The sequence below is a fragment of the Biomphalaria glabrata genome, chromosome 2 (assembly GCF_947242115.1).
Source record: "Biomphalaria glabrata chromosome 2, xgBioGlab47.1, whole genome shotgun sequence".
NCBI lineage: Eukaryota > Metazoa > Mollusca > Gastropoda > Planorbidae > Biomphalaria > Biomphalaria glabrata.
In genome coordinates, this window is record NC_074712.1 from 12,867,524 (window position 1) to 13,011,346 (window position 143,823).

Below are 143,823 nucleotides of genomic sequence, written 5' to 3' on the forward strand. Positions count from 1 at the left end.
AGTCTAGTGTAAAAGGAGATTCTAATGTTAGGGGAGAGTCTAGTGATAGGGGAGAGTCAAGTGTAAAAGGAGATTCTAATGTTAGGGGAGAGTCTAGTGATAGGGGAGAGTCTAGTGTAAAAGGAGATTCTAATGTTAGGGGAGAGTCTAGTGATAGGGGAGAGTCAAGTGTAAAAGGAGATTCTAATGTTAGGGGAGAGTCTAGTGATGGGGACACGACAATTCGTTCACTGACATTTCGTTCACCGTCAAATCGTTCACGCGACAAATCGTTCACTAACAATTCGTTCACAGACAAATCGTTCACTGGATATTTCCAAAAACAAAAAATTGCTAGAGATCGGGCGTGATCCGAAATTCTTTGTTAATTTTTGTTTGTTTGTTGTTAATATTTTGTTAACGAGGGATGTATGTGATAGAAAATTATACTGAAAAGAAAAAAGAGATCTTACAAGCAAGCTGAAACATTTAAATGGGCCCTCACTTTACTATAGGTAACATTTTTACTTTCAACATGTAGGCCTTCTTTTACACTCATGTCCATCATGTGGTCTTGTTCGACCTATCCATATTTGCTTATCTTTCTTAATAGCGGTCCAGATGTTTAATTAACATACCAATTTTATTGATATCTTGTTAACAAAAACCAATCTTATCTTATATAATACAGACGTTTCTTTAAAAAAGATGATTACGTCCTACACGTCATGCATTCTGCCAAGTCACTGGTTTTCCTGGCTAGCTCAGACACACTAGTATTTTTTCCACAATCCTTTTAGTGTTTTTACGAGAGATAATTTAGATTTTTAACAATGGTACTAGATTTGGTACAATATATGGTTTAACTGTTCAACTCTGAACGTCACATACTATAGATACAGATCTAAGGTTAATACTTATCAATTAAGACATCTAAGAAAAAAGAAAACTAATTACATATACAACACTAGGAAATATTTTGGTTCCCTATCAAAAAAATATAATTTATCGCAATACAACAAAATAAAATTGTTTCAATAATTTTGTTATTGAGGTCCAAGCAATCAAATTAGTCTACCAATGGGTGGTCACATATAGAAACAAGTTAACTAAAATAAAAATAAAATAAAACTTCTTTTAAACTTGATGGAAAGTACTATACTAGTGCCTAGTAGATATTTTCAATGTAGACAGATTGAACATGTGTATAGGCAATGTCCAATAAAGTTTTATTACTTCCAGAGGAGCCAGTCTGTGTAGCACTCCACTAGGTGTTAACTAGAGTAGCCAGATGAATGGGTAGATTCCCGGTAGATGAAAAAAAAGAGGGGGGTGTAAAGGTATATTAAAGGTGAAAGTAAAAATGTTACCTATATTAAAGTGAGGGCCCGTTTACATTTTTCAGCTAGCTTGTAAGATCTCTTTTTTTTTATTTTAAGTATAATTTTTATCACATACTGTTCTCATTAACAAAATATCAACAACAACAACGAAATTAAATTAACTCGGATTTGACCTGATCTCTAGAATTTTTTTGCACTTGGAAATAATAGCTACAAAAGTTTTAATGTAAATAAATTAAAAACGCGACGAGAACATATAATATTAACAATATGTTACTATCCAGTGAACGATTTGTCTGTGAACAATTTGTCCGTGCCGTGAACGATTTGTCGCGTGAACGATTTGTCGTGAACCAACTGTCGGTGAACAAGTTGTCGGTGAACAAGTTGTCCGAGAGCGAATAGTCCGTGAGCGAATAGTCGCGTGAACGAAAAGTCGTGAACGATTTGTCGGTGAACGAAATGTCAGTGAACGAATTGTCGTGGAACCCTGTCGATAGGGGAGAGTCTAGTGATAGGCGTTTAAAAAAAACGGATGAGGCCTTGTTTAAGACTATATTTAAAAAAAAAAAGGGCTAACTATTACAGACACAAAGTGTAACAAGTCTTATAATTTATTAAAATTTGTTAAAAGTGACCAAAGACAAAGAGCTATGTAGTAGACACCTTTTTGTAACACAGAGCTTTGGTACAAGACAAGATGTTTATATACTTGTCAGATATACATCACATTTCAATGCACAACTCACTGAACAAGTAAATGTGCAGCTTGTCTAGCAAAACACTCAGTTTGGCAGCTGCACTTCTCACTCAACTTGTGACATTCAAACTTACATGCCAAATGCAAACAATATTCAATCAGCAATTATTCAATGATGAATTTAAAAAGACCACTAAAAAATCATTCCTGAATTTGAACAACCTTATACTCAGCTTTTTTTTTTAAGTATTTTTTTTTGTTGAAAAAGTGGGGGTGGGGGGGGGGGGGTGATTGATGGGAGATATCTTGAGTACAATTGGTTTACATTATCAAAAAGGTGTTTGATAAGCCTACATCAGTGGGACAGGAAAAATGGTCTGAATAGAATGTAGATAATTACAATTAAAAATGATGATTTATATGTTTAAAAATTCATTTCAAAATTTCCAATAAGAAATGAAACAATATCACTAGTATCTCCGATGCCTGCATATTATTAAATTTATTATTTAAAAAATTTCAAAAAAAAAAAAAAAAAAAACATCAGCAAGAAAAAAACAAAAAAACTCTAAGGTCACATCTCCTCTGATTAAATGAAACTGTGTGATGTACAAATAAAAAAAAAAAATAAAAAGCAAACAATGGTAGAAAAATAAGCCAATAAAAATCAGGACTAATTAGAAACAATGTTGCAGATTTGATTATAATTGTGATGTCACAAAATTTGTCAACACAATGGGAAATGTAAGTTTTCACATGACAACTTATTTTACGCTCTCAACATAATAAAAATACATGTATATTTCATTGTAGCTTTCATTTCTTGAGATTTCTCATTCACAACAGTACAACAAATGCACTACTTTCAAGTAAAACAAAAAAAAAATTACAATGGAACATTGTTTAATAGCTAGGCTTATGGAATTAAAATATAAACAAAATACTTTAATATTTCAAACATTTCACCCCACAAATCTTGGTTCAATATAGACTTGAATCTAAGCATTATGCCAAGTATATTACAGGGTTATCTTTTTTTGGCACATGTACACATACAACTTTCAAACTATCCCTCAAAAGTCAGAATCAACATAAGGTTGGATTCACTGATAGACAAAAACACTCACTTCATACCAAGCTTTTTCAAACCATCTTAAACAAAACTTCAAAAAACTAAATTCACCAACATGTTAGAGGTTCAGCTTAGACACACTAATACACATTTGAAAATAGCATTTTCTGCCACTCCACAATATACATCTTTCAAAAGTATTTCTCTCAATTTAAGCTTTCTTAGTTTTCTAAAACTAAGACTTAACTTGATATCTTTTTTTTTCTGTCCCTTTTATTCTGTTATATAATCATTACATTATATGCTAAAAATATGAAACATACTCACAATGTCCCTAAACTTGGAAAGTAGTACTTATTAAAATCTCACTCTTAATAGACAGGAAATAGACCTAATCAATGTAGATATTACACAATATCTACTTAACACTTTTATATGACAGAAAATAGGTATTTAAAGTTAACTTCACATACTGGACACAAGAAATGCATCAGATAAAATGTACTGACAGATTAAAACTGTCACAAACAACAACAGTGTAGAGTAGTATTGGAATGAAATTCCTATGATAATAACTGAACTCTCTGACATAAAGAAAACTTGCAACTTTAAAAGATGCCTGTCTAATCTAAGAGTTTCATCAATTTTTGTTTTACCCATCTAGATTGCACTATAAATATAGATAATTAGGTTTTTTTTTGAGTATAAAGTTATGTAAAATGTCCATGGAGAAAAACAAATAGAGGCCCAGTTACAGTTACAATAAAACAGGATTTCTATAGATGCCAGATTAATATTGGACTTTGACTTTTCACTTGACACCCATCACTAAAAGCATAAGTTTACAACAAATTAAATTGTGCTCCCACCAAAAAAAACCCCCAATCAAATCAAAAACTTTTAAATCCAAAAAGGTTTTAATAAAGTATTTAAGCTGACTGACACCCTGGCCTTTGAATTAATGGGGCTAATTTTTGATTATATGTTTAATAATACAATTATCAAACAAAGACATAGAATTGGAACAGTTCAAATTGATATGCACAAGAACAGGCAGACATGATAAAAGTTGAAGTAACGTAGCACTTGAAAGCTTGAACCTTTTTTTTTTTTTTTTTTTTTGTAAAACAAATTTTAAAAAACTTACCAAACAAAACAACAGATAAAATGTGAAGACTTAAAAAAAAAATTAACACAAAAGTAACAGGCTTATACTAACAGTAGAATGGTCTGTGCCAAGCCAGATAGAAACTAAATACTTTAACTATTTTATTAAATATCTGTGAGCTAGATAGAAACTAAATACTTTAACTATTTTATTAAATATCTATGCAGCTAGAACATAAAGAGAAAATGCTGGTGCAGCAGAGTGATGTTCAACTGAGAGAGAAGGCACCCTGTGATGTTATGAACTCTTCTATTCCATTTATAAACATTCACGACCTTAATACAGTGTTCATCGTCATTTCTGTTTCTGTCAAGAGAATAAAATGGCACTTTATTATCCAAGAGGACATTGTCTTGTAATTTTTGCATAACACATTATAACTACAGCAATTGAAATCTTTCATACCAGTGTCACTCCAACATTACATGCATACATATAAAGTAAGTAACATTGAATTATTGTAAGTGTTATGGACTAAGGTAAACTAAAGTTATTTGTTAAGTTATTGAAACCGTTCTAGACATATTTTTGATTCAAACAAAGCAATATTTAAACACTTTTTTTTTTTTAGATCTAAATACACCTAGAAGAGCTTGGAAAGACTTTTCTGTTCCACCTATTTTACACTTGGACAATATGCTTATGACTTGGCTGACTGCCATAAAGGATAAACCAATGATTATCCAAATAGTAAGAATATTACATCAAGAAACAGTGCACAGTATACTTAAAAACCTGTTTCCTATGAAGTTTTATGTTTTGAAAACAAATTCAGTTAAACCTATGTCACACAGTTTAAGTAACTGTTTTATTAAATGTTCAATTCAAGTCTTACCTTAAAAAGTATTTTAATTAATGTTACTTTCATAACAAGGTAAAATGTATTTAACTTTAAAGTACTGTTTATAAGCAAGCTATTGTAGCACAGTGCAGGACAGGCCACTGTCCTGTTGGCTCATATTTCTCGCGGCTATGGCCTAATTTTGATTCACGGTGCCCCTGCTGCGGGGAAGAAGAGGAAACCATGCCTCATATTCTGATCTACGTCTCGACAGGTCTGGGAAACCCAAAATTCTCGACCTGTATGGCGACATTTATGCACTACGCAAGACAGCAGGGTTTCTGTCCAGGGCTTTTGCAAGAGAGGATTTGAGCCTCTCAAGCCCTCACTCTAATGAAGTTTGATGATGTTTTATAAACAGGGTTTAATACCTAATCATAATTGCCACACCTTTGTGATCACATCCCTTTTATTACAGCAATGAAAAAAGATTTACTAGAAATGAAACATGCTATACATTTCATTTTGATGTTTGTAAATAGTCATAGACAGAAAAATACTGATCAAGTGGCAGAAATAGTGACATTGACAACTGTTACAGGAGTTTAGAACAGACAAAAACAAAAGTTTTTAAGTAGCTGAGACAAAGAAGCTAATGCCCTCTTACATCAGGCTTGCTGGATGTGTCTGAGCAGGTTGGTCCAGAGGTAGTGACTGCAGGGTCCCAGAAAACATTTGGTATATTGCTACCAAAGTAAATCTTTGTGTTGCTGCCAATAGCTTGGTACCGTAACATCTCTAGGTATTCTTTGGTCAACTTGAGCTAGAGTAAAAGTAATGAACACATGATCACAACCAGTTCTTGTTAAAGCACGGTAAGTCAAAGGACAGAGTGGTAAACAAAAAAGATACAATACATACATTCACAAGAATGTTACAAACCTTTAGCCTTGTTTCTATTACTTCCTAAATGTTTTTGTTTTCATTTGTGACTTAGTGGCCCTATCAAGGGGGCTCAAGTTCGAATACCAGATTGAGCTGAGTTGTGTTTGCTGAGCGCATAAAGATACCACAAAAACCTTCTCCTAGATACCCCCTCCTCACACAAAAACAATTGGATCAAAGCCCACTGAGCATACTGATACGCTCTACAAAAAGCAAATGGAATTCAAATGTATGTGTAGTGGTATCTCACTTTCAAAAGTATAGCTTATTGATAATTTAATAACCACCATAATATAATTGTGAGATACCTTGTTCGACATTGCTTCCTTTTCAGCTTTGTAAAACTCTGCATCTGCTTTAGCCTTTTCTTTGGCTAGATGGGTTAAATCTATTTGGAGGACAAGAAAATATGTGGAATAATACTAAGAGCAAGTGAGTTCATGTTTCTGATTGAAATGTAATCATAGACCAGACATGCCTATCTCCCTGTATTCACTGTGTTCTACTATATCACACTAAAAAATCCATACTTCCATGCTATTTTAATCAGAAAATTTTGACAGTTAAGTTCAAATGTCAATGGCCATTATCTTCATTTTTTTAAAGGGAAATGAACATTTAAAATTTAAAATTAATTAAATACTTTTCTATTGTCCTCTTGGAGGGTGTACTCTATCACATTTCCTGAGTTGAAATTCAAACAATAACAATGTCCTTTGAATGAAGTAATGTAGAAAGAAATATATGACGAAGTGAAATTGAGTACTCTACAAGTACTCTACAAGTGCTTTTTTTTTTTAAACATGTAGTTCTCATTTTATGAAGGAATAAACCTGACAATTAACATATAATAGCAGCACTAGAGAACTTAAATTAGGGTCTTTATCTTTGGAAGATATTTCAAGCTCCAATACATGTTGAGCCAAAATATAAAATTTTTAGTAAATTTTAGTAAAAGCAAAAACAAAACAAAAACAAAAAAAAACAGATCAAGAAAAAATCAAGAAAATGTCATAAAGATAAAAGTACTGTTAATAATCTTGATAGATAAAATATAATTTACATTGGAGTTCATAGGATCAAATTAATATCTATTGATGGAACTACTGATTGCTATGTGGCTAATGAAATAACATTAAAAGTATCAAAGCATACAAGTATACATTAAAAGTATGTAAACCACAAAAGACTCATATTTTTCTTTAAAAAAAAAAAAAAAAAAAAAGACCTGCCTTCAATTTCAGACATTTTTTTCTCTGACTCTTTTTCCATAATTTTCTGCTCCCATTGAATTTTAGAAACCTGGGCCACTTTCTCTGCCTCTGAACAAATAAAAACAACATAATATGGCAACAATCTCTGCTATATTTCTTTCGTTAGCAATATTGCACATGCTATTTTAAATTTTTACAGACAATACAGAAAACAATGACAAAAAACATTTGTTTTTTTTTAAATACTTTTTTTTTTTACAGTAAGAGATTAAATGTGCAAATGCTGAACAGATTTAATGTATTTGATGATATTTCATGATGGCTGAAGAATGATGACCAAGTTAGGAAATAGATTATTTTGAATTGATCTCAGATACTTTAAAATTGGTGAATAAAATCTAGCAGTTAGGATTTTGTTCTAACAGTACAAATATTAACCTGACTTCCTTGACAGGACAGGTGTTTCTTAAAAAAAAATTGGTACAAAGAAACTAATTTTGTATGGCTTCTATTGTAGAATCTTAACCTAACGCTACCAAAAACATTTTGTTTAATAACTTCATAAATTACAAATATTTTTAATTTGACTAAATAATAATAGGCTAATAACAACAACAGCACTAAGCTTAGTCACTAAGCAGACTTCCATACTATTCCCTTAGTCATCATCATGGATTGAGGTCCAAACAATTAAAAAAAGTTGCTTATTTTTGCCAATGTTCTCTTTTGTAGTGTGGAGCATTTTTCAGCACACTATTGCACTGACAGAACAAGAGTCAAAAGATGAACAGCAAAAAGCTAGTTAGAACAGGAAGTAGTAACATATTTGTATTTTAAACCAAACACTCTATTTCCAGTTCAAAAAAGTTGTCAAAGAAAGATCTTGAAATAAAACAAAATTATCTAGTTTACAAAGAAAAAATTAATTTCAATAACTTAACAGGAGAAGTCTTCTAATCTCTCCATTTCTATAGATCGCCTTATACACTGCAGCATTAGCACTTTAAAAAAAATTTAAAAAAAAAACAACAACAACAAAATTTCACAAAATAGCTGCTAACATTTGGTTTTCACACACAAAAAATGTTCACTGTAAGAGAAAGGAAGAGTTCTTTTTATATTTAAGCTAAAAATTTGTATTTACTTCCAACTGCATTTCACAACACTTAGGAATGTTCAGGTAAATACTGAATTGTATTGTAAAGGGTTTAATGTTTAAAAAGAATTTTTTTTTGTTACCAATAATGGCTCTCTTTCTGTCGGTTTCTGCTTCTTTCTCTACAACTTTCTGTTTTTGGATTGCAATCAAAAGCTTTGTTTTTTCTCCTTCCCTGTAGAAATACATATTAGATAAGTCACATTTTCTAAACGTTTCTCTGAAATTAAGTGACAATTGAAAAAAATATATTGCTTACATAGCTTCATAATTTTTACGGATTTGCTCTGGAATTTTGGGTTTGGTGACACGGACAGCCTGCACTGTAAGTCCTGGAGCCATCTCATACAAATCTGATTGTAAAGCTTTACGAAGATTTTCATCAATTTGATCTGGAAAAATAGGAGTTTTTTTTTTTAATTTTTTATATAGGGGAAATAAAAAAAAAAAATTGCTTCGAATTCAAAGTATTAGAAAATATTGAAAAATCAATTTTGTTTTAGTAATGAAGTTTGAATAAATTGTATTGAATATTTCAAATTTGAATACAGTGGTGATCATTTGCTTTTTTTTTTTTTATAACACCTTTCAAGCATCACAACACAGAAAGACAATCTTTTTAATTATTTTTTTTTACAGTGGACAATGTGATTTTGAAAATGGCTGCATAAATTAACATCGATAATTTGTAACCTTGTCTAGTCTATTGAAGTAACTCACCAAATAAGTCTATATAGACTTCTTGAAGATTGTGGCTACTACAGAACTGGTTCAACTCATGATGAATTTTATTGTAAATCAAAGTCTTATCATAGTCTGCAGTGTAATTCTTCACAATGTCATAAACTAGAAGCAGATAAAAAAAAAAAAGTAAGGTACATCAAAGGTTACATAGCCATATCATAATAAGAATACAAAAACCACGGTAGTAAACTAATTTTGTACAAACAAATCAATTTTCATTTCACTTTTCTTTACCTGCTGAGGAGTCAAGCTTATTTACAACTTCAATTCTTTCAAAGTATATAATAACACCACCACTGTATAGATTAAACAAAAAAACAACAACTTTTTTTTGTAAGCAATAAAAAAACAAAACTAAACATTTTTTGTTCCCATGTTCAAGCTATATTTCCTTTATCTTCTTATTTATATTATAAAGTTACAGAAGTTCCTTCAAAACAGGAGATAATTACCTCCTACATGTGTTAATCTAGTTATGCAAGATATTAGAGGCTTAAACTCTGCCGACTCATTGGTTTTCCTGGTTAATTCAGGCAACCAGTTCCATCTTCTATTAGTACAGATATCCTTTTTGACTAAATTTATATTACAAAAGCCCAAACGAGAGATGCAAGCTGTATAAGAGGACAAACATCATGCTTCAAAGTTATCCAATCAATTCAAAATAATACATTATACATTTGTAGTTGTTTACAGGAAGCCAGACAACATGAAATACTTCTTTCCTTCTTAATCTTAAGATTCAAAGACAAGTCTTGTAACGAAAGCCAAATATTGAAAAACTATAGCAATGTGAAAGAGTCTAAAGAAAAGATTTTAGTCTTAACATAAAAGGTATTCGAAGCACTCTCTACTTTTTGGGTTAGGGTTAGGGAAGGAAAAAGGAAGGTGACTCTTACCTTGTACCACATGGAACATTCTTCACCTCATCTGTCTGCAGAGTTGTCTGGAGGGAAAAATTAAAAAAAAAAAATATTAGTGTTGCAAGTGGACAAAACATTTCAAATAAATTAATAAAATTTTTAACTACACTATAATCAAAATAATAACTTTAATTCGTGTTAGAAATCTTTCATTTGTGGATACATAATGTGACCAGACTAGCAAGTTATTAGGACCAAAATTTATAAATACACACAAATCAGGCTAAGATGAAGAAATTACCTGTACTGAGCGAAATGATGTAAGAACAGGCAACATGAAGTGATATCCTGGTTCACTTGTTGATGACAAAAGAGCACCACCCTGTTGAAAAGAAAGAAAATATCCTTATCTTAACACACTCAATTTTATGTTAAAATGTTATAACTTGTATATATATTATAACTTTGACATTATTTATTTATAAAAAAAACTAATATGTAGACAGTGAAAAGAGAATCTTAATCGACCACAGGTGGACAATGGTTATGTCTGAGCTGGATATGTCAAAATATGTAGGCTGCAGCTGGGGCTGTTTACTACACTCCTCATTAATCTTTGAACTCAAAGACAAGCCTTATTATATATATGTATATATATACACACAAAATAGTCCAACAGACAGCTGTGGCATAACAAGGTACCCGTGGGCCTGGGCTCAAGAATATTTTTAGTGCTCCCCTCCACCCAGTAAGACAGATTTAGTGTGTAACAAATTTCTTTTTAGTAATCTGAATGTATTGGTACATTTACTAAAAGACTCCAATGCAAGGATTGCATTTTTTTATATATGTAAAAATGTCACTACATTTGATTTAGTTAGGACTCCATACAGGTCTTGAAGGTCTATGTTTGTAAGGTACAACTTAACAGAATTAAATGACTTAAGGTATTTCAAATGAAAATGTAAAACTATCAAACATTGACAAAAACTTTTATCTTCTTTTGTTGGCCTCCTTCAGTTGTAGAACGAATATGATTCATCTCGAACACTTTTTCATGTGGTTGTGGAGCCTTATTTTGGAGAGACACTATCACAGGATAAGATGGCTTTCTCTTTGGTGGTAGAGGAGCTATCCATTTTACGCAAGGTACGCTTTTCTTCCAGAGCTGAGGCCCATGTTTTTTTGCTGTCCATAGCTTTCTTGGTCATTGTCTCTCTCCATCTAATGTGGTCTAGAGCTATGTCCTCCCAATGGTCAGTATTGATGTTCACTGATTTGAGGTCCCGTTTTATTACATCCATGTAAAGGAGGTGGGGGCAACCTGTTTTTCTTGAGCCAGTTGCGAGTTGTCTGTAGAGAATGACTTTCGGGATGCGATTGTCCTCCATCCAGCGAACATGTCCAAGATAGCACAGGCGGCCTTATCTGAGATATGCTATTCGCAGATGATAGTGGTAGTGGCACACTCACAAGAGGAGCTTCAGTCACTAATGTCCTACTTCTCTCAAGCCTGTAAAGAGTATGTCTTAACAATTAGCACAAAGAAAACAAATCTTATGGGACCACCTGCTACAGCACCACCCTCCAACCTCATAGACGATAACAAGCTGGATGCCATAAATGAATTCTGCTATCTTGGATCCACAATTCAAGATGACCTGTCTCTAGAAGAGGAGATAAAAAAACGCATAGGGAAGGCTGCCTCGACCGTCGATAGACTCAGGTCAAGAGTTTGGGAAAACCAGAAGCTCACTATTTTTTTATTCACTTTCGTGTCATCCCAAAATGCTTATGTGGGCCACCAACTGGTCATGAGTCATGGGCGCTTCTAAATTGTAGCTTCGCCACAGGCTGTGGGTGCCTAGTGGTCATTGGCTCGGGTTCATTGAGCACCTAACACTAAGAAGTTAAGATATTGTTTCATATAAATATACTATATTTTTTGGGCAACTAAAAACATGATATTGCAGTTAATTTTTTAAATATGATTTCATTGAAAAAATAATATTTGTTTCAGTGATGCTTATAAATACTACATTCATAAAAAAAAAAAAAGAAACTTACCCTGTAATAAACACCCACATGACCTAAAAAGAAATGTCTTAGCATTAGAAAAGATCATATATCTTAGCATTAGAAAAGATCATAGGACTTAGCATTAGAAAAGATCATATGACTATTTTTTATATCTTTTGTGACAAATAAATACATAGACAAACTTTTTAGGAAAATAAAACAACTTCATTCCGCTGTTTTATTGAGTTGTTTTTTTTTAGGCATTATGAGGAGCTGCCGCACTGGGCATCAGGCATCTAGGCCTACTCTAGCTATGCCACTGACTGAAACGGAAATGGCAGCTTATAAATAAAATGATAAAAGAATTTTTTTTAAAATTGTTGGCACATTTGTCTTAATGTAGATCTCAAATATATTTACTACTAATAATATTATTAGTAGTTGATTTTTTAAAAAATTAGTAGTAATATAAGGTTAAGAAACTTGAGTCAAGAGTGTGTGACTGCAAAAAATTTCAAATTTCTATAACAGGTTTGACTTTGCCCTTATAACTTCTTATACTCCTCATTACTAAAGAAATATAAATGTGGATCATTATAAAGTTACAGTTTTAAACTTGAATTGGATATAGTAAAAAGCTATTATTTAAATACTATTAATGTTAAACAATAAAAGAACATTTTTTACAAAAATACATGAAACACGAATGTATATTTACCTTCTTCTATTTTATGAATAGAAAAATTGATAAATATTGCTAATACAATTACACCAACCACCATAAACACAGCAGCTGGTTGGGCCATGATCCGAAAATTCTGTAAAAGAAATAATACAAAATTAAACATGAGCAATACAGTAGTCATTTTAACTACAGCCTCTATTTTTAAACATACAATATTCTTTTAAAAATTGATCCTCTAGCTTTTGAAAGGAATGCAGAAAATAATTTATCATGATTTTGCTAGATTATTCTCTCCTCAATGTTTGAATATTTGAAAATGAAAATTCGAAAGTAGAAAAAGATAAGTGTCTTATAATCATTACACAACTCAAATGCATTTTTTTCCCCCGGATGTCTCTTTTAGAAGCTAGTTGCAGCCAGGTAATTAAATTGTTAGTCAAAGATCTAGCCTTGAGTCGATGGGCTTGGAATATTTTTACATAATTGCAATAATTAAAACTAGGTAAAATGTGAGAACTTTCCATGTGCAAAAAAAAAAAAGTGGATGTCAGAAAAATATCAATAACTAATTATGTTTTTAGAAAAAAAAAACAACAACAAAAAATGTGCACTCTTTATTAAGTGCATATTATAGATATCAAGGAAAACCGAAAAACTATTAACAAAACCATCAAAGCCAATTATAGAGATACAAGTGAAAACTGGAGACTGACAAAAACAACAGAAATTCTGATAAATACTTGGGAAAAGGAAATCCTTAGAAAATTTATGGTAAAACTGTATGGATGAAACACACTAATCAGGAAATATAGCAGAAATTTGAATGAAGAGGCATACAAAAACTAGAGAGTTTGAGAATGAAGATGAAAAGCTCAGTTCAGATCTGAATAGAAATATTTGTTGAAGGAAGCCATGGCATCCATGGGCTGTAGCACTAGAAATGTCCCAAAAAAATATTTAAAAATTCATTTTTGTCTATAACAAATTAAAAAAATTTATCTTATCTTATATAATAGACGTTACTTCAAAAAAGAAGATGATTACGTCCTATGTGTCATGCATTTAGTCATGCATATTAACCAATGACCAAAATTCTGCCAAGTCACTGTTATTCCTGGCTAACTCAAGTAACCCATTCCATGCTCTAATAGCACTAGGGAAGAAGGACCTTTGTACAAATTTGTCCTTGCATATAATATGGAACAAGGAATGTCTCTTTCTGAGTATTTTATTAAATTTTGTTTTTGTATTTGAAGATTATGGTTCAGTGTTTTGTGTATAATTGCTACTTTACTTTTGAGTCTTCTATTTTAAAAAAATGAGAAAATAGGAAGCTTATGTTTTAAACAAAATCATATAAGCAGCCACTGTACTTCCATTATTTGGTAAGCAACGATAAATATTAGGATGAAATATTATTACAATAGCACTTTTTATAATATACATGTCCCCCCTCAAGATTTTAAATTTAAAAATTTGAATTATTCTTCAAAAATTATTATACATCAATGTTTTGAATCACAGTATGAAAAAATATGAATAATAGTTAATTTAAAAAACCAAGGTTTCAATTTGATTTTAAAAGAACAAAAGTAGCAATGCTACAGAATATGATGTAATCAGATTTCCAATAAGATTTTACATTTATTAGTCTATCTAAATCTGGCAGACATACTACATAATCAAGACTAAAGATGGGGTCATTAAGGGGAGGGTACAGAAAAAAGAAACGCTAGTGCAAGAGAAAGACACGCTGAAGTACAGGTTAATTTATTGTTACCTCCTTTGCATAAATTTATAATTTGTATAGATATGAAAATCTATCTATCTATAATTATATATATATACATTGATTCTGTACATATTTTAAAGGGTGTGTCAAAGTAACACGAAGATCAAAATGTAATTAATGATAATTAATGAGATCTTTAGCCAGTTTAGGTCTACACCTCTAGCAGTAGATTAAGACAGGATGACTGCCTGTTGTGCCTGCGCTTAGCCTCTGGACTGTTGTTCAATGGTCCTGGGTTCAAACCCTGCCTTGCACTCCCCTCCCTAATCCTGCTGGAGGATGTAATTAGATTTTATTACAAAATATGTAAAGTACTAAAACAAAACAAAGATATTGACTCTAGATCTAGAGTAGAAAATGTAGAGTCTAGTTAAAAGAATAAAGGGGTGATAAAAAGGTCATGAACCAGACTGCCTTTGGTATTCCATGGCATGAACAACTCCGATTGACGGACTTGGACTTTGCTGATGATGTTGCACTACTCAGGGCTACAAATAAATGCATTCAAGAAATGACGGAGAGCCTAGACAGAGAGGCACCCAAAATTGGCCTCCGCATAAACTTGGATAAGACTAAAATTATGCGAGTTGGATATAAGGCAAAGGGTGTCCCCGTCAGACTTGGCGAGTCAAAGCTTGAAGAGCTTGACAAGTTCACGTACCTTGGCAGCATCATAACAAATGATGGAGATGCTTACCATGATGTAGCATGTGGAATAGGAAAGGCAGGGAGCATTTTCCAAAGGCTGCAGCCTATTTGGACTAGCCAAGCCATTGGACTCGAGACAAAAATACACCTTCTCAACACAATCGTCATTCCAACTGCTACATATGCATGTGAGACGTGGAAGTCATCTGTCAAAATTGAGAAAAGACTAAATGTGGCTCAACAGAGATGGCTGAGACGGATTTTGGGAGTCAGTTACACAGACCGGATCTCAAACAGGGAAATCCTATGCCGAACTGGGAGTCGAACACTTGGTGAGGTTGTGACTGAGCGTCGCATGAGGTTTGCGGGACATGTTCTACGTCAAAATGAATTACGCACACCAAGAGTTGCGATAATCATAACATGGAAGCCAAAACGAGGAAAGCGCAAACAGGGACGTCCTCGTATTACCTGGCGACACACCTTCATGGAGGACCTCAGAACAGTGGACACCAGGTGGGAGGAGGCTTCAGACATTGCCAGTGATAGATCATTATGGAGACAGCTTGCCGCCCAATGCGCCGAACGGCGCGGGAGGACCTAAGTCTAAGTCAGTAAAAAGGTCATGACAGATGTCAGATCTAGTATTTTTGGTCTTTCTTTTTTTTTTCTAAGACAGATCATCCACTCACATCAGACCAAATTCAGATCACACACTCACAGATATGGAAATGCCGGTTCACTTCGAGTCTTTTACTAATAAAACTAATATTTTAGCAAGTTTTACTTTCACTAACTCTACACTAAATGATCTCAGTTCAAGTGTCTGTGACTAGATCTAGTGTAAATGTAGCTTAAATTAATATAGAACTAGATTCAAGATAAGACTACGCTCACTATTTTATTTTGCCTTGCAAAGATCTAGTTCTAGATTTAGTGGACAGAAGGACAAATGTTGGTGTTTGTCAATAGTTTTAAGATGATCTGTCACTAATGAGAAACACGGAAGCTACTGTTTTTCTAAAATCATGAATTGACAAAATTGGAAAGTTAATTGTCCTCAAAAACAATTAGAAAGAAGATTTTATGATAGATGTAGACTCTAGATCTAGAGTCTATAAATCTATTTGAGTAATTAAATTACGAGGAAACAGCTTTATTGAGGCAATACAATTTTTTTAGAACTTTATGATTAATCTAGATCTAATTTAGTCAATTAATTTTCACACTGAAAAACAATTACTAATAAGTTCGCTTTTTTCCCCCAGGAGTTAAACTTTTTACAAGAAAAATATTAAACATGGCCACTTGCAAGAAAAGCATGGGTTCTATAAAGAAGAAGTTAAAAGATATGAATGTCGACGAATTCTTCAATGATGATTTAGATGTAGATTTAGATAGTGCTTCTGATTCTTCAGCAAAATCACGTGAGTCTGATAAAAAGCCTATGAAAGCTAAATTAAAAAACATTACTAAAAGAGTTGAAACGGCTACGAAAACGTCTCTTAAAAAAGATAAACAATCGACTAATAACAAGAAGTCAAACGAGAAGAAAAAGTTGAAAAACCAAGAACGAGAAGTAGTGAATAATACAAAGAAATCGTTAGCATCTACATTACAAGAAAACGATCCAGAGTTTTATGATTTTTTGAAAGGCCAGGATAAATCTTTGTTGGATAATCTTGAAGATCTATCACAATCTGAATCTGATAGTAATTATGATGATGATGACTTGGATGACACCACCAATTCAAAGAAAGCAAGAAAAGATGAAATTGAAAAAGAACTGCTCAATATGTCTAGTGGTGATGATTCAGATTCTGATGCTGAAAATAATGTGCACAAACCTCCTGAAAAACTTGAAATGGCAAGTGATGAAAGTTCAGAAGAGGACTTGGAGCTGGAAGATGAAAGAGCTCAAAAGGTTGAAAGTGGTGTTCTTCTTACTCATAAAATGGTTGAAAAGTGGGGCCAGGAATTGAGAACTAAGCCATCACTTGCTATTTTTAAGGAACTTGTTTCAGCCTTCAATTCAGCTGTTCAAGAAGCAGGAGGCTCAGAAGAGAGCATATCTCGGAAATATAAAATTGAAGGTGGTGCTATTTTCAACAGTGTTGTTAGACTATGTTTAACACAAGTGGTTCCTGCTCTTCAGAGTATGCTAAGCTTGCCTGCTTTGTCTGATGTTCGTAATTTATCAGACAAATCAATTAAATGGAAGAAGTTAAAACTATGGATAAAGTCATACTTATCATCTTTGCTGGATTTGTTGACTCGAATGTCAGATGAAGCAATGGTAAATGCCATTTTAAAGCATGTTCACAAACTAATTATCTTTTATGCTAGCTTTCCAAAATTAAATAAATTGCTCTTAAAGAAGATGATCCAAATATGGACTACAGGTGAGGAAGCAACACGTGTCCTGGCATTTCTGTGCATCAACAAAGTTACTCATTTAAAACAAGACATTTTGCTGGAACCTTGTTTGAAACAAATGTATATGGCTTATGTTACAAACTGCAAATTTACATCTCCAACAACATTGCCTCATATTAACTTCATGCAGAAGTCTTTAGTAGAAATATTTACTATTGACCAAACTGTTGGTTATCAGTATGCCTTTGTTTACATTCGACAGCTAGCCATTCATCTAAGAAATGCTATAGCAGTGAAAAAGAAAAACACATGTCAGGCTGTATACAACTGGCAATATGTTCATTGCTTAGGACTTTGGGTTCAACTGCTGACTAAAATGTACCCCAGTGAAGTATTTCAACCATTGGTCTATCCATTAACCCAAATAATTATTGGAACAATAAAGCTTTTACCTACTGCCAGGTTTTATCCTCTAAGGTTTCACTGTGTTCAGTTTCTGAACAAGTTAGCATTCAAGACAAATACATTCATACCAACTGCACCTTTCCTTCTAGAGATTTTTGAGCAAATTGACTTTAACAAAAGGCATAAAGCCATTAGCATGAAGCCATTTAACTTTGCTGTGATTCTGAAGTTCTCTAAAGCACAATTAAATGAAAAGGCTTTCAAAGATGGTATTATTGATCAGCTTTATGAACACTTGCTAGAGAGCTTCAATACTTATGCTCATTCAGTGAGCTTCCCTGAATTAATTGTCCCAGCTGTTGTTCAGATGAAATTGTTCCTGAAGAAGTGCAAAATTGCAAATTATTGCAAGCAAATCAAACAAATTGTTGATAAAATTCAAGAACAGGCAAAATTCATCACAGAAAAAAGACGACATTCTAACATAAGATTGGACGATCAACACTCTGTTGAACATTGGGAAAACCAAATTGCGGAATCAGGGACTCCTTTGAGGAAGTTCTATACCTCTTGGAGAAAATTACGAGATAGAGAATTGCAGCATAATGTTTCCAATAAAGATGCTATATCTGGAGCTGCTATAGACATACCTACCATTGAAAGGAGAGTACGACAAACTGCAACTGCTGAGGAAAGGAAAGATTTTTCTAAACTTTTTGAGAATAATTCTGACTCAGATGATGACGATGAAAGATTTTTGTTAAAGGAGGAAAGATCTGGCAATGCACCTGCTTCTAATAAACGGAAGCATGAATCGGACAGTGATGAATATAGTGACTTTGATGATGATGATTTGGAGCAGCTGGCTCAGTCTGCTAGCAGTGATGAATCTGAAGTGGAATATGATGATGGTTTAGAAGTCAATAATGTTAAAGAAAACAAAAGTGACAATAAAGCTGGTAAAAAGAAGGGACAAATTACTACACAGAATGGTAGTATTTCTCCTAAAAAAAATAATGCTAAACTTGTTTCACAGGATGTTGGAGATGATGATGTTGTTGAAGATTTTAATTTATCTGACTTTGACTAAGAAAAATGTAGTTTTATGTACAGTAGTATGATATGCTGTTTTAATTTTATTATTTTTGTTTTAAACCAGCTTAAATTAATTGCATAGATATAGCTGACATCTCTGATAAAGGTGGTGGTTAGTTATGTTGGCCAGTTATGTTGGCCACATAACACCTAGGTAAACCATTGACCTCTAAACTTGTATTAATTTAGACGTATTAATTTAAATGTTATTTACGTTTATTTTGTTAAATGTAATAATTGATATCAGAAATATTAATAGTCAAATTTGCATGGAAATTAAAACCTCATTTCCAGCCATAAAATTTATTTCTGCTACCCTTGTCTTTTGCCTACCATTGTTTAAAGTTAACTTTCTAAATATTTACTGTTTGGTTTAAAAATGGTTATGTTAGTATAATTAGATTATTAATGTATTACAGTAGCATGATATGTTGTTTTCATTCTTATTTTAAACCAGCTTAAATTAATTGCACAGATATTGCAGACATCTGATAAAGGTGGTAGTTAGTTGTTAAATTGGCCACATAACACCTTAGTAAACCATTTACCTATGTATTAATTAATTTAAATGTAATTTAATTTTATTTGTTTATTATGTTAAATGTAATAATTAAAATCAGAGATATATTATTATTTGCATGGAAATTAAAACCTCATATTTCATTCATAATGTTTTTTCTACAATCCTTGTTGAACTTTTGGCTACCATTGTGTCAAGTTTACTTCTTACCACATTTATTTAAAATAGTAGTATGTCAGTATAATTTGGTTATTAATGTAGGTATTTTTTTAAATGCAGTTAGGTCTATTAACTAAGGTCTGTGAGTATTTTTTAACTCTTTCTCTCCGTAATTATTTACCACATTCTGATGGAATCAACATTAGTATCATCAGGAGAGAAAGAGTTAAAGTGGCTTTCCTATAGCATTCATTTGCACCATAGTCCAGTTTCTTTTGTGGACCAGTGAGGTTGGGGGTATCTGTGTATCAGCAAAGGCAACTCTACTAATAATGTTTCATAGCATAAGAAAAAAAAAGTTAATGATTGTCTGACTTGTTTTGTAGTGAAGTCTTTTAATAAGTTGACATATATATATGGAAATAAAACTGTTTTAAGCCTAATATTTTTTCAATTAAAAATTTTTCAAGAAGTGAGTTTGATTTGCTTATTTAGTTATGTTTAACTATTGTTTTTGTCGTGCTTATTTAGTCATGTATAACTGTTTCTAGTGTGGAAAAAAATGTCATTAGTGTGAACCATGACCAAGGTCCAAATTAACTAGATGTACATATACTTTTAATGCTATTGCATATATCAACAGTAAGCAATCAAGTTGCTTGAAAATAATATACAAACACATTAAAAATAAAACAAGGAATCAATTTAATTTTGGGAAACAAAAATATGATAAAACTATTTTTTGCTAACGCTCATAGGCTTTCAAACGTTTTCCACTTTTGGAATTTAAACTACTACGAATTTTTTCATACATGGCACAAAAGAAAAATAACATGTTGTCATATTCATGGTTATACTCTGGATTAATAAAAAGGCGATGAAAATCTACAAGAAAATAATATATGGCTTCAATTGTTGACAAGTAGGTCCTTGGTATTCCATCTTGACATCGCCAGAACTGAGTATTGTGAGAACTCAATTCTATCTTTTTAAGATCTGGAAGTAAACATATCAAATAACATAATAAACATTAGGATTTTTAAAAAATTACATTTTCAAAAGATTCTACACACAAAGTTGTAAAAAAACAGTTTTATCAACACATCCTTTATTCTGTACATCACATTCACCGTAAAGTTAATTTATAGTCTTTTCAGTTAAAGATGAAAATCTCTAATAAGGATAACGCATCTAGCAATCACAACTTATATGTACTGGTATCGGTGGTACCAGTATCTAAAATGTGTATATATAAGGTAATGGGTTATTATTATCATAAGCATTAGCAATCCTATAGCTTTTGTTTATTTTTAAAATGACATATATATCTACTTAATATATAAAGTAGAGACTATGGGTGCTAGATCTAGTACAGGACTGAAAATAATACATTTTAAAAACCATTATAAAAGTTTATTATCTGCTATATATATGTACTAGTAGTAATTTAGGGTCAAAATGTTTCCTAGGAGTAGTGCAGACATACTATTCATATGCTTTCTATATACCAGTAGCATCAAAGTCTCAGGGCCACTGCCTGGTAGACAAAGTATTTTAGCAAAAAGATACAAATTTTGATGAATTCTCATTGGAAGGCGGCCAAAGCTAAAATGTTTCAAATATTTACAGACCCAGATTGATTTACCGATTACGGTACTTTTTTTTGTATCATTATTGCTTTTGTATAGTGCATCTTCAATGCCCCTATAACAAATAATCTTGTAATATGTTTTTAATTAAATAATACTTTACATAACAGACTAATTAAAATTATATTTGACTTCAGGTCAAATAAGTTTAAAAAAAAAAAAAGGAGAATTTAAAAAAAAATTAAAAGTTTTGCTTACTTTTTAATCTTTCATCTGTAACAATATTATTGGTCTGGTTCCAAGTAGAGTCAATAAAAACCACTCTTTCGAATGGAAGACTTTTAGCATCTGTCAATTTGTTTTCACCTTTTGTCTGTTCTGTCTCCTCTTCTCTATCACTGCCAATGTGAATAGTCTTAGCCTCTGAAACTTTTAAATTAATTGAAACATTGCCATTTTCACCAGAGTCTAAACTATTATGGCATACTACTTTTTCTGTTGTTTCTAAATTGACATTTAATTCTTGTTTTTTCAAACTATTTGAACTAGCTTTTGATATTTCTTCAAGAGTTAAGGAGTCTTCACAGGGGAAAACCAAAACAACCTGCAAAGAAAAACAGTAAAAAAAAATAACAGTGACAAATTGACATTGGCTTTGATTAAATATAATGGCACTAAATCAATGCTACAATCAAGAAGTATGTGCTCAACCAAAGAGTCACCTAATCAATTATTTACTAATTATAATTCAGGTATCAACAGCACCTTGTCTGGGTCATAGTCTGGTATACAAGGATAAGTATAAATGGTGACATCTAATGGTGCAAGTATTGCTGCATGAGGAGCAGTGCTTTTACCATCAATTTCACTAGGGTGTTTTATTATATCTACTTTCAAAGGCAGCTGTTTGAAAAAAAAGAAAAAAATACATATGACTAAAAAATACTTTTAAAAAATGCACATTATCTGGCTATAAGATAAAGTGGAAATAAATGTGCATTGACAGGATTGGCAACACAGGATTAACTGTTTCTCTCCTAATTGACGATGCCAACATTGATTTGACCTCCATTAAACTAAATTGATTTTGGATTTATAAACTTTAATTTGTGATGTGTAAAAAAGAGCATGCATTCTCCTATAATTCAATACCAAATATAACAATATATCTGATAACAAACGAAACAGTTATTGAAGTTTAATCATTACAGGATAGTGAAATACAAATAAGCAAAAATGAATAATGCTATCGAAATAAGGAAAATAATTACGGAGAGAAAGAGTTAATGTGCCAAATAATTAAGTATTAGTATAGTACCGGTACAGAAAATGGATTGCATTTAAATACTGTCCTTATGAAACCTAGTTTGACCTTTAGCAGATGAAGTAGAATGTACCATTTTATCTTAGCGATTAATAACTTATTTTTAAATGTCTTATACAGAATTCACACAATTTAGTTAGATTCACACATACAAGAGTTATAATTTTAAAAAATGAAGTAATTCAATTTATTCAGATTATTTATTAGTTGTCTGATTCAAGGCTAAAGACTGTTATAACAAATTAAAAATAAAATTAGAGTTGTTTTGTAGAATAACTTTTACCTTTATATGAGGAAGGTGTTCAGCAAGATGAGGTAATGGAATAAAACAAGTGTAGCAATAATATTTTCTAGACTTTCTACATTTTGGACAGTGGCTTCTGGAATCAGAATGTTCTAGAAAAGACCAGTCCGCTATTACAGCTTCAGGAAATGGATTAGCTTCCATTGGACTCCTGATGAAGAAAAGAAAATGCATAACAATTGTACAATTAAATAAATCATCAAAAATATTTATAATTTATTACTTATGGTGATTATCGATTAATACATATAAATCATCTAATATACTTAAACTAAATTTGTCTTTTTTTTTTCAAGTAAGTCATTGAATGGACTTACAGTGCCTGGGAAAAAATAGTAGGGCAGGTGTAAGCAACATTTTTCTATTGAGGGCTATATTAAAAAATTTGAGGGGCTTCATATATACAAGTGTGTCATCCACTCTTCATTAGAAATACTAGTAAAAAAGTCACAGTCAATGTCCTTAAAGGAACAAAAATTTCTCCCTTGAGATCCCATATTCTTCTCAATATCTTGGTCATGCTAGGCCAGCTGATACTATTGTGTTACCGAACATCAGAATGTTTTGTTTCCAAATCTTCAAGTACTTCTCTGAACTGTAAATTGTTAAGATCATTGAGAAAATTTGGTTAATAATAAGTTTGATGCAGCTTTGCGTAAAAGTAAAGAGTTTATGGTTGAGATATTGTTCTTTAATTTATTAAAAAGCCTTTTTTCCCTCTGCCAAAGCATGTTTAACAATGTTTCTTTAGCCTCTTCATCATAAGTGATAAAAATCAGAAGTTTTAATAATTTAGATAGAAATTTACAATTATTTTTAATACCGTATTATATTTGCATTTTTATATGTGTTATCTGTGGGCACACATGATTTCTTTAGGTGTCTGCGGGCCACATAAAACACTCCGACGGGCTGCATGTGGCCCGCAGTGCATAATTTGCCCACGCCCACGCCGTTAGTAGAGATATTAAAGCTAAAGCTTTCTTCTTTCTATGTTCACGCACTGGTAATATGTAAGTTGTGGTAGTGTTGTTTTTCAATCAAATAATAAGCTAAACTTTTTGTACCAGTATTTTTTTTTTGACAAAGTTCTAATAGTTATTTATGAAACTAGAGATAACAAGGCCTGGATCAAGAGACCAGATTTCTTTTATAAATTTCAAAATGAACAAAAGCTGAAAACAAAATATTTTATATTTATATTTGATACATATGTGCAGAGACAGCACATGGGAAGAACATTTGTCACTAGTTGGCTACACAAGTATTGATAGGTCAAGAGGAGCTCTTTTGCAGGGTGTCTGTAAAGTCTCTTAGGCAGGGTGTCTAAGAGTACCTAGCCAGTGTTTAAGTTTAGAATTCCCAAGCCATCCATAAAATAAATGGTTAAAATGGCATTGAATTAATATTTAAAATGCATATTACTATTACAATAAAAAAAAGTAAAAAAACAAATAAACATTGCTTTTAAGCATAAAACAAAAGTAAACTATGCATTAGTATGCCAAATTTTACCTAATTTAACCTAATCACTAATTTTTAATATTAGTACAATTTATACAGACAATAAATTAACAACATCCATATTTTTCTGATCTAAATTCTAGATGCATGTACTGTTTACTTTACTGCTGCTATTTTACCTCTGATAAAGCCAACCAATAGTCACTAATAATAATAGTGAACAACAGATCAGTACCTCCCTCTATCTAGATATATAATAATATAGATCTAGAATCTAGATGATCTGGAATCAGTGGATTAGAAGTCTAAGCAAAACAACGAAGTAAATCAGCTCCAGTAGGGCAGTAGCCGAGTAGTACTAGTAGACTACGGATTACTTATTTACTAGATTAACTAGATCTATGTGACTGTGTAGAATACCATATTTAGATCAATTTGATACTACTAATACTAGTCTATAAGTATGACATATACTCTATAATAAATAATATATTATTATTATTATTATACTATTATAGTTAGATCTGGGTCTAGACTAGATCTTTTTTTTTTTAACAACTTCTTGAACCATGGATAAGATGGAACTAGATCTAAATGCATGAAGGGTAGGCTACTCATGTGGACTCAATTATTCAATTCAATGTATTTAATGAATCGAAGATTTAGTTTTTTAAATCACTCAGAAAAAAACGTTTCTGTAGATGTAGTTTAGATCTGATAATCAAAATGTAGGACAACCTTGAGTCTAGGCCTAAGTCTAGGCATTTCCGTTTGGTGAACTGGGTCAAGTTGACATTTAAATCATTTAAATCATTCAGTGATTCACTTTTAAATTATAAATATACATGCAGCGGACGAATTTATTTTTTATAGCAGTCTACTTGTCTAGAGATCTATTATCTATACTTTTGTGCTATAACGTGCCTACAAGTTTATGAGTTAGTCTACATATACTAGATCTATATTAGATCTTACACCTGGTGTAGACTAGATCTTGAACCAGATTCTTGAAATCTAAATGAATGTGTGTTGAGTGCTGCGGCTGAAACAAATCAAGTTAAAAGCCCATTCGTTCACATTGGTATTGTGTTGGATTGGAAAATTTCGAAAGATGCCATTCACCATCCTCATGCATGCTTTCAAAAAGGGTAATCTAGATCTCCAATTTCATCTGGATCTAAGTAACTATAATTCTATATGTAGATCTAGATCTAGTAATGTATAGAAGTATTTAGTATAGTAGATGTCTTGATCTACATTCTACAAAACACTAGGACTAGCGAGTGACTATCTAGATCTAGTGACTACCGACTTACAATTAAACAATACTAAATAGGCAAAGACAAAAGACAGATCGAATATATTGTAAATAAATCTTCTATAGTATACTATCTGTGTATAGTGTATAGCTAGACCAAACCGTGGCACACTTTAATTTATTAACAGAATAATAAATGGGTATTTTAACAAATCAGTATAGTTAATGAAGTGCAACGCATGATACCCCCTACAAAGTTACATAGAAAATACAATAAATTAAGTCTTGGTCCACAGGGTTACCTATATAGTTTATAGTAATTAAGACTAATGCTCTTAGAATCTAAATTATTTTTCTACACATTGTATTCTATTTACCGGTAGACTTCATCAGTTCATGTTTTAATTTGCTTTTGTATCTTATATGTATATATAAAATACACTTGTGTAGAACTAAATCTTGATCTACTACTAGATCAAGAACTTCTGAAATCTGCAGCTTTTGTCAAATGCTGTTTAACAAAATTTAAAAGATTATCATCATATTCATAGCTTGTACATTTAAAATAAAAAGGAATTGTATAGAGTCTATATAGAAGGGCATTTTTCATGCTCAGTGTGTAATAGTCCAATCTTATTTCCATACAAGTGGGAGGAGTATCTGGGAGAATTAAGATTTAGGTGCTCAGCAAACATAACTCTTCTGTAATGTGAGCCCCCTTGATAGGTAACCAAGCATTTTTGCAACTCAGCCACATATATTTACATATATATATATACAGTATTTTCAGGCTTATAGTATTATGGCTTTGTAGATTTTGTCAAACATTAGATATGTACACTCAAGTATTGTGTTTATCAATAATGATCAGTTCATACCAGTATCAGTACGGTAATCAAAATGTTAAGTTTGTAAAGAAATGAGAAGATATAAATTAATAAAATCATTCATAAATTTTATGTTGTTTTTTCTCACTAACATTCATGCTTTATGTGATAGCTTACTTTTTGAGACCAACAAATAGAAATTGCTATTTATGCTACAAAAAGTTATGTATTGAGCAGCATTGTCTCTAGTATTGCATTTGAGTAGCATTGTCTCTTGTATTGCATAAGTTCTATTTTTAAAAAAAGATTAGATATTGGGATTAAAATTATAGTTCTAGGCTCTGGTGCTGCTTTATGGTAGAAAGATGCAAGTCTTCTCATCCTTGCAAGCCAGATCAGATACAAATTCTTTCTTTATGCTTTAATGGAAACATGAAATGTTACTATCATATTTATTTTCAAATACTTGATTTACTTATGGTGATCATCATCATCATCATCACTCCTTTGAGTTCCTCATAGAACATAGGGCCTCGACAAAAAACACGCCACTCTCCACTGTCTCTTGCTAGCTTTTTGATGGTGTCCCAGCTCTTCCCGGTCTTCTCTGCCTCTTCGAGTACACTGCGTCGCCATGTTCTTTTTGGTCTTCCTCTTCGTCTTGTTCCCTGGGGGTTCCACTCTAAGGCCTGCCTAGCTCTGTTGCTGGTATCTTTTCTAAGGGTGTGACCAATCCATCTCCACTTCCTCTCTAAGATCTGCACTTCTATATTTTTCTGCCCACTCATCTCCCACAGTTTGGTGTTTTCTACTTTGTCATACCAGTGTATTTTTAGGATATTTTTTTGTGGCTTCAGTTGTTCTCCATGTTTCAGAACCATACAGTAGGACAGCCTTGACATTAGAGTTAAAGATTCTTAGTTTAGTCTTGTTTGAGATGTAAGGAGATTTCCAGGTTGGTTTTAGTTGGGTAAATGTCTGACGTGCTAGATTTATACGGCGTTTAATGTCTTCATCTGTTCCACCTGATATACTGACTACACTCCCAAGGTATATAAAATTTTCTACTTGGTCTATTGTCTGAGAATCCAATACTATGTCTCCACTTTGTTTATTGTTTACTTTAATTACTTTAGTTTTTTGGTGGTTTATTTTGAGGCCTACTCTTTTTCCTATTTCGCTTAAAGCTGTGACCTTTTCTTGCATATCCTGTAGTCTGTGTGATAATAGGGCTATGTCATCAGCGAATTCCAGATCTTCCAGCTTTTGTGTGAGAGTCCATTGGATTCCTTTCCCTGCGTTAGAGTAGGCTTCTTTTGTGACCCAATCCAGTACTAGAAGGAACAGGAGTGGTGAAAGAAGACATCCCTGTTTGACTCCTGTTGTGACTGGAAATTCCTCTGACAGCTTGCCACAGTGGGTTACTTGGCAGGTGAAACCATCATAAAGGTTCTTGATTATGGTTATTATTTTATTGGGGATCCCATAATGTCTCATTGCAGTCGAGATAGATTCTCTGTCGACACTATCAAAAGCTTTTTTTATGATGATAGGTATATTCAATTCTTCTTTTGATAAAATAAGTAAAGTAGTACCAAAATACCTAATGCTGAAAAATTAGTCCGATACAAAATATTTCTTTCTTTTATCTTCTGCTTGTATTTGACAGGCATTGCAAAGATTAAAGCAGCCATATAGGAGGCCAGATGAAGCAATCTTTTTATTTCTTGGCCTTCTTCTATACATTTAATTCTTTGTTGAGCAATACATAATTAGTAGTTTGGTACAAACCAACTCTCTGATGTCCACATTGTTTCAACTTTGGTCTCTCTAACAGCCGAAAAATCAGAATAACATATACTTTAACTTTCTGTGAGCTGAAAATAAGCTGTAAATTTCAAACAAAAAAAAAACTAGTGATCATAATTAAATAGATCTGCACACTCATCCTGCTCAATAGATAAATAATGAAATTTCTCTTAGACTTGTAAAACTAAATAAAAGCCAATAAGTTTTAACTATAATCATGACAATAAGCCTACTAATGAACTGGTAACTACAATGATCTAAGTTCAGTAGCTTTTGGTCATAAATCATACATTCAGTGTGTTTTTTTAAATATAAGCTTGAATAAGTTCAGTTGCCTATAGAAATTATCTAAACTAAACTAACAAATATAAATTGATATATAAATACAATAAGTTTTAACTATAATCATGGCAATAAGCCTACTAATGAACTGGTAATTACAATGATCTATGTTTAGTAGCTTTTGGTCATATCTCATACATTCAGTGTGTTTTGTTTTTCTAAATTATTTAATGGAGATCTTAGTTAACATTACAATCAATTGATTGGAGTTTAAAGTGGGTCACCAAACATCTTTGCTGTCCCATCTTGTCATATTTTTGTCCAATGTTTTTTTAATTATTTTTTTTTAACCATACTAGTATGCTTCTCAATTTTATAGTGCAGTTTGTTACCACATTGTCTTTTGTCACACTGTCTACATTCTATTAGAAAATAAGGTTGAAAGTTACAAAATCTTTTGACAATTAGTTTGTTTAACTACAGTATCATATTCTGAGATGTATAAATATATATAATATATAATGTGTACCGGTATATAATTGAATTTAAACATGAAATGCTTTTTTTGGGGGGGGGGGGGGGGGGTTAACTTCAGGCTTATGCATATCTTGAAATACTATTTATTTTTGTGTGATAGTTATATATATAATATACTATTCTAATGAAGATCGGATGACTGTGCTAGTAAACATCACCAATTTCCATAAACAAAAATACTGCTTTCCCAGATCTGCAGTAATGTGGCCCTTATTTTCTGCTGTCATGTTTAGTAGATGTATGGAAACTTTTTCTAAAGTGGACAGATTTTCAAAAGATATTTTACTGCACTGTACAGTTTTCAGTACTGTGCATCTTAAGATGTAAACTGAAAACCCACTGCTTATTTGTACTTCTCTTTTCACTTTCAGAGTTAGCTTTTTTTTTTTTTTTTTTTATATCATATTCATATAGAGTCTACATCCTTTCATATGAAAAGGCTTTTAAAATTATGTACTGGCATATTTCACTATGTATCCCTGTATTTTTTTTTATTGGAAACTTTATTTTACCCAAGTTTTGGTTGAGCCATATCTTTTTTTTTTTTTTTTGTATTTTATGAACAGATTACTTCTAAATCATATATTGCTCTTAATTTTATTTTTGAATACTAAATCAATATGGTTTAAATTCAAAAATATATATCTTTTTTTTTTCTTTTTTTTTTTCAACAGAAGCTACAGACAAAAGACCTATTTTCTATGTATTGTAAAACCTAATGGAAGTTGTCTTTGTCTAGTTTTTTTATGATTAAAACATGCAATAAAAAATGGTGAGTACACACAAATCCTAAAAAAATGTTTGTAGTTTTTTATTGTTTTTATCAATTCACTAATCATGTTCTTTCTATTTTATTAAACTTTGCAATGTAATTTAGATTTAAAAAAAAACCCTGATAATTCCACCCAAAGGTTTAGTTTATTTTTTTGCCATTAGAATAGCATAATAAGAATGTTGCAAGTCTTTTAACTGCTTTTAATCCTTTTTTTTTAATCCTTCCACTGTTAAGTACTTTTACTTTTTTTTATTTAGGGTTGACATAGGCCTTAAAAAATAGTCAATGTTGCAGCTGGGGCACTTATAATGCCACCTTTGAGCTCTGGAAAAGGCCAATATTACTTATTGTGGCCCCATAGAGTGAAGTGATTTTGAATATGTTTATACTTGAGAGATTAGCCACTGTCTTATACTAGTAGTTGTCTCTCTGCTTAAGCTTCTTATATTGTCATGGTAATAAATGTAAGTTGTAAAGATTATGTCAACATCGCCTAATCAAAACTACTAGTATTTGGAAATAAGTCAGGTATTCTTTATCTATTTAAATATCATCTTAAATATATATCTTATTGCAGGGCCGGCCTGCTTACTGATAAAATAAATGTTGAAAAATTTGTATACACATACTTTTAAAGCTTATGTTTACGCTGCATTATTTTTTTTGCAAGAAAAAAACCCACTAAATAATAGAATTTGTAATTATAATTTTATTAAAAATACTGACAGTACCGGTATTATACAGATAAACTCAACTAGTACAAGTATTAAATTAAATACCTTACATATGTATATTCTTTTTGTTGCAAAGAAAATTTTGTAACAAACTTATTTAAATCATTTTGTGAACATTTTTTAAAATATATTTGTACTTTATTTATTTATAATCATTTACTTTTCTTTAATGTGTATTTCTACATCATTGAAAAAAATGTATTTTTTTTTCGTAGTACTGTATCAGTTTAAATTTACATAAATAACATTTGTTATTTTTCTATTGTAAAAATATTTTTTTAATGTACAGCCATTGCAATGAACTATTTTTTTAAATAAGGTATATAATTACAATTATACTATTTGTAGAGAAATAAATGTGATGATATTTTCATTATGTATATGTTTGTCTTTATACTGGTATCTGTTAAAAATATTTCTATAACTTTCAACACCATGAATCTAAATCTAAATACTAAGATAGTTGTTTATCACTTTTCTTTTCATTGACTTGTAAGGTAGTTTTGCAAGCAAATCTTACGGTACTTACATACAAACATACTTAAGACACCTATTTTCTTTATCCATACATATGACTTGCCTTTTTATGATGCAGTTGACGAGTCAACTCATCATCCTGTTTAATACTGGTATCCTTTAATGTCTCTGTCACACTGTCCATCTAAAATTTTAAAAAAAAATTTGATTGGGCTGAATTCACCTACATAAATAATGTAAAATGAAAAAAAAAAAAGAACTATCGTGACAAAAGTGTAATGAAATAGATAAAGTTATGTTCACAGCCGCGCACTGACTTCAAAAAAAGGGCATACCCATATAGTTGTTGCAGGTGTTAAATCACGATAGAAAAAAAAAAGTGCTAACTTCGGTATTTAAAAAAAAAAGTTGAACCCTCTTAATAGTAAATTAAATGTCTACCACGCTTTAATTACTTAATTGTCCACGATACAACAGCTGGTATCAAACATGTACGGTACCGGTACGGTATGATAGTTATTCCAAAGGCTTGTTGCAGTGTGACATATATAAGCCTATTATGTCTTAACATTATTTTAGAGCGTTGTTTTGTCACGTTATTTATGGGCTTTCGCTATAACGATTTGATTTCTTTTCCACGTGATTTCTTTCTGGACGGCTGAAATCAATCGCATACATTTTTTTGTCCTTTCTCTTGTGTTCTGAAATGCGTTTATTATAACCTTGTAACACACTCGCCTTTCGGGTGGACCTCAACCGGCTGTGTTGGCAATGGGTAAGTCATTTTTGTTGTCTTGGTTATGTCCTATTTTTTTTTTTAAAGTGGACGTGTGAGCCAGGTGTTTTGATTAACCTTAAACTAAAGAGTTTCCACTCTACTCGCCCAATTTAGTTAAATTTGAAAAGGGGGGGGGGGGAGGGTAAGTATTTTATGTACCGGTATGGGTATATGCAGTGTTTTTTGTTTTTGTGACGTTACGCACCGGTACGGCGTAGGCCTACTGACACCTTTTTCAATGTGGGGAAAAATTATTACTTTTCTTGTATTTTAACGTTTATTATTAATTTATTAGTACCGTAGTTAAAAGTGAGGTAATCCATCACAGAGTACCGGCACCTATTAAAAAAATAAATAAAAAAAGCACTGGGTATATGTGATTGAAAATGACGAGACTGTGAGGGCAAGTGTGAATGAGAAGTGTCTGTATACAAATACTGTCCAAAGTATACCGGTAATAAAGATATATTTGTTCTTGTTTGAAATTCAGGCTATGAATGCGAGCGACATTGAGGTTTTACTAGTAGTAGACCAATACAAATGAAATTAGTAAAGGTGTAGGCCTACATCTTCCCACGACATTAAGTCACTGACCCGATTGTGCAAAATACTTGCCTAAAACAAGTAGCCTACCTGGTACGCGGTAACTTTTATTCCTTTCATTGTGTCGAGGCGCACACCTCCCCACTAATACATTGATCTATGTTTTAAATTGTTTTTTTTTTAATTATTAATTGTTCCCTACAGTCAATGTAACAGTATTTCTCTGAGTCTTAGTAGTTTGTTTAAATTAATACGCGGGGTAAAAGAGTAACGGTACCGAGCTACTTGTCTTAGAAATTATTATTATCATTTTTGAAAAATAAACATTGAACCAGTGCACTAAGAATTACAATTTTATTAGTTTAAAAACATTTATTAGTATGCTAGTGTGCTCTTTGATAATTTGTAAAAGTTTTTCTTTTAAAACTTAAGGATGTTCTTTCAGATTTGAGGATTATTGCATCTTCTGTGCAATTGGTAAGTATTGGTAACTCGATACACTGAATGTACAAATGCTTCACTGTAGGTAACCGTATTGCCGTGTAAACTCTGTACTGCTGTTCTACTGGCATCCCTGTCTCGACCTGGACTCGTATTTGATACTACTGTACCGGACTGAAGCGTAGGCCTAAATCGTCTTGACTCTGATGACAACCGCTCGCCTAGCTCTAGCATGTGTTATCTGTGTCTGCTTATACATATACGATTACCCCTACCCGCGTCCCAGCACAATTATAACAGTGCCGTACGATAAGTTTAAGGTTGCCTTTCAGTAAGTAAAGTACCGTAAGGCAAAGTTCCCCTTACAGACCTTGCGATCTATAGATTTGTGAACAAAGGTGTCACGTGGCCAGCACAACGATTAGTCGCCTTTACTTTTCCCTAACTAATGTCAGGTACCCATGAGAGCTGGGTGGACTCAAGAGGTGCCTTAAAGATCCCGAAATTAAAAATCCCAGGATGTGAACCCGGGAACCCAAACGCTTTACCACTCGGCCACAGCCCTTCAAAAATGGTTAAATATTATCGAAGAATAAGACATATTCTTTCACCATTCTTTTTTCATTGCATGATTCTCCAGCATCGTTACCTTAATCGTAGTATTATCTTGTATTAAACATTACAGACATTACAGGTACCGGGGTACTCGTATTATCTTGTATTAAACATTACAAGTACCGGGGTACTCGTTGTATTATCTTGTATTATACATTACATACATTACAAGTACCGGGGTACTTCACAAAGAATATAAGTACATCCTACGCGTATGCATGCGTCATTCTAATCGTGCATGTTAAATCTCAAACTCTGCTCAAGCCGTTGGTTTTCCTGGCTAGTTCCGGCAACCCATTCCGTGCTCTAACAGGACTAGGGGAAAAGTAGGACTTGTATCATCATACATACATTTCCCGATGTGACTTCATCAAAGTTATGAAAGGCTTGAGTTATTGATCTTATACAATTTTCTTTAGGTTGCGCTGTAAAAAATCTTCCGTTTGAAGTGAGTCTTTTTCTAACACGTTCAGCATTCGATAGTTCAGATAGCTGGATTAATTATTATTCTAATTATCGGTTTTAACAAAGCTTATGACAGTTTTTCGACTTTGATACGCAGTCAAGCATTCGTCAATTTTTTTTTTTTTTTTTTGGATAGCGGTATTTTTAAAAGTTTTTTTTCTCTTACCACAGTATAAATCTGCCATCTGTTACCCAATGTTGTGTTTTTTTCCAATTCAATGAAAAAGTTTTCTATGCTAGTTCAGTAAAGTTTTCTGGTTAGTTGTTACGATTATTGAGTTTTACTAAGCACTCTGGGTCGTTTGTTATGCGGTTTAGACTGCCGTCTCGATGGTAGGCCTATCTGGTCGACACGATCTGGTTCTAACCCTGCCCCACAACGTCCTTCGAAGGTTTGAGCTAGAATGTAATAACAATTATTATTTCCGAAGGAACAACCGAAAATGTAAAACAAACACTGCTTTTTGTTAATTTTAATTTTTTTAATTTTTTAAAATGATCAAATATTTGCGTGAACGATTTCTTCAATAACTTAGTCTTTTATCTTGTTAAGATTTTGTTACTAGGATTCATTTGAATTGAAACATTAAAGCCATTAAAAACAAAACATGCGATTTTCGCTGCTATGTTGTCTCCCAATAGGCATGTTGCACACATATTCCTATCTTGATAAGAACATAGTGTAATTTTTGCGTTTCAATTCTTGTGTATGAAAGCTTTAGGTTTCCGGAATGTCTTCTTTACGTCTAACGTGTTGACTATTTTACTTTGTAAAGCGGATCGGAATAAATGTCTTCAATTTTTCACAAATTAATATTTAGTAAGGTAAACGGGTTTCGTCCATTTTTTTTCTATCAATAAATCGTAGAAATATCTCATCCCCTGCTCCTTGACTATCGTCGTAGTGGTGCTGTGATAGTTCGCGTAACCGAATCCGTCACTTTTCCAGGTCAGTAGCTGTTCTTAGCAGGATATGAAGAGACATGCCGGTCCGTTCTTTTATGTTATATCAAAATGTTTGTTTGATTTTACATGTTTCGGATGTTTCTTCAGAGTCGAAGATAATTTACTTCCTAGTTCAAACCTCCCGCTGGACAGGGTTTGAACCCGTGACCATCGATAAGTCCGAACGTCATTCCAACGCGCAAACCGCACGACCAGGCAAGAGAGAGGTCTGTTCGTTCTTTTATGTTGTCCAGCCAGCTTTTCTTCGGACGACTCTCTCTTCATGCTCCTTCCACTGTACCCGGCACCTTGGAGAAAGACTTTTGTTGTAGTGAGTCATGTCTCACAATATGACCAAACCTGCTGGTTTCAATTAAATTAACTTACCGGTACTCTTAAAACCAAAATGTCTTTGTCACTTCTTCGATGACAGCGGAAGTCCGCTTACTCGTGGTCGTTGATGGATTTGTTAAGGATCAGCCTACAAAAGCATGCCTTAGATTGTCTAGATTGCCATAAGTTGTAAACATTCACGATTATAGATCTAGGCCTACTTTTTTTTAGGACGTTATACTTATTACAACAATAATCATTCGTGTAAGACTATTTGATTTTTACCACTTGTTTGCTAACGTTATTTTTAATAGGTTGGTTGAATCTGTTTACCGTTGTGTTATAGCCTTCAACGTCGTAAGGCTTCATTAACTGAGAGTGCTTGCTGCTAACTTTCCTCCACTACTTTCTAGATCGTCATATCTATGCATATAACAATATAGCAATGTACGAAATAACCTGTTGACTAGGCCTATTTATCCCAGGAATGACCATATCCCTCAACCGTTTATTTAAACTATGTGGATTTACACTCTACTGGCTGCCTGCCTGATTCGGGACATCGTTTACTGTGTACAACTTAAGACTTGTTTTGTTTGCTACAAGTTTAGGTCGTAACCTAAGGCATCTAAGCTGAATTCGACTTTTCTGAAGCTGTTTAGGCGTTAGACTGCGCTAATTCCAACCTGTATCTGTGCTACGTGGAGAAAGGGGGAGAACTGTTTTGTAGGCTACATTGTTCCGACCATAGCTAGTGCCCAGGCATTCGTCTCATTTCTGTGAGATGATTCATAGTCGCTTCGAGTCTGAAAAAGACCAGAGAGAGAGAGAGAGAGCGACAGAGAAGAGAGAGAGAGTCTCTTGGAAGGCATGTTTGACAATCATGTCTGTAAATTCTCGTCCTTAATAATTAATTATTATTATTTTAATCAGTTCCGAATGTAAGCCTATTTATATTTCAGTCATATATTTAAAAACAAGACACTAAATAACAGCTTTGAAAAAGCGCCGCTATATATATATATATATATATATATATATATATATATATATATATATATATATATATATATATATATATATATATATATATATATAGCCTATAGGCCTATGTACATATGGCTACATGTTTTATGAGTTATACTTGTTAGAAAACCAGGACAGTCACCAATGGCGAACATGACACATAGCAAGGTAAACAAAACATTTCCATTATACAAATAGGCCCTCCATAATAAAATAATATGCTCTCATATAAAGTAGGCCTATTTGTCTTCTTGTAGGCTACACATTATAAAATAACTCAGCAAATCCTTTGGTGAAATATTGAATGATAAATGTGATTTAGAGAAATAGAAAACTAACTTGTACTTGAATTAAACAATCCCAGCTTTCCTGGATAAGTAGCTGGATATTAAATATTTAATAAAACTTATCAAAATATTGACTTGGTTAAAGATAGAATTTGAAAATAGCTAAGAATGTGCAAGTGGGTTTAGAAAATAATGGCTTTCAATCATTTTGTTTTTTCAGTAGCTGCTATGTTGAAATGTTACAGTGATCAACCAAGATGGCATTGGCAGTGCATGAGAATTTTTGCCCAAAAAATGTTCTGTGCATTTTGGTATTGAATAATTGTGGATATGACTTAAATATATAGATCTAGGTAAAGGTAACACCCCAGTATTAATCTTTTAGTAGGCCTACCATGTATGACTTTTGTGATTTTTAAGTATTTACTGCATTGAAACCTTTAAGACAGTCAACGTTGTGTTCATTATACTAGTTTTTTTGTGTCCTTTTTCTATTGAAGTTGATATGCTTGAATGATTAGTTATCTAATGTGAAGCCTTAGTTCAAACCTTTTTTTTTTTTTTTTTTTTCATGACTAGTTTTCCACATTTTGGAGCTCTGCAATGACATTAACAAGGAGGAATGAAGACTTTTGTGATTCAATTGAAACTTCAAAAAAGGAATAAAAAGTAAACACAACCAGATAACACTTTTTTGATATTTCTATAACTACTGGTATACCATATGGAAGTGGAGAAAGCATTTTAATTTTTTTTTTTTTTGGTGTATTTGGCCTTTTTTTTTCTTTTTAATTTATTTGCTTTATGTTGGTTTTATTGCCTTCATTTTTTTTTTATGGGCATATCGGTTTATGGGATTTTTATTTAGTTTTATCACATTATATTATTTTATTGATTTAGATCAATTAAGTGTTAATTAAAGATTTTTCCAAATAAAAATAAATTTTGTATAGAATAGCAGAAAAATATTTGCATTCAGTATGCTAATACACTCTAACTTTTTTAGTAGAGTAAAAATATAATTGTGAGTGTTTTTTTGTATTTCTAATTCTAAAATTTCTGTTTATTTGATATGTTGTGGTGAAGTAATGATTTTGTGAAAATAAACACATCTTTCAGTAAGCAAAATGGTTCTTGAGTTTTTCATTCTTTAATTATCAGCATCAAATTTTCATAGTTTAAATGGTGTAATGGGGTGGCTCCAAAAGAGACCCTTAGCCCATAAGAAAGGCTAAATTGCCCCAATGGCCTGTTGTGAGAGTTTGGCTCTTTATAGACTTTGGTGCCAGAAGAGTTCTGTTGACTCAAAGCTCATTTAATCATATTCCTTCTGAAATGTATCTTCTGGTGAGGTGAGGCTGTAAGATGAGATAACCTACTTCATGGCAGCTTTACATGTTCTCATGCAGGAAGGACAGCTGTGAAGAAAAGCATGGTAAATAGATGATTATAACTGACTTAGCCTCTCTTGAATTTCCTTCACGTGCAATTTTCTATCTTCTGTGGCAGCCTACTGGGGATTGTGTGTTTCCTGTTTGGATAGCCATTTCCTCTATATGCATGTTTTCACCAAAGCGCTATAATACATCAGGTATATACCTTAATAAAACTATGAAGGTTATGGTTGGACTGGTTAATTAAAAAAAAAAAATACCAGTTCATTTATTACACTCACAGAATGCAAAAAGACTTTCAGTTGTACAATAAAAATCAAATTTGTTGAATTTTATTTTACCACTGAGAAACTTTTTAAATTTATTATACACATTCTTCTAATTTTGGTGAACTTGTTTAAAATAATATTTTGATTCAAAAATGTATTTTTTTATGTACTTCATATGAAACATTAGTCTCTTGAGAAAATTCTATAAATATTTTCATGAATGATGAGTTTTTGGTTTCAAAATGGTAGGGATGACTCTGTTAGATGTTTATTGTATGAAAATGGATTAAAAAATCTGTTATATTCTTTGGAAAAATTGTATAAAAAGCAATTCACATATGTTATACTTTTCTTTGGAAAAATTAGTTTGATGAGAAACTTTTACAAATATTTTCTTGAACTTGTATGTTTCATTATGTTAGGGATGAATCTGTTAGACATTAATTGTATGAGAATGGATTCACAAATTCATTATATATTTCTTTAGAAAAATTAGTTTGAAAATCTTTTAAAAATATTTTTTATAAATGATGACATGTATGTTCCTTAATGTTAGATGTTAATCAATGTGTTTCAAAATGTGTCTCATTATTATGTTTTCTTCCAATGCTAAAATTATACTTATTCACATATTCATTTTATCATTGATTGACCAAACACAAAATTTAAAATATGATAATGACTTTCTCTTTATAAGTACCAGTACATATATTTAAAAATTATTTTTTTTAAAATTAATTTAAGCCTTTCTTTTATATGTTGAGGAATTTCTTCAGTATTGAAATTGATTTAAAATATGACATGGTCAAGGCCCTTCCTTCATAATTAATTGAAAAGTTTAGGCCAACTTAACAATTTTTTTTATTTGCATAATATTGATTTTATTAAGACTCCTTTCTTATGAAGAAAAAACTTTTGTAAATTATTTAACACATAGTTTTGTGAGCAATTGTATTTTAGGAAAAAATAATTAAATTTACCGGTAAGAAAATTACTGGTACTTCAATCAATATAGTATTAGAGTAGGCCAACATTTGGTTTCAATTAATTAGAAAGAAAAACATAAAATAATACTTCTTAGAAAAAAATCTTACATTAAGTGAAGTTATCAATTAGTTTATATCAGTCATGTATTTAAATTTGTATCAACAATAGACTAACAACAATAAATATTTTTACCAATTGTTTTTGTTTAGTGCAATTTCATGCTTTTAGCTTTCTCAATGCGCTATGATACTATCACTTGTCAGGATTAGTTGGGAAAGGGGTTGGGGAAGACAGAAAACATCTGGGTGATCACTTTTTAAATGCAGTGCTATAAAAAAAGGTGAACAACCTGAATTCAAACTCAAGGGCTAAAGCCTCATCAGCCTCCTTAAGCCATTACACTAACCAATTGCTTATTAAAATAGGTTTTATAGTTATCACTTGTTAGCTTCAAACTTTAAAGCAGCGACCTACAAAGTATAAAAGGGGCTAATTCAACTTATACCACCTTATCAGTTAAGTAAAATTTCTTTCCCTTGTTTGAGATACTGAACAAAATAATTAATTAATTAATAAATTGTTTAATTTTTTTTATTGTTTCTTTTAATTGTTTCTTGTAAAAGAAATAATTGTGCAAAATTTTAGCTTGATCCGAAATTGGGAGTGTACAAACTTTTTATTAGGCAGTCAGAGTGAGTTGATATAAGCTTTGTAACTTAGATTTAATAAGTTCTAGAAATGGTCCTTTTTTGTGGCTTTCTAATCATCAATGTTTGTTTGTGGTACACTTTGTAGATAGTCACAACATTTTAGAAATAGTAATTATACACACTTATAGATATATACTTGAACTAGTACTTAACTGATGCACATCTTTAATTACGAACATTTAGTCAACTATGACTCTTGTTTATATGTAGTTATGTGGACTTTGGAAATTACAATAAGATTCCTCCAAGAAGGTATCAGATGTCCATAATTTTAAATGTAAAGAAAAAAAAAACACAGTAAAGAAAAGTTCTAGAAGAATCATTAGCTCTCTAATTTTAGTTTTTTTGTTAAATTATAATTTTAGCTTCTATATCAACACTCAGTATGAGGGTTTGCTTTAATTAGCTAACTCACTTAATTGTTGTTTTTTCATTTACATTATATTTACTAATCATGATAATACAATGGGGAAATAAGTCTTTCATTAGTATTTTTAAAAAAAATTAGTTTGGCATAATGTTTTTGGCATAAAGCTTTACATTCCTGATTCCACAAATAAACTATTTTGTGATTGTGTCTTGTTTTGGATGACTGGTACTAAAACCAATTTTCAATAATGGATTAAGATAGTTCAGAATTGTAGCTTTTGTTTACAAATTTGAAATAATATGTATAAATATAACTTTATGCAAATATACCTACTTGCTATACACATTTTCTATTAATGTTTATAATCAAATCTATCTTTTATTTATTTATTTAATAGGTCCTTACTGATTCAACAATGTCAGCCTGAACACCCACATGTAACATAGAATTTTATTCACTACTTTCACTGGATCTCAGGTATATATAAGTAATAATTCTTTCCACTATAATTTTATGGGTACTGTGAAATTCAATGATGTCTGCTCAGAAAGCTTTAAGATAAACAGTCATTTCAACTCTGCCTGTGGGCCTGTCTGGGGCATAGGCCACCAACCAGCTTCCTTTGGGTGTCTCGGTTCTGGGTGAGTCTCTTTAACTGTCCCCGCCCATCTGCTTGGCATCTATTTCCAAATTGTGTTGTCATGTATTATTATTCCTCTCTCCCGGAGGGGGGGGGGGGGGAGAGTCCTGGTAAGGGCTTGCCTTGTTATGTTGTATGTGCAGACTTGGCAAGGTTGCGATTTATCCATCTCTAGCATCTGTGAAGGATATCTACCATATTTCCAAGCCTACAACCCACATACACATAAACCCTGCACAAATTACAAAATAAATAAAAACAAAATAGTACAACCTGCACCCTTATATACCCAGCATTTGCATAGCTGACTTGCCTTAAACTTGTCACAATGTATTACTGAATTACTTGTATATTAAAGATTCTCTGCGCCAGAGACTTATGTTGAGATGTCCATAGTTTCTAGTATGCTATGTTTATGAGTAAAAAAAAATGTGTTCACCCCACACCTTTGTTTTTACCTGGCACAGCTTCCATTTGTTTGTAAAAACTTGTATAACCCATGGAAATACGGTACTTCTATGGGCTGCTGCTTTGTTCTTTTCACATTTCCTCATTCGGGATCTTGTCTGGTCAGCGGATCATAAGAATTGATGAATGCCTGGATTTTTTTTTATGGTGGTAATGGTGGTTCTTCAGGTCTCACTCCATTAAGTATTGGCTAAGATGAACAGTGGAGTAAAACATGATATGTCACACACTTCTTTTTTTGTTGTTGTTATTAAATATAAGGAAAGAAAAAAATGAAAAGAATTTTAAGTGAAGGGAACTCTAATTTTTGCAACTTCGAATTATCTGGATTTCAATATATCAATAGTTTTTGGCTTACAAACATTCAATACTAATTTGCAATATAGCTAGGGTTACTTGTATTGCTTCACTAGAAGATATTATAACCTGTATTCATCATATTGATTTCTTGTTGATTTGTTTTTCTTTTTAAACACTAATTGTTTTTCTTTTTTTAGAATTTGTAATGCACATAAACTTTATACATGTAAATCATAACCCAGAATAAGAGGAGAAAACAATGTAAAAACACATGCAACAATTCTCAGTAAAAAGTAGTTTTTGCCAACCACTGACCAATTGTAAAACAAAATTAAGCATCATCATCAATACTTTTTTAAATTCTCATAATAAAATGGATTTAATAAATAAAGATGAAATGAGACTAAACCAATAGGCTCAACAGATGGTTTTAAAAGTTTTCTAGTTTTGTCATTCTAGCCTGATAAAACTGTTTCCTTTGCTGTATATAATGTGGTTGATATTATGATCAACTATTTTATTGTCTTTGCTTAATATTAAATGCACTTGTGTTTGGATGGAATCAATAGTAATCTAGACTGTACACTTCTTGTAGATGGAGCCTTTACAGAAATTTAACATTCCAAAAATAAAAGGTGTCACTCATAGAGGTAATTATATTATCCATAACTTCTTATTACTCTTTTATCTCTCTATTCCTCTTTCTATTTCTCTCTGGTTCCCTCTCTCTTTCTCTTTTAAGCATAATTATAATTAGTTGTTTTCATATACACAATTTATGTTTGCATCTTAAATCTTAAAATCTGTTTGAGCATCAAGCTCATATTGTAAGAGTTTCTTTTTGTATTGAATACAAGGTAAACCAATCAAAGTTGTCAGCGATTCCTCAAATCTAAAAGATAAAACCACTGTGATTTTGGTGTAGAACATTGGATCAGTAGTTTTTCTATCATTAGGAAAAGGCTAACCAAGCCTAATAGGAATAGAAAAACATGGACTTAATATACCTTTAAAAAGTATTAACCTTTAACAAATAGCTTAAGAAAAATAAAGTCAGAGCAGTGGCCCTAAACTGGCTGTTTTACTCATATGTAGATTTTTGTTTACACTGCGAGGCCCTATTCAAAGCTAAAACAAATAGTGGGCTTAATTATTTATGCCTTAACAAGATAGGAAAAATAATGGATTGCCTAAGTTGTATTTAGCTCTTAAATATACTTTTGACATCAGTAGATATGTGAGGAAAAAAAAATTTCTTAAAATATAAAACTAATGCCAATGACTGTGGATTCATGAGTCAAGAAATTGAGGAATAGTAAAAACCTTAACCCTAAAACATAGAATACAATTGCTTTCTAAATTGGATGTTTTTTTTTATTTTGTCAAGTTGTTTACAAAGTTATATAAAATAATTTATTTTATGAGTTGGTTATTATATAATTTTAAAAAAAAGGTGAAGGAACATTAGTTTTCTACTTGATTAAAGGTGTCATGTATAAATAGAAAATAAAACAACCCTCTAAATTTACTGAATGCTTGGTCTTAGATAAAAAAAAAAGAAGAAATCATTGGTTCTTCTATAGATAAGGACTCTTGAAAATAAGTTGGATTACAAATTCAAGTAGACTCAACATCATAGATCTTAAGACCTTGAATATTTAAATTCATAGAACTTACCAAGGCTGAACAATAAACATGAAATAATGGATACAATGTTTATGAGTCTAGTGAATATCAGTTCTACAGTTTTTTTAATTAAACATTTTGCTTCACGCATTTATTTCATTATATTATGTTTTCTGATTCTTAGAAGGACACATTCAGAAAGTGAGTTTGAGCAGTAGAGACTCCAATATTCTACTAGAAGATATCAAAAAATGTTGTTTAGACATCACTTACTGTGACCAAATTGAGGTTCTGGAAATTTTAATGATCCACAACTCTGAGTTGAACAAATCTTATATGTGAGTTTTAATAAAATATCATATATGTTTGAATTCAATTTTTTCAATCTGATATTGTAAGTTAAAAGCAGAAAAAAAAAAGCAATTTTCATCATTTGTGATGCATTAAATTTAATACTTAGTATTCAGTTATCAAAGATAAAATGATCATTCAGTTTTCAAAGATAAAATGATCATCACAAGGCCTCCTTTTTTTATTTCATTCGGGGTGAGGATGGAACAGAGACTCTGCAACCAGTCAACCAAGTCTGTCATGTCAATTCATGTAGGGGACTGTCATTACAGACCCATAGCTGAAATAGTGGTGGTTACAGTATAGGAAAAGTAAAAAATTCCCAGTGGTTAGTGCTGCTGTAGTGAGTGACCTTGAACAGATCACGGTGCACTACATATATGGTACAACCCAACAGAGTATTTTTCCCTACCATTGTGGAACCTTTAGGCAGGACTTGGGGTGAAGAGCTCCCGGTCCATATATGGCAGTTGGTTAATATTCTTTCTAACAGTCAATGGGAAAATGGTGCCCTTGTCACCTATTACCTAGTGGACTTTATGGAAGGTGGGAATCTATAGTGCTTAATATAAATTTGTAGTAGTCTCTACTCACTTTTTTATTTTGCAATGAAGCATCAAACATTATCATCCTCACTCACTGTGCTACTTTGGCTACTTACTTATCTTCAATGATTCAATAAGAAGCATTAGGTGTCATCTACCTTCACTTAGTTAGGATACCTACATATCTTCAGAGATTCGTTTGAAATACAAAACAGTTCAGCAAGAAATCTTTTTTTGCCTTTTTGACTGTTTCTGTTCAGCCATCTACATAATTCTCATAACATGGATGGCTTCCTGGTCATGCGGCTTGCGTGCTGTATTATTGTTTAGACTTATCGATGGTCTCGTGTTCAAATCTTGCCCGCTCCCATCCCCTGTTGTCTGCAGGAGGTTTGGATAGGAAGCAAATAATCTTCAACTCTGAAGGAAGATCCGAAACATGTAAAACATTTTTAAAACAAACAACAGACAAAAATAAATTTTTGGAATTTTTTGTCATTATGGTGGTTGGGACTTTTCATTTAATTATTTACTTTTTTAAAAATTAAATGTCCATTTTCATTGCCATTTTTGACATTGTCTGACAAAACCAGCCATCATCATTTGAGCTTTAGTTCTTCCTGAGCATCAGTCATACCTCTTCATCTATGAATTTATATGTTTGAGATTTAATCCTTTGACACTATAAGCAATTTAAAAATAGTCTCAAAATTGATAAATAATATTAGGCCTTAATATTATAAAATTATGGACTATGGTCATGTATTTTTGTTTATGTTTTTAGAGCAAAGAAATCTGAGATCAGAGGACGTAGCAATGTTTCCTTCAAGGAAGATTATGGTTTCTTATGTCATAGAATACCAATGAGAGAGATAGCCAAATGTGGCCTGTCTATAGGAAACATTACTTTCAATGGCCTGGGTGAGTACTTTTATACCAATTGGCAGTTATTCTCAGCATACTTAAAAAAAATGGCTTTATAATTTATATACAAACATTTTTTTTTTAGATGATTCATATTTTCTTTTATGAAAACTTAATTACAGAAACTAATATACCAAACAAATTATAAATGTAATATTGAAAGAAAGGGATGTATTTCTTATGATTGAAATCTAAAAGAAAACTTATACAACTTTTATTGTACCAAATAATTTATACAACTAGTATTGTACCAAATAACTTATACAACTAGTATTTTATCAGAACTCCAAACAATTTTATTTTGTATTCTCTGTTGACATTTATTTATAAATGCAGAAATTATTACAATGTTTATATTTTGGCATTACTATAATATCATTATTTGATATTAAAGTTTCTAAGATAATTTTGTACATTCAGATAAAAAAAACACATTATTCTGGTTGCTTAGAGATGTTGATCTCTGTGCTCGAAAGCTGTGTAGAGTTTAGCTGCTCTTTATCCTCCTCTGCGGCACGGCAGCAAATATGTACAAATTCACAAAGTGTGCAACATATTTCCAATGCCATGCACACAACGGCACAAGCATCGGTTTCATCTGACATATTAATGAAGTTGTGTGAGTGAAGAAGTATTGTGCTTGCTAAAAATGTTTTTGTAGAATTATCTTGCTGAAAGTCTCACCCTTTTATTCTGGGCAAAACACAATCTTGAAATTTTCTTAGAGAAAAACTACCTGCAAAGACATAACATTCATTTTAAAGCAATAGCTGTATTTATATTTAAGTAACACTTACAGCATTATCTTATTAGTGAAAGTATTCCTTATTACAGTCAATGAGTAGAGCATTAGTGTTTTAAATTTAGAGTTTATTTTAAAAATAATCCTAATCGAAAGTTATTGCTCGAATTTACTTATAAGTGACAGTGTAGATGTCAGTCTCTCCAAATATAAATATAACTCATATTCCAATTGTTCTTTTTCACAAATCAGACCATGGTTCAAGGGCATATCTGTTTTGATAAATGTTGGAGCTTAATTCAGTAGATACATTGATTAACTTAAACCTACAGACTGCATCACTGATAACTGTTACTAGGATTTTACATGGATTTCTTCACACAATTTTGAGCTTTGATTATATTGAACAATAGGTCCCAGTGACAGTTGTGAGTGCTTAATCACAAATATCCAATTTATGTTCATGGAAATTGATGTCTCAACAAGCAAAATTAAGTTTGAATCATGAGAAATATTGTACCATGTCTTACAAACTTACCTATAAAACTTGCCATCCAATCACTATCACCACAAGTTTAATTTCTGGAGCTGAAAAACTATGCTGATTTTTGTTTAGTTATGGGAGTACTTGTTTGTTAACAAGTGACATGTTTGGTGATTTAATCTTATAAATTACAGATGTTACTTTAAAAGAGAAGATAATTAAGTCCTACACATATCTATATGTTATCAGTTATCAAAATGACATTTAAATGTTACTTTATGTAATAGGCCTACATTGATAACACACTGATTACTTTGACCTTTATGTGTAAAGTAAAATATCTTTTATATATTGATACCTAATATATCAGTTTTTGTTTTCATTTTTATTTAAACTCAGTCAGTTTAAAATATCTGTATATGTTGAGATAAGCGGAAGCCTAGTTCTAAAAAAATAATAGATGGAATTAACATGTATCATATAATAACAACATTATAATATAATGCTATAAAGAGAGATGAAGGTGAAGAAAATGTGCTCAAATTAAGGTAAGCCCTGTATAGGGCAAAAAATTTTAGACCTCAGACGGGACAATGAAATGTATTTTAGTGCTGTTATATGCTGCCTAAATGATTACGCTATTATCTCAAAATATTAAATAATTCCTTTTGGCCACATCTGATATCTTACAAAGTTTTTTTTTATTTAAAACTCGAATTAACTAGTACACAGTGTTTTTTGTCTTTGACTATAACTAGTAACCAAAAAAAAGGAAACAAATAAGAAAATAATGATTTTGCTCATTTAATTTGCCAAATCTTAACCTTTTTTAAAAAAATCTATATTATTATTATTATTATAAAGCAAACAACTGTTAAGTAGCATTAGAATTGGCGGCTCTAAAACAATAGCCAGTGTTTTATTTATTTGTGCATTTTGAATTTCACATTTGTCAACAGGTGAAAGTCGCTGTGGCATTTACTTGTCTCGGTATTTTGATGTGGAATTGGAAAGTTCCTTCTTTGTTGATGTGAAAGAGATTTTCATTTTTAAGGTAGACAAAATTATTTATATTGACTTTTAAGATAATAAAATGTTATAAATGTAGGAGACGCTACTTAGACTGTTTCAGACATTGTCATATGATTGAATAGCTTTATTAGAAACTTCACTTAAGTTGCCATGTCTAGTCTTAAAAATCCTAACAATTTAGTTAATGTCTTTTCTCTGCTATTAACTCTAAAATTATGTCTCACCTGAAAACATGGTGGTTTAGTTTCAATTTCATTCCTAATTAATATAAATTATCTATTAGCTTTCACCAGCTAATATGAAATTACTCTGGATGTTTTGTTGTTTTTTTTTGTTTTTTTTTTTTGCTTCTCACCAAATGTGCACAAATTGAAAAAATCTAGACATAAAACTTAAACAATGCTTTTAGAAATAAGAATGGACAAAACAGAAAGAAAAATATCACTTTTAATGTTAATGTCCGGAGATCAAACCATGATTAAGGTAATTTTTGTAAAAAAAAAAAAAGTAGGTACAAAAAAATCAAAAGATGACCATTCTCTGTGACGCCTATATATGATAAATGCTAGATTGCAATATATGCACATGAGCATTCAAGTTTATTATTTATTAGGTAACAAGGAGGCATCATGGCACTTTATATAGTTTACATCAGGACAGTTTGACTCCTTTGATGCAAATATGTCTTACCTACTATGCTTTAATATTAACTAGGGAAGAAGGAGCAGTTGTATAAATCATTCCTATCTTGACAAACACAATTTCTAATTCAGAATACAAATGACTAGCTAAATCCACTCCTTTCAGACCTTCTAAAGCTAAACAAAAACAACAAGCACTGTCATGTACTGGTGCTAAAGCAGACGTATCTAAGCATCATAGTGATCTACCTTCAAAGTATGTAAAACAAAACAGCATAGACATCTTAGAAATGCAAAAGTTATACTTAATTTTAGCACAGAAACTAGGTTTCATCCAGATTAAGAAATGTTCAATACTGATGGAAATTTTTTAGAAAAGATAGATCAACTAAACATAAAGAGGTCTGTTAACTATTAAAACAAACACACTGATAGCAGAAATGCTCAAAAAACATTGGGTCATCTCTTTGAAAAATTAAAACCACCTCAACATCATGCAGTATATTAATAGCTTCAAATTTTAGTGTAGTGTAAATGCAAGACCTCTGTAAAGATTGACCAGTCTTTAAAAATAAAGAATGAATTGTATTTTGTTGTTCATCCAGACTTTAGCCTCCCTGTCATTAATTTAAAACATCAACAATCAAGATCAAAACCTTGATATATAAATGGTAGATTTTGACATTAAGACTATAAACCATTATATCATGAAATAAGAAATGCTGAAAATGAAAACTCTTTCTCTGGCAGTCTTATTTAGACCAGGTTGCATTAACTTACAGCACTCACTTCTAGGTGGACAAAAAAAAGTTGTAAACCAGTCAGTTGGTCACCTCTGAACTAGCATCAAAACTTAAAGCAAAAAAGGAAAATTTAATACCAATTAAACAGTCATGAAACAAAATGACTGTTGGCTTTATACCAAATTAAAAGAACTGAAAGAAAACTCTATTCAGAAAATTGAAAGATATAAATTTTTTTAAACACTAGAATAAAACTTAGCAGAATGAATACATAAACAATATAATCATAAAGATTAATGATAAAATTGAAATCTATTTAAAAAAAAAAAGAAGATAGTATAACCCATAATGATAATAAAACTAAAGCTAACATACTGTTACGAATCTCACTATCCAGGCTCTCTGCAAACTGCACCATACACCACCAACTTAAAGAACTTGACAAGTCAGGGCTCCAAAATAACGTAAAGGTTTAATGTCAATAAAATAACAGCCAATACTGTACAATTGGCAGCACATAGAACAGTACAAATAGCTCTGCGATAACAAATATCTCTCCGATAACACCGTTCCGCCGTATCAAGTCTTGCACTGGCCTCTCCGTCTCGTTCCGGGCTTGCACTGGGTTCAACAGTTCGGGACTGACTTCACACACTTGGGCTCGTTGTGTCGGACTTGATCACAGACCAAGATCAAGACGCCGTTCGTCTCAACTGTACTTGACAGTACTCCGCACTGAACCGTCGTAATGCTCCTCCAGTTAGCCTTCATCAGGTTGCATCGATGTCGTTGTCGCATCGTCATCCATGTTGCACTCAACAAAAGTAGCCTTCTTCTTCTCCGCCAGTTGGTCTTCATGTGGCTGCAGTTATTTCTTGGTAGAATCACAATGCACGTTGGACTACGCAAACGCCGCCTTCTTCTTTTCCTCCAGTTGATCGTCCTCTTGTTGCAGTGACGTTGTGGTTGCATCGCTCTCTTGTCGGTCGGTACTGAGGACAGCCACTTGACACATGGAGAGGTATAGGATGTAAGGGCAGGGATTACCAAGATTGTTGTCCAAAGAGGTGGCTTCATAGGGCTTTGCGAAGAAGGACTGGTACAGGCTTCAAATCCACAGGACAGGGAATTGTGGGACAGGTCATCATCTTCAGCCTTGTCTGGAGGGCATGCTTGTGGGGCAGGTTGGTAACACTCCTCGTGCAAAGGTCCCTCGTCTTCAGCTTCAGGCTCCATTCGGCTTTCTTCACCACCATCAGGACCTCTCTCTCTCATCTCAGTATCGGGACAATCGCCTATTGGTTTCAGACCTGGTCGATGACTTTCATTGTGCGAATGTCCATCAACTTCAACGTCAAGCTTCCTTGGATTCTCTTCACCACCATCAGGACTTTCATCTCCAGTCTTGGCAGCTAAACCAACGTCTGTTAGGTCTGGACCTGGCTGGTATCTCTCGACTTGCATATGTCTCTCAACGGCTTTGTCAGGTTTCACTGTGTTTTCATGATCACCACCAAGGCTCCTCTCACTGGTTTTATCATCTGGACAAACATCAGTATTGGTGATTCTCTCCTCCACAGCAGGAATGCGTTGGTTCAAAGCCACTAACTCGGTTTTGATTCCCGAGACAATGACATCTATCTTGGCATCTACCTTGGTGTCCATGGCATCTATCTTGGAATTGATGTTTCCTAGCATTGAGCTCAAGAGTTCCTCCATATCTGGTTCTACTTGAAAAAGATACGTGTCTGGATCTTCCTCTTCTTCCATTATGTCTTCCCGGAGGCGTGCTTGTAAGGTTTCTTTGTTTCCACTTGTCTTCAGCCCTCGATCACGTAGCTCTCGCTTCAGTTCTTTCAATTCGAGTTCGTACAGCAGTTTCAGACGAGCCATAGTAGATCCGTTCCTATCCGTTCCGATCCGATCCCACTTCTGACACCAGTGTTACGAATCTCACCATACACCACCAACTTAAAGAACTTGACAAGTCAGGGCTCCATAATAACGTAAAGGTTTAATGTCAATAAAATAACAGCCAATACTGTACAATTGGCAGCACGTAGAACAGTACAAATAGCTCTGCGATAACAAATATCTCTCCGATAACACCGTTCCGCCGTATCAAGTCTTGCACTGGCCTCTCTGTCTCGTTCCGGGCTTGCACTGGGTTCAACAGTTCGGGACTGACTTCACACACTTGGGCTCGTTGTGTCGAACTCGATCACAGACCAAGATCAAGACGCTGTTCGTCTCAACTGTACTTGACAGTACTCCGCACTGAACCGTCGTAATGCTCCGTACAGAACCACACCGTTGAACTGTGCTGTAGTCGACCGTGTTCTGAACTTCTGTCGTGAACCCGCTTTCTGAACCGTCTTGACTGCGACACCTCTGCTCTTTAAATAGGGTCCCTACTGGCCTTCTAGAACCGGACAGAACGTCGCTCGACCATTCTGGGACGCTCCTGAGCTCTGTTCACGACGCCGATCCTACTCGAACCTTCACGTTGTTAACTCGTCTCGGCCGATCGTCGTAACTTGTCACGGTTGAACGCTCATCTAGCGCTGGCCTGGGGCGATTTGCGTCGGCTGACTACACTCACACCACTACCCCCATCTGTGCCACCACCAGGTTTATAACAATACTTTATAATTAGTTTGCATAAGCATTCCTGGCTTTAGGAAATAGCCATTCTGCTAATTGAAACAAGTAAAAAATGTAGAAGACAAAGACATGCAAGACAAAGGAATCCACTAACTATTGTCTCTCTTAAAAACAAAAATAAACATTTTCAATGTTGTTTTGTCTATTCGAATATTTCTATTTCTTTCTTCAGTACATAGCTGGGAAATCAAAGAGTGTGAAGATATCTTTTAATAACAACTTAGAGCCAACACCCAACTTTGACTCACATGTCAGCAGTGTGCCACCAAATGTTAGTGATAGCTTGTACACTCAAACAAATAGATCTAAGGTATGTCACTGCTAAGTGTTGATACAGTTGTGATGTTTCTTAACTGTAGACTGTATGTCACAGGATCTTTTTTGTAACCAATATCCACTCCTGGGGTAGGTTAAAACTGAGTATTACAAGATGGTATGAAATCATTAGAGAGCAACAAGACTTAATGTTTTTTGTTTTTTTTAAAGAAACAGTATAGTTAATCCTTGAGAAATAAAATCATATAACTTTAATATCCATCACATTATCATTCTGCTGATTGTTTGAGATATAAAAGTCAAAAGTCCCATCTACAATTATTGTTAACATCATAATTCACCTCTTTTCAAAGTATTATTTATTTTTGACTAATGAAGAACATTTTGTTTTTCAGATTTATTTGTATGAGTATACAGATGATTGTGTGCCCGCCAAATATCCCAGACATTGCCTTCCATATGCTGTTTTGAAAGTAAGAAAACTTCCTAAATGTTTGTGGACTACTGGCTTGAATTCAAAACCTTTAACCTATTCATCCACACTGACAAGCAAAGATGTAAGTCAGACCTGCCCTCCAGTTAAAAAAAAGAAAAAAAACAAGTCATCCAAAGGCTCATCAACATCTTTCAAAATCAGCCTTGAAAAGTCTGCCACTTTGACTGATGGCCTTGAGTCACCAACTAATAAAGTACCCAAACCCTATCAACCGCTACTTCCACCTGAGCCATCAGGCATCTCACAGTCTGGTAAAAATGCTAAGAACACAGAAAACAACACTAATGCTACAAAGTTTTCACAGAAATGTGTAGATCCTCGGCTAAGAGCTCTAAACTCCATTCCGCAAAATCCTTTTCCATCTGCCCTAAAGCAGGCATCATGTGCTTTATCTCTTAATAGCAGCTCATGGTCAGAATATAAACATCAAACACTGTGCAAACCTATTGTTAGTTGCTTAAAAACTAATTCCAAATCTGAGTCCAAAAAAATCAAAGAAAAAAAAAAGATCAGTCTTTTAGATTACAAGAAAAAAAAAGAAGAGACAAATAGCGATTGTACTGAAAGTGATTTGGCAACTACAGCTGAAAAGCAGAATTCTTCAGAGGTCAATGTTCCAGCTTGTCCACCATCATCAGATCATTTAAATCAGTCTAAATTTGAGTCTGCACATGTGTCTCAAAGAAATGGTTTAGAGTTAACTAGTCATCCAGCATTAGCCATTTTGAATGAGGACTCAAACCAATCTAGACTTTGCCCTGCACCTGTGGCCCAAATATGTGATTCTAATATAGACAATGGCTTAAAACATTCTCCGATATTAAGCTGTTTGAAAAAAGGTAATAGCCAGTCTAAACTTTGCTTGGCAGAAGAATCTAAAGAAGGCAAAGAGAAATGTGATGTGCTATTATCAAGCCGTTTGAATAATGGTTCAAGTAAGGCAAAAGTTTGCACTACAATTTCAGCCAAAAAGCAGAATTCTGAGGTCTGTGTGACAACTTGTACACCATCATTAGATCATTTAAACCAGTCTAATTTTGACTCTGCATGTGTGCCCCAAAGACAGGGTTCTACAGATAGCATCACAGCAATAAGTCAACCATCAATAGTCATCATATCTCAAACAAAGGACTATAAGGGCTCAAGCCATAAACTTTGCTCAGCAAATGAGGCAGCAAGATTGGAATCTAAAGATGGCAAAGAGGCAACTGACATATCATTATCAAACCATTCCAGTAAGGTTAAAATTTACCCTGCAAATGCAGCCAAAAAGCAGGAGTCAGAGTCAATAGAGGTCATTGTCGCAACCTCTTCATCTCAGTTGGAACCAAACCAGTCAAAACCTAACACTACACAGGTGAACATTCCTAAGGTTTTTACCAAGGACACTTTGGCCAGTGATTCGCCAACAGAAGTCAGGCCAGACTGTTTACTAGTAAGTTTCATTTGCTATATAAATGTTACATATATAATGGCACAACTAGAAGACAATATTTTTAATGAGAGAAAATGCAAGGGCATAAACCTCCAACTCAACTACACCACTTTGAAAAAAAAATAGATCCATTCCATAGTGTTAATTGGTTCTGTTTCTAGAGATCATACTGTCATATGTCTCTCCCAAATTCAGCTTTGTCATAATATATGTAACATGTTGACATGTTTAATATATGCAACATGTTTACATGATTTATTGTTTCAGTACTAAGCTTCACTTTTGTATTCAAGTTTCGTCTAGGTTCAATTGTAAACTACTTTGGATTTAAATGATTTTTTTTTTTGAATAAGTTATAGATTTTAAGTAAGTTAGATATACTGAGATGAACTCCAATTGGTGACAAGGCAGGGAGACCTAGGTCTCCCGTAGTGCCCTGGTAAGGAACTCTGCTGTTTGGCGTAGTGCCTCATAGCTTCCATACAAACATAGTGAACCACTAGATACGTCTTCCCGGAGCTGCGGACACTCTTGCAAGACGTGCGCGTTAGATATACTGGCTTTAAATAAAATATAGTTCTGAATAAGAGCATGGTTGATGGATTTTTTAAAAAGTAAATCTCCGTAATACTTCTAAAGCAAATCTTTTAATATTCCAGCACAAACTTAACTGGCTCAAAATGGCTCCATTAGCTAATGTTTTAGATTTAAATAGATTGTATTGCTAACTGCTCAAGACTATTTCATTGTCATCTCAGTCCATTAATTTTGATATCATGTTTTTGTTCTTGTTTAACTTTTACAATCTACAAGGACTTTAAAATAAAAAAATAATGAAAGTTGTCTGTTATGACTTACTCTTATAAACATATTGAAATAGTCCTTTTTTTACAAAGCTTATATCAGCTCATTCTGTCTGTCTGTCTGTATGGTAAAAATTTTTTACACATTTTTCCCACACCCAATCTCGAATTAAGCTGAAAGTTTGCACTATTATTTCTTTTATGTGACTACACAAGAATAAAAAAAATGATTAACCAATTAGTTAATGATTAAAAAGTAAAAGTAAAGTTCCCCTTTCAGACCTTGTGGTCTATGGGGTAATTAATTATTTTGTTTGGTATATTGAACAAGGGAAAGAAATCATACTTGACAGATGGGGTATAAGTTGAATTAGTCTCCTTGTGGAACCTTGAGCCCTGAGTGAACTTTTTTTTTATGCTCTTAAAAGATAATCATGTAAACATTCACAAAGATACCCCCATCTTTCCTCCCCCTTTCACAATTGGCCCAGACAAGTGATATCTTGAACAACGAAAAGAAATTGTACTTGACTGAATTGGTGGTATGAGCTGAAATAGTCCCCTTTAAAGGTCGCTGCTTTAAAGTAAGTTTGAAATAAACAATTGATAACTATACAATCTTCTATTTTCATAAGCACCTCACTAGCTAAGTGGTATGTATGTCTGCTTGATGAGCCTTAAGCCATGAGTTAAAATTCAGGTCATTCCCCCTGCTTTTATTTTTTAATAAATGCTTTTAAAAAGTGATTCAAATTCACCCTTATAACCCTTTCTTTCTCCCCCCCCCCCCCCATTTTCCTAACCAGTCCAGACAAGTGATAAGCTAATAGCATAAGCGCATTGAAAAAGCTTAAAGCATGAAATTGCACATAAACATAAAAAATTGGTAAAAATATTTCTAATCACACAGATTTATTATGGTTAGTCTAGATCTATTCCATATTTAATTACATGACTGATCCAAATTAATTGATGCAGTTATGCTTAATATAAACTATGTTTTTTTCAAAAGTATTTTTTTATGTTGTACTTGTAATTATGTAATCTTAGCATTCTTGAATATTACTATACTTATAGGAAATGTATTATGTTCATATTGCATCATTTCTGTAAGTCATAATGTATTTCTTTAAATTTGATCTTCTTTAGGCTGTCAACCTTCCAGTCTGTACAGATATAGACCCCCTGACAGAGACAGAAATCCCAGGCCCCAGTATATATCTTAGTAGTGATGATGATGATGATGAAGAGGATGAAGAGTACAGTTCTTGGTCTTACTATGAAGATTCATCAGATGAGAGCCTGCCATCCATTGCTTGTCAGTCCAGATCCTGCACTCCCACTGACTCTTGCAGATCTGTGTTTTCTGCCATTGATGCCTTCCCACCTTCACCTTCTGACAACTACTTCTTGGCATCCCCGAGCATTGATCCATGTCCTCTTTCTTCACAGTTACCTTTATGTCAATCCTCCCCGTGTCCCAGTCCCATGCTGTGTGGTTCAAAACAGCACAGCTCTGAATACAAGCCCTCATCCTCTTCAATCTCATCCCAACCTTCTAATATCCCACCAACACCTGCTTCTGATGTCACTTCAGCCACACAGTCTCCATATGTAGGATCAACACCTGCTTCTGATGTCACTTCAGCCAAACAGTCTCCATATATCAGACCAACACCAGCTTCTGATGTCACTTCAGCCACACAGTCTCCATATGTCAGACCAACACCAGCTTCTGATGTCACTTCAGCCACACAGTCTTCATATGTCAGACCAACACCTGCTTCTGATGTCACTTTAGCCACACAGTCTTTATATGTCAGACCAACACCTGCTTCTGATGTCACTTTAGCCACACAGTCTTCATATGTCAGACCAACACCTGCTTCTGATGTCACTTCAGCCAAACAGTCTCCATATGTCAGACCAACACCTGCTTCTGATATCACTTCAGCCACACAGTCTTCATATGTCAGACCAACACCTGCTTCTGATGTCACTTTAGCCACACAGTCTTCATATGTCAGACCAACACCTGCTTCTGATGTCACTTCAGCCACACAGTCTCCATATGTCAGACCAACACCAGCTTCTGATGTCACTTCAGCCACACAGTCTCCATATGTCAGACCAACACCAGCTTCTGATGTCACTTCAGCCACACAGTCTTCATATGTCAGACCAACACCTGCTTCTGATCTCACTTCAGCCAAACAGTCTCCATATGTCAGACCAACACCTGCTTCTGATGTCACTTCAGCCACACTGTCTCCATATGTCAGACCAACACCTGCTTCTGATGTCACTTCAGTCACACAGTCTCCATATGTCAGACCAACACTTGCTTCTGATGTCACTTCAACACTTGCTTCTGATGTCACTTCAGCCACACAGTCTCCATTTGTCAGACCAACACCTGCTTCTGATGTCACTTCAGCCAAACAGTCTCCATATGTAGGACCAACACCTGCTTCTGATGTCACTTCAGCCAAACAGTCTCCATATGTCAGACCAACACCTGCTTCTGATGTCACTTCAGCCATACAGTCTCCATATGTCAGACCAACATCTGCTTCTGATGTCACTTCAGCCAAACAGTCTCCATATGTCAGACCAACACCTGCTTCTGATGTCGCTTCTGCCAAACAGTCTCCATATGTCAGACCAACACCTGCTTCAGATGTCACTTCAGCCAAACAGTCTCCATATGTCAGACCAACACCTGCTTCTGATATCACTTCAGCCAAACAGTCTCCATATGTCAGACCAACACCTGCTTCAGATGTCACTTCAGCCAAACAGTCTCCATATGTCAGACCAACACCTGCTTCTGATGTCACTTCAGTCAAACAGTCTTCATATGTCAGACCAACACCTGCTTCTGATGTCACTTTAGCCACACTGTCTCCATATGTCAGACCAACATCTGCTTCTGATGTCACTTCAGCCAAACAGTCTCCATATGTCAGACCAACACCTGCTTCTGATGTCGCTTCTGCCAAACAGTCTCCATATGTCAGACCAACACCTGCTTCAGATGTCACTTCAGCCAAACAGTCTCCATATGTCAGACCAACACCTGCTTCTGATATCACTTCAGCCAAACAGTCTCCATATGTCAGACCAACACCTGCTTCAGATGTCACTTCAGCCAAACAGTCTCCATATGTCAGACCAACACCTGCTTCTGATGTCACTTCAGCCAAACAGTCTTCATATGTCAGACCAACACCTGCTTCTGATGTCACTTTAGCCACACTGTCTCCATATGTCAGACCAACACCTGCTTCAGATGTCACTTTAGCCACACAGTCTTCATATGTCAGACCAACACCTGCTTCTGATGTCACTTCAGCCACACAGTCTCTATATGTCAGACCAACACCTGCTTCAGATGTCACTTTAGCCACACAGTCTTCATATGTCAGACCAACACCTGCTTCTGATGTCACTTCAGCCACACAGTCTCCATATGTCAGACCGACACTTGCTTCTGATGTCACTTCAGTGTTACCATCTCCTGCTTCCGATCGACATTGTCAAAATAAACCATCAATATATAATGATCCTATTGCAACAATCCCTTCACCAAAAATTTCTTCACATATTGACACTCCTCCAAGTGAAGCACCACCATGCTTAAATCTACCATTACCACCTTCTGGCCCTATTACAGCAAATAACATAACATCATCACATCCGACATTACCATCTTCTTATCCCACTAAAACATTACCTTCACAAAATATTCCATCGTTTTCGGAATTGTTAGATATTCTAAAGACAGTTTCTAAAAATGAAGCTTTACCTCCCTCTGGTTCTGTTGCATTGTCAACTTCTCATTGTACCCCACCAATGCTGGACTCACCATCTCAAAACATAACAAATGCTGCAGATTCCATTTCAGTAGGTCTTTATCAAGTCCCCCCATCCACTGCCCCAATCTCAACAAACTTGACTTGTAGTAGCTCAAAAGCTTCTGTCTTAAAGCCAATTTTACCATTGATGAATTCCCATACAAATGTATCATCTCCTGTCTCCCATTCTTCTCAACCACCTTCTAACTCCCTTGTACATGAATCTTCTGTCTCACAACCTACTGTGCCATTATCTTTCCACCAATTCACACAATCAGCGGTGTCTTATCCAACACAGCCAGCTCCTGCTTTTTATCCGACTATAAAATATTCTCCCTTTTGTCCCTCTCATGTATCATCTATCACTGTGCCAGTCTTTCCTCATATGCAAAAAAACCACAACCCCATCCCAATCCTAAAATCTCATCCTTATTTTTACTTTGTTCCCCAAACTGCTTCTTCTCCAATTCCAATAGCAGAACCATCTTCTAAAGTACAGACAGTCATCTCCACACCATCTCAAGTACAGATTTTCCCAGTGTCCACCTCCACTCTGTATGGTGGCACACCATCACCTCAGGTAACATTGACAGCCTTGTCTTCTCAGCCTGCAACATCTTTATCTTCTAATCCTGAAGCATATTTACCATCTCAGTCTACAACATCCTCACCATCTCAGCCTACAAGAGCGTTACCATCTCAGTCTACAGCATCCTCACCATCTCAGTCTACAGCATCCTCACCATCTCAGCCTACAAGAGCGTTACCATCTCAGTCTACAGCATCCTCACCATCTCAGTCTACAGTATCCTCACCATCTCAGCCTACAAGAGCGTTACCATCTCAGTCTATAACATTGTTACAATCTCAGTCTACAACATCCTCACCATCTCAGCCTACAAGAGTATTACCACCTCAGTCTACAGCATCCTCACCATCTCAGCCTACAAGAGTATTACCACCTCAGTCTACAACATCCTCACCATCTCAGCCTACAAGAGTATTACCACCTCAGTCTACAGCATCCTCACCATCTCATCCTATGACATCGTTACCATCTCAGCCTACAAGAGCGTTACCATCTCAGTCTATAACATTGTTACCATCTCAGTCTATAAGAGTATTACCACCTCAGTCTACAGCATCCTCACCATCTCATCCTATGACATCGTTACCATCTCAGCCTATATCATTATCACCTCAGGATGCAACATCTTGTTCTCAAGATCTAGACAACATCATCAAGAGTTACAATGATCCTATCTGCATTTCATCAGGAGGTGAGGATATGGATGAGCCGTCACAAAAAAACATCAAATTAATTGAAATACAAGCTAACAATCTAAAAAAGAAAATGAAAGATTCTTGGTCAAAGAACAAACGTAAACATATAGAAGAACTAGACCCTAAAATTGAGAAACTAGTGCAGCACATTGCTCAATTTTCTAATTCTACTGTTAATTCGTCATTAATTAAATCTAAAATTCATGAGAAATTTAAATCCCAATGTTTCTATGAATCCATAGTCAAGTCAACAAAGCTCAAAGATGCAGTTCCATCAAAATGTGATGACTATTACAAATACCGCTGTCCTTCGCCAGCCCAAACTGATTATGTAGTAAACAGATTGACAGGAAAGCGGGCCACTACCCCTGATTGTATAATAATTAGTGGAAGTAGTTCCAATGTATCTTGCTGTGATGTAGATGTTCATTCTGAATGTCTAGCTGTTAATAGTTCAACTTCAAGTGACTTGGATGTGAATTCTGGGTACATGTCAATAAGTGACACAGATTCAACACCTGGTCATGTGACTCAAAGTAGATCCACTGCTTCTTCCATTGCATCATTTACCTCAACTGATCGAAATCATTTTATTAAAAAATTGTATCAGGAAAAAACCTCTGAAAATCAAAATCAGTCTGCTAAGCATGACACTAGTCCAGAAGCTCATTCACCAGGGCCCTGTGTACAACATTCAGAAAGTTATTTAACAAATGCTCCTCTAGAAGCACTGCATCTAGCCAAGGACACTATTTTAAAAGAAATCCATCTTCTTGAAGCCACATACTTAAGCCAGGAAGAGAACATGGATAATGGTCAAGAATGTCCTTTGAGTGACACAACAGAAGACACCTTACATCCTCCTGTGTCTTCACTTGAAACAGTCAAGGACATTTTTAGTCAAAAGAAAGCAAAGATAAATAACTCCCGTACTATACAAAAGAGTAATGGCAGCCTTTTAGTTCAATGTGTTAATGATTCCCTTGATGCTCTGTTAGAAATGGATTACTCAACACCTGAAGAAAGTGAGTCTTTGAAAAACAAAAAACATGAACCCGGTAGAGAATTACATGATGCATATGGACACAATTCTGCTTCCAATAGTTTGTTTTTAAATGCCAGTACATTTGATTCTGATCTCTGTGTTACTGTTCTTGGGCCAGATAGTCCTAACACTGATTGTATGCCTTCTAGAAAGGTTAATAAGAAGCGAAAATGGTCCCAAGCAGATGAGAAGCAAAGCTTAAAGCAGAAAAGAACTAAACTTGTATCTGTTGTTTCCAATGAGCATCTTGCAATAAAGAAACAAGTGACAAATAACAAATACTTTATGAAAAAAGGGGATAATAAAAAATCAAATACAGACATTGACAAAAGCAAATCAATAATAGCTGGGACAACTAGAAGCAGCTCACTTGAAAGATCTAAGAACCATCTCTTACTTGATAGCCATGAAAAGAAGAGCCTACAGAACAAGCCTGACAAAACTAATGTAAATGACTCCATTGAAATAGCTAAAGAAGATAGCTTGGTTGACGAAACTGACACAAGTTCCTCAGTAGAAAGAACAAGAGAAAGCATGTCTGTTGAAAAAGCTAAAATTAAAAGCTCATTTAAAAGGAGTATAATTACTAGCCCAAGCAGCAAAACTAGAACTACTAGCGCTCTGAAATTAGACAATCAAAAAAATACACACAACTTAACGAATACAAGCAGCAAAACTAGAATTACTAGCCCTCTGAAGTCAGGCAATAAAAGAATATATACACCACATGACTGTCGTTCTTTTAAGTTCCAACCGTCACATAGATCACATAGATCAGCAAGTATGTCACCTACCCGGTCTTTTAAACATTGGTCTTCTAGAAGGTCATTAAAAAGTAGGTCACCTAAAAGAAAAAAGAACTTTATAGATAGTGAGAAAAGTTCAAAGAGTTCTGTGGAAAAAACTTTGCCTGATGTCCAGCACTCATTGTCTCAACCTCACAAAACAGTACATAAAAAATCCATTGTGGATGAATTATTGAACATCTATAACCAACCACCAAGTCAAAGTGGGTCAGCTTCTTCACTGCACAAGTCTTCTGATCTAGATTTAGATTTTTATATTCCCAGAAAAGAAACATCAGTCAAAGGACAAGACTTGACAGCCAAAATGTTTGTTTTTCTTCAAATTGGATTCTTGTTTCAAGAAGACTCTCCTTGTGCTATTCCTTTTCCAGTGAACACAATCCTGAATAGCCAAGACTTAAACCCACAGCAACAGAAGAACATGGGGGATGAAATAATGAAAGCATGTTCTGCTTGGTTTGATCTACCCAGCAATGCTTTTGTTGGTAGAAACTTGAGATATGATCTTCCACTTAGCATGGCTGACAGAAGTCATGTGGAGACATTTTCTACCCAACAGTTTTATTTAGAGTCCAAACTGATTGGACAATGCCACAGTTTTCTCATGCTTGAAGAGAAAGATGGAACCTTATCGGGTGACACCCTGGAGCAGGTCCTGCAGGGATTTGAGAAGAAAAGAATCAAAATCCTAGACCTCATTAGTGATATTGAGAACATAGCTCAGAAGCTGAAAGACAACAGTGATCCTCTGACCACCCCAGAGCTGACCCAACAGGTACTTCAACTTGAGTCTGAGCTGACCTCTGCTGTTGCTGAATACACATCCTCACAATCACACACATCCAATACTCTTAAGCTGTTAATTTTGGACACTCTGCCTGACCTCACCAAAGTTCCGCTGCTGGGATTCAAGTTCAAATCTCCCTCTTTGAAACTTATGGACTCGCACTTACAGAACATCAAGCATTCATTTGAAGTGGTCACCAAAGACTTTATTCAAACATTTCAGTCTGTGAACTTTGGTCACGCCCACTACCCAGTGCCTGAGCAACTATTGCTTGAGGGTGAGGTTGAGGAGCTCTATGCAAAGAGAAGTTGTTGCTTCATTTTGTCGGCTTCTATTCCTCCACAAGACTTTAAGACTCTCTTTCAGCTGCGCTGTAAAATTGAGAGCCTCCTAAAAACAGCATCAGATAGCAGTGATTCAAAGAAAGATGAACTTGTTCAGTTCACCAATGAAGTATGTATTATTCTTTTTCTTAGCCATTATAATGTCATATTCATTGTGACCTAACATGTACATAATGTTTATTAAACACATATTTTCGTATTTAATAATGTATAGACATTCCTTGAAAAACAAAATTCTGAGCTATCCTGAGCTGCCATGTGGTAATCTAGTCAAGTAAAAAAGTTTCAGACCTTGCAGTTCTTGGGGCAGATGATGTAGATGTTTCTAAGGCAGATATTTAAAGGTGTCAAGTGGCCAACACAATGGCCAATCAACTTTAACTGGCCCCAACTAACTAATGTCAGACTCCCATTGGAGTTGGGTGGAAACTGGAAAGGGATGCCCTAGAAGTCCCTAAGTTCAAAATTCTAGTCCATGTAATAGGAGTTGCCTGGTCATGTGTTATAGGGCTCGGAGTGTCCTCTCAACAGTCATCTCCTGCTGTCCTGCAGGAGGTTTGGGCTTGGTCTGAATCTAATTGTCTATTTATATTTTTTTTAAATTTATATCTTAATAATCTTTATTCCATAAAGAATATCCAAAATAAACATAAAAACCCAATATACTTTTAAAATACTTTAAGATTCATCTCTGCCTGTGGTCCCATTTGGGACCTAGGCCACCAACCAGCTTCCTCCAGGTGTCTCTAATCACTTGAGATTACCCAATTCACAGTGATTGTAATATTTTCACTTATTATTGAAATTTGTGTTAATAAAATTGTGAGTTTATTATAAAACAAATCAGAGAGAGCTTCAAATAAGCATCTAAATTTGTTAATCAATAAAAACTCTCTGACAGACAACATAATTATCAGATTGCATTCTAAATAAGATGTGGTGTTTCAATAGATAATTTATTTCTATTTTATGACAGAGAGCCAAGCTACTCCAGAGATATGTTGGACATCAGAGTTCAACAAGGAAGGATAAGCTCGAGGTCTTGTTCAATAATTTTCTAATCACTCAAAATTATATTAAAAAAATCATTGGAGCAGATGGACTGGTTCAAATGCCATTATTCAATTCTCTTCTTAAAGCTACTGAAAATCACTTCAAGCTTCTTGAGGAGGCTATGGTAAGATAATTCTGCTAACATGTTCTTATTAATTCATTTTCTTTTTCTTGGTTTAATCTGCTCTTAATATTAATCAATGCCACTTAGATTAATTAGGACAACTGATGGTGGAAAATATGTTTCTGTGGCTAAGGGTTTTATAAAAGATGTCCCACGATTACAAGACAAACTTTGCATTTATGGACAAAAGCTAGAAGTCTGGAATAGGTTGGACCCAGAAATGTCACAATATTCTTAAAAAGAATTCCAGTTGTGATTTGAACTTCAGCCCAACAACCAAGTGTTAGAACCCTGTGTACACTATTGACAAGAACATTTTCTTACAGCCCTTGCTCCCATTATAATGAATGTTGAGTTTGGTTTTGTTTTGAAAGGGAAAGGTTTCAAAGGTTCACAAATACCATGGAGAAGAAACAAAGCTGTTCCAAACACATGCTGAAACAAATGCTGTCATTTTAAAAGACAATTAGATACATAATGAGATACTGTATATAAATATCAAGTCAAGATGCTCAAAAGATGATTGGAGACACTGTAATAGAGATGTCATTAATGGTGTTGTCTTCAATTCTGAAGATTAAGGATGAGTGCAGTGTTTCACTTGGCTTACAGATGTCTATAGAATCTAAAAATAATAGAATGTGTAATACTTAAAAATGCCTAGAAACACACCAATGAACAAATATGTTTTTTGTTTTATTAGCGATTGAAACCTGTAGATTGGTATTGTGGTCATAAATTTACTTCAAGAATCCTTGAGTGACTGAAAAAGTAGATTTTTTCAAAGGCAGCAAATTTAAAATACAATACAGTGAAAACAATTTTTTGGGGGCTGATATTCAAGTTTTTTCAAAGAAGCAGTTTTTTACTTTTCATATGCTGCTTCAAATTTGAAGGTAATTATATCCAAGCCCAAACCACTTACAGAACCATAGGGGATGGCAGCAGGGGAGTTTGAACCCAGGACCATCAAACAATAGTCTAGTGCATACCAATCGACCAGGCAAACATCAATCCATCACAGTATATGAATGATTCAATTGTTTACAAGAATGAGCTTATTATTTACTGCTGTTAACAAGATACATACCATCAAGACTAATTGTGAGGTGGAAAATTATTTTTTTTTACTCTCTTTTACATTCCAGGATTGATGCCAATTTTAAAGTTTAGATACCAGATAAACTAGAGCACATCCTATGCACTGTTAATGCATTGGGTTCTATTGCAGTATTTGTTTTTACTTTTCAGACATAAACTTTTTTTTTGTAAATGCTTTATGTGCTAATTGTATTAGATTTATGTACAGTTTTTTTTTTTATCCTCATAAACAGGAGAAAAAGAAACCATCCTGAGACCAAATGCAGGAACTAATTATCGCAAAACACCATGCCTATGCAGAGGATTTTGAAAGCGTTATATACAAAAATCATAAGCTAGATTATGTTGGTTGTTCTTCAAATATTTGGCTATATTGTGGAGATTTAAAGGCAATAACACTTATTTCTGTGGCATGTTGAGGTCAAAGTTCAACACAATATTGCTATTAACAATTTTCTTGAGCTTTTGAAATGCTTGACTGAATTGTTCTACTACGTGTTACTCCTGATTCTCCAAGTTTCATTTACATTAGTCTTAGTCTTCTTCCAACTCTCCAGTACTGTGGGACAAGGACTTATTCAAAGGTAGATGGGCTACACAAAATGGATTAAAGTACAATGAAAAGCTAAGTCTACATTTAAAGTGGAGGTGGTGCAGCATTAATTGCAGTAGTACCAAATATTTAGAAATTCTAGTATTATTCTTAAAGAGACATCTTTTAAGAACTGAATTTTGTTTACTTTGAGTGTTCTGCAAATGAGCAAATGTATTTTTTTTAATGTATAAATAGATGTTTTGTGTTAACATCTTTTTAAACTCCATTGTTCATGTATAGTTTTTTTTTATGTTTATATCTATTTGATAATATATGTCCATGTAGATTTTTGTTTTAACCTCAAAAGACTTGTATTTTCAAGATTGTGTTCATCACCACAAAATGTTCCTATTAAAATGACTTCATCACTGTTGCCATCATTGTCAATCATTTTTTTTGTCCTATTTTTTCCTAAGGATGGAAATATATTGCAAAATGATTACTAACAAAAGTTTCAATATAAAAAAACAAAACACAAAGTTGAAATTCAAACTGAAATTCTTGTTAAACATATAGAGATTCAACAATCAAACTCATTTATACAATTATTCTTACAAAAATGGTTGTCTCTGAGGTGGGCAGATGTAAGCCACAAGCAACATTGAAAAATCATTTTGTTTTTAAATAAATAAAACACCGGCAGTTAAGGCTTTATTAGATGTAATACAATTTTAAATGTATAAAAGAAATTAATCTAATAAACTAAGTGAATAGAAATGGACACATTATATATTAAAAAGCGAGAATTAGTGGCTAATTAAAAATCTTTGAAATGTACATATTTCGGAATATCATTTATTCAATACAGTTAAAAATTAATTTGTAAAGAATCTTTCAATTAGAATGTGAACCATCTGACTATAATGAGCTACCATTCCCAAGTTTGATTGATACTTGACAAGTAGATTTACATTTTCGATAAATGTTTCTCTGACAGCTACAATTAAAGGATAATTTAATTTTTTAAACATTTCCATGTTGATAGTTTAAAGAACACATTGTATTTCATTTTTAAATAAATTTGTAATTAAAAAAAAATGTAGTTATATTGACTGCCACATATATTATACAACAGCTACAGTGTTGTTAATATTAGAGAAAGGAAAAGATGTATCAGTCCTGATTGAAGGTATTTATTCATTTATCCAATACAAATTAAGATAGCTGAAGAGCATTTTATTTACATTTCAGCAAATTCTACACACACACACACAACTTTACAAAAATCTAGTAATAAATATAACACTGCCATATTTGGAAAAAAAATTAATCAATAAATTACTTAAATATTTTAAAAAGTGATTTTTGTTTGTAACAGTTTGAATAACCTTGATATCTAAATATATATATATATATTTAGTGTTAGTGACTGGAAGTTTGATAGACATGAACGCTAAGATGAAAATTCAATAGGGCAAGGATATTGACCAGTCTTCGTAGTCTTAAGTTTTTCAAGTGGGCAACAAAATGACCAACCACCTTTACTTTCCCCAGTAAATATCTAGGAATCCTAAGTTGGATTTACATGTATTATCTTCACTGCTTTGCTTTCTTTCAATTTCAATCATAATTTTTAATTAAAACTGATAATCAAAAGTACAGTTCTGCACTTTAAAAAAAATGAAGTCTGTTCAATGTTGTAAAGTATCTAACCCCCCTCTCTCTCTCTATATATATATATATACATACAGTTGACAATTTTGATAGTCAAACAATTATGGGACCAGGAGGATGTTGTTCTATTTTCAAGGGTATAAAACAAACAATACAGAAAAAATAAAATGTATTTCAATAAATACAAAACATCTCATTTCCGCCTTCACATGCTGAGCTAAAGTACATTTTTAATCTACCTTTATTCGAAAAATAGATGTACTACTGTCTACATTAATTACATGAATTTGCACACTATTAAAAGAATCTGTCATCGAATTTTCAGGATACTCACAATGTGCATGTGCAGCTGATGCAAACATTGCCAATATGTTTCAGATTTTGATTTTTCTGACTATCGAGATTCAACTATATAGATAAATATTACATGATGAAAAAAATCTAGTATTTTAAATGACAGAATTTTTACTATTAAAGGTATAAATTCATTTCTCAATAACAAAATGTACACAGGAAAATAATGCTAGTCTAAACTAAATGTTTCTGAAAAAAAAAAAAAAGAAAATATATTCTGAAATAAATTGTAACTAATAATTTGAAAGTAAAAAAAAAAATGTATTACAAATGGCTACGCATATCAGCTGCAAGTTGCTCTATGAATTATAAGGGAAGGACGTGGACAAACTATATATTTTAATCTTGTGGATACCAAATGTTACACTAACACCGAAGTCACCAATTTTTGAGGTCACATGGTTGATTTTGTAAAAATTATTTTGAACACTAACAGTCAATCAAACTTCATGCTTCCAATTTATTCAATATTTCAAGCTTTTGACTGTTATTGGCACTGATATAATTCAATTCAGAACTAATAGGAGTTTATGAGATTCAGTCAAATCACCAGAAAATAGATACAAAATTTGTTTTACTTGACTACACCACAGAGTACACTTCATCATGCACATCAAACACTTAAAGGCTAACATCCATTACAGTTTCAATCTATCATATATACAGTCTCAATCTATTTATTAATACATGTGTATTTGTGTCACACAAATATTCATAGTTTTCTAAACTGATAAGATATTTGTCACAATAGATTTAAAATCCAAGAGTCTATGGAAAGGTTGGTAAAGGAAGGAGGACCTCCAGTCAACAGGCTATTACCTCAGCAATGGTGGTACCTTGTTTATCACTTTTTTTTTCTTATAGTAACACCCCCACAGGGCCTCAAAAAATGTTTGCTTTGAAGCATAACATTTTTGCTAAACACCAAGTCCATTCAAAACATGAGGTCTTTTTCTGATGTGTTGAATTTAGTTTAACAGCAATAACAAGATTTTATAATGTATAAATATAAATGTATATAATATGAACATGATATATGAATACTATCTACAGAGATACTTTTCAATTGAACAAAAAATATCACAATATTAATAATTTTACTTCAAACTTGAGCACTTAGTAGAGAAACAGAAAGGCTCAAAGTCATAACAAAAAAGGAGAACTAAAAATGAAACATACATAAGGATACACCCATGTTTGAAAGATTGCATTAGGAATCAAATGGACAAGTGAAAACAGGTCACAATGCTGCATATGTACATAATTTAATTTACAGTCTATCACAGAGCTCACCTTTATCTTTGTACAAGTCTAACGTGTCCTTAAGTGTGACAATATACAGTGTTAACAATGTGTCACACTACTGACACCCAGAAAAAGCAGGGGACCAGGTTATAGAAAAATCAAAATGTTAATACTCAACTATTAACTTTAATATTTCAGTAAAAAAAACATCTTGAATACATAACTGCAGATAGGGATGACCTAATAGTAAATTGAAGTTTGAAAATATATCAGATTGGATACATAAAGATTTCTCTTAGACCTGCCTCCAAAAAATCTTTTAAACAGGCAGAGCAAGATACAAAAATATATTAATCAAAAAATTATATTAACTGAAAGAATCAACAAAAATCCAATATAAATGAAAAAGTCAAGACAGCTGAACACCTGGTGTGCACCTTCGAAATAAAGCTACCTTTTGACAGATTTGGGTGAACAGGTTGTATGAGACCTGCCATCTTTATGGTTGAGGTCCTCAGACAGGCAAATAACTTTTGAATTGACCTTGACTGGCTTAATGTTGTCATCGCTGCTTGAGTCAGATAAGTTCTTTTCTCCTTGGCAACTGTCTGAATCGCTGTCCACTGTCATGATCACACGCTTCCTTGAAGGGGACACAACCTCCAGCAAAGGTTCTAGTCTTGGGGCATCATCTCTGACCCTGATTAGAGTAAAAATTTATTATGGTAAAGGATTTAAGCACAGTTTTTCTAGTTTTGTAGAATGTAAAATTTTATGCAATAATATAAATATATATACTGATTTCATAGTTTGATAGATTGTTCAATACAGACTTATTAACAAAAATAACTTAGCTTTGTAAGAACAGCTGCAGAAAGTAAAAAAATATTTGTTTCACTGACAGTCTCTAATTAAGTTTTTAATTTCTTATTATATGTTTTTGCAACTTCAACCCAAAGAGAGACACATTTCAAATTATTATTTTTTTTTCACAAATTATGTTTTAAATTGACAATTATTTTTTGCTGCAGGACCCAAAGTAGAATTGTTTTCTAGCAAAATAAATGACTGCCCTCTGTGAAACTTACCTTCTTAAAATAATGACTGCCCTACGTGAAACAATGTCTTCTGGTCTTACGCAGTGTGTTATGTGATCTGCTGCATAACCACTGAAAAAAAGTAAAAGCAGTAATACTATAATGAAAATTGTATGCAATGTCAACTAAATTATTAGAGTATTAGAGCATAAGTATCCTGACAAACCAAAACCTGTAAAATATCTTAAAGAATAATTTAAAGTTTAAAAAAAAATTATTTTGATTAAAAGAAAATATTTGTTACATCATATGTAGATTACCTGAAGCTAGTATATAAAACAATAATTGAAAAATAAGTAAAAGTATTATATAGCAGGATGACTAAAAATATTGTCCTTACCTTAGCAGCGTTACACAGCCTCGTGCCATAGGTAATGTTAGCACAGGCTTAGACACACGGATGGGTTTGAATGAGAACTTGCAGCCAAAACTTAAAGCGCTCTCACTGAAGAATGACACTGAGACAATGGGCCTTTCAAATATGTGAGGCGGGTCAATGTGAGAGACAATACAGCCTCCTGGCTTATAGTCATTGATCACTGCACTGTTGACAAAGCCCTCAGGGATCACATTGGCCTTGTACAGCGGAGTAATCACCAGTCTGTGTATCCACTTTGGTATCTCGTCCACATCACCCTTGCTATACAGGCGTTCACTGCCAGGACCACGCTTGGTTAACTGTGACCCATAGGTGTAGCCTTCTCCAAAGAAATACTTGTTTCTTAAAGGTGCCCTTTGTAAATGAAAGAAAGATTTGCAAATAATATTGAATGTTTTTTTTTATCTTTTATTTTTCTAATAAAAAAAAAAAAAAAAAAAAAAAAAAAAAAAAGCACACAGCTGACAGTAACAGCTGTGTAGAAAAAATAAAAACCAGTCACCAGTCTCATTTAGTTATAAAGACCTGTGTGGCTGAATGGTGTGACTATGGAAGGAGGGGAAGAATGGCATTCTTTAAGATGGAATGAAATCTTGTTTTTCACTCAGCATCCCTCCCCTCCCAAGTCACAGAAGAGACAGGACAAAGCCCTATTTGCTAACTAAAATACAAAAATGTGCTGTAAAAAAAAACCTTGTACAGACTAGAGGGAGAGAGAAGGATGAGAACAACTAACATTCTTCGACAATGCAGAGGTACAACTGGTCTGACCAATGGCCATGTGTGTGACTGACTCGCAGTTTTATAAACCACTTGACAAAGACATGAGGTGTTTCTGAAAAAGGATCTATATATAGTCTAAAACGTTCGATAACTCAAAAGAAGCACCAAAACATTCTCAATTTGAGAAGTTTAACCAACATTCTTCCCTCATTTCCAAAGAGCTTCTAGAGACCTTGCCAAGCAACAATTGATTGAATATCTTAAAAGCTAGGGTAAAAAATTTAATTAATTAAAAGGGAAGAAATTCTCTGTAAATGTGTAATTATAACACTTTGTCTTCTAATGATCATGAATAGTGTCTTACCCCCTTAAATATTTTTAATAAGCATAGGACTACAACAATCTGTTTATAGACTATTGTCCAAAGTCCAATGGCTGTGGAGTTATCAGATTTTTTTCTTTGGTTCTAGATCTATATTTGAATAGAAAGTAAAGTTTGCACAACGGCATAACTAATAGGTCTAATTGTCTGCCATCAATCATCAATACATAAAAAACTCTTTTACTTTTATCCAGCGAACAGGCTTGGACCAGGAACTCTTCACTCGATTTTTCTAGATCCACTAGTGTGGTGACTAGTTAATTAGAAACAATTCTAGAGATCTAACAATGGATGTGACTTGGACTTGGAATTAGATCTCCTAGATTGGCTAGATTACTTGGAAGAATAGTTGAATTGAATAGAATAGTTGAATATAGACCAATAGATTCTAGATGAATAATCTAAAAATCTAGTCCTAGACATTCTGATTCTAGATCTGGGCATTCTGATTGAGTGATTCTGGGAGTGGGATAGAGATCTAAATGATAAATTAATCTAGATAGATCTAGAATCTATCTGATAGATCTAAACTCTACTCTATGTAGATTAACATCTAATTGATTTTACCTACAGTAACACTCTTACTAGTCTTACCTATCTACTGTATGTTCCTTGTACAGGCCAATATCACTTAACTTGACTACTTTATCTATTTTCTTTTCAATCTCTGAACAGTCATCTGCTGAAAATAATTTTTGTTGTTGTATTCCAGACTTTACTCTTTGAAGTTCTTCTTCGCGTTCTTCTGTGTTGTAGTCATCATATTTGGATCGCGGTACTCCTCTGTTAAAATATCCCTTGTGCTTGTTATTTGATTTTTTCGTAAATTCTTTAGGACGATTGTTAGATTTGTACAGCTTTTCTCTCAGATCTGTGACAGACTCAGTCGCCATATTTGACTTTGGGTAACTAGAATCTAGATCGGAATCTAATTGTATCTTTAAAACTGAAGAGCAAGCCCCGCCGTCCCGCCTTAAAAGCAAGTTTACGGTCACCGATAAGGCGTTCATTCTGTTATGATTAGAGGCTAACTTCACTAAGACTAGTTTCTGAAATGTTCAGTGTCTAGTTGTTGTTTATATTTTTGTTTTTACAAAGCTCACTTGTCAAAGCGTATTATATTAGTCATGTCACAGACTTCTTGTAGAAAGATGGATACATAGGCCTATACGCAGGGCCGGTCCTACAGGTTGCGGGGCCCTATGCGAAACGGATTGCGCGGGGCCTAATTTGGGTTGTGATTAGGATAATAAGTGAAAATTAAGATTTTGTATTTGAAAATAAATTCGTCTTAGCATTTTATTTATATTTTACTAAGTACAAAATCACTGTCACCTAGAATTCGCATCGCGCGGGGCCTATGAAAGTGCGGGGCCCACTGCGGCCGCATAGGGGCGCCGATAGGTTGCAGTGGCCTAAGACCGGCCCTGCCTATACGACGTAGGCTAATTAAAGCAATAACTGGACGATAGGCTACACATTAAAAAAACAAGATTACAAAGACAGTTTGTGTGGAAACCCAAACTCAAAATCGGCCCCCGAAGTGGTCCACCCAGGCAGGCATCAATATTTTCAGAAAGAACATCCAAATGAAATTATATCAAAGACAAATGAGAGATAAGAATGGAGAAAGAAGGTTGACAGATCTTGTGTAGTGCCCCAACGGTACAGCAGATCAAAGGATAGGTGCAAGTGAATGCAAAGTTAGATGTGAACCTGGCCTAACTAGTTCCCCTTTCAGACCTTGTGGTCTATAGGGCAGATGATGTAAAGTTCGTCTGTTTTTGTGGCCTACGGTTAACGAGGGTGTCATGTAGCAAGCACAACGACCAACCGCCTTTACTTTTCCCCAACTAATATCAGGTACCAATTAGAGCTGGGTGGACTCAGAGGCGCCTAAGGATTCCGAAGTTGAAAATCCCAGTCTTCACCAGGATTCGAACCCGGGGCTCCCGGTTCGGAAGCCAAGCGCTTTACCGCTCAGCTACCGCGCCTCTCCTGGCCTAACTGAAGTCTTATAATTGATGTAATTGTTTTGAAAAGGCTCAATCTCTTATTCGAATGCTCAAAAGAAAAAAAAAAATTTACATTTTCGCTAAAGAAAATGTTCACGAAGATGACATCTACAAGATTACTATTCGTTTTAATTTAAGTCTTACTTATAATGCATACTAATTAGCCTTTTCTCTTTAAAAAACTGCTTGCATAACTGATTTTAAAAATTAGATTTTTCGCTTTCAGAAAAAAAAAAGTAGCCGTTACATCAGAACTTTGAATGGTCTAAAATATTCTGATGTCGGATTTTCAATATCTTTTCTAGTTTACGAGATCTAAACGGGACGGACGGACAGACATTTCGCACAAAACAAATAGCGTCTTTTCCCCTTTCGGGGGCCGCTAAAAATTAAACGCAAACCATAATGTTGAATGAATAATGCAAAGGTTGTCAGCGGGTTAATATAATAAAACAGTGGTTTAGAAATATAGAATACTTTAGAGCAGAGATGTCCGGCCTTAGTTAGCCTGCGGGTCATTTTAATTTCCGACCCTTGTCTTGCGGGCAACACTACCGATGATACAAAAAAAAAAAAAAATGAAATATACCAGAAACCATTTTTATTAAAAACCCATGGAACTAGTAGGCCTAATTACATTAATTGATTTAAGTTCATGCAAAATCAACTTTTTGAATATCAAACTGCATAGATGACACCAAATCAGAGCACTGAATCTGGATGTTCGTCTGTGAGGTGATTACGCAACATAGAAGGCAGAAGAGACACCGGTCGGCCACTTTTAGGGTATACTGCTGTTATGCAAATGCGACATAAAGCCCTTAAAAATCGACACTAACAGTTGAGAAGAATAAGCACTAAATTAGATAGATCCACACAGAGAGCAAACATAAACTAAGGATCCTTGATTGCAGATGGCATACTCATCAGAAGTAGGAAGAAGAGTGAACGTAGGCTACAACAGCGCCCCCTGGTGATGACAGATGCCCAATCTGTGACCGTGTATCAAAGGGTTGGCCTCTTTAGTCACATGAGAAGTTGTAAAGGGAAGAGATCGTTCTTCGAGACGTTAAGTGCCACGAATGATGATATGAATGAAATCCATCGAAGACAAAAGTAAAAGCCACAACTTATCAGAAGATAACTTTTTTTTTCAACCTTTTTCAATTATTATTTTTTACACTTTGTGCAGACCTTTCGGTGGACCGAATAGCACAGCTTTGGTGGCCGGATTTGGCCCGCGGGCCGTATTTTTGGGCATCACTGCTTTAGATCATTTTTAAGTTCTAGGATCATAACTTATATAGTAAGCCGTGCTTGCATCTCCTTCTTGGTTGACAATGAGCACAATGTCATTTCCTGTGCGTGTATCTCAACAGCCAAGTACAATAGGCTAAATAACGGATTCTTTCAAAGTAGCAGTAACAGCCAGGCCTTTTCCACCATGTGGAAAAGATAGACAAAAAGTAAATACATTCTTAAAGATAACCTGCACCCATTAAACCACTGGTACATCAGATCTGAACGAAGATTTAAATACTACTTTATCCCACTTTCGGTCAGAGTGTTACAAGGTCATTTGTCGTCATCTAAGAGTACATAGAAGTCTAATTCATGAAGCGCTGGTTTTGAATGTGTATGTGTTTTGTGTGTGAATGTTGATCATATTTGCATCTATATTGTTATTGTACAGTAGTTACACTGAGGTTGTCAATTGTAGTCTAACTGAATTTCTATTTGATTGGATCAATCAAACGTATCTTATCTTAAATAAATAGAATAAGGAATGCCTTATGCTAAAATAGTTTTCTTTAATACACCAACTTTCAGCTGCAAAACCAGATGATGAACTTGCTGCATATGTTCAATGTTCATAGCTTCTAATTCTGTACAAGTCCTTGATTGAAAATGTTTATTCGCACATGTTGGTAGGTAGGCACACGACTCCCACTACAAGACGTCTTGCTTAACACGAGGATGATCTTAAGGCCCAAAACAAACTTGCATGCTTTACTGCAGCGTTTCTCAAACTCTGGGAGTGCAAACACGGAGGGAATGCGACGTTCTCTCAGAGCGGACTCGACGCCTTGACAAGAGGGGGGGGGGACGAAGACTATCAAATTTTATTTCAAGAGAAAAATTTATTAACTTGTATTTTTATTGTAGATACCAATCAACGTTTGAATATTGACCCAGTAAAATTATATTATCACGGTATTAATTTAAAAAAAAAATATTGTAAGTAATAGACGTTGTTTCACATTCTAATAAAGCCCCTTTTCAAATGTATACCGGTACCTTTTTCGTGAGAGATGCCTGCTACACTATCATCTCAAAGCGTTTTGAAAAAGATATTTCAAACCATCTCCATCAAAGGATTTATTCTCAACTTTCTTGTGTCAGAATGGTCGAAAATTCTCCCAACTGTTGCCAGTCGTTATGTTCACGACTTTTGTGTGACACTAAATAAGGTCCAGAGCAAACAACGGCTAACTAACATAAAGATGATCTTAAAAGATCACGTCCATTACAGATTTACTTGCACTATAGTACTTCGTATTCCCTTGCATAATAGTATTGGCCAATGATGTTACCTTCTTCATTTGACTTAAAATTGACTTAAAAAAAAAAAATCTAATGAATAGTGCGCTCAGACAAGCTTTAAGGAACTGGTACGCAAATTAGTATTCTGAGAAATATAGAGGTGAAGATCATAGAAAGAAAGTGGAAATGGATTCGTCACACCCTTAGAAAAGATACCAACAATAGAGCTAGAAAGGCGTTAGAGTGGGACCCCCCCCCCCACCGGCACAAGACGCAGAGGAAGACAAAAATGAACGTGGCGACTCAGTGTAGGCCTACTAGATGAAGCCGAGAGGACAGGAAAGAGCTGGGAAGCCATAAAAACTATCCAGAGACCGTGGAGAGTAGCGTGTTTTTACTGAGTCCCTATGTTCCATGAGGAACGCAAAGGAAAGATGATGATGATGAAATTTGTATTCTAAACATATTTATCCAGAATAGAATCGGAAAATTGTGCTATTATTATTTGTCTGTATGTTTTCTTTCTATTGATTACATTCTTACAACCACACTAGAGCCCACTGTTGAAGCCTACAGCGCTCCTCCAAGATGACAGTTGGTTATTCGGGGGAGGGGGTGATCGAAATTTATTTTGACTATGGAGTGCCACCCGTTTGAGAAACACTGCTCATTTGCCTCGATTGTCTCTCACTCGGCGCGTCCCACTATGAACTTTTTTTTTTAAACCTGCTATCTTCCAAACTTGGAGAAATTGGGCCTTGTAGACACAAGAAGAATAGGCCTACGTTTCTAAAGATCAGAAAAGTGCTCGAGGCAAGACTCCACTTTCAGCGCTTGAAAGTATCGTTAAACAATGAATAAAAATATTTGCAATCGCAAAACTTTATTAAATTCTAGATCTACCGGTACTACAATTTAATTACATGATTGATTCAAAATAATTGATGCAATTTCACTCAAGATAAACGTTGTACTTTAAAAAATGAGGATATGTCAAAACTGCGCGCTATAATGGTAGTTTATTTTTGAAACTTATTAATAAAACGAGGTTCCTATCAAAATTTCTTTTTTTAAAAACAACATTTGAATCAGTATTCTATTCAATGAGTTAGTTAATAAATGGAAAATCTATTTTATAATGATCCATTGACACTTTTACCATTGTGACCTTAGAAGCAAATTTTTTCGAACCAATGCGCGAATTTATGAATGAAGCTTGATTTATTCATGACTAAGTCTGTGACCTTTTTAAAAGACTTACTTCCCCTGAAGTATTTCATTTAAAAGTGGTGTAATTTTTTTGAAAAATCTGCTTGCATATATAATTTTAAAAATTAGATGGTTCACTTTCGTAAAAGAAAAAAGTAGCCGTTGCATCAGAACTTTGAATGATCTAAAATATCATGATGTCAGATTTTTATTTTCTCTTCTAGTTTCTGAGATATAAATGGGACAGACGGGCCACACAAAACTAATAGCGTCTTTTCCCCTTTCCGGGGCGCTAAAGAATGGAGCACTTTGACAAATAAATCCTCTCAAATGGGGTATAATTATTACTGTACATGTTTTTCTTGCAAATAGTGTAGCAGATAAGAATAATTTTTTGTTTATCTAAAGCTCATAATTATCATTGAATTATTACGCACAGACCCTGATTTATTGATATGTTAGACACATTCAATTATTGTTCAGCCAATCCTTAGAGACACAAATCTCAACTTTTGTAACAATGTTAATTGTAATAATAGCAGGAAAATATCTACACTGGATGCTGAAAATGCAATTTCATTTTTTTAGAAAGGGACGACTTTGGTAGCTTAGAAAATATGGATTTCTACCCAGTGGAAGTGACACAATCAATAATGAGGAGAAATGGTAAGCAAAAAGTAAACTTTCAATTACTAGGGTTTTACAAAACTAGACTTATAAAAATTACAAAAAAAGTTAAACAATAATATAAAAAAAAAAAGCAAGAAAAAGTTATATGATTTTATTAACAGAGCTGCAACAGTCATTCAAACTTTCTTTTATCCAATAATCCAGTATGGTATCCATTCCTTTGAACAAAAAGTAAGCTTCAAATTTTCTTTTCTGTAGCATGTATGGAAACCAATACTTATCATCTGGCCACATTTGATTGAATGGAATCTCACCATCTTTATACCACTCAGGTTTCATTTCTGAAAGCATTAAGTTTCTTTATGATTAAAGCTTGCAGATTATGTAGCGATTTAGGTTTTGCAGTACAATAATAAAAAAACAAACCCCCCCCTTTCCAAAAAAATACTACTATTTTATTATATAGACTATTATATGGAGCATGGTGGCAAAAAGAAATCCCAAGGGTTAGAAGACATGGATGAATCTGTTCTTCTTCTTCTTCTAGCCAGCTTTATTGCTGCTGAGCTGTGAGCTCTTTTGCAGACTGTGCCAAGGAAAAAAAGTGTGCTGTTTTCTTCAGTTGTTCAGCACTGCCGTATAGGGTGTTGTTTATGTTAGGCTGTAGTGGAAGTAGGGTCTGCCTAAGGTGGATTGGGGGGGGGGGGGGGGCATTCAAAGAGGATATGGTTTACGGTTTCAAAGGGGTGGGCGCAGTGTCTGCAAAGGGGGAGTTGTGTGGAGTTTACTTTGTTCAGGTGGTAATTTAATAGTGGTGTGTGTCCTGTTCTTTGTTGGAAGATTGTAGATTGTTCTTTGCGGGGGAGGAAGTTAATACTGTCCAGTTTGTTAGGCGTAGTCATTTCTTTGTACATGGCTCTGCCTGTGTTTCCTGATGTCCATTGGTTGAGCCACTCCTCTTTGTGATTGTTGACTAACATTGACCTTTGGGTGAGGTAGTTAACAGGTCTATCTGGTTGTTCCATAGATGAACCTGACTTTGATAGCTTATCTGCCTTTTCATTTCCCATGATGCCAATGTGTCCAGGGATCCACTGTAGTGTGATATTGATATTTAATTTTGATATCATCTGATGGATTATCACAATTAGTGTTGTCAACTCTCTTGGGCTGTTTGAGGTGCTGCTGTTAAGTGCTTGCAGAGTAGATTGGGAGTCTGTAAAGACAACAATATCTGATGGTGGATGCAATCCTTCATATAATTTGTTTTCCACTGTCTGTATTGCTATGGTAATTGCCTCAATTTCGGCTTGGAAGTTTGAGCAGTAATCGCCACAGGGTGTGCTTATCTCAAAGTGTTTATTTTTAGGGAAGACCAGAAAGGCACCAAGTCCAGCATTGATGGTAGCTTTGAAAGCCGATCCATCTGTATATATATGGATAGCTGTATTTTGATAGCTTTCAATTGTTTCAAGCGTGCTTACTTTGAGCTCCAGTGGATTTGATTCTTTAGTTAAGGTGTTATTTAGTAAATGTGTTTTGATGGTTGGTTGTTTGTAGTTTAGTCCGGGCGTAATGTTTGAAAATCTGGTAATTTTTTCTCTGTTATTGGGTAGGTGGTGTTTTAGGGCTAGTTCGTCAGTAAGTTGGATCAGAGTCCTTTGCATTTTTTGGTTGTTTTTCCTATTTCTCTGTGTTAGTAATTTATAGGATGATGAATCTGTTCAGTTATTGCAAACAAGTTGCCCATCACTACCATATGCTGTACAGAAATAACATTCACCCCATTTATACGGACAATAAAGATTATTATTATTATAAGGTTCTGACGAGTCGTTTCAGGTTAAAAAATATTTTTTTAACATGTTTTTTTCCCCTTAATTTTTTTTCTCTTTAATTTCAAAATTTTGCATTACATTCCATAATACCCACAACTATTGTAGTGTTGCAACAATAACGAAATGATCTACAAAAAAAAAATAAAAAAAAAATTTGCTTCTATAAGGCGTATATAGAAAGTGTACCTTCTGTTTCAACTGGATCACCAATGTAATGAAATGTTTGAAAGACATGAACTTCTAAGATTACTGGATCATTCTCAAATTCAAAATTTATAAGCCCTATTCTCTCTAGAACATCTGCTTGAATCCCACATTCTTCCACAAGTTCTCTGGAAAAAAAGCAACAAAAACAAAATCAGAATAAGTTGTAAGAGAGAGAACCTAGAAATTAATCTTTATCTACTGTATCAGATATTTGCACAAAGTTGGTTATGACACATTGTTTAATTTCAATATTGTTACAAGTGATATTAGTGGTAAAACAATTTATGATAAAAATGACAATATGTGAAACTAAATTGTAAATTTAATATTCCCAAATAATGTTAAGGACTGTAAAACCTTTATAATAGTGAGAGTTAAAAAAAAAAATCCAATTATGAATGTAAAGTGCTTTTTTTTTCTCTTTTGATGATAATTAAGTTCTATGTGAAATGAATCAACCTTTTAGCACCTTGAAGGATTGTTTCATTTTTTTCAACTTTTCCTCCAAATCCATTCCACAAGCCACAGCCAAAACCTCTTTTCTTCAATCCCAGCAATATTTTACCTGGCTCTCTCACAAAAACCAGAGTCAGGATTTTTCTCAATCTCTCAGACATATTGTTGGTCAAGTTATAATAAAATCCAGTGCCTATTTTGTATAGCCTAAGCTTTTTAGCTTGAGGTTAATAGGAAAAAAATCTGAAAAAAAAAAAAAAAAAAACTTAAAATGTTTATACAAGAAGCCATTGATTTAAAATACATGTAATATAGAACTTTTCAATGCTTTGGTCATAAAATATTTTTCAAACTACGAACATTTTTCTTAATAATTCCTGTTCTTATAGACAGTAGTCTACTAAAAATAGGGTTTGAAATTAGGGGAAAGAGATTTTGTTCGGGTTGCTGGTTATATGATTCCAATTAAATTGAGTTTGGGAAAAAAAAAACACAATGTGTTCTCTATAAATTATTCCAAATGGTTAAATTATAGCTCAAGCTACTTCTTTGGTCTTGAAAGGCAACATCAGTTATGTATGCTCACATGTGCTGCACTCTTATCAACCAGAGTTAGATTGTATATATTTATAATATATCTGTCACGTACACTATGACCATATATGGTAACAGTTTAGGGTTGTTTTGCCGACATAGCTTGACAAAGCTGGGAAAAAAAAACAAGCATGTAATTATATGAACTCCATTGGTTCCGAAAGTTAATTGTTGTACATTAGACTGCAATGATTGGTTGGTCTGGGAGGGGTAAGTTGTTGATCACGTGATCACGAGCTGAAACCCGGCGAAGATGCAAAATAGCCTCAGTCGTGTGTATAGATTTGTAGGGATAAGATCTAACTTGTATGTAGTTAAGAATATATATTTTATTCGTATCAAGACTCAGATATATTATTGAATAGATTAGTTATTCAAGTACATTTAAGCATTGTAACTATTTGTGTATAGTGTTTTCAAGTTAATAATTAAAGTAATTGTTTTTGGACGAAGAGAAGTTTCTTCATTGAATTTAGAACGTACTTAGATCATATTTGTCAAGTAGTAACTCCTAGACCTAGATGATCCTCTTATCAATTGGCAACATTCTGTATGATCGTATCATCAACATAGATCTGTCTACTTCTATACGATCATCTTATCGAAAGATCATTTCAAGATCCTCGGCAATCACGATCATTGATGGCGCAATATAGTTCAAGTCTGATCGTGACAGTAGCACCATCTTAGAGTGTGACATCAACACCATTGATGATCGTGACAATATCCTAAATGATTTTTAACCAAGCTAGATGTATGACATTCTGGCACTGAGAACAACCCCCAAAAAGCAAATATTTGTAGACAAAAGGATTTCAAAACACTATTTCTTCAAGCCACAATGGCTCACAAACCCAAGCATTAGAAAAAAAAACAACAGCAAAACATTTCACTTTAATGTAAAAATGTAGTGGCTGGTAACATTTCAGCAGTTGTGGCCCCCTTTTTTTTTCTAATTTCATACTTTCAACATGCTTCTGTTTAAAACAAAGAAAAAGAAAATAAAGGATGTTTTAGCTAAAAGTACAAGTTCTTTGTTCTGTTATTAAGTTTACAACATGCTTATTTATTATGTTATTGCTTTTGCATTAGCTGTTTACCATGAAGTCAGCATACACAAATATCTCAAATTTCTCTTTTTGAGAGGTCATAAAAGAAGTAATATCTTTTCTGATGTTTCTATAGTTGGTCCTCAGTTAAGTAGAAAACTTGACTAACTGCCCTGAAAAAACTGTTTCTGTCAGCAGTAATTTAAACAATTAATCTTTGTTGCTTAGACATTTCATTTTCTAATAGCTGAATTGTTATGGGTAATGTTGTTAATACAGGAGCTTTTGTGGGGGTTGATGGTGTCAGTTAATAGGTCTTTTGTGATGGTGGTGATTTGTGGTGCAATTTCTGTTACAGTCGAAATGGATGCAACTAGTTGGTTTGTTGTGATGGTGATGGATGATGCTATTTCTATTGTAGGCTAAAGGTCAGATGGTGTAGGTTCTTGTGTTTGTTGGTTCCATATAAGAAAATATCAGCCTATATAAAGCAGCAATGCTTCTTAATTCCATTAAGTGTTCAAACATGATGTTGCCAGCCTTTGGTGTACACCATCAAACCTCTCAATATGCTGAGTGTGGCTTTTGTCTCTGGATTGCCGAAATTATAACTGATTAATAGTGAGATGTCTGTATCCTTCAAAATATAAATCAAGGCTATGGCACCCCTGTAATAATGCAGTGGGTACGGAGTCACACAGGTGTGACTAGCAAGACTGTTGCTGACTCCTTGGCCCACCAGAAGGATCAACACCACCTAGTAAGACGGCTGTGAGTTTCCATCATGCTCTGGCAACAATAAAAACAAATAGAAATGGAAGAGTGGTTTGAGTGCTGGGACTAATTCCAAAAAGCCCATGAAGTCTGGGAGCATATAAGCCGCCCTGATTGCACTTCCCAGTGAAGCTATTAAAACACAGTGCAGGACAGGCCACTGTCATGTTAGCTCAAATTTCAAACAGCTTTGGCCAAACATCGACTGCAGGGAAGAAAAGGGAAACCATGTCTCGCATCATTTAGACTGCCCCAGACTGTCTGAGAAACTACTAATTCTAGAACGGTATCCATCCATCCATTGCAGTGGCCCTACAGCCAATGGAGATATCTGGCATGCTCAACACATCTCTCCATTCAGATCTCTCCTGAGCATTTTGTCTCTATGCCCAAACCCCAAACTGTTGTAGATCTGTCTCCACATCATCAATCCATTGCATTCGGGGTCTGCTTTTGGGTCACCTGCTTTTTTGGTTTTGCTGGTATACAATTTTCATTCCTCTGTTCTCTGACATTCTATCAAGGTGCCCAATGTTGTCTGTTCTATTTAGGTCTGTCACTATCGGTGGGTCTTGTATAGCACCATAGATTTTCCTAAGAATTTTTCATTACCAAGTATTTTAGTAGATTTTCGGTTGTCTTTGTCAGTGTCCAGGTCTCACTTGTAAACATTGGTATTGGTCTTATTATGCTTTTGTATATCATTTCCTTAGTTTTCCTTGATATTGTTTTGCTTAAGTAAAAGTGCTATAAAATGCTCTGCTATTTCTGAGTAAATTCTCGAAAGGTATGGTGACATATCTCTCTCTCTATTTTTTTAATATATATGCACAATGCAAAACAGCAGGGTTTCTGTCCAGAGCTATTGCAAGAGAGGATTTGAACCTCTCAAGCCCTCACTCAAATGGAGTTCGATATGATATCATTGATATCCTTCATCATTTAGGCAGTCATTTGAATGCAATCAGTCACTCATTACAGTGGTACCTGGGTAATATCCTCTCTTTAATGATTTGTAACATATACCTTAATTTTTTATTTTTTTTTTACTGGGGATAACAAAACACTTTTGTCTTTTTTGTGCCTCATTTGATACCTCCAAAGACCCACGATACACTAAAAAACTTCCTTCCTTAAAGTGTTTTCACAATGTCCAAACTCTAGATCTATTTCTAGATCTACAATTTTTCCATATTCCATGCTCTCCTAACTTTTCCAAATTTCGTGAAACATGGTTTTCACACACTTCCCTCAAAAAAGAAGAACAGTGACGACCAGTCTAAGATGGTTATTCTTGACAATTTTAGTTCTAGATCTAATTCTAGATCTTAACCACTTCAAACCAAAATTATAAGGAACACAAAACACGTTTTTGCTACTAGAATCTAGGTAACTAGACCTAACTGGTCTTAACTAAAGTCACAAGTGTCTTACTTAAATTTAAACTTAAATAAAACGTAAAAAAAAGTCCTGTTCCTGAACAGTCTAAGATGGTTATTCTTGACAATTTTAGTTCTAGATCTAATTCTAGATCTTAACCACTTCAAACCAAAATTATAAGGAACACAAAACACGTTTTTGCTACTAGAATCTAGGTAACTAGACCTAACTGGTCTTAACTAAAGTCACAAGTGTCTTACTTAAATTTAAACTTAAATAGATCTAAAACGTAAAAAAAAGTCCTTCCCCCCCCCCTCCCAAAAAAAGTTAATATACCGGTAGGCCTGACACACACATTGATGATGGACTAGAATAGATCTAAACTATTCTAGATCTATATATTCTATATAGATCTAGATTGAATGTAGATCTAATTATAAAACAATGCACAATTACAATTCCATAATAAAAAAGAAGCAATATCCACAGTGACAGTCTGTGACTGTGTGTGTGATAAAAGCTGTGATTGCTCACGTTAATTTCATAGGCAAGTGATTTTACGGCGCACTCAAAATTGGCACTTTCCGTTTTTCGGCGGAAGCAGTTCTCAGGAATCACTCAACAATTCAACAAGAAGATGCCGTTAGCAGGGTTTTTTCAGGTGAAACATAATCTGTTAATGAATTAAGGCTTCAATGCACTTGCTAACAAGCGCATTATTTCTACATTTGCTTAAGATTTCTTCTGTCTCATAGTATTTCTACTTTTATCTAGATCTAACTGTAACTTGTTGTAGACTTAAAGAAGAATAGCCTCACTCACTCACTGACTCAGTCTCAGTCACTGCTCAGCACTGGACAGCACTCAGTGAGTCAGTCGGCTCAGACTCATTCTCAGTAGATACAGTAGAAGTCAGTCTAGCTAGGCCTATAAAAGAGTAGCTTAGAAGAGACAGTAGGGTCATTCTAGCTAGGCCCATATAGATCTAGATTTAGGGTTATTATGTTTGTAGGGACTATCACAAGAGTGAAGAGACAATACTCTAAACTCTAATTCTAAACGTGTAAAGGACTAAAGTAAAGTGAAAAAAAGTGCTAGTGTACTGTGTAGTCTGTTACGTCTGTACTTACTACTACTCTGTAGATTAGTGTAGATCTACTAAACATACTAATGAATCTAATCTATTTTTCTAGGGAGGTAAAATAAAAAATGTATCTTTGAAAAACAATTTTTCGTTAGTACATCATTAAAATGCTTTAACAGAACTTTCCAATGGTGTATAAATTTATAAATTATTACTGTATGTCTAGAAAATTATGATTTTTTTTTGTGGCATTTTGATTTGACCTATCATTGGTAACGTTGACATGGAACAAGTAAGAGGAGAGCTTGTCGCTGGCTAAGCTGGGCGAGACACACCCCTAGGTCTAAAGTTAAAAAGTAGTCTATGATAGATCTACTTATTAAGAAATTTAATTGTAGATCTAGTTAAATCTAGTATTAGTAGTAAATTTTTTTCTAGCACACAAAAGCTGATTTCATTTATAATTATGAACTTTACTTGTTTAGAATGTAAACATTGAAGGAAATAAATTATTTGGTCTTGAGCTTCAAGAAATGTCAGAGAGGTGTGGACATAATAGCGGCGTTGTGACAGCAGAAAATAAATATTTAAAAAGTAGGGTCCAAATTGAATGAAACAATTTTTTTTTCAAATGCGCTTTAAAATTCGTGGGCGTATATTTAATACACAAAAACAACAAAAACAAAATCAGAATAAGTTGTAAGAGATAGAACCTAGAAATTCTCTTTTGATCATATTAAACCAAAAAAATGCCATCTTGTTTCTTAAGTACCAGCCTTAAATAGTCCCCCTGTCCTTGTTTGACATTTTCAGTATTTGACAAATTTTTCTTTACAATGTAGGATTTAGAGTTAGGTTAGTCTAGAGAGTCTTTACTTGAAATAGCAGAATATTAAAACATTAAACAAAAAATTATGATTAGGTCTATTCATAGTTTTTTAGTCATTGTAGATGCACAAATCATTCTTCTCTATCAAAAGAATACAGTCCATTTGACTTAGGAATGAAATAAATAATTAGTCTAAATATTTGTATATATGCGTGCACTGGAAATGAAAATACTATGTGTTTGAACCAAAAAAAAAGGAAATTTTTCATCCTCACTGTTAGTTAGATAAGTGCACAGTGACAGTGCATGTCTTAGAAAGGTTTTGTCATTTCTTCCTTTACTCTTACTTTACTAAGAGAAAGTTACTTGCTTAACAGTCATATGTCTTGTTGACTAGACAGTCCCTAACTTTTCCTAATAAATGTCATTGTTTTTTCCTAGTTGGCTGGAACTTCATGCAATTCCTAGCCTTCAATAGTTTTTCTCAATAGCATTCTCCAAATAATACAGACAATAATTTGTGTATTTAGAGTGTGAATTGCATTTTACTTTGTGTGATGATAGTCTCAGGATTACGGAGCTAATAAATAGTAAATAGAGCCAGACTATTTTGGTTGTTGCATCTTAATCCTACAACTATCAAAGTTTGAATTTACAAAATTGTTTTTCATGCATTCATAAAATTGAAAACCCATTCCAGTGTCATTTTTTTTCTTAAACTTGCTGATTATCCATTCTTACAATCAATCAAACTGATTTGTTGAGGCGTAAAAGCTGACAACTTCCATATTTGTTAAAAATGACAAATACATTGACAAATTACAGACCTAAAGCATTCCTGCATGCCACATTGAATCAGTCTTAGAAATCGTCAAGAACTGAAAAAAAACAACATATTTAGATTTGATTCAATTCAATTTGGCTTCATTCTTGTAGAAACATGTTTTTTTATTTATTGAATTTTTTTTCTTCTGAAATTGTGTAAAATGAATTTTAAGTTATATACAATATCGAGTGTCACTTTCTATATCTTTTTGATTTTACATGACATTTTCCTCTAACTAACCACTTTCAGACTACCAGGGGATAGAACTTGTGGACCTACCTACATATTTTGTTAAACTATCAAGATGGCAGCTATTGTAAAAAAAATATTGGTGAGAACATATTTTGATAACATTTAGTCCATAACAGTCTGTGACACTTTGTATTGTAAAAACTAACTCATTTTACACATTTTGTTTAGTATGTTTGTGTAACAACATTCTAATAAAATTGTGACAAAGTTAATGATTAGTTGCATGGAAAATAAAACAAAACAGAAAGCGTACATTTGGCTATACAGGTTTCTCTTGAAACCCAGCAATCCATAAAGTGATGTAGATTCAACTTGAATTCCTGACATTTAATCTACCATGTGCTTTAGCACTCTGACATAATACACTCTTGAAATATTTCTCAAAGTTTTTGTTTCTATTACTTTGTATTTAATAGTCATTTTTTTTTTTAGCCCTTCAATATTTTAAACAAATTGATTAGGATTACACTTTTGCTGTCCTCAACATTTAGGCTGCCTCTCTGGAACCAATGCAGGTGGATGTTGTAGAAGAAAATCAAAATGTTGAAGAGGAACAACATTATGTTGTGGAAAATGCAACCATAGTAAGTTGTATGTGCTCAAAGTAATTTACATATATTATATATACAGAGAGAAAAGATTAGTCAAGTTCTTCAGTAGCCTTTTGGTGTTAAGTATGTACTTAAAATTTTATGTTTTTAGGACTTGGACCATTATGCCTCGCAGTATGTTGGTCTTGCTAGGCTTAATCGCCTTCTTTTTATTGCTGAGCACTGTAACTCCTTAAAGATTGAGGCTCTTAGAATGGCATTGAACTACACTATGAAAACCACTTTTAACACCAGCCTGTACCAAATAATTCATCACAAACTTGTTCAAGCAACTTCAGGGTAAGAAGAATTAAAAATAAATATTAAAAAAACCCAACTTCTCTCTGGAATGTTATCAAATTTTTAGTGTCTTTAAATATATTTCTGTGCACTGAAACATGCTAATTTGAAGTGTTTACTTAGTCACTCACCATCTAACATTATCAGAAGTTGAGAAGCAGGATTACTTCTAAATTTTAGATCATTAAGTGCTTTCAATTGGTAAAAAAAAAGTTGTTTTTTTTACATGTGGTGTTAATTTAAAAAAAAAAAAAAAGGAATTTGTGTTTATTTTCAACTTGTTTGTATTTTTTTGCTTAAGTGTAAGGACTGGCTCAAACAGTAGTTCCAACAATCTCCCTGACCTAGCTCCAGTCAACTCCATAGATACACAGTGGGTGGAAGTAACGTCAAAGAAAGCAGCTCTAAAACTGGAGAAGTTGGACACTGATTTAAAAAATTATAAAAGCAACAGTATTAAAGAAAGCATCAGGTACACTGTAAGATGTAGCTCTTTTGAATGTATTCACTATCAATAACAGCAGTTACTTTTCTTAAGCATGCGCTCAATATTTATTTGCTTAAATTTAATTTAACAAACAAAAAAAAAAATGATGCCTCACAGAGTTTGTTGGGGTTTGATGTTTTTAAAAGCCACTAAGTGAAAAATAGTTTAAATGTAACATTTAATTAAAACACTAGTTTCAAAGAATTGAATTTAACTGTCAATAATTCAAATTGTGAAAAAATGGTTAGAATTAAAATTTAGTCTTTATCTTTATATTACTTCAATTTCATTTCACAGGAGAGGCCATGATGACCTAGGAGATCATTATTTAGATTGTGGTGATTTAAGCAATGCTTTGAAATGCTACTCCAGGGCCAGAGACTACTGTACAAGTCCCAAGCATGTGGTCAATATGTGCCTCAATGTTATCAAAGTAGGTCAGCCTTTTAGACCATTCTTGTTGGCAATTTTCTTCTTCTTATTTCTTATTAGTGGTAAACTACATTTCTTTGCAACTAGAGGGCTTCATTTCTCTCTCTATCACAACTTGACCTCTTCTCTACCTAAGCAGTCTTCATTTCTTTCTTGTTGACCTTTTCACTGCTTTTTTCTTCAATGAGTTTGGAATGTCCTGCATTCTATTTTTTTTGATGCACACAAGTAATACTATAGTTCTGTTTATTATTCTAAAGGTCAGTGTATATCTACAAAACTGGTCACATGTGCAAAGTTATGTCAACAAAGCTGAAGCCACTCCAGATACGTCAGATGTGAGTAAAACTTTTCTTATTGCTTACATTTTCTTTCCAAACATATAACTATGATTGTGTTTTGACATCCCATGATTTTCTCTTGTTACAGAGCAGTAAAGATGCCAACCAAACAATATCCAGCAGACTGAAATGTGCAGCAGGTTTGGCTGACCTGGCTACCAGAAAGTACAAATCAGCTGCCAAATATTTTCTTCAAGTAAATTTTGATTTATGTGAATTTCCTGAGGTGAGTATTTTTTTTTTTCGTAACATATTTCATGTACAGTTATATGTAATTTGTAGCTGCAGATGTTGCATAAATTATGATAAGCAAACTAGTGGTAATTATAAGCTATGAAGAAACTTTTACATTTGCAAAACCATTTTTGTCATCTAAAGTTGTTTACAGAAAAAAGAAAGAAATCTTTATTATTAACAACACTACAATTTTGTAAAGAATTTAGATACATGCATGTTTGAATCTACTTGTTTTTAAAGTCAATATGCATTATTTTCTTGCTGCTATTAATTAATGGCCATAATATTTTATTTTTGTTTCAGCTTCTCTCCCCATCAAACATAGCTACCTATGGTGCTCTTTGTGCACTAGCAACTTTTGATCGTAAAGAACTCCAAGTGAATGTGATATCTAGCAGGTATGCAAAGTGTCTACATTGACCTTCAAATAGTTTGTATATTAATGCGAATCATTGTAATTGTAAGCATAAACAAAACTATACATTTTTTGAAAATGATATCTTTACAGTTCCTTTAAACAGTTTTTGGAATTAGAACCTCAACTTAGAGATATTATGAGTAAATTTTATGAATCCAAATATGCATCTTGTTTGACATTATTGGATGAGCTAAAGGTAATTTATTTAATAGATGTTTATTGTCAGAAACATTGAGATTAAAAGTCAGTCCTTATTATTTTGTATAATTAATGTTCAATTAAATATGAGTCCATATGATTTGTCTACAGGATAATCTGTTACTGGACATGTATGTAGCACCACACGTGAATACATTGTACACACAAATTAGGAACAGGGCTCTGTGCCAAGTGAGATACTTGTATAGCATAACATTCAAGTTTTGTTTTTCTGTCCTTTGTGTACAGATGTATATCCTCAACTAAACATTTTTTTTTTCATGATAGTACTTCAGTCCTTACTTATCAGCGGACATGAGAAAAATGGCTGAAGCCTTTAATACAACTGTGGGGGCACTAGAGGATGAGCTTATGCAGCTTATACTTGATGGGCAGATTAAGGCTCGTATAGACTCGCATAATAAGGTTAGTCCTGCACATATTTCAGTATTTCATCGTGATAGATATGTACAACTAGGTCACGTGAAGAGTGGACTGGCATTCTTTCTGGAAAAGAAAAAAACATAATAAATGTTTAACAAATCTAAATGAAAAGCCCTATTCATCATACTTAGTGATGTTGGATTGTTTTTAATTTATTGGTTTGTTATTTGTCTCAAGGGTTAAAATATATGCTGCCCTGTGTGCACTAATATATGTAATATTAAGGGCAGGGCCAGCATTAGGCCACTGCGGCCCTGCACTAATTCTAGGTGTAAATTATTAAATTAACTTTTACATTATAACTTATATCAGAGTTTTAGCTGCCTCCAAGCTCTTGGAAGTCTACTGAAATTATTAAAATTTGAAATCTCATAAAAATTTCCCGGGAAAATAGACAAAATTGTAATTTCAGGATATAATTCTATATGGAAAATTGCAATCCTACGCGCGAAAACAAAAACAGCATTGTCAGCTTTTAATTAATAAAATTGTAATAATAATATGTCTGTTAAACTTCTGTGCGAAAGAAGGTTGGAAAGTAGAATAGATAGTGTCAAAACCCTTCGTTATCCGAAATGTGAACGTAATCTAAGTAGGAAACAGAATTTAGATGATATACTGTATGACTTCGCTACATGCAAGGCTCGTAAAGTAAAATTAATTTGATCGTGATTTAGTACTTAGTAAAGAATGAATAAATGCAAAGATAAAATAAATTGATTTTCTAATACAAAACCTTAATATTATTATTATCGCTACCCAGACTGGGCTGGCGTAATCCGTTTCGCATAGGGCCCTGCAGTTGTTAGGGCCGGCCCTGATTAGTGAAATATACATATTTATAATTAAAAATATAGAGAATGATTTATTAACTATATATAAATACATACACATACATAAGGGAGGCAAAAATGAGGTAATGTGGAAACAAAAGGATAGAAAAAGTGAAACTACTTATGGATACTTTTCATCACTGATTGCTAATTTTCAAAATCTGAGTAATCTCATTGTTTGATATCTGTTGATTGTCCGGTAGCTGCTCCTTAAGCATTGTTGTCTGCTTAGATTGGAATGATTTGATTTTTGTACTAGTTGGTTCAGACCTCTTTTTGCTTGGTGCAATACATGTTGGGTTCATATTTATTTTACCATTTTCTATTTGTCTTGAACATAGTAAGGAATTAAGTTACTGTTTTTGGTGGTTGATGCTTCAATTTCTGCGATTCACCTGTTTTGAAATCTATCCTCTGAGATTGATGACAGTTGTTTTTGACATGAGGTCTCATCAATTCACAACTGGATGGAGGTGTGGGTGTGTGTGTGGTTGCAGTGATAGTCTGGAACAACTGAAGTATGTATGTCAAGGAACTATGTGGTGTTAACCAATTCTTTTCAGATGCTTGTGCCATTTAAGTGTGGTTCTAAGAGCCTGGCTGTGGAATGGGAGGGTGGTATCCTCACATTGTAGATCAGCTTTTCTCATTTACTGATTCATTGGGACTGATACTTGAAAGTGCAGTCATTTCATATAGTATACACATGATAGTATTGTAAATTGGGTTTACATAAACATGATTGTTGCAAAGGGGGATTAAGAAGGAATGTTATCATACGATGATTGTCAAAATGGAGACATAATCCAGTTACAGGTTTATATTTAACATAATACTACATAAAGGAGATGATCTTATAATTCTCTTGTGTCACCTCAGGCATCTAATCTTCTGGTTTAATATCTCTCATCATGTTGTTTCTACATTAAAAGGGAGGCAATTCACAATGGGAAGGTTGGTTAAGGGGGAGGGCAAGATAATGTCATTTGGAAAAGTTTATTAGCAAAGGGGGGAAGAAATATTGAGTGTTCATGTGTAGGGAATAGTAAACGGGGATAAGATGTGGGTTGAATAATAGCAGTTAATTGAGATACTTTCAAGTATTTGCAGGCAATTTTGATTTCTATAAAAAAAATGAATTCCTTCCTACAGATTTTATATGCCAAAGATGCTGATCAGAGGAGCACAACTTTTGAAAAAGCTTTGATTGTGGGTAAAGAATATCAAAGGAGAACAAAGGTTTGTGAAATTGTTAGTCATAATAAATTCATTCTAGATTTCTAAACATCCACTTTGAAAGTATATTAAGTAGTGAATGGAGAAGGGGGGCCACTCAGCTCTAAAAAAAATATTAAAACAAAACAGCAAATATAAGGATGTCATTTTGATCAAACACTACCTGTTATTCCAGTTGTTGGCAGGCTTTTTCAACTCAAGAGCTTTGTGTTTAGTTCTGTTCTAGAAATTGATAGCTTTTAAATGATAATATGGACAACTTTTTTTTTATAAAGAAGCATTTTTAACTGACACATTTTTATTTTATAACTGTTTGAATCTTTCAGGCACTTATCCTTAGATCTGCTGTCATTAAGTGTCAGATTCATGTGAGGGTAAGTATAAACTTTCTATCACCAACTAAATGCAATATTTTTTTTTGTTAACAAGAGCCCAAAACTAATAAAGTATAAATTAGTATTCTTTATGAAAATTATTAAAGTTACATATTCTTGCTCCTATATACCTTTTGTAATTCAATTTGGCAGGCTAGTTTACAAGATTTCTTGTAAGCTATTATCAGAAATATCAATAAACTTTTTTTTGTTTTGTCAGGGAAAAAAATGTATTTCTCATCCCTAAACATTGAATTGTACGTTACATCTATATGTAGTCAATAGTTTTGTTTTAGTTTTTTTTTTTTAATTAATTTTGTTTTGGAAGGCATTTTGTGCTATTTTCGTTTATTTATTTTTACAATTCAGAAGCCAACTTCATTTACAAATCAAAAGAGAAATACAGAGTGCGTGTGATTAGCTATTTAATGAATCAAATATTTTGAAGTCAACTTCTGAATAATTCTGGCTTGGGACAAACACTTTGAATAAGTGAAGTCAACTTCTGAATAATAATGACTTGGGTCAAGCACTTTGAATAAGTGAAGTCAACTTCTGAATAATACTGGCTTTAGATTTTATATGTGCAACAAACGTTAACCATATATTTTAATGCTTTTAGCATTTACGTGTTTCAGAGTCCCCCAAGAGAAGGCCTACAAGGCGGGGAAATGTCCATAGCACCAGCCAGCGCCAGCTCTATGGTTAGAAATTGACTAGGATTTTGTGCTGTAGAGATGTAAATAAAACTGCTTGGATGTACATGAGATACAAGGGCTTGCTTGATGGTACCTCTGCTATGCTGTATGGGAGTAGGTGTAAATTGTAATTTGTTATGGAGTTTACAGTTTGTACATTGAGACTGTTGGCAGGTAGTAGTTCAAAAAAGTTGATGTGTATTTGGCAGATGTTGTGCAAGATGTTTATACTGTATCAGCTTCGTGCCTATTCCTTATTTTTTAAAAAATAAATCATTTCCAAGTTTGCAAAAGGAAAATGTTTTTAACATACAAGTCAATTCACAGTACGAATGTAGATTTTCTTTTTGTTTTATCAAAGCCATGAAAATGTTATATAATAATGCATATATTATATATTATTAACAACAGCCCAGAATTGGTCAATGAAGATCTTAGTAAAAACAAAATGTTACTATATAGTTCTAGATCTTTGACCAACCATTTTCTCTTAGGGCTATGATGTAAACAAAAAAAAAAGTTATTTTGTGATTTTTTTTTTAAAATAAGGTTCAAAATGCAATATCTCAAATAGACATGTAATCTCATGAGTACTTGATCATTCATGTCAATATTTTCTGTTTAAATATGCCTACTATTGAAATACTTCTATTCTCATGAGTTCCTAGCTGGATCATCCATGTAGATATCTTCTATCGAAATATCTCTAGAGTAATATAGCAAGAAACTTAAGTAGTTAGCTACACATTATTACAAACCTAGAAAAAACAAACTATATAGAATTGTGGGTGAGTGCATGTACTCAGGTGACTTTTACTGCAGTTGTATAAACTACATTCATATATGCTTGATCTGTATTCCTTGTTAAAATGGGTCTTGGATTGAGACTAACTTATTCAGAAACAAGCACGTGACCATGTTCATAAAAATGGTTGTCCCTTATTCATTCTGATCCTACAGTCCCACAGACTTGTCTTTAATACCATTATTCAAAATGCAGTTGTCAAATCTGCTAGGCAACTGTTTGGACATTTTTTGTTTCTGTTGATCTATTCTATCTGCACATCTTATTGTTGTTTAGATTCTATTTTCTAGTCTTGTATGTTTTTGTTCATAACACCTTTTTAATACGACCAATTGTCAATAACATATAAAAGTAGATGGTTAAGTTACAGACTTAGCAATTTGCTCATGCATTGAATGCTTGAATTGAAAGTACATTGTGATGGCCAGTTGGTTATTTCCTTTAGGTTATTAAGTAAAATGTGAATCATAGCATTAATACATAGGAAAGAGTCAGAAATAACATACAAAACTGTATTATTATTTCAAACTTAGAGCTTAGCTTTTGGAGGTTTGGGCTTGTTGGTACACTGTAGCATTTTTATTTTAAAAAATGTACATTGACAAACTGAAAATGGAATTATGGGTTAATTCAAAAGAAATGTTTTGATCATGATCTACATGTAAATGTTCACATCAAGCCAGATATTCCTGTATGTGAACTTTATGTACTGTCATATGTCATGACGTCTGTCATCTGGTCACCACTAAATGTTCACCTGTTGTTTGATCCAACTGTATATACTTGTCTTAACCCATGTACACACTTTGATTTCACTGTGGACTGACAGATAACCATTGTTTCTATTGCTGTTTGTTTTGATATTAAACTGAATTTGAAAAACAAAAGTTTTTTAGTCAGAACATTATCATTTCAAATGCGTAGTCACTTTTTAACAAATCGATTAAAAGAAACCTTTTCCCAACATCTTGACATTAGTAAATAATAAATTATATAAATATAGATATAACTGTAACAGTATAACTAATCTGAGTAATACAATTAATTAGAAGTCTACTATACTGTAGTGACATATAATTTGCTAAAAAATTAATTAGCTAGTAATTTCAATGTATGTACAGGTACAAAATGTTACATACATATTTATCCCATTTATATCAGAAAACAAAAACATGATCTACAAACTTTTCATTCTATCTGGATTGAAACATATTCAACAGTGATAAAACTTGTTTTATGAATATCCATAAATGATCTTGTCATATTATTATGAGTGCAGTTTATAGTAATTTAATTTCTTGAGTGTTCTCCCCTTCTTATACTCATGACAGAGTAACTCCATTTTGGAATGATTGTATATTAAAAAGAAATAAAGTAAGTAAAGCGCTTGTCTTCTGAACTGGGGGTCCTGGGTTCAAATCCTGGTGAAGATGGATTTTTAATTTAGGGATCTTTGGGTGCCTGTGAGTCCACCCAGCTCTAATGGGTACCTGACATTAGTTGGGGTAAAGTGAATGCTATTGGTTGTTGTGCTGGCCACATGACACCCTTGTTAACCATAGGCCACAGAAGCAGATTATATCATCTGCCCTATAGATCACAAGGTCTGAAAAGGGAACAACGTTAGATACAACAAAGACTGACACATGCACAGTTTTTTTTTTATTGCATTTTGGAAACCTAACACTCTAAACTACATTCTGAAATATCAATTTAATTTTTGAAAGGTTGCAAAAATGCCTTATATTCCTTTTTTTTTTTTTTTTTTTGTTTATTTCATTAAATTAAGCTAAATAGTGTTTAGTCTCTTCTGTAACTATTTGAGCGAGATAACTCTTGCTGTTTTTTAGTGATTATTTGAATTATCCTTTTGAAAAAGATGATGTTCCCTTTCCTCTTTCAGACCATGCGGTCTATAGGCCAGATGATGTTAAGGTCATCTGTTTCTTTGGCCAACAGTTAATGAGCAGGGTGTCATGTGGCCAGCACAACGACCAACTGCCTTTACTTTCCCCAACTAAAGTGAGGTATCCATTAGAGTTGGGTAGACTCAGGGGTGCCTTAAAAATCCCAAAGTTCAAAATCCTAGTCTTCACAGAGCTTTGAACCCAGGACCCCAGGTTCTGAAACCATCGCTTAACCACTCAGCCACCTTGCCTTATATCCTGATACTTCTAAATTAGAATTATAAAATGACATGTCAAGTCCACAGTTAGTGTTTACCACTTGATTGTTGTCTCTGGCACTGAGTTGTCCACATCTAAATCCATGAGCACTGTGGGCTGGTGTCTATAGTGTGAGCTCTTAATGATAAAACAGAAAGAAAGAAACAAAGTCTCACTTGTTTAAATTGCTTGTGTATATCACATCTGTCACCTGATTGCATTGTCCAATCTCTTTTTGTGGACATTTGGGGCAGGGCTCAGCTCAGACTTGATGCTCAAGGCCCATGTCAAGCTGGTGTATGCCTTTCAACCGCCCATTTTAACACATTTTTTTTGTTCTTGTTTATCTGTGCCACTAGATATTCAATGAATCCATGTTTAAAGGAAATATAAATAGGACAATATTAAAAATGTATCAAATATCTAAGGTTCTAGCCTTCAAGCCCAACTCCTTACTTAGCAACATTTATCTGACTCAGTGATTCAGAACAAGCTCTTCCTACTTTAAAAAAAAAAGCTTTTCGGAAGTGTAATTGTATCAATTAGTTGTAAAAAATTGAAGAAAAAGTGGGGGGAGGGGGGGGGGGGAGAAAAAAGGTAGACTTTCACTGATCGAACATGGCTCACGCCTCCTCTAGCCGACATACTAGCCACTCTGCTAGTGAGGTGCGACATACTAACCACTCTGCTAGTGAGGTGCGACACGCAAGCCACTCTGCTAGTGAGGTGCGACACGCTAGCCACTCTGCTAGTGAGGTGTGTATGACTAGAGAAGATTGTATTTTGTTTCAAAATTATTTTAAACCGGCGTCCTATAAAAGGGGCTGATTCACATTATACCACCACTTCAGACATGTACAATTTCTTTCCCTTGTTCGATATATCAAACAAAATAATTAATTACCAATCATTAATTAACAGATTGTTTTTTTTTTTTTAAATTGATGTTTGTGTTGTCAGGTAAAAGGAATAAATGTGCAAACTTTCAGTTTGATCCGAGATTGGGCGTCGGATAATTAACGTGTACCAACTTTTTACCCGACAGAGTGAGTTGATAAAAGCCTTGTAAAAATGGTGGTGTTATTTATTTTATTATTTATTGTACTTCTTATTTCTTAACCAAATTTGGGCGTAGCTGAAGCCTTGCAGATCCTATAGGCAAGTGGATGGTTTTATTTTATGAGAATAACAAAATGCCTTGTCATGAACGACAATACATGTTTTGTTGAATGCAAGGGAAGTGAACTGTGGCAAGTTTGAATGGGCAGACGGCTTACCAAGAGTTACCTTTCCATTCTTCCTGCTTTTGTATTGTCAGATCTTAGTTTTGGTTGTAGTGATCTGCATTCCACCGGTTGAACGAACTTTGATTCTTTGTTTTTATGTCTATACGTCTATGGTCTACTCATAGACATAAATAAATATAGACTGGAAAAAGGAAATAACTTCATGTAACTTGAAAACATGTATATCTATTGTATTCGGATTTCCGAATTTTGAAAAATTGCATGATCTTCAGTCTTAGAGATTAAACAAAACTCCTAGACATAAATAAAGTATATTAGAATAACCAAAGTTGAAAAAATCTAGATCTAGTAACACATTTAATGTAAATACTCATTGTGGAGCCCACCTTGAAAACAGAAGTCTTCATATACATAATTAATAACAAATGAACATCCAAAATACATCCATCAAAGCAATAATTTGAAAGCACAAATTGCATGTCGCCACAATTCAGCGCCTTTTGCGTTAGATTATTGGCCTCTATTGGCTTAGTAGAAAGTCTTCGCAATGTAACTTCTCAAATGGTTACATTCAGGCATTTAATGTTGCAATTAGTAGGTTACATAATAATAGCTTTAGCACGACACATTAAGTGATGCAAAATCTTTACCTTGTAACATACACTTTGTAACAAAGTAAAATGGCGCATTTTTCCTAAGTGACTTATAAACATCAGTATTTTAAAGAAGCGTTTCCATGGAGCACCTCTGTTACGCAGAACACCCTTCAGGCTTTGGCAGATACGAACCTCATCGGATACGTGCCCTGCCCAGCGTGACTGTCGGACTAGTCGCAAGAATATCGCTGTTTGTAGTGCAGTCTTAGGGTTAGGGTGGTGTGCAAACATCTATGGTGAAAGCATTCAAGATGTCGTTGCTTTCTGTAAAGTACCCATGACTCAGATCCACACAGAGGGGTTAGGAGAATCACTTCTTGATAGACACTGATTTTTTGTAGGCAGTCTGAGTGATTTATTTTGCCACACTCTCGCTTGGAGGTGTCCAAAAGCACTACTGGCCAAGATCAGACGCTTATCGATCTGCCTTAAAAGTGTGGGTTTAGCTAGGAATTTTTCATCATTTGGGGGCCGGGGGGGGGGGAGATTGACCACTTTGGGGGCCCCTACATTTTACGAAATATTTAATATTTAAGGTATAAAAACGCTAATTTGGGGAATCCCCTGCTTCATTTGATACTATGCTTCCCAGATTTGTGAAGTTATCTACCTTGTATGTCCAGTCACGATGATCTTTGGGGTTGAGTCGATTTCATTGGGTGAATTCCGGAACATGACTTCCGTTTTTCCGAGGTTTTCCGATGAGATAGCCCAAGACCGGACATCATGGAGACAGACTGTACGTGCTGGTACGAACTTCGAATGCAAAAGAAACGAGGTTGCATCAGCCTAGAGAAAAAAGAAGAAAGCTGTCCTGTCAGCTAGCCCTAGGACATGCATATCCATGGACGAAATGTGGAAAACTCTGCCGCTCCAGAATTGGCTTGATCAGTCACTCCAGATTCTGACCTATCTCAAGACGTAACCAAAGCCAGTGACTCATCTGGGATCATCCATTGTCTTCAGAGACAGAAAGAACCATACATACATACATACAATAATAGCATTAATAAATCTCCGTATCCTGTGGTATGAAGTCGTTAGTCAAACTAACAAATTACTAACAATACACCAGTATTTGCCACACATTCGTCACGCGAATGTTTATTCTTTTTGTATTGAAGGAGACAGGGTTGTAGGCCTAGTAGGTCTAATTGATGGGCTGTAGTTCACAGTGTCTGATATCCTTACTGAAAATATTGAAAACTGGCTTTTCATCTCCCTTAGCGGACCTTTTTTTTATATCATAGTTAACAAGATATTTAGAGTGAGCCTAGGCTATGATTTACACACAAAGACTCATTTGAAATGCATGCACCAAAAAGAGAACTTAGCTCTAATGTACGCGTATATCAGCGTGCACCAAAAAGAGAACTTAGCTCTAATGTACGCGTATATCAGCGTGCACCAAAAAGAGAACTTAGCTCTAATGTACGCGTATATCAGCGTGCACCAAAAAGAGAACTTAGCTCTAATGTACGCGTATTTCAGCGTGAATAAAAAAAAAAAAAAGCAATGCTTCTCGGAAGTTCGCGCCATGTTTTTATTTTAACGAGCTAGAAAACTAATTAGTCTAGGGGTTGTGGGGGGTGATAAAAAAACCAATCGATGCAGGCATCCCAAACTATTATACCCGATGCAACGGACAATTAAATATGGTCTTGCAAAACAATTCAGACCCAGATAAATGTTCACCTTAGGGCCCAAACGTAGCTCATCTTTAGTGTTGTAGTCTGTGTAGCTTAGAATGTTGTTAGTAGGCCTATTAGTTTCGTGTTGTTTGTCTATATATGTTTGGTTTGAGTGTGTATGATGTATGAAAGTAAATAATACATGTATGAATGTTTGTATATATGGCTATGTACGAAAGTAATTAATACAAGTATGTATGCTATACCTGTGTGTTTTGTATGTTTTTTTTTAGCTTAGACTCTGTATGAATGGGAATATATGTAAGTAATACAGTATGTATGGGAATATATGTAAGTAATACAGTATGTATGTTTGTATGTATGGGAATATATGTAAGTAATACAAGTATGTATGCTATGGATGTGTGTTTTGTATGTTTTTTTTTTTAGTTTAGACTCTGTCTCTAGATTGTTGTTTGTCTTAGCTTAGGGCAGTTTGTTTGTATGGGAATATATGAAAGTAAAACATGTATGTATGATATGCAATTATGCTTTGCATGTGAGTTTGGTATTTTTTAGCTTAGATTCTTTAGCTTAGATAGTTGTTGTAGTTGTAGGCCTACTAGCTTAGAGCTGTTTGTTGTTGTTTGTCCTAGTTTAGAGTAGTTTGCTGTTGTTTGTCTTAGCTTAGAGTTGTTTGTTGTTGTTTGACTTAGTTTAGAGCTGTTTGTATTTGTTTGTCTTAGCTTAGAGCTGTTTATTGTTGTTTGTCTTAGTTTAGAGCTGTTTATTGTTGTTTGTCTAAGTTTAGAGCTGTTTGTTAAATTGATGTTTGTCTAGCTTGGAGGTGTTTGTTGTTGTTTGTCTTAGCTTAGAGCTGTTTGTATTTGTTTGTCTTAGTTTAGAGCTGTTTGTTAAATTGTTGTTTGTCTTAGCTTAGAGCTGTTTGTTAAATTGCTGTTTGTCTTAGCTTAGAGGTGTTTGTTGTTGTTTGTCTTAGCTTAGAGCTGTTTGTATCTGTTTGTCTTAGCTTAGAGCTGTTTGTTGTTGTTTGTCTTAGTTTAGAGCTGTTTGTTAAATTGTTGTTTGTCTTAGCTTAGAGCTGTTTGTTAAATTGCTGTTTGTCTTAGCTTAGAGCTGTTTGTTGCTGTTTGTCTTAGCTTAGAGCTGTTTGTTGTTGTTTGTCTTAGTTTAGAGCTGTTTGTTGTTGTTTGTCTTAGCTTAGAGTTGTTTGTGCTGTTTGTCCTAGAGCTGTTAGTCACAAAACCTAGTCCTACAACCAAACATTCCACCAACATAATTCTACTCGTAGCTATGCTCAAGTTTGCATTTTACAAAAACACTGCAACATTTCATACGTCCAAAACAAAACATGCATCCCAAATAGAGATGGACTAGGCTTTTTTTTTTTTTTTTCAATTTGGTTTTGAACTTGTTAGAAAATATTGCTAAACGTGGATAACTTTTTATTTAGTTAAAGAACTTTTTTTTTAATACAATAGTTTATAGAACAAATGCTGGATCGGAGGAGCGGTGGCTAAACGTTAAAGCGCTTGGCTTCCAAATCGAGGTCCCGGGTTCGAATCCTGGTGAAGACAGGGATTTTTAATTTCTACCCAGCTCTAATGGGTACCTGGCATTAGTTAGTTGGGCATTAGGCCGGTTGTTTGACACCCTTGTTAACAGAAACAGATGATCTGCCCCATAGATCGCAAGGTCTGAAAGGGAAACTTTACTACTAAATGCTGGATCAAAATATAGAGCTGGGGGAAGCTGTGAATGTTTTTAATTATTTAAATCTACAAGTCTTTTTCTTATTGTATTACATTTGGATAATAACAACTAAAAGTTAGATTTTCTGTATAAAAAATAATTTATTTTTATAAGATTTAATATCCGACCACTAAAGTTATATGATCATAAGGGATGCTGTTGCCAACTCTAAATTGTTAATACTCAAGACAAAGAATTTAACGTAAGCCTTAAACCTGATAATAATTCTGTCATATTTTTGGCCTAATACTTTGTACTGTAATTTAAATTTAAACTAGTTTTGTTATTTCAAATTTAACACTTTAAAAGTTTAATTAAAAAAAAAGACAACAGTTTTTATGGATGTAAAATTTAGCTTGACGACAATCGATAGTTCCCTATTCACTACCAGCATTGACTATCTTCTAGTGTTGGCCTTTTGCCTGCATTTCGTTATTTGAGTGTTACCTCCGTTTGATTTATCTGCATAAGACACAGCGTAGAAGCGCCTAATAACTCATTTTATTACTGATCTGTTACAAAGAATATAGAAGAGGCTGAGTAATTTATTGTATTTTGTTTTGAAATATCTAGCACAAAAATTAAAATGTAGGCAAAGAACTATGGTTAGATTAGTTTAAATTGATGAATGTTACATATATACAATTTCTTCCTGTTTTCTGCATGGCCAGTTAAAATCTAAAAGCATCAAACATAATCCTATCAAATATAATATTGCTGTAACTCTGGCTACAGCGAGTATAACTGTTTTTTGTCCCCTTTTTTTTATATCATAGTTAACAAGATATTTAGAGTGAGCTTAGGCTATGATCATAGACATAAATAAATATAGACTGGCCGAAGGAAGTAACTTCATGTAACTTGAAAACATGTATATCTATTGTATTCGGATTTCCGAATTATGAAAATTTGCATGATCTTCATTCTTAGAGATTAAATAAAACTACACTGCCTTCTTATTTACAATATATTGTTGTAACTCTAGGTTAGGCACTCAACGAATAGGCATGCAACCCAACACAGTTTAACAGGAAATAATAGTTGTGTTTATTCACTAGGGTAAACACATAACATGATGATTCATCCTTCAGCTTCCTCAGAGTCTCACTACTAAGTATACCAGTCCTTTGCTACTTAACCCGAATGTGGACCAACGACAGCCTTCCCCGCTTCGCTCCAGGTCCCTACTACAAGCTTCAGGCAGCATCAAAAGCTGGCTTCTTCTTAGTTCCAAACATTCAGACTCTTCACAATCCCTGATGCACTGTTATTCTCTCCGTTCTAGTCTCTTCCTGTTTTCGTTCACTAGTGCGCTAGTGCGCACCTCAAGCACTGGTGCAAGGCAGGGTTACAACAATATATAGGTGTGTGGCTGAAATAGATATGAATACTTAACTTTTATACTGCTCATAAAAGCTGTATAATAAAGTACACTTAAATTGCAAGTCACAAATTTTCGTTTCATAAAACTCTTTAATCGGCCAGTCTATATTTATTTATGTCTATGGGTCTACTATACAGTATTGATTCAACATTGAACATGAAACAATAAAAAAATATTCAATTCGACTTGTATAATACATTGTTCTTGTTTTTTTTTTTTTGCATGGCAATTCCAAACAAAGAAAAAACAAAAACAACTCGTGAATCATCTTCATTTATCCTTTTCACTGTTGGGGCAGCACTCATGATCTGTCGACCGTCCATCTCCATTCCTCTCTGTATTTCACCATTACTAGAATGTCTTTCAATCAATGACATGTCTTTTCATTCTGACATATGACCGTACAGTCGGAATAAACCGTTATGGTGATTGTCAAAATAACATTATCTTAATAATTTTTTGTTTTAACTAGTAATTAGTGTTTTGTTCATTTGGACGAAAAAAGAATTGGCGTAGATAACAAAGTTCAGAATCGAAAAACAAATGATTCTCAAAACGTGAAATTAGGCTACACTGACATTGGTATGTTTCTAGGGTTACTCAAGAGTAGAGGCTACACGGACATTGGTATGTTTCTAGGGTCACTCGAGAGCAGAGGCTACACTGCCATTGGTATGTTTCTAGGGTTACTCAAGAGTAGAGTCTACACTGACATTGGTATGTTTCTATGGTTACTCAAGAGTAGAGGCTACACTGACATTGGTATGTTTCTAGGGTCACTCAAGAGTAGAGGCTACACTGACATTGGTATGTTTCTAGGGTCAATAAGAAGCAGAGGCTACACTGCCATTGGTATGTTTCTAGGGTTACTCAAGAGCAGAGGCTACACTGACATTGGTATGTTTCTAGGGTTACTCAAGAGCAGAGGCTACACTGACATTGGTATGTTTCTAGGGTCACTCAAGAGTAGAGGCTACACTGACATTGGTATGTTTCTATGGTTACTCAAGAGTAGAGGCTACACTGACATTGGTATGTTTCTAGGGTCACTCAAGAGTAGAGGCTACACTGACATTGGTATGTTTCTAGGGTCAATAAGAAGCAGAGGCTACACTGCCATTGGTATGTTTCTAGGGTTACTCAAGAGCAGAGGCTACACTGACATTGGTATGTTTCTAGGGTTACTCAAGAGCAGAGGCTACACTGACATTGGTATGTTTCTAGGGTCACTCAAGAGTAGAGGCTACACTGACATTGGTATGTTTCTAAGGTCACTCAAGAGCAGAGGCTACACTGACATTGGTATGTTTCTAGGGTCGCCCAAGAGCAGAGGCTACACTGACATTGGTATGTTTCTAGGGTCACTCAAGAGCAGAGGCTACACTGACATTGGTATGTTTCTAGGGTCGCCCAAGAGCAGAGGCTACACTGACATTGGTATGTTTCTAGGGTCGCCCAAGAGCAGAGGCTACACTGACATTGGTATGTTTCTAGGGTCGCCCAAGAGCAGAGGCTACACTGACATTGGTATGTTTCTAGGGTCGCCCAAGAGCAGAGGCTACACTGACATTGGTATGTTTCTAGGGTCACTCAAGAGCAGCATGATACTGCCCACTATCCGTCCCCGTTGTTTTAGCGACTCTGGAGCGGATTGCAGAGCTCTGGATTTTTGACGTGTTTGAAAATGCCCCATAATAGGGCTAACATAAAGGAGAGAGAGAGAGAGATCTGCCCCCATTTATTCTTATCCTTCAGGAGTGGTATTTTCTGCCAGGGAAAAAGATTTGTATAGAAATAAAGATCAAGATACATTTTAAAAAATTCAATTAATGAACAGTTGTAAACATTTCATAGCCTTTTGTGAACTACCGGTATATAAAACAACAAATCACTGAAAAAAATAAAGTTCACATGGGATAAAGTTTTTTTGTATAATGTGATTTGTGGAGGGGAAACGACTACATTTAGCAATCAATTTCCTTTGTGAGGCTTATTGTCAATTTAATAATGTGAAAGTTTGAGAACTATCTCTGTGATAAGAGTGGCCATCTTGTGGGTTTCTGGAGCACACGATTTGTGATCAGTCATTCCTTGTATTAACCACACAAAGCAAAGAAGACTTATTTCACTGAAAATGAAGATATTATTATGTACAGTCTTGCTAGTAGCTGTGGGTAAGTCTACTAACTAATGTGATGCTTTTCATAGTAAATAATTGTAGATATTGGTTGATAAGGATAAATGCAACGTTCTGTAAGATATTATCCTCAAAAGACTAAAGGCCTACAAGTTGTCAATGTGAGTTTTACAAGTGTAGCTAGGGGGGGGGGGGATGGTCTAATTAACCGGGTTCCCCAGCTCAGCGGGCTAATGTCGTCATGAAATAACGACAGCAACCATGTTCAAGGAACTGTAAATGAATAGTCAACGACCGTTTAACAATAAAATATTTAATACTAAAATACGAATAGATAGTAATAAGATGATTGATGAGGAATGCAGTATTTCCCGTGGCTACTCAGTCCCATCCGCGACCTACATATTTTGCCACATCTAGCGCAGGCATAATCATTGTCCTCCGGTGGTCGATTTAGATAATGAGTATTAATATTACAAAGTAGTTACAAATGTGAATAACAATGTCTACATTAGTAAGTATGCAAAAGTAGTTACTTGAAGTTATGAAGACTGGACAGGCCTTAAGTCACAAGTTACTTGAAGTTATGAAGATGGACAGGCCTTAAGTCAATAGTTACTTGAAGTTATGAAGAGTGGACAGGCCTTAAGTCACTAGTGACTTGAAGTTATGAAGGCTGGACAGGCCTTAAGTCACTAGTTACTTGAAGTTATGAAGACTGGACAGGCCTTAAGTCATATTCGTTAGTGACACAACCGAACTACGACCTCTTCATCAAGAGAGGTTTCTTTACCCGCCTGGCCCCCCCTCCCTCGGTGCCAATGTTTAGCTGGGCATCTTAAAATAAGCATTGTTTTAATCTAGATAGATTGATTAAATTCCACGTGTGATAGGCCTTTCCGTTGTAGTCGCTTATGGCTGTCTGCCTCCGACAGATTACTTTAGAGGTGTCATGAGTTTCTTGTACGGGTGTATTCGATGCACTAACAAGTAACAAAACCTACACATGTAACAAGTAACAAGACCTACACATGTAACAAGACCTACACATGTAACAAGTAACAAGACCTACACATGTATCAAGTAGAAATAGACTAAGTCCAAACCGTTATAAACTCAGATGACGTTTTTAATATTGAAATGGGTCACAGTCGAGACTCTGTCAGTAATATCCCGTTCTCCCTCTGAAGCCTTGACACCAACTGACTATATGTACATAAATAATCTCTAACCCAACTAAGTCTTGACGTCACTGAATGTCGCGTTCAAAGTCTGCCAACTATGGTGCGTTTTGTCTTAATACAAACTAATAATACTAACTGTCTCACACCTGTTTCTTATTTCTAGTGTCAGCTGCTGTGGACATCCTAAAGAAGCGCCAGTTCGGACTCTGTGTGGAGATGTGCACTCCTGGAACAGCGGACTCTGGTTGTAGTCCAGGACACATTTGCATTGGGAATGGCTGCGGCCATGTTTGCCAGATTCTTTTACGTGAGTAGTTCTACTGCATGAGTTAAATTTACATTTAAATATAAGACTTGAGTTCAACAGGATAATTAATATTTTAGTCCATATAATGTAAAAAATAATTTTTAAATATTTTTTTTCCTAAACAAAAGTAAAACAACTAGTCTATAAGCTAAATGTAAAAAAATAAATTGGGCATGAAATTGACTACTTACAAAGCTTATTCTGTCTATCTTTCTGGTACTAATTTTGAACACTATATTTCTCCCACATCCATTATCGGATAAAGTTGAAACTTTACACAAATATCTACTGCACCCAACAAAACATGAATCAATATTTTTTTTAACCAATTTGCCAATTAGTTTTTTGTGTGATATTGAAAAAAAGGAAATAAATTATATATTATTGAGATATATAGTGGTAAATGTGGAGTTCTTCCACTAAGATACGTTTTGTTCTTGTTTTATTTTAAAGTATTTAAAATAAAATATTTTGCTTGTTTTAATATTTATCTTCTATGACAGAAGACTTGTCTTATCTAAGAATTTATGTCACTCTAATAGAGCACAAGGCATGCATAAAGCTGGTTGTTAATATTGAAAATGAAGTGACAATGATTTAAGACTGTTAGTGCCAGGTATTACACTTCTGGACACTGTAGCGAAGTCTGCACATTTATTCATTTTCTTACGTCCCCAGCTGGAAAACGTGCATGTCCAGGGGTAACATGTGACATGCTTTGTCTTCACGGTCAAAAGATTGGAGCTGACGGGTGTCCTCTGTGCGAGTGTGAGAACCCATGGCATTGACTGCTTTGACAACATGGAACAAGCTACTTTGAACCAATTAAACGACAATTAACATACACTTGTTTTATTGTTCTGATTAATGTGTATTTGTATGCCATCAGGTAAACCTGCTAGTCATCATCATCATCATCAAACTTCATTGGATTGAAGGCTTGAGAGGCTCAAATCCTCTCTTGCAAAAACCCTGGACAGAAACCCTGCTGTCTTGCGTAGTGCATACATGTCGCCATACATGTCGAGAATTTTGGGTTTCCCAGACCTGTCGAGACGGAGATCAGCAAGTCTGGGGCAGTCAAACAGAATATGAGGCACGGTTTCCTCTTCTTCCCCGCAGCGGGGGCACCGTGAATCAAAATTTGGCCATAGCCGCGAGAAATATGAGCCAACAGGACAGTGGCCTGTCCTGCACTGTGCTATAATAGCTTGCTCAGGCCTGGACAGCCTCCACCACGGGGAAGTGCGGTCAGGGCGCCTCATGCGCTCCCAGACTCCACGAGCTTTTTGGGACTTGTCCCTGCACTCAAACCACTTTTCCATTTCTGTTTTTTTTTTGTATTATAGCCAGGGTTTGATGAAAGCTTACAAAATCCTGCTAGTCAGGACTTTGTATACACGGGCTGCTCTGACATTTGTATTCAGGTGACATTGGCATTTAGCTTACCTTTAATGGGGACTCTTGAGAAATGTGTATTTGCAAGCCCTGTATACTATTCATCTCGAACATGGTTCACACAAATCACCGTCTACTGTTTACATACGTCATGATGAATTACAAACAAAAACAAGGTTACAAAGACAGTTTGTGTGGAAACACAAACTCAAAATCGGCCCCCTAAGTGGTCCACCCAGGCAGGTAAAAATGCAGGTTTCAATATTTTCAGAAAGAATATCATAATGAAATCCTATCAAAGGCAAATGACAGCGAAGAATGGAGAAAGAAGGTTGACAGATCCTGTGGGGTGCCCCAAAGGTCCAGCAGACCAAGGGATATGTGAAAGTGAATGTGAAGTTAGATGTGAACCTGTCCTTACCGATGTCTTATAATGAGTATCTAATTGTTTTGTAAAGGGTCAATCTCTTATTCATAGCCTCAGGAAAAAAAATTCCGTAAAAAAAAAATTCCATTAGTTTTGTATTCCATAGCGACTCTTCTCATCTGCAGTTCACGCGATAATATGAACAACTACTTATTAATTGTTGTTTTAAATTATGTCCAACTTATTTGCATAGTAAATAGATTTTTTCTCTTTAAAAAAAAAGGTAACATTTATTTTGTAAATGTAGTAATTAGTATGACAGAACTTACACAACTTAGCAATACAATTGTAAAAAATAATATTTTTTGATAAAAAATATAAAACCATTTGCTTAAATGTGTTAAAAAAATTGGTAAATAGTTATCTCATCATGCGTGTATTGTATGTGTCTCTCCTCAGCATAGTTGGCCAAATATTAGTTACAGTGGCAGTATTAGGCCAGATCCGAACATATTTGACGACGGAGTCAACAAGAAAGCGAGCTGTAAAATTCATACTCTCCCGCCTTCACAACTGCAACGTCGTTCTAGCAAGTTTACCTGATGACAAAATCGCCAAACTGCAGTGAGTTCAGAACAACGCCACACGAATAGTTCTACGGAAACGAAATTCTGCTACTGCTCTCTTGTGCACACTCCATTGGCTTCCTGAGAAAGCAATACTCGAATACAAAGTGGCCACACTTTGTCATCAGTGCATCTACAATAAAGAAATGCCTTTGTACCTTAGTGAACTGATCTCTCCATATGCCCCTCAGAGAACACTGCACTCCATGGACTCAACGTTTCTAGCGATACCACGTTCCTCCCTAAAAAAATTACGGTTTCCGGGCTTTTTCAGTGCACGGACCAATCTCAGACAGACAATATGGTTCACAACATTCAAGAAGAACATTAAGACCTATCTGTTGAAAACTTTTTAAACTAGTTTTAGCTCTCGTGTTTACATTTGTAGTGTTATCAGAGCGCCTTGAGCCAACTTCATTTTTGTTAACGGCGCTCTATAAATTATATTATTATTATTATCCAGACTGCAAGTGATAGCGTTTATCCAGAGTCTCAACGTGGATTCACTATGGATATGATATCCTCTCTAAAACTGCTGTAGAAAATTCCAGAGAGACAGACTCCTATACACCGTATTTGTTGGTCTGATGAAGGCGTCTGACCTGGTCAGACTCTTAAGAAAAATAGTTCATTGAATGTATCATGAGGTAACAAAATGTACAGTGAAATTTTGGAGCTCGATCAGCACCTTTTGAGGTCCACAGCGGTGTAGACCAAGGACACTGTTTGGTACATTCTTTTTTTGCCTATTTCATTACTTTTAAAACGAAAAAGAAAAGGGGCGTTTCTCCATACAGGATCCTCTGGAAAACTCTTTAATATATCTAGAGCAAAAGTCAAAGTTAGAAAAGAGAATTCTCTACGCTGATAATTCAACTGAATGCTGAATCTGCTACTCGTCTTCAAACAATCTGCTGCATGCCAGAAGTTTGACTTGAATATTAATCATAGCAAGATCAAAATATAAGTTCAAAACATAAGCACTGCACCTTAAGTAACCAATTAATAGCCAGCCAACCACTGGAAATTATTCACCACTTTGGTTATCTTAGCTCCAACATCTCTAAAGATGTGTCTGTACAATAAAATGTGAATGTTTGGAATCACTGTTTCTATCTAATAAATTTAATTGAACATTATTACATGTTCATAGTTTTTGCTATCACCTAATTTAATAACATCGAACCTGAACCCGAACTTTAAAAGGTGGGTTCGAATCCAATCTCTAATGGAAACTAAGCATAAAGGAAGGGTTCTTGGATTACAGATAGCGTACAGACAAGACGTAGAAAGATGGTGGCAGTTGACAGGATGCAAAAGATAACATTCTTTGTGATTTTGTCTGCCCTGAGATCTGGAAAACAGAAACAAGTTCAACCTTCGTACAGCACAAACTGTTTTGTAGCGATGTAGTTTATTTCAGCAGTAAAAACCTACTGTGTTCATGCTTTTCAAATTGTGACATACGAATACAACATAAACTATGGTGAATATGCTCTAGACAAGCCAATAAATGCTAGTTAAAATGGTAAAATGTCATTTCATGGTGAGGATTAGTAAACAGGGGTCGCCGAGCTAAAAAGGTTGAGAACCGTTGGCATAGTGTAACACCAGTCTCACTTAATTTTACATGCACATTTATCACTTAGAGAGACATGAGAGTAAGGTTTAGCAAGCAGTAAAACACACTGGCGACGAAAGATTCTTTACAAAACTGTTTGACTTAATATATATATATTTATTGTGGTATTTTAGACATAACATGTGAATAGAACATTGGTTGGTGACAGTTGACTGCGTCGTCAAATTAGGTCAAGAAGACAAGACGCTCGCTCAACGTCCAAAGTGTCTCACGATCAGTTACCATCATGACATCATCTTACCATCATGTTATAATCACTCTCTTATGATGACACACATCTTTACGTTGAGATAATATCTAGAGAGGAGGAATAATATATAAAATGTTTGAAAAGAAAACACACACACAAACACACATATATATATATATATATCATTCTTTATGGCAGTGAGAGCTGGGCAACTTACATGCGTCAAGAACACAGATTAAATAGCTTCCACTTACGCTGCCTGCGACGTATAATGTGCATCTCCTGGAGGGATCATGTCACCAACCAGGAAGTTTTGAAACGGGCCAATATGCACAGCATCTATGCTCTCCTTCAACAGAGAAGACTATGCTGGCTCGGTCATGTCACTCGCATGCCAGATGGAAGAATCCCTAAAGACATCCTATACGCAGAGCTTGCAAAGGGAGTCACACCCAAGGGCCGCCCAAGACTAACCTACAGAGATGTCTTCCGAGACAGACGGAGCCATATATATATATATATATATGGCACTGTAATTGTGTCCCCATGATTCAATCTTTACATTTGTTGGTCCTTTGATTCAATGGTGCTGCCTAGCATATCCCTGTTATTTGAACGAGGAGCATGGAGGAAAACTAATTGATGATGAACGCAAATTAAATGCATTAGTTTAGAAGGATAACTATTTTGGACTTGTTCCAAAGACCTCACCCCCCCCCCCTCCACAACCGTTCTCAATTGTCCTATTACATTTTTTCCCCGCTGCTGCCATATCAAATCATCATTACATTAGCTAAACGTGACGTGCACACATTCTAAACCATCTCTTTACATAACATCCCATTAGCTTCATCCGAGCAGGCCTACAAAATGCTAGACCCAACTACGAACACCCCCCCCCCCCAACTACAATTAATAGTGTTCAATACTTAACTGTCCTTATTTTCTGGATAGGCCTACTACGTAACTCATTTGTTTTCAAAACCTTCAGACTTACGTGACGAACCTGTTACGAGCCAGCAGTGTTGTTAGTGACAGTGTCAAAGGCAAACTAAAATCTAGGTGTCAGACTTACCGGACACTTTCAGGCACGAATGGCATATTCCATCGAACATGCAGATGTAGCCAGGGTTGCACGAGCCCAGCCCGAGTTGTCTTAATAGGATGTTAGCACTGCATGGTGCAGCACAGAATATCTGTCTTGTAACTAGGAACACGTCAGCAGTCAAAGAAATGAAAAACAACAAAATTAAATTAATGTTATTTGGGAGTTTTCTCAATTCCAATGATTCCGTCATATTATTCTTGAACAAACAATAAAGACAAGCCGCACTTTTAACACATATTATTCAATACACAGCTCATTCTTCGGTGTCCTACTCTAGCTTCAAATCTCTATGATACAAGACTTTAAATACATTTTAAGTCTACTAGTTCATTAGCGTATTTACTCTTTTCAAAACAAAAGTTACTTATAAACTAAATCTTCTATTGTTCACGCAAGCCGCGCCCCAGACGTACCCACCTTTACTAAGTTACTTACATAGGACGAAAGTAAATATATCTTTCTATCTGACCTAATACACTTACGTCTTCTTAAGTTTCCACAATAAAAAATAATGAGCGCACCAAAGAGAGGGCAATACTACCCCCTCCCTTTCATGAGTTTATTTCTTTAGGTTCAAGGTCAAAGAGGGCATAAAAAAACGTACATAGGGCGCTACATAAGGGAAGACTTTATACATCGCATCTTACTTTCGCTACATGGATTCTGATTTCCTAGAATATGTCTAGATTTGAATCATGCTTAAAATATAAGCTATGTCATATATCAACAAGAATAAAAAGGGATAATTCATTATAATGACAATACCAGGGACGTTAGTAGTTTGAGCGAGTAACTCACGAGAGGGGTAGCACTTAGAGGCGCATCCATTGAGGTTTTGACATGACCAACCAATTGGACACTCACTACTGGAGGTACATCCTGTAAAACAATTGTCTGCTGCAACTAGACCTGAAAGTCAAGGGACAAAATATTTTAAAAATTGAACCAACCTGTCCTGACATGGAGAAAATGTTGTAGCGCAGTGGCGTAGCAAGGAATTCGCCATCATATAGGGGCCCGGGGGGATTGACCTGTTTGAGGGCTTCTGCATTTTGCATAATATTTAATGTAAAAAAAAAACCCCACTCATTTGGGGAACCCACTCAAGTTGGGATTTTCAAATTCTTCTCCTCCCTCCCCCACCCTAGCTACGCCTTTGTTGAAGCGTTACAGATCGTGACTACACAAATACAGTTACATTTCCTTAGAATGGCTAGTCTTTGTGTAGTAGCTCTTCTATGAAGAACACAAAATAGAGCTTATAGATTTTTTGAATTACATTTTTCGGATATTCCTTCAAATTTGGAAATTGTTACATCTTAGCCCAGAATGGCGAGGGATGGCGGCGGCCAGGGTTCGAACCCGGGACAATTGACCATCCCTTAATGAAGCCACTGACACTATTGCCAAACATTTTGTCACCCTGGGGCCGCCTAGGGGGGAGATATATTAATTTCTGAAACGCCTGTCCCTACTTGCTGCTCAGGGACAAAGAAATGTGGCGCCTAATAGAAGCGAACTTCTGTGGTTTTATTACGCACTATAATCAGAGTTCCAAATCAAAGGACCGGATATTGCCCGCAGGTCGTAGGCTGATTATTCCTGACGTTTATTTTGATGAATTAGTCTGAGCGCCATGTATTTAACGGTTCATTGTAGAGTACATTAGTGCATATAGTTCTCTATCTTTCTCTCTTTCTTTCTCTCTCTCTATATAGATTTAATAGATTTCTAATACATTCGTTCCATCAGGGACACACGGTGGCAAGACAGCACCACCAACAGAGAACCCCGGTATGGACAGTAGAGAGGGACATCCTATGGTCCGACAGTTACGCTGGGCAGAGCACGTATCCCGTATGAGGGATAATGGGGGACAAACGTATGCCAAAAGTATTTTTGGTAAGCTGAAAGGTGGTCGACGTAACAGAAGTGCCCCAAGGAATTGCTTTAAAGACCAGCTTAGGGGCCAACTTGTCTTAGCTGACATAGAAGAAAGCACCTGGTTGCACCTGGCTTCAGGACGAGGTCAGTTACAAAGGCCGCGGGATGCACATTTGAGACCAAAAGAAAATTCGCAGCCGAGGACAGACGTAGACGGCGAAAAGAAAATCTAAATCGACCACCGGCGGACAATGCAAATGCCTGCGATGGTTGTGGCAAAATATGTAGGTCACAGCTGGGGCTGCGTCACCGCGGGAAATACTGCATTGATTTTCGGACTCGAAGACAAGCCTTTAATTATTATTATTATTTTCCGTGAATCACAAGTAAATTCAAGTTGCAAATGGAGATAAAAAAAATTCTTACCAACACAGACAAGCAGAACTGTTACAAAGACCTTCATTATGTTTAAGAGTCTAACAATAGAAGCTTATTAAATGTAAAATTAGATAAATTATTCCAACTCTTACTTATTGTATTGCAATCTTTTTGCGTGTGTTGACACTACGCAGGAGTTGGGAAAACACTTTCAAGAGGATGGCAGTTGTTTATTTTCCCAGATTTTACATTTCCAGTAATAGGACGCCATGTCATCTATCGATGTGGTCCTCAAAGTGGATAACACACACCCTGACAGAGAGAAAGAGAAGAAACATAGAAGAAAGAGAAGGCGAAATGTTTTAGACAATGTTTGTATTCCATTCAAAAAGGGACGTAATAGCAGGAAAAGGAAATTTTGCGTTAAAGAAGCATAGGCACACACAAACATGGCTCTAGAAATATCTCTGAAGTTTCTTACTGAAAACCACTTTCCAAGGCCGACAACTTTCACGTCCAACAAAAGCTCTGACAATATCCTGTTCAACACACTGTCCAAGGGCTTCAGTTCTATTTACTAACAAGAAATTGTTGATGTCAAAACAACTGGGCGATAAAAGAACAGAGCTAGCACTAGAGCAGGGGTCGGCAACCTGCGGCTCGCGAGCCACATGCGGCTCTGTGGATGTTAATCTGCGGCCCTTTAGTTCTATGCGCAAATATTATTTATTTTATTGGAAACAAAATTGTTCTGATTCGATTCTATCTCTCAGTCACTTGTACTCGCTTTTCAGCACACCTCTCTCAACGTCTTGAAATGTAATATATTTGCCGGTGGAAGATATTCAATTTTCTTCTGCCTTATCACTTGATATAGATGAGTCTTACGACATAACTGACACGGCACAAGTTGGCCTTTTTGTCAGGTATATGTCTTCCCAAGGTCCAAAAGAACTTCTAGGATTGCTACAGCTCTCGTGACAAACTAGAGGAGAAGATATAGTTAATGTCGTGCGAAAATACATTGAAGACAATAAAATCGATATAAATAGAATCGTTTCAGTTACAACTGATGGAGCCAGAAGTAAGACAGGAAAAAATAAAGAGGCAACTACGTTTCTTTGGTGCAAAATTAAATATATTTGCGTGAATATATAGTTCTGTGATGATTATCCCATTTTAAAGAAAATCCTAGAAATGATTTTGCATTATTTCTATTACTTTTCTAAGACAGAAAAGATTGATTTGGACGACTTCCCTTACAGTTTGAAAAAGAGTTTACGTACATAAAAATCTATCTATATATATATATATATATATAGGTCTGTGAATCGATCAATCGCGGATAAGAATTTGGTGGTATAGGAATTATTTTTCCAACATTTCATTCAACTGACGCTTCCTATCACTTTCTGATTTTCCTTTGTTCATATTCTTGCAGTGTTGGCGGTAGAAGGGGAAGAACCTAACGTTTAAATTACAATCGATAAGGTTGTCAGGTTTTCGGGACTCGCCACTGTATACAAAAGTTAGGGAATATTTGGTTATTTCCTTGTTTAGTTTTGTGTTTTGTTCTCGGCTAATTTGTATGTTCACTGGACTATTTCTTATAAAGTGTCTCTGTACTTCTTTTTTTCATTACATCGCACTGGATTACACTATGCAGTATAACTTGTTTTTTTTCTTAGTGATAACAAACGCATTCAAAAACCTTCTTACCAAATATAAGCTTATTCAATTGTAATAAAATAAGGCAGAAAATAAACAAGTGTTTTGATCAAACATATGAGCAGTTTACTTCATATTTAGAAGTTATATTTAAAGACAAAGCTAAAATTGAATAACGCAAATTCTGAGGTCCCCCCCCCCCAAAAAAAAAATAAATAAATTATAGACAGTTCATGAACAATTGTAACGTGAACTGTTGTGTAAACCGTAAACTTATCTTAGTGTTGTTGGCAATGAAGTCTCTTCAGTATTGCATAAACAAAATTTCAGACATGTTACTAAATTTTTTTAAAACCATAGTAACACTAAACTTATCGTATTCTGAGTCCGGACCTCTAAGTCATAGTAGCTAATGAGTTAAATTCCCATTAGTCTACAGATCGGTTTTCTTATTTTTTACGACTAGGCATGTTTTATTTTTGTATTATCTCAGGGGTGTAGGGCGCCACTTGTAATGTTGCAATGCGCCACTTTTGGCGCAGCCTCCATAGATAGGCTGGCCACCCCTGATATAGAACATGTAAGCCTGCTCTACTGTGTCTGCCTCTGAGATCCTCACAAATCTAGATTTCTCAATGAAATGGCACCCCAGAACTACTCTACTAGAACTGTTGCTTAACTTCAATTCCGAAGGCACACCCAAAACATGTAAAACAAGTTGACAAGTTCTAAGTATTCTGTTTTATCGAAAACAAAAATACAACTACAAAAAACAACAAAATCCTTCTGGAACCCCGGACAAAATGTCCAGATGGCTGTGCCCTCAGATAGCTCGATTAAAACAATGCTTGTAATTGGTGACAAAGGAAAAACCTGAAAGACATGACTAATTTAGCTTTAACTGTTCGCATTTTTGTTTTAACTCTCTCTCTCCGTAATTATTTACCACATTCTGGTGGAATCAACGTTGGTATCCTCAGTTAGGAGAGAAAGAGTTAAGAGACTTCGAACAAAAATGAATAGATAAATAAGATAAGTTGAACATCATTTTATATGAAAAAAACAAACCACAACTATTATAGTAGATAGCAGAATTAGAGATTGCTGAGGTCAAGGTCATACAGATGACATCATAAAATAAGTTCTTTTGATCTGTTCGGAGCCGACACATTTGACAAACTGACAGAACAAACAGAAGATACAAAGAATGAAAGTTTTAATACTTTGTTTAGTTACTCTCGTTGTGGGTAAGTACGTAGACTTGCCATGTTAGGCTTTACTTCTAATGAAGTAATAATCAGGCATTCTTAACGAGTTTGGTTTTAAAAAAAAAACGAATTAAAAATCATAAGAGGTTCTACACAAGGCAAAAGACAGGGAGGAATGGAGAAAGACGGTCGACGAGTCTTGCTTGGTGCCCCAACAGTTCAACAGACTAAGGGATAGGTAAAGGTAAAAGCTTTTTATGTATTAAACCTATTGACTCTTTCTCTCCGTAATTATTTGTCCACTTTTCGAAGGAATTCTTCATTTTGCTTATTACTATTTCACTCCCCTGTTATGATTGGGCTTCAATAGCTTTGTTGTTTGTGATCAGAAAATGTTGTATTTAGTATAGAATTAAAGAGGAATGCATGCTCTTTTTATATAATTCAAAGCCAAGTTCAAACAATTAAAAACATTAATTGAATTTAATGGGGTCAAATTCAACGATGGTATCTTCGATTAGGAGAGACAGATTTAAAATAATAATAAACAAAGCTAAAATTGAATATCGCAAATTCTGAGGTTTCCTAAAAAAAAAAAATAGTTATAGACAGTTTATGTACAATTGTAAAGTGAACTGTTGTGTAAACCGTAAACTTATCTTGGTGTTGTTGGCAATGTAGTCTCTTCAGTATTGCATAAAAAAAAATTACAGACATGTTACTAAGTTTTCAAGCTTTCACTTCTACTCGTAGTTGTTGACCCTTACTGGTCAATGCAGGTCTATATTTAGGTTTGAATAGTTTTAGAGGTCCACTGTTTAATTAGCAATGTAGGTCAAAAGACAAGTTCAGATACTTTTAACACGACGAACACGAGGGTAGAATTATATTGGCGCTTTTTTTTAATTGACAGACGAATGTGTGACAGACGAATGTGTGACAGACGAATGTGTGACAGACGAATGTGTGACAGACGAATGTGTGACAGATGAATGTGTGACAGACGAATGTGTGACAGACGAATACAGACGAATGTGTGACAGACGAATGTGTGACAGACGAATGTGTGACAGACGAATGTGTGACAGACGAATGTGTGACAGACGAATGTGTGACAGACGAATGTGTGAAGACGAATACAGACGAATATGTGACAGACGAATGTGTGACAGACAAATGTGTGACAGACGAATACAGACGAATGTGTGACAGACGAATGTGTGACAGACGAATGTGTGACAGACTAATGTGTGACAGACGAATGTGTGACAGACGAATGTGTGACAGACGAATGTGTGTTACGTTGATATAAAACTTTGAACAGGAGGGTTGACTGGTCGTTTAATGATCACTTCGGATTTTCGTCACGATGGTCTTGAGTTCGAAACCTATCCAGCTTTTCCCCTTTCCGTCCTGCAAGAGGTTTGAGCCAGGATGTAATAATCTTCATTTTTTAAACTTTCGAAAGTTATCAAATATCCAGAGTTTTACAGTAAACTTGAGGCTTGACTTACTGCACTTACGGACTCTGGACAATTCTCCTCACTGCCTTGTCCATCCTGCCACCTTGGTCTACCATGTTTGAGTTAGTCTCCAAGGAATTTCACTTCCATTCTGGGTTCCAGCCTGGATCCTGGTTTACAAGTTTGTCTGTCGCTCTTCTCAACGTGTACTAAATAGTTCCCCATTTACAGTCAAATGGACATTTTCCCTTTAAAAAGATATTGAAGTGACAATGTTCCATGAATTTGAGCCTCAGTTTTGATTCGTTTATATTCCAGTAGATTTGGGGTTTGAGATTATTTTGGACACATTCCTAGCCATAATTATAACTGAAGTGGATGAGCTCTTGTAAACATGGGGCTGCCGAACTGGGGGCCTTGAGTTCCAATGTCAATGGAGGCTAGGAATTCTAAATTCCTGATTTAATTGTAGTCTGTGTTTTTGAAAGCCCAAAGGCAACATAAAACACAATTTTACAGCTACTTAAACGAATGTATTTGATTACCGTGAAAGTTCTACAAAGTAACTAACTAGATGTGAGATAAAGGTGGGTAAGCAGGTAACATGAGACACATCAAAAGTATGGGGGTTGTTGGGAGCAAATAGGGCCCGATCTAGAGGTAATGGGAAGCTAGAGATGGGGGCAGTAGAGTATGGACTTGAGATGAGACAGACCAACCCTGATCAAGGCCAGGCCAGGAAAACATTTCTATTACGTTACTATTTTATGGAGAATTGAACAACAAGAAGTTATATAGAATTGAACAACAAGAAGTTATATAGAATTGAACAACAAGAAGTTATATAGAACAAATTTGAGTCAGAAATTGTATTGTCCTTTTAGAAGTTCAAATGTTAGCCAAAATTTTCTTTCTACTTCCAGTGTCAGCCGGTGTTGTTGACATTAAAAGACAGGACTGCGTTGAACACTGCACTCCAAGTACTAATGAAGGATGTCACCCCTACCAGATATGTATCGCCAATCACGCCGTTGGGTGTGGTACTTCATGCCATTACATACTGCGTGAGTATTTAGTGACATTATTTTTTTTTTTTTTCATTTTGACATTTATACTAATTGTACTAGCTCAAGAAATTACTTTTAATATACTCTTTTATATTATACGGTGTTCATTTAAAAAAAAAGAATCCTTTTAAGAACTGCTCCAGAAAAAAGGGGGGCAATGAATTATCTGGATATATGAATTAATTAACTCTTTCTCTCCTAATTGTCGATACCATCGTTGATTTGACCTTATCAAATTAAATTAATGTTTAATTTTATAAACTTTAATTTGTTCTATAAAAAGAGCATGCATTCCTCTTTAATTCTAGACCAAATAAAACATTTTCTGACAACAAACGAAAAAGCTATTGAAGCTTAATTATAACAAGGGAATGAAATAGGTATAAGCAAAATTGAGAATTCTATCGAAACGTGCAGACATAGTGACGGAGAGAAAGAGTTAAAATATAGTTTAAATTGTTATAAAACAATAATTGTGTACAACGGAAAGATGAGACAATTATTGTGAAATTGAGGCTAAACATTCATTATTTCCTATTCTATCTCTTATCTTTCTATTGACAGCAGGGAAACGGGCCATCTGTTTAGGCGCCATGTGCAATGTGTATTGCCCCTATGGACACAAGCTCTCAGCAGACGGATGTCCAATGTGTGCTTGTAATCCTGGTCCAGTTGTTTGATCGCCCACTTTACAATTACACTGTAAATACAAAACATTTGACAAGTGACAAACCTGAACAGTTTTCTTGTTTGATTCTTTTACTTACATTAGTTTACAAAAATAATATGTTTATATTTTTTGTTAAACAAAGGTTATATTGAATGAAGGGAGAGAAACACTCAATCGTGACCATTCCTGTCAATATTGCTTGATCTGATTTATCATTTTCTATAGAAAACAAAATTAGTTAATTACCAATTACTTTTTGATGGCTTCGTGTGTAGCCATCAACAATGAATTATTGTGCAGAATTTCAGCTTGATCCGAGAATGGGAAGTGGAAAAGAAATGTATAAGGGAATCCACCCAGACAGACGGAGTTTGTTTGTAAGCTCTGTAAAAAACAACAACAAAAAAGGCAATAACTCCACAGTGTGTATTTGCTTGGAGGATCTCTATAAACAAATAAACTTTGAATTAAACTAAGAAAGAAGGATCTCCATTGAGTTAGAATCCATATAAGGGCCTGTATAGCTTCGTAGTAGCACCTTTCAATTGCAATGTCAGCGACAAGGAAACAAATTCATCTCGAAGTTAGATTGTCGTAGTTGGCTTTTATATTCAAACTAATAAGCTCTTTTTGTACTCCAGACTATTAGTTCTACATGTGGTGGCAGTAATCTAAATATTTTGTACTTGAATTGTTCGAAGAGTTAAGTGAAAGACTTTTGGAAGGTACATGGGAACTTCCCTTCTCAACCTGAACAACTGGGAGAAGTTTTATTGGCTTGTATGCCTAAATGCTTGGGTTAGCGTCGAGGTTGAAGGCCTAGCTCACCGGTAAAATTCCCCATATTTCTTGTATTTACCACATCAACCTTGAGGGTGTCCACGTCTCTATGAGGAAAGATGCGTGGATAGTGACAAGGGCTCTCTTCCATTCCCGCTAGTGCAACGATCTCGGTCCTTAGGCACCCCTCAGGGGGGGTGGTGTTTTTTTTGCCCTATAAGCACAATCGTCCTCTCTAACGACCGTTTCCCCCCGTCGCTACGCTGAGGATGACAAGCATTGCCCGGGAATCTAAATACTTGAATAGTTGAAATTGTTTCTTTTCTCTGCGTCTTGATGTCGTGAGGCATTACGTCATACTTTTTGAATGTACGATGCAGGTCGTAAATACTTCGTTATGGCTTCATTGGTGTTATAGAAGAATAGTTTGGGTCCAGTGACGTAGCTAGGAATTTGTCATCATTTGGGGGCCCGGGGGGCTTGACCTCTTTGGGGGGGGGGGGCTGCATTTTGCATAATATTTACTATTTAATATAAAAAACATTCTTTTGGGGGCACCCGTCAAATGGGGACCCGGAGGATTTTCAAATTCTCCTCCTATCTCCCCCCACCCTAGTTACGCCTCTGGTTTGGTCAACAAAGTTTGGCAGATTATCTTGGAATAATTATTTACGAGGCACTGCATGCTACAAACAAATTTAATTCTGTTTGCTAAGTCGGATGGTTGGCTGGTCTGTGGTATGCGCTCTGGACGTTGTCTCGGTTGTCCCTAGTTCGAACCCCTGCCAGCCTGCATCCCCCTTTCAATTCTGAAGGAGCACCCTAAAGATGTAGAACAAACAAATCACTAGATGCTGGTTTAATAAATCTTCTTATCTTATCCTACAAAATACAGACGTTACTTCAAAAAAGAAGATGATTACGTCCTAAGCGTCATGCGTTCAGTCATGCATATTCCAATGACCGAAATTCTGCCAAGTCACTGGTTTTCCTGGCTTGCTCAGGCAACCCATTCCACGTTCTAAATGCACTATGGAAGAAGGAGCATTCATACAAATTTGTCCTATCATATGGAACGAGAAATGTGCCATTATCTTTGTGTCTTTCTGAGTATTTAAATAGATTTTGTTTTCGTATTTGAAGATTATGGTTCAGTGTTTTACGTATAATTGCTACTTTACTTTTAAGTCTTCTCTCCTGAAGGCTTTCTAAATTTATTGATTTTACTAAAGGTGTTACTCTAGTCAAATGTGAATATTCGTTTGTTATGGTGTTACGTGATCTAAGTATCTTCAATGTAATTGAAAACATCTTTTGGTTACACTTTAAGCCAAGACAAGAGGATGAGAGCATGAGCAATGCAGTCCATTGTTCACCAACTTGATGGTTTGGGAGAAGCTAATAAACAAGTAGATTAATGAAACGCTTTCATTGAATTATAAAAGCATACATTAAATTCAAATTAATCTTAAATCAAAAGTTGAGAGTTCACGTGAACGAAACAAACTTATGTTTATTACCGTGTTAAAATACTTCGATGATTCCTTCATAAATGAAGGTTTATTAAGACCCAGCCGAAACCTCCTTCAGGGCGACAGAAGATGGCATCAGTCAGGTTTCGAACTCGAGACCAACATGAGTCAAAAGCACATACCTCGCGACCAAAGTTGCCATTCATATTTGATTCCCTAATAGAGCGCCTACCAAACCGCTTATGAAATGTCACGAGATCACGTGCTGACTGACAGGTGAAATACTTGGCTTCTGAAGATTGGGATTTTCAACTTCGGAATTATTAGGACGCCCATCAGTCGACCCAACTTTAACATTACCTGACATACGTTGGGGCAGTGAAGGCGGTTGGTCGTTTTGCTGGCCACATGACACCCTCGATAACCATCCAAACAGATGAGCTTTTACAAACTATGCCCACATAGATTGCAATTTCTTAAACGGGTACCTTTAAAAAAAGTTATTCGAAAAGTCACCTTCACTCATCCCTTAGTCCAGTGGTTCCCAAACTTTAGTTTAACGGAACACTTAGCTAATTCTGAGTATTTAGCGGAACACTTTGCTTATTTTTTTTAAAAAGGTTAATTCACGTAGTGGCCTACTAGTTAATTATTCCAGTAGTTCGTAACACGAGGGTTCCGCGGAGCATAGTTTGAGAAACACTGCCTTAGTCTGTTAGACAGTTTTTCTCCATTCCTATATGTCTTTTACCTTGAATAAAATCTCCTTTAATGACAGGCCAGTCCATTTTTATATGTTGTCGTCCCATCGCTTTCTCTGTCTGACTTTTTCTTTTTGCTGGTACTGTTCCCTGAAGGAAAGTCTTTGTGAGCCCTTAGAACCTTAAAATATTGCCATAGAGCTTTACTTTGTGTTTTTTGACAGATCACTCAACTGTAACCCCGAATGACACTGATTTATAACCTGGCCTCAGTGGACAAAACTTCTTTCGTTGTCCCCGAATAGAGGTCGATATAATACAGGCTCTAACGTCTTGACGAGTTCATACGTACTTTCAGAAAGTGAGGATTATTCCGTCCAAGCCCAAACAATCCGTCAAGCTCCAGCATTCGGGATAGCATAATATACGATCAGACATCCACAAGCATTGTCATAAGAAGTAAATGTCATAAGAAGTAAATGTCATAAGAAGTAAATGTCATAAGAAGTAAATGTCATAAGAAGTAAATGTCATAAGAAGTAAATGTCATAAGAAGTAAATGTCATAAGAAGTAAATGTCATAAGAAGTAAATGCAAACTAAAATGTCACAAAGAAATGTCACTTTTTGCACAATGTTTTCACACCAAATGACACTAGAAAGTTGACCATAATGATCTTCAATTAATAATAAATCTACACGCAATTAGTACATTTCATTTGAAGTACGTGCGAGTGAAGTAAACAAAGAGATGACCATCAACACAATGAAGCTCTACAGTATTCAATACTCATGTCTCTCGCACTCGTTACGCTGCATAGGTACCTCACACCAGACCAGTTTTACACTAGTTGCTACGGATATTGCTAAGTTACCATTGGCCTAGCATTTCTTTTAGAAGAGAAAAAAATAGTGTACTAAAAATAACAATGGACTGGTCATGACTTGATTAAGGTCATTCTCAAAGATTGCAGACGACAATGATGTTTTCGGTCAAGGTCAAGCTGTTGACTTTATAAAGCAGTTTGTAGTTGTCAGAAAATGTAAATTTAGCATTTACCAATTAAAGAAGTATAACAGAACAAAATGAAAGTTTTACTAATCTGTGTCATTGCTTTAGCTATTGGTAAGTCTACGTTTTGGTTGAGGTGTTCACAATGATATAGTCTTTACTAATCTGTGTCATTGCTTTAGCTATTGGTAAGTCTACGTTTTGGTTGAGGTGTTCACAATGATATAGTCTTTACTAATCTGTGTCAATGCTCTAGCTATTGGTAAGTCTAGGTTTTGGTTGAGTTGTTCACAATGATATAGTCTTTACTAATCTGTGTCATTGCTCAAGCTATTGGTAAGTCTACGTTTTGGTTGAGTTGTTCACAATGATATAGTCTTTACTAATCTGTGTCATTGCTCTAGCTATTGGTAAGTCTAGGTTTTGGTTGAGTTGTTCACAATGATATAGTCTTTACTAATCTGTGTCATTGCTCTAGCTATTGGTAAGTCTACGTTTTGGTTGAGTTGTTCACATTGATATAGTCTTTACTAATATGTCAAAATACTTCCTTTCTATTGTAAACCGTATGCATCAAAAGCTTGCTATAAAAAAGTTTTTCTGTTATGTAGTTTTTTTTCCCTTGTTTTTTTAGTCACAGCAGAAGATATCAAGAGACAAGACTGTGTTGACCACTGCACACCAGGTACCAATGCTGGATGTCACACCTACCAAATATGTACTGTTAACCATGCTGCTGGCTGTGGTCACTCTTGTCATTACATCTTGCGTGAGTATTTGTTTCTAGTTTGGCAGTCTCTATTTGCTAGTTACACAGTCACTAGTTGCTTGCTATGCAGTCACTAGACATCAAAAGATTCTTTTAGTGTACTGTTTCATAATAAATAGGATAAAAGACAGTTCACATGTTATTAGCACACTAGAGATTTAAATAATCAAATTTTGCATCTTTGTTTTTTCACTAGACTACATAAAAAGTAGATTATCTAAGCATTTTTGTGTGTGAATGATTTAAGATGGCTGGCTGGTCTTGTGATGGCTGGCTGGTCTTGTGATGGATGCCTGGTTTTGTGATGGATGCCTGGTCGTGTGATATGCGTTCCGACTGTCATATCAATGATTTTGGATTAGAACCCTGCCCACCGTCATCCAAAGCGATCCCAAGGAAGATTTGGACCACTCGATCAATCTAATTTCTAAAGAAACAAAAGAAACTCGTGAAAATTAAACAATATGTAGGTAGCTTATATCTAATTAGAAAGAATTGCCAAATGAAAAATCTAAAATACTATAGAAGGATTTAACAATAACGGGATTTTTAGGACGCCCCTAAGTCCACCCAACTCTAATGGGTACCTGACATGGGGAAAGGAAAGGCGGTTGGTCATTGTGCCGGTGATGTGACACCCTCGTTTACCATCGGGCAGAAACAGATGACATTTACATCTTCTGCCCTATATAGATCGCAATGACCAAGATCTGAAAGGGTTAATCTACTACACCATGTAGCCCATCTTCTAGTGCTTATGCTGAGAATTAATTAAATTGGTCTTCTCTTAAACTACTGTCGCGGATGTCCACTTTAACTAGAGTAGCACAACAAACATTAAAATCCACTAATTAAGTCATTATACAGCAGACTAATATATTTATTAAATGTAAAGTAAAAACACTCTGGCAAATCGAGCCATAAGACAATAAACAATACTTCCATAATTACTCGCAAGATTCAATATCTAATGGATTTTTACAATGATAATTAATAACACTGCACTCAATACAAATAGAACTCTTCAAACATATGTCCTTTCTCTCCGAGGACTGAATAGAAAAAAAAACTGACCATGTGTCCTGGTCAGAAAACGAGGCTTGCCCATAATTCCTAGCGAGGCTACAATTTTCTCGTGAAATATGAAAATTAAGTGTTTTCAGTGAACACCGTTTACCGCATGTCACAGTAGCTCTCAAACCACGCTGGGACACTACATTTACTGAGTAACAACAGCACCAATATTACCACTACAAAATCTGATTATGAGAAGATGTAGTGCTAATTAGAGGAGTAACTCCTTTCAATTTAGAAACGTTTCTACCTTCTAAATTTGAGCTGGAGTCACTTCCCTTCTTTCCATAAAGATGTTTTCCCCCACATTTTATTTTCATCCAATAATCCAATATGCAAAGAAACTAAACCTAAACTACGTCATTTGAGATTCTTCTTTTAACACTTCTAATGTCATGTGGGATATATCGCACCAATGCATCCACAAATTATTTCATTAGAAAATATCTAGAAAAAGTATTTCTAATATACACTCCAATGTTTCTTATTTTTACATGGCATTATTTGTTAACATAAACACAAAATAAATATGACATATAACTAATGCAAGACTCGTCTCCAAATCAGGTAGAATGTAATATTTTACGTTATTACGCAGATCTAGCTTTACCTACAAATTTTGTGACTCTCAACGTAGACAAAGCCATTGGTAATAATAGCATGGTAACATAGCGGAGCATGAGTGAGTTTTGTTTGCTCTTCTGGTGAAAGTGACGGATCATGTTATTATTGACAACGGGTTGTTCTAAATCTGTATGTATATGCTTATGACATCTGTCTTTTTCTCTAATATACATATAAATGTTTTTTTTTCTATTTCTAAAGCATTGAAGCGTGCCCTGTGTTTAGGCGCCATGTGCAATGTGTTCTGCCCGTATGGAAATAAAATCTCAGCAGACGGATGTCCAATGTGTGCTTGCAATCCTGGTCCAGTTTAACAACATTTTTGTTTCTAAATAAATCAAATAGAACAAACTTCTCGAGTTTTATTTTCCACTAACAAATTAGAAAAGAAAAAAATATTCCAAGTAGATATGTACACAACAGCAGCAGCAGCAGCATTGTTTTCATCTGCTTCGTTGTACTTCAAAACCTTTTCTGAGACAATGTACAAACCATAAGATGGCTGCCTGGGCGTGCGGTTTGCGCACTGGACTGTCGTTTTGATTTATCGATGGTCCAGAACCCTGTCCGCTCCCATCCCCCGTCGTCCTGCGGGAGGTTTGGACTAGGAAGTAAACTATCTTCAACTCTGAAGGAACATGCGAAACATGTAAAACATTTTACAAACAGAAGGGGGAAAAACTCATTTTCAAGGATGACTCATTGAGAATAAAATAGCAAACTAAAATAACAAATTCTGAAAGATGCAATATAATTATTCGTTTTCAGTGGACACTTAGACTAAGAACTCTAGAATGCTGGATCGTGTTCAAAGAAGCTTGCCCACTGTGATCCAGTCAATACAGACATGAAATACATTTGATCGCATACATCCAAAGAGAAGAAATAAGGAAAACGTCCACAAATAATTGTATTTAAAATCAAAGCTCATTTTGAGTGACACTGTATCAATTCTAATGAATCTTGAAATACCTGTATCAAAAAATTTTTGTTTAGAGCAGTGCTCAGTGTGCTCTGGACCAAGCACTTTTATGGACTATATGTTGTAGTCCAACTTGTCATCTTCAATGACTAATCGCGAAGTTTCAATTAGATCCAAGTATGGGAAGTGGTAGGAATAACGTGTAGAAACTTCCACCCAGACAGACAGACAGACATAATGAGTTGATATCAGCTTTGCAAATGAATGAGATGATTAATACTTTAAAAAAAAAATGAAATCTACATGACTTCACGTTCTGAGATCAACTTGAAACACACCTAAAAGAACCAAACAAGAATTAGGAAAGTTATTGTATAGACCAATAAGGCTTATTATTTATTGAACAAGTAGCCATATATTACCCGCGGCCCGTGGGTCTTAATTTGAATATCACTAATAGGCCTATAGTCACTGATACAGTGTATTAGAAACAATTTAACAAAATAATAATTTTATAAGTACAGCGAATGTGAATGTGAAAATAGTATGAATGGAGCTATTAAAATAGCTAATCGACCAAAATCCATTTTTTTAAAAAGTAAAAACATTTACTTGCAGGCCTATATATATATTCAAATCTAGATCTAGAGTCTAGATACTATTATAATAGATGTAGATCTATATTTTATAAGAGTGCATTCAAGGGCTTAATAAGATTATTAATTATTGTAAGCTAGTATATTTCGTATACCCCATATAGGGCGTCATCTTGCATGTCCAATCTTGTGTTAAAGTCTTGAATTAGATGTAGTAGATCTAGGGTTTGAGAGATTTTAAGTACTGCGCATGCGTAGACTTTCGGTCTTGTCTAATGAACGGGATATAAAGTACGTCATGACGTCTAAATTCGCAGATATAAGGAATGGATTTATGTAAAAATGCTTTTGAAATACAAATTTGAAGGTTAGGCTTATTAACTAATGAAATCAATGGACTATGTTTTGTTTTTTCACGTGTCAAAGTAAAAAAAAAATATCTTTGCAAAGTGTAGTTTTGAAAATTAGATCTAGATCCTTTCGGTCTTGGTCTTATATAAACATGGCTATATGTCCTAGATTGTCCTAGATCAACGAAATAGTAATACTTTCATAGATTTGGTCAAGTTTTTTTTTTAACGTCTTAAGCTTATTTTAGGGCTAATTTAATACGCTACGGCTCCAGTTAGTACCCACGAAACATTTATGTCAAGTTTTATCAAGATTGGTGAAACGGTTTTGATTAGTATTCGGGACATACATACATACATACATAGGCTACATACATACATACATACATACATCTCGTACATATATACATACATACATCTCGTACATACACAGTGCACACTTACATACAAACGCCTTAGTTTCTGCTTTATAGAATAGATGACATTAAAAATACATACATGTGAGGTAGGACATTCAGTTCAAAGAGTAGCTAGGGACTATCTGTAAGTGACTATTTGGGTGACTTACTAATTTCAAAACTAGGCTACAAAGACAGTGTCTGTGGAAACACTATCTCAATCTCTTTGGCTATAAATTGTTGTAAAAACGGTGTATTTTTATGAAAAATCTTCTTGCAAAGTTGATTTTAAAAATTAAAATTTTCGCGTTCAGAAAACAAAAACGTAGCCATTACACCAGAACTTTGTAAGAGATAAAATATCATGATATCGGATTTTCAATATCTGTTCTAGAATAAAATATCTAAACGGGACTGACGGGCGGACAGACAGACCACACAAAACTAATAGTTGCTATTCCTCTTTCAGGGCCTCTAAAAATATATCCGAATACTACAGTTCTAACTGTTCAAACAATTGATCATCAATCAGATCAATATTTAATTTATACATGTATTAGTACCAGAATATTTGAGGAATTGATTTCTGTTTGATAAACTAAAAAATGTCAAGGACGCAAAATTGACCTTTACTGTTGCCAACTTTAATTTTCACAATATCCCAATGAGTGATAGTTGATCATCGTATCCACTTTCATTATTCCCGCTAGTTAGTTGCCCATTTGTTCTGAAATAAGTTTCAAGTCATAGAGAGGAAGTCTCATATTTCAAGTCATAGAGAGGAAGTCTCATATTTCAAGTCATAGAGAGGAAGTCTCCTGTTTCAAGTCATAGAGAGGAAGTCTCCTGTTTCAAGTCATAGAGAGGAAGTCTCCTGTTTCAAGTCATAGAGAGGAAGTCTCCTGTTTCAAGTCATAGAGAGGAAGTCTCATATTTCAAGTCATAGAGAGGAAGTCTCATATTTCAAGTCATAGAGAGGAAGTCTCCTGTTTCAAGTCATAGAGAGGAAGTCTCCTGTTTCAAGTCAGAGAGAGGAAGTCTCATATTTCAAGTCATAGAGAGGAAGTCTCCTGTTTCAAGTCAGAGAGAGGAAGTCTCCTGTTTCAAGTCAGAGAGAGGAAGTCTCCTGTTTCAAGTCAGAGAGAGGAAGTCTCCTGTTTCAAGTCAGAGAGAGGAAGTCTCTTGTTTCCTTCATATGGAAATTAATTTTGTGCTAAAAAAACAGAAGAGCTCAGAACATTGGAGTCTGCAGTGCTAAAAACTGCGCCAAAAAAGAATATGACGTACCTTTGAAAACAACATAGCTTAGCATCACTACCTTTATTTTGTACGCCGGATACACCAAAAAGCTATCTATTTATAGTCTTTTCTGCCATGTACGAACAGCTAAAATTGTTTGATAATAGGACATTGCAGTAGACAACAAGAGTCAAGTTTAGGGTCGATGTGGTCCGAGAAGAGCTCATAAATGAGGACATGTCCTCCTTCTGCAAGAGGTCTAGTAACCCTAGGTTTATTTGTTGTTTATATAAAGAGAACTTCAGTAGACAGTTGGTAAACGGACAGAGATGGATGAGAGCTGTGATGGCCAGTGGCCAGTATATTGAGTTCTAAAAGCAAAGAAACTAAAACGAGTGACTAGATCTAGGTTACCTGTGAAGTAAAGACTTAACAACAGTAGACCTGATTAAAAATACGCAAAGTCGAAGTCACATTAAAAAATGTTTTACAATGTAAAAATCTCTGATCCGAAAGTCAATAATTATACTAAAGTGCTGTAACATTAAAGTTCTAAAGTACTGTAACATTAAAGTTCTATTACACATAATGTATTTGTAAAAACATTAAAAACTAGTGCGCAAATTTATAATGACTACCATCATTGTACTAACAACTAAGAAACAACAGAGGGAAAAAAAAAGAATTTTAAAAATATCTATCCTTGGTTCTTTTAATATAACCTGTCGAATAAAAAAAAAACGCACCAAAATGATCTAGAAATCTAGATCTCTGTAGTTTAAAAATGTTCCAAGATAAACTTGTTGATTTGTGGACGTAGGAAACAAATAGTGTCACCAAATGTGTACAACAGAAAAACCTGATTCTAAAGATCATGACTCTAGGAAGGTGAAAGTATTTTAAACACTTCAGCACATTTTTTAATCTCTCAAGGTCTAATAGTGAAATGATAATCTATAAATAGTTTCGTCTCTACTGCAGTGTCACAAATCTTCTGAAACTGTTGATCTTAAACAATCTTTGGAGGGAAACTATTTGGTTGCTGAGAATGAAAGTCGTTTTCATTTGCTTTTTAACTTTCGCTCTTGGTGAGTACAAAAAAAAAGTTGTATTGCGTGACTAAGTGAGTCTCAACGGCTGGATCACATGGAATACGTAATAATAGCCTCAGAGCTAGAGTACAGAGTTGAAGTACCGACTGAGTTGAGGTACCGACTGAGTTGAAGTACCGACTGAGTTGAAGTACCGACTGAGTTAGAGTAATTATTGATTTAAAGTAGGTTACCAAATGAGTCTTTTGCCTTGGAGAATGGAGAAAGACGTCAACTAATCTTGCATGGTGCCCCAACGGTCCAACAGATTAAGGGATAGGTGAAGATGAACAACCATATGAGTTCAATAACAAATGAGTTAAACAACTAAATGAGTTAAAAAAATAAATGAGTTAAAGTTATTTATGAATTAAAGAAACCACTGATATAGAGGTAGCGTAACCAAAAGTCTGGAATGAAAGATCTAAAAACCTCCAATGTGTCACTCAGAGAACAACTTGGTTTTGTATTCAAGCGTGTGGATGTAGTGGGGGAAGTAAAGACAATCAAATGACAATTTCTCAGGCTTGCAACTTTAGTAGCTCTTTTTTTTATTCTCTTTTATTATTTTAGTTATTATTGATAACAGAAACTTACAATAGACGAAGAGTAACAAATATAAAATATTTCTTTTATTTTGAGACTAACAAAAACAACAAAAGAACAAAAAATATCTTGAAACTAATGTCAAGCCTGTAGCAGTCTTACCCAATCACTAGCCTCGTTTTCATCAATGTGTTAGGAAACGAAGCAGACCAAAAGTATTTCACACCAACAAACTTTTTTCTAGACCTAAACAAAAAAAAAAATTATAACGTTACACCGTTCTTTATGGCGTCCATCAAGTTTGTTTTGATTTGTGTCTTCACAGCCACAGCTGGAGTCAGGCAGTGCGTGAACCATTGTATTCAAGAAACCAACTCAGGATGTCATCATAATCAAATTTGTGTCCACCAAGGCTGTAACCACTACTGTGAATTTATTCTACGTAAGTACTTGTAAGGCATGTACTCCAGGCTGGCATCCTGCATTGGCTAGCATTTATTGCTCTTTGGTTTGATAGGAACATCTGATACTTATTAAGGCTTAGTCTTTTATGAAAGCATAATTAATTTATTTTAACTCTTTCTCTCCGTAATTATTTTTCCACGTTTCGACGGAATTCTTCATTTGCTCTATTACTATTTCACTCCCCTGTTATGATTGGGCTTTAATAGCTTTGTCGTTTGTTATCAGAAAATGTTGTATTTGGTATAGAATAAATGGAGAAGGCATGTTCTTTTAATATAACAATAAATAAAGTTTATACAATTAAACATTGATTTAATTTAATGAGGTCAAATCAACGATGGTATCGTCAATTAGAAGAGAAAGAGTTAAAATCGACTCCAGTTGTCTTGACTATACATTATTAATTGTCGTGATGGCTGAGCGGCAGGGTTGTCCATGGGACATATTTTTCTATCTCATCCCATGGCAATTTATGCCTGTCCCATTTCATCCCACGGGATTCCCATTATAATATTAATATGCAATACAGTTCAAATAAAATCATTAAATGTCTGTACGTTTAGGTCTAGTGTCTACTAACTAGGACTACATGTACACACAGACATGCGAAACGACAAAATCTATTAACTTTAACACTCAAAAGTATAATCTAAGTACGACCATTCAGTATCATCCACTACCATGGGAAATACAAATGTGTGCTGTCCCATCCCATCCCGTGAGACGTTTCCCATGGGATCAACATTCCTTTGGACAACACTGCTGATCGGTAAAGCCCTTGACTTCTTAACCACGATATTTCGAGTTCACATCTTAGAGACCAATAGCTCGTTGGGAGGTCGTACAGACCTGTGACGTCTCGACTCAACAGAACTGTATCAAATGCTGTATCGTGGGGGGTCAAAGCTAATATTCTATATAGATGTTTTCTTTGTTTCCTCAGCTAAAAGACTCGTTCACTGTCCCATGGTGATGTGTGCATTGTTTTGTGAAAATGGATTCAAAACAAGCCCTGAAACCGGATGTTTTACTTGCTCATGCGCATAAACACTTTCCTAATCTACATGCATCTCTGCCACTTATAGAAAAGGAATTAAAATTGTAAAAAAATTTTGTGTTTCTTTAAGAATTAGTGTCAAACAATGTTTGCTTGTTAGTATATGTGAAATACTTAGCCTGTACTTGTGACGCTAGTGTTGGGTTGTGAATACAATTTTGTATTTTTACTCATTAGGTTTAGTGGATAGACATCAAAGCGTAGCCGGAGATATTAGAATTACCCCGAAAAACAAAAAGAATCCTTTTACACAAGTGTATAATTATATTATCAGAATTGAAATAAAATATTCCAAGTTAAAAAGCTCTATATAAATCAACTTAAAAACTAAAGCCACAAAAACAATTTAATAACAAAGTTAAAACGTATGGAACGACCCCGCTTATTGTGTTCTCCTGTATTTTAAACTCGTCACAAAAAACGAATTACACAGTCACAGGTATATCCAGCAACAGAAATTAAATTTTAGTTTTAATTGTCTCTGGTGTTTTATTTACAAATCTTAGAAAAGACATCAAACAGCTAGAGTCAATGTACAACCAAAACACTTTATTAATATATATTACTATATTATTAAAGAAACGACAAGGAATGCTACACAGCACAAAGTATCAAAGATGTTGTTAAAGAACTATTCAACTCAAATACTGTTGATCAGCCCACACAGCACTATTGTAGTCATGAGCTTTCTTCAGAACAAAATTCCTTTAAATTTTAAGATGTTACAGTAGACAAAAACAAGTAAAAATAAAACAAGGTTACAAAGACAGTTTGTGTGGAAACACAAACTCAAAATCGGCCCCCGATGTGGTCCACCCAGGCAGGTAAAAAGGCAGGTATCAATATTTTCAGAAAGAACATCAGAATTAAATTCTATCAAAGACAAATGACAGAGAAGAATGGAGAAAGAAGGTTGACAAATCTTGTGTGGTGCCCCAGCGGTCCAGCAGGCCAAAGGATAGGTGAAAGTGAATGTGAAGTAAGGTGTGAACCTGGCCTAACTGATGTCTTATAATGAATATTTAATTGATCTAATTGTTTTGTAAAGGGCCAATCTCTTATTCAAATCCCCCCCCGCCCCCCCCCCCAAAAAAAAAATCCTTTTTTTTTATTTGTTGTTTAAAATATTTCCTATCTTTTATTTGTCTTTTTTTTGTCATTTAAATACGTTATTTCAGAATACGTTTCTAAGTAACCAGGATGAGTAGACTTTCAAAAAAGATGTGCAAAAAGATAGGATATTATATCCTTTAGTTACATGTACCTCGCCGCTTGGGCTGTAGCGCAGTTCGCGCGATGAAAAACCTACTTATTAATTGTTGGTTTAAATTATGTCCAACTTATATGCATACTATATAACTTTTTTTCTTTTAAAAAAATTTAAACATTATTTTTGGGTAAAAGTAGTTAGTAAGACAGAACTTACATAACGTAGCAATACATATGTAAAAAAAAATAATTTTTTAACAAAAAGTCTATATCCATTTGCATAAATATGTTGAAAATATGGTACATTGTCGTCTCCCCTACTATAGAGCCTCACGTGTTTGTTACTATTAATAGTAAATAGTTATAAAAATGGTGTATTTTTATGAAAAAAACTGCTTCCATAAGTGATTTTAAAAATTAGATTATTCGCTTTTAGAAAAGAAAAAAGTAGCTGTTGCATCAGAACTTTGAAAGGACTAAAATATTATGATTATGATGTCAGATTTTCACTATCTTTTCTAGTTTACGAGATCTAAACGGGACGTACGGACAGACGGACAGACATTTCAGACAAAACTAATAGCGCCTTTTCCCCTTTCGGAGGCCGCTAAAATAATAGAAATTGTAGAGCCGTTATTGTGCTCTTTTTATAACTATTTAATGTTAGATTTAAAAAAAAAAGAACATTTTTTTACCCCAACTCGACCCCCCCCCCCTTTCTCCTAGAAAAAATCCTGGTTAAGTGAAAATATAAATCTAGTAGAGTTAATACAACTCTAATAGCAGGCCTGTATCGCCAGACTTAGAAGACGGTGCGTAAAATGTTCCTTGACGTCCATTCAGAAATACCCGATCCGGAAATTCTGTTCAAGACAAAGATTGTCTTGTCCTCTAGGCAAATTAATTTTTTTTACTACTTTAAAAAAAAATATAACGGTCAAACTAGAGTATTTTCTGTTTTGTCCAAATATCTAGAAACTATTTTTCCAAAGATATACATCAACTGTCGTATTTCAGGGAAAATCGTTAGAGCCGTTTTCGAGATCCGTTTCCAGTTTTTTCCCACTCAGGTTTTTCAGCCGAAGAGGAATTGTAAACATGTGCATACAATATGCATAAAAACTAAAGTACTCGGTTGCTTCTTTAGACGTGTATTAAACATATGTTGAGCAGTTATAATAGATTTTATTATAGTGACTACCTAGAAACAATATACAATACATTAATAAATGATATACATATGAGACATGAGCGTAGCCAGGGGGGGGGGGGGTTTGGGGGTTCAAACCCCCCCCGAAATGAAATCCCCCCCCACTTGGGGGGGGGATCGGAATTTAGTGAATGATTTTTTGCTTTGATTTTGTTTATTTTAGGTGAGATTTTAATACTAAACCATCACTTACCGCAGCACAACCAATGGGGTTTTGATTTAAAAAACCCCTACCCGGGGGTTTTGAGTTTAAAACCTCCTACCAGGGGGTTCGAGTTTAAAAACCCCTACCAGGAGTTTTGAGTTTAAACCCCCCTACCAGGGGTTTTGAGTTTTAAACCCCCTACTTGAGGTTTTTGCATTTCAATCCCCCTCTTCTATAAAACAAAACAAAAAAAAAAATGCAAACGAAAATCCCCTAATTCCAAGAGCACAGTTAAGGGAGATTTTGATTTTAAAACCTCTTCCAAAATTTACGATAAACCCCCTCTTCATTATAAAAAAAAAGCTAATTACGCACTCAAAATGTTATGAGCGTAGCTAAATGGGTTTTGACATAGTTTTGAGTTTAAACCCCACTTCAGCGGGGTTTGAAAGTAAAAAATACCCTTTTAATAATAAAAACAAAGCAAATTATACACTCAAAAAGTTATGAGTGTAGTCAAAGGGGTTTTGAGTTTAAACTCCCCTCCAGTGGAGTTTGAAGCTAAAAAGTACCTCTTCAATATAAATAAAAGCAAATTACTCACTCTAAAATCTATGAGCGCAGTCAAAGGAGTTTTGAGTTTAAACCCCCCGCCAGGGGGGTTTGAGGCTAAAAAAATAAATCTTTAGTGTAAGAAAAAAGCAAATTACGCACTCAAAATGCTATGAGCGTTGCCAAAAGAATTTGAGTTTAAACCCCCATTTAGAGGGGTTTAATGCTAAAAAATACCTCTTCAATATAAAAAAAAAAAGCAAATTACACACTAAAATTATTTGAGCGTAGCCAATCCTGTTTAAACCCCTCTTCTACAGATGGCGTTTGTTTAGAGTTTAAAACCCCTCAAGATGGTTTTGAGTTTAAGAACCCCCTACAGAGCATTTTGAGTTGGAAAACCCCTAGCAGATGATTTTGACGATAAAACTTCTCTTTTCGATATAAAATCCAAAGCAAACTACAGTCACTTAATTCCAAGAGCGTATTCAAGAGAGGTTAGACATTTTTATCAGTGGCAGGGCTCTCTTAATAGACTGCAGTGAATAGTCATCTGCCGAAATTGAAAAACACTAAATGTGGCTCAACAAAGATGGCTAAGACAGATTTTAGGAGTCAGTTATAAAGATCGAATTTAAATCAAGGAAATCCTATGCCGAACTGGGAGTCGACCCTTTAGTAAGATTGTGAGAGAGCGACGCATGAGGTTTGCGGGACATGTTCTCTGACAAAATGAATTACGCATAAGAAGAATTGTAATGATATCCTAGTACTACTTGACGCCACTCATTCATGGAGGTCCTCAAGGCAGGTGGGAAGAGGCTTCAGACATTACCAGTGACAGATTTTTATGGAAACAGCTTGACGGCAAATGCTCCGAACGGCGCGGTAGGGTCTAAGTCAGTAAGAATAGCACATTAGGTTTTTGAAATAAAACTTTTTAATAGCAGGAAAATGCACTGTAGATACCTCAGAACATGCATTTTGTTGGCTTTCAATGCCAGAAATAGTGCTAGGCGGCGGGGCTTCGCCCCGCGCTAATTGAGCTCCTGGCGATCCCCCAGACCCCATTTCTAGTAATGGCTGGGAATCTACAATTTTATGGAAACAGCTTGACGGCAAATGCGCCTTTCAATATCAGAAATAGTGCTTGGCGGCGGGTATTCGCCCCGCGCTGGGGGAGCTCCTAGCGCTCCTTCAGACCCCCTTGCTAGTATATCTACAATTTTTCCACTAACTCATGGATGAACCTTTTCTAGGGCACAATAAACGTCTTCCGAAAGAATGAAGGGTCAGAATGCAATAAAGATTATGTACACACACACACACACATAAATACATATAAAAAAAAATTTCGCCCGGGGGGGGGGGGAGACAAAATCTCCCCCCAAACCCCCCCCGAAAAAAAATCCTGGCTACGCCCATGATATGAGATGAGTGTCACTGAAGGCAAAACCAGTATCCTTTTGAAAATATCCCCAGACGTAGAGATAGACAGCGCCAAATTTATCCTGCTTTGCTTTATTGGGGAAGTTAAAACTTAGGATTAAAGAAATATAATGAAGGCTTATATCTTTTTGCTAAGGATTGGTTTCTTGTTGAAAATGAAAGTTACATTTTTTTTTCTGCAAACTTTTGCTCTAGGTGTGTGTTTCGCGTGGGGAGGGGGTGGTGACTAAGTGAAAATTTTGATTTAAGTGAGGAGGATTCGCTCAACACGTCGACCTCAGTCCTTAGTATCTCGCCCATATTTTTCAGCAGGAAGATTTGGTCAAGACATCCTAACCTCTAGAGTCTAGACTCTAGGTGATTGATTACTGTTAACTTTCTAGGCTTTTTGTTTTTAAACGTAAGTTATAGTAAAATCTGAAGTCAAGGAATCTGTGACTCTGTCTACAACTTCCATAAGGTCTGAATGATAGCTTCTCCCATAGATTTATATTTGAAACTAGAGCTAGAGAACAATTTTTTTTTAATACACTTTTTTTTCAGTAAAGATTTAATTTAATTCTCATTCACGGATCAAATGAATAGGATCTATAAATAAAATAAAAAAAAAAAAGATCTGAATAAAGAAAAAAAAATGTAAAAAAAGTACGCTTTTAATAATACAAACTACAAAACAATAAATATATTTTATCAGTTTTAATGTTAAAATTAATTCTGTTGACTTTGTTTTTGTACTTAGAAATTCTCATTTGAAGACCATATATAAAAATAGAACGTAATAGACTAATTTGAATTTTGGAAAATTTCAGGAGAGATAAGCACCTTCAAATGTAGTAGCGAGCAATCGTGGCATTGATTTGTTGATATAGGTTAAGAGATTAGAGAAACACGAAAGGTCACCCATAGATCATGACTTAATAAAAATGTTTGAATGATATAAGACTCCAGAAAGGTGGACCTTCACATCATTAAAGTTTGCTATAGACACTCTTTATTGTTTAGCGTGTTGGACTTAGTTTCTCATAGATCAGACAATGAAAGTCGTATTACTCTGTTTGGTGGTCATCGCTCTGGGTGAGTTGTTACTGAAACGTATTGTTGACATTGTAGGCTTATAGTTTGAGCTCTTCTTCTACAAGCTCACCTGTAGTGTCGTTTTCTTAAACCAGTAGAGCATAAAGCAAACATTTGACAAACCGTGTAGCGATCACATTTTTATTTGTTGCTGCATCGCCCCAGAAGTTTTATCGATTTTTAGTGAGATATCTGCAAATTTTAGTTGACATCTCAACTGTATGATACCAGGTGAAGAAAGTCTTGATCCAAGTTTTATTTACTTTAATGCATAATAGTACACTCTTTTGCAAGAAGTGTTTCCTTATTAGTGTAAGTCTGTTATTATTGTTATTGTTAAACAAGTTATGTTGTTTTTTTTTAAAACTATACTTATCTCGATATATTTACATTGTTAAAAGAAAGGGTCACTTTAGGGGGAAAGGTCAAGGTCATATTTTTTCTTAGTTTAGGTTATTGTTTGACATGTTTCGGATGTTTCTTCAGAAGATGTTTACATACTAGCCTTAAACCTTACGCAGGACGGCGTGGGCTATCAGAGGGCAGGGTGTGAACCCGGGACCACCGAGACGACAGCCCAGTGCGCATACCGAACGACCAGATTAATTTTTTTGTTAAATCTCAGACTTATTCTCAGACCACCATGCGCTCATCTTTGTTGTTTTGGTTTTTATTTGTACAAAGCTGATATCAACTCACTCTGTCTAGTAAAAAGTTTGTACACGTTCTTTCTCCCACCCCCACTCTCGGATCAAGTTAAAATTTTGCACAATTAATTCTAGTGCATGACAAAACAAGAATAATTAAAACAATTTAACCAATTATTTAATTAAATATAGATACTAGTTATTTTTTTTTTGGGTATCGAACAAGAAATCGTACTTGACAGATGTGGTGGTATAAGTTAAATTATTTCCCTTTTAGAGGCATGAAGTGGTACAACTTTTTTTTTATGCATTTAAAAAACAATCACGGTAATATTGTCACAGATACCCCCCCCTCCTTCATTTTCCCTCTATCCCAACTGGTTCAGACATGTGACAAGATCATAGCGCATTGAGAACGATATAAGCATGACATTGCGCTAAACAAAAATTGGTAAAAATTTTTCTATTCGCACGGATTTAGTATTGCTAGCTTAGATTTATTATAAATTGAATCACATAACTGATCCAAACTAATTGATAAAATTACACTTAATATAAACTTTGTTTTTTTTTAACATATTTATTAATGGTTTTTTTTTGTTCATTTCTTTCTCTCTCTCTCTCTCTCTCTCTCTCTCTCTCTCTCTCTCTCTCTCTCTCTCCAATTACCAGGTCAATCTTTAAAAACAAATCGCCCTACACATAACTAGTGATGTTAGTGAAGATAGTGTAATGCTTAGATTATTCAAACTATTTACAGCCTCAGCTGGTGTGGTTGAGAAAAGACAGATTTGTGCCAACCACTGTAATCAAAACACACTCTCCGGGTGTCACCACGACCAGGTCTGCGTACAACATGGATGTAATCACTTCTGCGAATTCATTATAAGTAGGTAGTTTTAACATGTTTTAAGTTAATTACGGAACGTTTCCAAACGGCAATCTACCATTGTAGTCTTCCTACATAACCATAGATTCAAACCATGACTGCTTTCGGCACTTTAATTACTGGTTTTCTCCTAATGGCAGTTTCCTTTAATTGCAAGCTCTCTTTTAATGGCAAGCTCTTTTTAATAGAGCTGGCTTCAATGGCGAACTTCCTTCAATGGCAAGCTCCCTTTAATTCGGTTTTATTATAATTTTGTTAGTTCCTCCCTAAATAGGGGACGTGGGAGGGGTGTGAGTGCTGTTGTAAGAGCCTTTATGTGTTTGAAAGAGTGTATATATGTCTGTTAGAGGGCCGGCCTTAGGCCACTGAAACCTATGCTGTTGCAGGCCCCGCGCTAATACTTGGTGTAAATTATTAAATTAAACCATTATAAATTTTATATAATAACAGGGTTTCTGCGGCCTCCTGATTTTCAGGGCCTCCTGGAAAACTCCTTTAATTGCAAAATATACGAAAAAGTCCTGGAAATCTCCTAAATTTATTGAAATCTCCTGAAAACTCATAAAAAATCTTCCGAAAAATAGACAAAAATTGTCATTTCGGGGAGCTAATCCTACGCTCGATAGAAATCGGCAATGCCAGCTTTCATTTAATAAAAATTTATTGCAAAGGAATGCATGTATTTTCTAATACAAAATCTTTCAATGATTTCTCTATTCTGTATGATATCAATGCAAACCTTGGGCAGAGCTGGACGTTCTCATATTCCAAATGGAAATAAAGTTGAGAAAGAAATCCCATTGTCTCGTCTATTAACATATATAGCCAATGTTTAGATGTTGTACATCGATAGTATTTTCAACATTTAAAATTGACTGGCATCTTTCTCCCAACCGTTGATGATAAAGTCTCTAAATATTTTAATATCTACCTAGCAAACCCCCCCCCCCCCTCCTCCATTTCGCCTCAAGTTTGGAAGCTACAATTTATTATCTGATATTTCTTTCAGAGAAACGCCAAGACTGCCCTCCCGTGTTGTGTAAGATGTACTGTGAACGGGGATTTGCTAAAGGTTCTGATGGATGTCCCATTTGTGCTTGTGCCTAAGTGACTTTTGTCAAACTCAAGAGGCTTTTGTCCCTTGTTTGAACAGAATGTAAATGTTCCCTCAGTTTGGACTTATACAATACATCTAGAGTCCGTGTCAATAGCTGAGTACTCTTAATAAAGCAAATGTCATTAAAATATATTTTTTGTTGTCCGTTTAATGAGCGTCAGGTCTTTCAGACGGAAGAAAGACAGTCACCGTTTTAATTCAAGATTTTCATACATGGCGGAGAAACTATAAATAGCTCGCTATTTGGTGTATCCGGTGTACAAACTAAAGGAAGGGGAGATAAACTATGTTTTCTAAAAGGTCGTAATAAAAATTTTATGCATTTTGTAGCCAAATGGAATTTTGTAGCACTGCAGAATCAAATTTTCTGATCTCTTCCGTTTGGCATTTCAATATGGAGGAGGCATTTGACATTCACTGTTTGACTGTTTAAAAACAAATGGGCAATTAATTAATCGTGAAAAATCTCAAATTGATTCAAATGGATGGATTAGATTCAACTAGATTAAATAGACAATTTTTTTTTGAAAATATGTAAGACTATTTAGGTTACACTAATTTACTCACTCTTACAAGGTTATATTTTAACTATCAATTAATCAACCACTCAATCAATCACTCAATCTATCTATCTATCTATCTATCTATCTATCTATCTATCTATCTATCTATCTATCTATCTATCTATCTATCTATCTATCTATCTATCTCTCTATCTATCTATCTATCTATCTATCTATCTATCTATCAGAATATTGTTGACACTAATTACTATCTAGATTCAATTATTTAAATTGTTTGAATTTTCTATGTTAATCTATACCAAACAAATTTACAAGACCAGTCTTAGAGTCCGAAGATTAATAAGGAACGCAGTATTTCCCGTAGTTACGCAACCCCAGCTGTGACCAATATATTTTACCATAACAAGTGCAGGCATAACCACATGTGGTGTATTTAGATTTTCTTTTCGCCATCTGCGTCTGTCATTGGCAGCGGATATTCTTTTAATATTAAATGTGTATCCCGCGACCTTTGTAAGTGACCCCCAAATGTCTCGTTCTGAAGCTGCATGCAACCAGGTGCTCTCTTGTATGTCAGCTAAGGCAAGTAGGCGCCTAATCTGGTCTTTAAAGTGTTTCCGTGGGGCACCTCTGTTACGTCGACCAACTTTCAGCTTTTAGCATACGTTCATCCTCCATATGTGCCCTGCCCAGCGTAACTGTCGGACCATAAGAAGTCCCTCTCTACTGTCCATACCGGTGTCCACTTTCACCAAAGATGCTTGGACAGCGAAATCAATGTATAGTTCACGTAATAATTACACAATAGTCGCACTTCGGAAAGATATTTCTGTATTGAAACATACATAGTGGATAAGCCACAAATCTTTGATCTCAAATAGCACGACATAATCTATTAGTTACCCTAATTGGCCGCACTAATTAGTGACCATCATTGGCCGAACTAATTAGTGACCATCATTGGCCGCACTAATTAGTGACCCTCATTGGCCGCACTAATTAGCTATTAACTTCATTCAAGATTCCAGCTTCAGCTTCAAAACTTGTTAAAAATGACTACCAATCATATGATCAAGATTTAAACTCTAGACCTCACCACTGAGCCACTTTGCTCTATTTACCTGCAGTAAATATACCCTCTTTTAAAAAAATTCTCCTATATTAATTTGAAAACATTATCCATAGATAAATATAAAAATCGTAAGAATATTAATGAATTATTTATCAAAACATAAGACAATGAAAGTTTAGAAGAAACTATAGAAAACAAACTAGAGTAAACAATACATTAGAGCTCTTCATAACTCACAGGCATGGATTAATGCTAGGTTATGACGTACTGCCTGTGGTTAATGACAAAATAAAAGTCAGGCAGAATAAATACTAAAGAAATGATGAAATAAATAAGTTATAATCAGTTAGAATATATTTCAATATTAACTTAAAAAAGAATGATAACAAGCATAAGAATATAGATCTACTGTCAGGATGTGATAAAGAAAAAAAAACATA

The 143,823-nt window shown here is 34.6% G+C and overlaps 9 protein-coding genes and 3 long non-coding RNA genes across 28 annotated transcripts; 6 read left to right on the top strand and 6 right to left on the bottom strand.

Annotated features, from left to right (window-relative positions):
* Positions 1–1,920: 1,920 nt before the first annotated feature.
* LOC106051956 (erlin-1-like) lies at positions 1,921–16,141 on the bottom strand. Of its 2 annotated transcripts, none has more exons than XM_013207186.2 (13): positions 16,007–16,141; positions 12,703–12,802; positions 12,033–12,055; positions 10,267–10,347; positions 10,002–10,048; positions 9,337–9,398; positions 9,079–9,204; positions 8,618–8,750; positions 8,442–8,533; positions 7,221–7,310; positions 6,297–6,376; positions 5,711–5,866; positions 1,921–4,568 (listed from the first exon to the last, which is right to left on the bottom strand). In XM_013207186.2, exons 2-13 carry the CDS (start codon positions 12,788–12,790, stop codon positions 4,557–4,559), a joined length of 990 nt encoding a protein of 329 aa, XP_013062640.1. In that variant the 5' UTR covers positions 12,791–12,802; positions 16,007–16,141; the 3' UTR covers positions 1,921–4,556. The 2 variants fall into 2 exon arrangements, with proteins under 2 accessions (XP_013062640.1, XP_013062641.1); XM_013207187.2 differs by lacking the exon at positions 16,007–16,141 and adding an exon at positions 15,802–15,842.
* A 238-nt stretch (positions 16,142–16,379) lies between these two features.
* LOC106051950 (nucleolar complex protein 2 homolog) lies at positions 16,380–20,140 on the top strand. The gene has a single exon (XM_013207178.2). The coding sequence runs from the start codon at positions 16,410–16,412 to the stop codon at positions 18,978–18,980; it is 2,571 nt and encodes an 856-aa protein (XP_013062632.2). The 5' UTR covers positions 16,380–16,409; the 3' UTR covers positions 18,981–20,140.
* Positions 20,141–20,352: 212 nt separating this feature from the next.
* LOC106051952 (tRNA-uridine aminocarboxypropyltransferase 1-like) lies at positions 20,353–25,103 on the bottom strand. Of its 4 annotated transcripts, none has more exons than XM_056019132.1 (5): positions 25,084–25,103; positions 22,861–23,032; positions 22,019–22,156; positions 21,512–21,857; positions 20,353–20,660 (listed from the first exon to the last, which is right to left on the bottom strand). In XM_056019132.1, exons 2-5 carry the CDS (start codon positions 23,023–23,025, stop codon positions 20,410–20,412), a joined length of 900 nt encoding a protein of 299 aa, XP_055875107.1. In that variant the 5' UTR covers positions 23,026–23,032; positions 25,084–25,103; the 3' UTR covers positions 20,353–20,409. The 4 variants fall into 4 exon arrangements, with proteins under 4 accessions (XP_055875107.1, XP_055875106.1, XP_013062638.2 ...); XM_056019131.1 differs by lacking the exon at positions 25,084–25,103 and adding an exon at positions 24,856–24,941; XM_013207184.2 differs by lacking the exon at positions 25,084–25,103 and adding an exon at positions 24,525–24,823.
* A 58-nt stretch (positions 25,104–25,161) lies between these two features.
* On the top strand, positions 25,162–65,746 carry LOC106051953 (mucin-17-like). 6 transcript variants are annotated; one of them, XM_056019125.1, is made up of 15 exons: positions 25,162–25,526; positions 29,733–29,830; positions 30,091–33,869; positions 36,698–36,830; positions 37,057–37,146; positions 40,605–40,684; positions 42,211–42,265; positions 43,426–43,579; positions 44,922–45,058; positions 47,247–47,341; positions 51,540–51,677; positions 52,039–53,574; positions 55,527–62,609; positions 63,477–63,677; positions 65,012–65,746. In XM_056019125.1, the coding sequence occupies exons 7-15, from the start codon at positions 42,211–42,213 to the stop codon at positions 65,030–65,032; spliced, it is 9,420 nt and encodes a 3,139-aa protein (XP_055875100.1). In that variant the 5' UTR covers positions 25,162–25,526; positions 29,733–29,830; positions 30,091–33,869; positions 36,698–36,830; positions 37,057–37,146; positions 40,605–40,684; the 3' UTR covers positions 65,033–65,746. The 6 variants fall into 6 exon arrangements, with proteins under 6 accessions (XP_055875100.1, XP_055875099.1, XP_055875102.1 ...); XM_056019124.1 differs by having other exon boundaries at positions 25,162–25,493; XM_056019130.1 differs by lacking the exons at positions 25,162–25,526; positions 29,733–29,830; positions 30,091–33,869 and adding an exon at positions 33,888–35,428.
* On the bottom strand, positions 45,260–46,529 carry LOC106051954 (uncharacterized). Its single transcript, XR_001214955.2, has 2 exons — positions 46,342–46,529; positions 45,260–45,797 (listed from the first exon to the last, which is right to left on the bottom strand). It is a non-coding gene; the product is annotated as an uncharacterized LOC106051954 (long non-coding RNA).
* A 107-nt stretch (positions 65,747–65,853) lies between the features above and the next one.
* LOC106051951 (RNA demethylase ALKBH5-like) lies at positions 65,854–72,089 on the bottom strand. The gene is made up of 4 exons (XM_013207182.2): positions 71,762–72,089; positions 70,024–70,416; positions 69,675–69,755; positions 65,854–69,286 (listed from the first exon to the last, which is right to left on the bottom strand). The coding sequence occupies exons 1-4, from the start codon at positions 72,058–72,060 to the stop codon at positions 69,037–69,039; spliced, it is 1,023 nt and encodes a 340-aa protein (XP_013062636.1). The 5' UTR covers positions 72,061–72,089; the 3' UTR covers positions 65,854–69,036.
* A 5,611-nt stretch (positions 72,090–77,700) lies between these two features.
* LOC129924490 (oxidized purine nucleoside triphosphate hydrolase-like) lies at positions 77,701–84,441 on the bottom strand. Of its 4 annotated transcripts, none has more exons than XM_056019141.1 (4): positions 84,320–84,441; positions 80,070–80,309; positions 79,590–79,735; positions 77,701–77,906 (listed from the first exon to the last, which is right to left on the bottom strand). In XM_056019141.1, the coding sequence occupies exons 2-4, from the start codon at positions 80,225–80,227 to the stop codon at positions 77,707–77,709; spliced, it is 504 nt and encodes a 167-aa protein (XP_055875116.1). In that variant the 5' UTR covers positions 80,228–80,309; positions 84,320–84,441; the 3' UTR covers positions 77,701–77,706. The 4 variants fall into 4 exon arrangements, with proteins under 4 accessions (XP_055875116.1, XP_055875114.1, XP_055875115.1 ...); XM_056019139.1 differs by having other exon boundaries at positions 84,200–84,410; XM_056019140.1 differs by lacking the exon at positions 84,320–84,441 and adding an exon at positions 81,761–81,897.
* On the top strand, positions 84,420–95,134 carry LOC106061164 (COP9 signalosome complex subunit 1-like). Of its 4 annotated transcripts, none has more exons than XM_056019135.1 (15): positions 84,437–84,524; positions 86,852–86,933; positions 87,346–87,438; positions 87,557–87,744; positions 88,046–88,216; positions 88,529–88,664; positions 88,924–89,001; positions 89,093–89,230; positions 89,545–89,639; positions 89,750–89,855; positions 89,969–90,049; positions 90,146–90,283; positions 92,287–92,373; positions 92,697–92,744; positions 93,367–95,134. In XM_056019135.1, the coding sequence occupies exons 2-15, from the start codon at positions 86,907–86,909 to the stop codon at positions 93,451–93,453; spliced, it is 1,473 nt and encodes a 490-aa protein (XP_055875110.1). In that variant the 5' UTR covers positions 84,437–84,524; positions 86,852–86,906; the 3' UTR covers positions 93,454–95,134. The 4 variants fall into 4 exon arrangements, with proteins under 4 accessions (XP_055875111.1, XP_055875113.1, XP_055875110.1 ...); XM_056019137.1 differs by having other exon boundaries at positions 93,383–95,134; XM_056019136.1 differs by lacking the exon at positions 86,852–86,933 and having other exon boundaries at positions 84,420–84,524.
* A 15,705-nt stretch (positions 95,135–110,839) lies between these two features.
* Positions 110,840–114,533, bottom strand: LOC106062327 (uncharacterized). Of its 2 annotated transcripts, none has more exons than XM_013220594.2 (4): positions 114,373–114,533; positions 112,828–112,971; positions 112,030–112,161; positions 110,840–111,061 (listed from the first exon to the last, which is right to left on the bottom strand). In XM_013220594.2, exons 1-4 carry the CDS (start codon positions 114,407–114,409, stop codon positions 111,045–111,047), a joined length of 330 nt encoding a protein of 109 aa, XP_013076048.2. In that variant the 5' UTR covers positions 114,410–114,533; the 3' UTR covers positions 110,840–111,044. The 2 variants fall into 2 exon arrangements, with proteins under 2 accessions (XP_013076048.2, XP_013076049.2); XM_013220595.2 differs by having other exon boundaries at positions 112,861–112,971; positions 114,373–114,531.
* Positions 114,534–117,078: 2,545 nt separating this feature from the next.
* LOC106069109 (uncharacterized) lies at positions 117,079–120,468 on the top strand. Its single transcript, XR_008776425.1, has 3 exons — positions 117,079–117,239; positions 119,587–119,727; positions 120,295–120,468. It is a non-coding gene; the product is annotated as an uncharacterized LOC106069109 (long non-coding RNA).
* A 10,801-nt stretch (positions 120,469–131,269) lies between these two features.
* On the top strand, positions 131,270–133,551 carry LOC106069110 (uncharacterized). Its single transcript, XR_001218038.2, has 3 exons — positions 131,270–131,424; positions 132,299–132,415; positions 133,382–133,551. It is a non-coding gene; the product is annotated as an uncharacterized LOC106069110 (long non-coding RNA).
* A 5,423-nt stretch (positions 133,552–138,974) lies between these two features.
* LOC106069111 (ghilanten-like) lies at positions 138,975–141,917 on the top strand. The gene is made up of 3 exons (XM_056019145.1): positions 138,975–139,134; positions 140,542–140,670; positions 141,680–141,917. The coding sequence occupies exons 1-3, from the start codon at positions 139,095–139,097 to the stop codon at positions 141,775–141,777; spliced, it is 267 nt and encodes an 88-aa protein (XP_055875120.1). The 5' UTR covers positions 138,975–139,094; the 3' UTR covers positions 141,778–141,917.
* Positions 141,918–143,823: the final 1,906 nt, after the last annotated feature.

Coding starts and splice junctions, on each gene's coding strand:
- LOC106051950 (XM_013207178.2), top strand. CDS start 16,410: ATGGCCACTTGCAAGAAAAGCATGGGTTCTATAAAGAAGAAGTTAAAA.
- LOC106051956 (XM_013207186.2), bottom strand. CDS start 12,790: ATGGCCCAACCAGCTGCTGTGTTTATGGTGGTTGGTGTAATTGTATTA. Junction 9,205..9,336: donor TAAGCTTGACTCCTCAGCAG/GTAAAGAAAAGT, acceptor ATCTGCTTCTAG/TTTATGACATTGTGAAGAAT. Junction 5,867..6,296: donor AGGAAGCAATGTCGAACAAG/GTATCTCACAAT, acceptor CTTTTACTCTAG/CTCAAGTTGACCAAAGAATA.
- LOC106051952 (XM_056019132.1), bottom strand. CDS start 23,025: ATGGAAGCTAATCCATTTCCTGAAGCTGTAATAGCGGACTGGTCTTTT. Junction 21,858..22,018: donor CAGACTATGACCCAGACAAG/GTGCTGTTGATA, acceptor TTTTCTTTGCAG/GTTGTTTTGGTTTTCCCCTG. Junction 20,661..21,511: donor TACAGATGAAAGATTAAAAA/GTAAGCAAAACT, acceptor GTTTACTTCCAG/ATCTTAAAAAGATAGAATTG.
- LOC106051953 (XM_056019125.1), top strand. CDS start 42,211: ATGGAGCCTTTACAGAAATTTAACATTCCAAAAATAAAAGGTGTCACT. Junction 47,342..51,539: donor AAGAGATTTTCATTTTTAAG/GTAGACAAAATT, acceptor TTCTTTCTTCAG/TACATAGCTGGGAAATCAAA. Junction 51,678..52,038: donor CTCAAACAAATAGATCTAAG/GTATGTCACTGC, acceptor TTTGTTTTTCAG/ATTTATTTGTATGAGTATAC.
- LOC106061164 (XM_056019135.1), top strand. CDS start 86,907: ATGGCAGCTATTGTAAAAAAAATATTG. Junction 89,002..89,092: donor CCACTCCAGATACGTCAGAT/GTGAGTAAAACT, acceptor CTCTTGTTACAG/AGCAGTAAAGATGCCAACCA. Junction 92,374..92,696: donor AATATCAAAGGAGAACAAAG/GTTTGTGAAATT, acceptor TGAATCTTTCAG/GCACTTATCCTTAGATCTGC.
- LOC106069111 (XM_056019145.1), top strand. CDS start 139,095: ATGAAAGTCGTATTACTCTGTTTGGTGGTCATCGCTCTGG. Junction 139,135..140,541: donor TTTGGTGGTCATCGCTCTGG/GTGAGTTGTTAC, acceptor AACTATTTACAG/CCTCAGCTGGTGTGGTTGAG. Junction 140,671..141,679: donor CTTCTGCGAATTCATTATAA/GTAGGTAGTTTT, acceptor TATTTCTTTCAG/AGAAACGCCAAGACTGCCCT.
- LOC106051951 (XM_013207182.2), bottom strand. CDS start 72,060: ATGGCGACTGAGTCTGTCACAGATCTGAGAGAAAAGCTGTACAAATCT. Junction 70,417..71,761: donor AAGGAACATACAGTAGATAG/GTAAGACTAGTA, acceptor TCATTTACAAAG/GGCACCTTTAAGAAACAAGT. Junction 69,287..69,674: donor GCAGTCATTATTTTAAGAAG/GTAAGTTTCACA, acceptor TACTCTAATCAG/GGTCAGAGATGATGCCCCAA.
- LOC106062327 (XM_013220594.2), bottom strand. CDS start 114,409: ATGAAGGTCTTTGTAACAGTTCTGCTTGTCTGTGTTG. Junction 112,972..114,372: donor AGTTCTGCTTGTCTGTGTTG/GTAAGAATTTTT, acceptor CTTGACTTTCAG/GTCTAGTTGCAGCAGACAAT. Junction 112,162..112,827: donor TCAAACTACTAACGTCCCTG/GTATTGTCATTA, acceptor ACGTGTTCCTAG/TTACAAGACAGATATTCTGT.
- LOC129924490 (XM_056019141.1), bottom strand. CDS start 80,227: ATGTCTGAGAGATTGAGAAAAATCCTGACTCTGGTTTTTGTGAGAGAG. Junction 79,736..80,069: donor ATCCTTCAAGGTGCTAAAAG/GTTGATTCATTT, acceptor CTTTTTTTCCAG/AGAACTTGTGGAAGAATGTG. Junction 77,907..79,589: donor TGATCCAGTTGAAACAGAAG/GTACACTTTCTA, acceptor TAATGCTTTCAG/AAATGAAACCTGAGTGGTAT.